Source organism: Rhinatrema bivittatum, chromosome 2 (assembly GCF_901001135.1).
Source record: "Rhinatrema bivittatum chromosome 2, aRhiBiv1.1, whole genome shotgun sequence".
Classification (NCBI taxonomy): Eukaryota; Metazoa; Chordata; class Amphibia; order Gymnophiona; family Rhinatrematidae; genus Rhinatrema; species Rhinatrema bivittatum.
This window is the reverse complement of record NC_042616.1, coordinates 71,176,814-71,320,992: the sequence shown is the minus strand read 5'-3', so window position 1 is coordinate 71,320,992 and position 144,179 is coordinate 71,176,814. Positions and strand designations below refer to the sequence as shown.

Here is a 144,179-nt window from a genome sequence, read left to right as displayed (position 1 = left end):
TCTTTTGTTTTTGTTCCAGGGGTGGGCCAATTCAGGTCCAGCCCCAGATCATTTTTTTTTTTATTTCATTGCCCCATTTTGTTTAAAAAAAATTATAACAAATCAGAGCCAGCCCCCACCCCCCCCCCCCCCCCCACCACCACCAGTGGACCACCCACCCACTCCCCCGACCCATCCCAGGACTCACCACAAACACCCAGTGGTCTAGTGGGGGTGCCTGGGACTGATTTCCCACTCCCAGGCTGGCGGCTGCCCTGTAACATGGTAGGGGCAAAGGATAGCGGGCGCCATGTTGAAAAATTGTGCAGCCTATCCATTACCTCTACCATGTGACGGTGCAACCCAATGGCACCAATAACCTCTTTCATAAGTTAAGGGCAAAGAGTGGCTGGTACCATTTTGAATGAGGGCAGCCACCAGCCTGGGAAATCACTCCTGGGCCCCTTGCTAGACCACCAGGTGTAAGTCCTGGGGGGAATGGGAGGGTGGGGGGGGGGGTTGCTGATGGGGGAGCTCTGATTTTGTATAAATGAGAAGAGTTGGGGCAGGTTCTGGGTTTTGTTTTCCCTAAATTTTATAAAACCCACCCAAAAAGTAATAGGAAAAGCAACACAAAATTTTGTGTTTTGTCCTATCATTTGGTGTTTTTCCCAAAGTGCAACGAAATAGGAAATATATCGTCTTTATTTCCTGTTTTATTGCAAATGACTTCCCAACCCTATTAATTCATATCAAGCGATCCTCCAGAATTATAGGGGCCTTATGAGGTTATACAGGTATCCTAGTACATCTTGTTGGAAATCTTGTTGGAATTTAAAACATATTTTGAACAGTTATATAGTGATCCCACAAAAGCTACTGAGAGAGAGATGGAAGAATTTCTGCAATCAGTTCAGCTTCATAAAATTCCAGTAGAAATACAGAATGATCTAATTTTACAGGAATTGAGATTTATCAGACTATTAAACTAACATTACACAAAAGTCCAGGATCAGATGGATTTCTGTTTGACTTTTATAAACATTTTTTGCCAGGAAATTGAGTTTTATTTAATTTTGGAATTGAGTTTATGGGTACTTCTCCTTTTCAGCCTGATGGACTACTGGATGCCTTGATCACCGGGTAAATATCCTCTACAATGCTTATCTTATTGACCCTTATCTTTAATAAACTCAGATATGAAGATTTTTGCAAAAGTGTTACAACTCAGACTGGAGTTGGTCTTGCCATATTTAGTTGACTTGGATCAAACCAGATTTGTTAAGGGGAGAAGCTCAGTGGATAATAGGAGGCGACTATTTAATATAATGCATTTAGCAAAAGAAAAGATTCCCTGGAATCATTGAATCTTTAGATGCAGATAAAGCATTTGATAGAGTTTCTTGGAGATATTTATTTTTAACCCTTCAATATTATGGATTTCCTTTACAGTTCTAACAATGAATAAAATCACTATATCAACACCCCAGTGTTCAGATAATAGTTAATGGGGCTTCTTCTAATCCCTTTTCAAACTAAAGGGTATGCAGCAGGGTTGTCCTCTTTCACATACTTTGCTTAACTTAGCATTGGAACCTCTGGTTCAAAAGATTAGAGATTATCCTGACATAATTGGCTTTCAAATTGACTCAATTATTCATAAAATTTCATTATACGTTGATGATATTTTACTTTACCTTACTTAAACTGCTATTTCACTTCCTGCTCTGGTTTCCCTTATTAAAAAGTATGGGATATTAATGGGATATAAAATTAATTATACCAAGTTCATAATATTCCCAATAGGTCCGGAATATGGACTGCATCTGGATGTGGGTGACTTTAATCTAGTACGATCAGAGATTAAGTATGTGGGACTTAATGTCTCTTTTAATGTAAGAGCTTTATATTAGTTAAATTATTCCACGGCGATAAAGAAAATTACAAACTAACTTGCTCAGATGGACAGATTTCCCATTTTCATTTCTGAGGGGCCATATCTAGTGAAAATGATGAGAGGATATCTAGTGAAGATTGTTTTTGGTTGTTTTTTTTCCCAAATAATTTTTTATTGGGAAGAGACAGCAACAGACAATGTAACCAGAATAGTAGCAGGTGTAAACAGTATACATAACAACCAATACAATCGAAAAGTATCTAATACACAGTACCAACAACATAAAAGCAGCCATTTTGGATATTCCAGACAGATTACTATTATTTGGGAGTGAGACTTTTGGGAATTAGAGAGTGGCTTAACTTTTCTTGTCCTCCTGGTTGGTATTCATTGGGGAGTTCTCTGTTGGGAGAAATAGAATTACCTTCATCTTCTCTGATATGTGCAAAACTAATAAAAAAAATAACCCCATTTAATTATACGCATTGCATATTTGGAAAAGAGTAAATACATTATTGAGGGTTAATGAGGATGAAATATCACTACTTTCCTTTTTGAAAGGGACTCCCCTCTTTGTCCCAGGTTTCCCTGTCAGTTGCTATGGGAAGATGTTATGAAAAAGGGTTGCAGTATTTGGATTATATGTGGACAAAAGAGGGCTGTACTCCTTTTTCCCAATTGCAGGCTGACTTTGAAATCCCGAATCTACCAGATATATTTTCAGATTTATAGAAAAGTGTCACGGTCACTTACCACTGAATCCGGGTTACGTCATCATATCGTGTTAGAAAGGTTATTAATTAAATCAAAATCCCAATCTAAATTGTTCTCTAGATTATATGTACATTTATTTGAAGAGATCTGTGACCCAGAGACTCTGATCTTGTTGATTCAAAAGTGGAATAATGATTTATCCCTAGACTTTGATGACGATGACTGGAGGGATATTTGGAGGAAAACCTTTAAATTGTAACACTGTAATAAGCTTAGGGAGCAAATGTTCAAACTTTTGCATCGTACCTATAGATATCCATCATTATATTCTAACTTTAGGGCCTCCAGTCCATTATGTTAGAGGGGTTGTGGATCTCAAACTCAAATATTCATATATGGTGGAACTGTACCATTGTGAAACATTTTAAGGAGCAAATACAGGCAATAATAGGTCAACAAATTCTTTTTTTGAGCCACATTGTGTATCATGGGTAGTTGGGGAGATGAAAACCTTTCTCTCCACAAAACAAAGTTTCTTGTTCATGTTCTACATGCAGCACATATTACTATTGCCTATTTTTGGAAATCAAGATCTTCTATCAATCATTGGAAATCAGTTTTGGCAGACATTGTGGTAATGGAAAGACTTTCTTTTTTGCTTAACAATGATGTGGACAAATATGACAAAATTTGGCAAATGTACCGGCAATGGAAACTTTTCACCATTACAACTGCTTATATATACCTCTTTCGGCGGCTGCCATTTCCTGAAGGTCGCTTACCCGGCCAACTTTTGCCTCAAACTTTGCCTGCCTGCCTGAGCTGACGTCGGAGGGAGGAGCTGAGCCAGACGCCCTCATAACCGGCGTCCCTACGGCGCTGTATCGCGGCTGCCATTTCCTGAAGGTCGCTTACCCGGCCAACTTTTGCCTCAAACTTTGCCTGCCTGCTTAAGCTGACGTCGGAGGGAGGAGCTGAGCCAGACGCCCTCATAACCGGCGTCCCTACGGCGCTGTATCGCGGCTGCCATTTCCTGAAGGTTGCTTACCCGGCCAACTTTTGCCTCAAACTTTGCCTGCCTGCCTGAGCTGACGTCGGAGGGAGGAGCTGAGCCAGACGCCCTCATAACCGGCGTCCCTACGGCGCTGTATCGCGGCTGCCATTTCCTGAAGGTCGCTTACCCGGCCAACTTTTGCCTCAAACTTTGCCTGCCTGCTTGAGCTGACGTCGGAGGGAGGAGCTGAGCCAGACGCCCTCATAACCGGCGTCCCTACGGCGCTGTATCGCCGGTGGCGCGTCGCCAAAACCGCGCGCCTAAGGGGCGCGCGGCTTTGCCCGGCTTCGCCCGGCAGAGACCGGTAGAGGCCGGAAAGCTAACTGTTTGCTAATTCCTCGGAAAGATTTCCACTGTCAACGGCCGCCAGGAACTAGGAAGATTTGATCTACTGTGCTACCGCAAGGAGTCATAACTAAAGGTACTTTTAAAATATTTTTCTTCTGTTTGTGTGGCTGCAATCCTCTTGGTAAATGCCACATACCAAGAGGAAAGCTAAAATTAGAGACATTTCTTCAACACCTAATTTGGATACAAACCAGCCATCTATACAGGACTGTTTTGCAAGAGCCCCCATAATATCACCGGGTGGAGAAGTCGCAGGAGAAAAAAGCCAGGAGCAGGGCCAAAGTCTCCAGACCTTTGAAATATCTTAAGCCCCGGTGCCCCAGTAACACCAGAGCATCCTACTGGGTCTGTAAGGGGAAAACTTATGTTTGAGGATCCTATCTTGGGGAAAATACAAATGCCAGAAGGAGAACGTAAGGACTTGGAAAACTCTGTATTTCTGAACTCTGAAATTCAGAATTCAGTAGAACACTCTGACATGTTGTCTTTAACCCAAGTTCATCCCAGTAAAGAGCATGTGGAGAAAGGGAAATATGGGAAACAGGAAAGGCCTTTGATTGATGAATTTCCGATTACATCAAAGAAGTTTACTCTGGAAGAAATAGGGGTTATGATACTGTCAATGCACAAATCAATAAATACTTTAGCTAAAACAGTACAGGATTCGCTGAATGATAATAAGACCTTACAAGTAAAAGTAGAGAATGTGGAAACAACTGTTAATAATGTAGTAAAAAGAGTGGATGATATTGAAAAGGTTCAGTTGAATTTAATTAAATCCGAGAGGTTATATGCAGGTAAAATAGAACAGATGGAGAATCAGTTAAGGAAAGCCAATTTGAGAATATTGAACTTCCCAGTAACTCATCTGATTTCCCCTATGGAATTATTTAAGAGTTACTTAATCAATGTGTTAAAGTATGTAGAAAATGCCATTCCAGTTATATCTAGAATATATTACCCGCTCAAAAAGTTGAAACAAAGGGATTACAACAAGAGCAAGATACATCTAAAGAGAATGCTATAAATCTTTCTGACCTGCTGGAGAAATCGTCAGAATTAGATATTAAAACAAGAGCAGTACTGATTGTCCAGTTTGCCTTTATATCAGAGAGAGATACAGTCCTGAGATTTTATTTTAAAAACCAAAAGTTAAAGTTTCATGGTCAATGTGTCAGCATATTTCCTGATATAGCTAGGGACACACAGTTGAGGAGGAGGGAATTCTTAACTTTGAGGGAAAAGGTGATACAATTGGGAGCCAAGTTTACATTGAGATTCCCATGTCGATGTATTATATCTTTACAAAATTCAAGATTTATATTTAACCATCCTGATCAACTCCGGTCTTATCTGGATTCCCATCCCTAAGGTTTCCATATGAGGGAAATGTAAAAGGGGGGTAAAGGTAGCATATTTGATATTATTGAGATATAAGTTACTGCTCTAAATTGCTATTTACCTAGTTCTTTATTTCCTTATTGTAATCTAAATAGAATTTTACACGGATTGCAAACGTGTTAAGATGTTAAAATGTTTTTGCTTTTGGATGTATTAGAGTTGCAAAGGTGTAATGTCTTTATGAAAATTTGAAATTTCAATAAAAATAAAATTATATATATACCTCTTTCACAACTGATGTAATTGTCGATAATTGTTTTAATTGACTAATAACCTTGTTATCAGGAAATACACTTGATATTTCTGCTTGTATTTCATGGATCCTCTGTTCTATAATATTATATCAATAATTGTGTTTCCACTGTGTTTAGTAAATAGAGAGGTACAAAAAATGATCCCATTGAATAGGAGGGATTTTAATTGGAGGTTGTAATAGCCCTTTGATAAACCTTAATACTATGGGATGATGTGATATTGTGTGACCCTTCAAATGATGATGGTAAACTTCTATTACAGTCAGATGAATTCTGAATTTGACATTAGATCAGAATTGGAAAGATGGAGGAGATACTAAAGCAATACTGATGTAGGGCATGTAAAAGTATTTTCATTAATAGAAGAGCACCAGTATGAGAATATCTTCTATTTGAAATTATAAGAACACCCGGTGGTGGGTCTTTAGGCTGCTAAAATGACATCCTTAAACTCTGTGAAAAAAGACATGGCCATTACTACTTTGCTCTCAATATCCACATTGTGGGTGCTAGAGATTGAAGTTTGGGATGAAGTAGAGAGCCTTCAAACTGAGAAGATTTGGAAATGTTGGAAGGTGGATGGCTAATGAAACACAGTCAGCATGGGTTTACCCAAGGGAAATCTTTCCTCACAAATCTGCTTCATTTTTTTGAAGGGGTTAATAAACATGTGGATAAAGGTGAACCGGTAGATGTAGTGTATTTGGATTTTCAGAAGGCGTTTGACAAAGTCCCTTATGAGAGGCTTCTAAGAAAACTAAAAAGACATGAGACAGGAGGAAATGTCCTTTCAAGGATTACAAACTGGTTAAAAGACAGAAAACAGAGAGTAGGATTAAATGGTCAATTTTCTCAGTGAAAAAGGGTAAACAGTGGAGTGCATCAGGGATCTGTACTTGGACTGGTGCTTTTCAATATATTTATAAATGATCTGGAAAGGAATACAACGAGTGAGGTAATCAAATTTGCAGATGATACAAAATTATTCAGAGTAGTTAAATCACAAGCGTATTGTGACAAATTGCAGGAGGACCTTGCAAGACTGGAAGATTGGGCATCTAAATGGCAGATGAAATTTAATGTGGACACGTGCAAGGAGATGCATATAGGGTAAAATAACCCATGCTATAGTTACATGATGTTAGGTTCCATATTAGAAGCTACCATCCAGGAAAAAGATCTAGGTGTAATAATGAATAATACATTAAAATCATCAGTTCAGTGTGCTGCAGCAGTCAAAAAAACAAACAGAATGTTAGGAATTATTAGGAAGGGAATGGTGAATAAAACGGAAAATGTCATAATGCCTCTGTGTACAATTTTGGTTGCCATATCTCAAAAAAGATATAATTGCACTGTAGAAGGTATAGAGAAGGGCGACCAAAATGATAAAGGGGATAGAATGGCTCTCTTATGAGGAAAGGCTAAAGAGGTTAGGACTGATCAGCTTGGAGAAGAGACAGCTAAGGGGATATGATAGAGGTCTATAAAATCATGAGAGGGCTAGAACGTGGTTTTGACTCTGGAACATCTTACATTGCTGTCTTCCTAGATTTATCCGCGGCATTTGATACCATTTATCATCAAATCTTACAAACCTGTCTCTCACATTTAGGCATTTCTTAAACAGTATATAACTGGTTTCAATCCTATCTGTCAAACCCGTTCCAACAAATCTTCATCAATCACAATTATTCCATCCTTTTTACCTTGGAAACTGGAATACCGCAAGGATCTGCTTTCTCTGCCGCCTTATTAAATATATATCTCACCCCAATTTGCCAATTATTATCTACTCTCGGTCTAACTTACAGAATATATGCAGATGACATATAATTCTTTTTTTCCCACTAAACATGCCTGGCTAGACACACTCAAATTTCTTAAACTATGCCTCTCAACTATCAAACAATGGCTAACTTACAATAAACTAAGTTTAAATCTTTCAAAAACAGAAATACTCGTATTAGGAAATCCTCACTTTGACAACATTCCAACTGCTATCCAACACGATAACTGTTCTATCAACATAGTAAAACAAGTACGCAATTTAGGAATCATTTTAGATCCAAACCTAGAATTAAACTCCGACATCAAAATACTATTAAAAAACTGTATTTTCAAAATCAGATTACTAAGACATATTAAACCCCTGCTCGACCCAGTTCATTTTTGTACAGTTGTTCAATTCTTTCTGGAATTGACTATTGTAACTCCTTGCTCTTAGGTCTACCCGAAACCTCCACTCATCCTTTACAACTCTTACAAAATTCAACAGCCTGGCTCCTCCACAATACCAACACTTATGACCACGTCACTCCTGTTCTCCATAAACAACACTGGCTCCCAGTGTACATTATAAAACGTTAGTGATTCTCCACACCCTTATTTACAGTAACAACACATCCTGGCTTTATGCTTCATTACACATTTACACCCCGTGTAAGAATCTCCGCTCCAAAAATAAACTTTTACCTCAAGTCCCTTTTCCAAAAACTACAAGATTATTCTCCACCAGGGAGCATGCATTTTCGGTAGCAGACCCCATACTTTGGAATTCAATCCCACTTGACATTCAACTAATTTCAGACAAAAACAAAAACATATACACGCTCATGTTATAAAATCGGCGCACATAAAGAGGTTGACAGTTTTGCAAAATTTGCACGGCAACACATCGCAGCCTTCCCCAGTTCCCTTCCTGTTCACTCCAATTAAGGAGTGGACTGGGAGGGAACTTCTCTACCCCCTACTCTCACCTCCCTTTCTCTTCCCTTCCCCTCCCCAACCCCTAATTCCTACCTTTTTCCCTTTTTTCTTCAAACTTACTTCAGGACCCAACCTGAAGTTCGTTGCGTATGCCAGCAGCCGGCCAAGGCACAAGACTTCGGGACAGTGATCAATGCCACTGTCCAGGCCTGCCCCCCGACCTGCCCCTCCCCACCCAGGACATGCTCCCTGGCCCACCCCTTCCAAGAGGTCCGGAAGTTCTGCACATAACAGGAGTTATGCGCATGGCCGAGCTCCCTTTGAAGATGCACACAGCGCGCAAGGCCCAGCCACATGCATAACCCCTGTTTTTAACGCATGCAGGGGATTTTAAATTTGACCATTAGGGAATAGCTACTGCTACTACTGCCATTAATAGCATGGGATCTACTTAGTTTTTGGGTACTTGCCAGGTTCTTATGGCCTGGATTGGCCACTGTTGGAAACAGGATGCTGGGCTTGATAGTCCCTTGGTCTGACCCAGTTTGGCAACTTCTTATGTTCTTAATCTTTGAAGCTGTGGGAACCAAATTTGTCATAGCCAAAAAGGGGCTATGAGAATCATCTTCCCTTTGTCTTTTCATAATTTTCGAAGTGTCTTTGAAATGATGGAATTGGAGAAAAGCATATATTAAGATCCAGTTCCACTGTATTGAGAATGCATCTAATGGCATGGCATCTAGTGCTGGTCTCTTAGAGCAATAAAAAGGCAGTTTGTGATTACTCACTTTGGCAACCCTCAAAGTTCAAAACGGTACTGAGCTATACCGTAATGAAGAGATCATGCATGAGGTTAAATGAAGTGACTCAACAAGTCCACTAAGACATTGTTTTTCCCTGGAAGATAAATGACCGAAAGATGATTTGTTTCTTACACTGCCCGATTTCATATCCTGACAAGCTCCTCACACAAAATCCTAGAGTCTGTTCCTCCTTGCTTGTTTATATAAAACATAGCCAGTTGACTGTGTGAATCTAAACTGTGGAATGTTTTATCCAGTTTTTGAATACCTAGAAAGCCTTGAAGATCACTCTGAGTTCCAGAAGACTGATGTGGGATTTATTTCCTGAGATGTCCAGGTCTTTTGAGAACAAATTTCATTCAGATGAGCGCCTCAGCTAAGAGGCGAGTCATCTGTGGTTATTTTGTGTTGAAGGTCTGATGGTTGCATCCACCATTGTATGGAACAAACTCAGCAGTTAGACAGCTGTATCTTTTTTGACAATGGACGAAGATGCTGCTTACAACAATGCCTTAAACGCTATCGTGCTTGTCTCATGTTTAAGTATGTTGGGAGGTTAGAGGGCTCCATGGCTGGAGGCTGACTGCTGGCTCTAGGAGCATGACTGAGGGTGGTGGAGGCTGACTGGCTGTGGGAGGAGGCTGGCCGCTTGCTATGCACAGGGGAAAAAGAGGGAGTCAGGGGATACCAGTGCTAGGTAAAGATACTAGTACTGGGCTGCCAGAAGCAAAGTACCACAAGCAGGAGGGGTGATGATGGAGCCACGAAACCTCTGTTCTTGTAGGTGGTGGGGGTGTTATGTAACAAAACACCCTTCATTCTCCACAAGAACAATGACAGGAGCCCAGCGGCTCCAACATAACACCTCAAGACTAGCAATGGAAGATTGGCTCAAGGATGGGTGAAATTTATTTTTGTTTCTAGTTTTCCCAGTTTTGTATCACATTCAGAGTTTGACTTCTTGGGATGTTCTTTTCAGAGTTTTATTTTATTTAACAAGAGCATAAAAACATCTCAGTTATGTTATGATTCATACAGAAGTATCACATTTTACAAAGAAAAACACTGCTCATCAGCTATTTGACTCAGGCAAAATTAAATCTTTCACATGAAAAAAACAATGACATCAACCATCCAATATGTCATCCATTCTTGTTTGTATAGTCCACAAATTTATCCCATATTTTCTCATATATATATATATTTTTATTAATGCTATTTCAAATAATTGGTTCTTTCATTGTGCAACACTTGGAGTATCTTTCCAGAATACAGCAATTGTATTTCTAGTCACATGTATACATCAACTGAAATATCTGCCTCTATTTCTTTCCATAACCCCAACCAGCATAATGCTGGTGTGATTAAGATATCCCCCTTAATATATTATTTTAATTTCTCTCTCAATCTCCCCCAGAATTGTTGAAAAATGGGATGGGACCACCAGACATGCAAATAAGTTCCAGCAAGTCCACAACTTCACCAACACAATGGTGAAGCTGTATTTTTAGAGAATTTTGTATAGTACACCGTATGATGGAGGAGTTTTACCATTAATTCTACCCACCTGGAACATATAGAAATTAAATGTGCCACCTGCCAGATTAAATCCCAAACCTCTTCTTCCAAAGACTTCTGTAAATCTTCAATCCATTGATTGACAAGAGTCTACCCAGATCCTGCCTGGAACTTGAGCTATATCAGTACTATATTTATATAATTGTAATATGGCTTTACCTTTCACTTCCAAACTCACTGATAAAACTTTCCAAGGCATTTGGATTTCCCTTATATTTGATTCTGTTTAAAGTGTTTCTCAACTTTAAACAAAGATGATGTGTATTAAATCTATGTGATACTTGTCTGTTAATTTAGCAAACATGCCCCCTCTCCGCATTTGCCAGACATATCTCAAGCCCTTATGCTGCCACTCCCACAGATCTGGAAAAAAAAAGAGCTATAGGAAATCCTTGAGAATTTTTATGTAAGGGGTGATACAGGAGAAAGCACATTGTTTTCAACAGATACTTACATACTTTTTTTCCAGATTTGAATAGTGTGTGCAATAATAGGATTGTATCTAGGATTCTCTCTAGCAAAAGGTAAATTATAAGGCAATGTCAATAACAGTGATAAATCTGTCCGCTCAGTTTGTACCCTCTCTAATTGAACCCACGCACATAAAGGCCCTGGTCTATACTATTCCCTAATATAAGCAATTCTAGCAGCCCAATAATAACTACAAACATACGGCTGCCTGTTGTAGAATTAGGAATTAGGAAAAAAAGGATACAGAGGCCCAGGTTGCCCCTGCGTAAAATGGATTACAATGAATCATTGCCAAGGACCACACACATATATACTGTTTGCATAGATACAATAACATGCTTTTGCTAATCATTTTACTTAGTAAGAATCCATTGCAATTTGAATAAAGATAGTATATTAGATACATTATAGTTAATGTTAGCCATATAAAACTGCATTTGTGATGTTAGGATAATATGAAGGCATTTTCCCCTGACAGAAAAGACAAGTCTGTCTTTATCTCTGTTACCATCTCAGAAATCTTAGAATAAACACATTGGCATTAGAAGCAGACAGTCATGTGATAGCTAAGAAGCACCAAGCTTACATTACTGCATCTGCTTCTGTAAGATAAAAAAAATAAGTCTCAGGAAGATATGTCTATTACTTTAAGATTAAGGAAGTAGACCATCTAGATTAGGGAAGTAGATCATCCCTGGATGTGCACCCAGAACTAGAATGTTGCCCAGAACAGCTAAGGCTGCAAAAAGAATGCATGCCCAGATAGGCAGTAAGAGACTTTCTATAGCTTATAATACTTTGTTAAAATACAGAAAGTATTTTGAAAGACAGAAATAATTCTGAGATAATACTTTAAGAACATAAGAACATAAGAAATTGCCATGCTGGGTCAGACCAAGGGTCCATCAAGCCCAGCATCCTGTTTCCAACAGAGGCCAAAACCAGGCCACAAGAACCTGGCAATTACCCAAATGCTTTCTTTCAAGCATTTAACAAGAGAGAAACATTTTCTTTACATTAAGAAGATACTAGAATATTTACCCTTACATTTAGAAGTAGACAATAAGAACATGCCATGCTGGGTCAGACCAAGGGTCCATCAAGCCCAGCATCCTGTTTCCAACAGAGGCCAAACCAGGCTACAAGTACCTGGCAAATGCCCAAATTCTAAGTAAATCCCATGCTACTGATGCTAGTAATAACAGTGGCTATTTACAAAGTCAACTTAATTAATAGTAGGTAATGGACTTCTCCTCCAAGAACTTATCCAATCCTTTTTTAAACCCAGCTACACTAACTGCACTAACCACATCCCCTGGCAGCAAATTCCAGAGTTTAATTGTAAGTTAAGTGAAAAAGAACTTTCTCAGATTAGTTTTAAATGTGCCACATGCTAACTTCATGGAGCACCCCTAGTCCTTCTATTATCCGAAAGTGTAAATAACCGATTCACATTAACTTGTTCTAGACCTCTCATGATTTTAAACACCTCTATCATATCCCCCCTCAGCCATCTCTTCTCCAAACCAAAAAGTCCTAACCTCTTTAGTCTTTCCTCATAGGGGAGCTGTTCCAGTCCCCTTATCATTTTGGTCGCCCTTCTCTGTACCTTCTCCATCGCAATTATATCTTTTTTGAGATGCGGCGACCAGAATTGTACACAGTATTCAAGGTGCCATCTCAGCATGGAGCGATATAGAGGCATTATGACATTTTCCGTTTTATTCACCATTCCCCTTCTAATAATTCCCAACATTGTTTGCTTTTTTGACTGCCGCAGCACACTGAACTGATGATTTCAATGTGTTATCCACTATGACACCTAGATCTCATTCTTGGGTGGTAGCTCCCTTTTTCCATGGATGAGAACTGGTTCCAAAGACACACAAAAGAATTTATAACTGGGGCTATCTTTACTAGTTCTCTCTCCCCTTCACTTGTCCCCAAAGATCTAGGTCCTTTCTATGGGGGTTATTAAGGCAGACATTCTTGGCCCAGATGGTGGTATGAGTTTTCCTTCTGTTTGTGTGCTGTAATGCCTCTCTCTTTCTGTTGTGATGCTATACTGCAGGGACATACAGGCTGGACACAGAGTGTTCAAATTAAATTTACTAATTTTTTTGAAAGTTAACTCAGTGTCCAATAATCAGTCCAAAAGGTTGAGATTCCAGCTGTCTTTCTTACAGGTTCTTCTATTCCTCTGGGTATGTCCCCTGTCTCTCAGGTTCTTGGAAGGTGGCTTATCACTCCTCTACTGAGGCATAAGTTGTCTCAGTGTGCCTGGGAAATCCTACTGATGGGGGATCCATTAAATCCTAGAAAAATCCTATCTGAGTCCAAATGTTTAGTCTCTTTAACCCAGCCTATGTCCTGATCCCCTCGGGCAGAGATCATGTTGAGGTTCCCCAGATCTTGCTCCTTCTTCCTGAACTTTTGATGATTGTGAACTCTCTGATGTTAACAGAAAACCAGCTATCACAGCTCACCTTCCCTGTGAGAAGGGATGGATCAAAAACCTTCTCACATCCAAAAAAAGGAGAAAACACTTACATCCAAAACACTCATTCTGGGGTGATGCTGTTACTGCTGCTCCTTCTCGGACCTAGAAGGGTGGCTCACAGATCTTCAGCTCCCTGACCTCTAGATCCATGGTCTGTCCTTCACCAAAGGGCATAAAGGCTTCTCATCAGTCAAATACCCTAAAACAGCCCAAAAATGTCAACAAAGTCTCTCTTCCAATGGGAGGCAGATTCTCATAGGCAGAGCACGCACTGCGGGGACCCTCCTCTATAACTGAAACACCAAATAAGGGCGTTAGGCCCTAATAACAGAGCAATCAAAAATAGCTTCTCTCCCCCCCCAAAATTAATTCAAACTGACCACACTACTCCTACTTCTAGCCCCCCCCCCCCCAAGTGGAATAAAGAGATTCCATTCACAGCCAGCCTCAAGGGGAGGTGCTGCTTAGAAATGGTCTCTTTCACTAAGCTGAAAAATCTATGGCAGGGATCTAGGGCCATCTAGTAGCTGACCAGGGGGCACCAAACACACTTTGAAGAAAACATTTTGTATAAGAGCATCTGGATGCCTAGTTTGATTTGTTGGCAGCTGTACATTGATAATGTATTTATTTGGAAAGGCTTGGAGGGTTCTTTGCTGGAGTTCGTTCAATGGTTAAACATATAGGGGTAGATTTTAAGAAAGTGCGCCTTCGCGTACTTTTGTTGGCGCACCAGGCGCAAACAAAAGTACGCTTGATTTTAGTAGATACGCGCGTAGCCGCGCGTATCAGCTAAAGTCCAGGATCGGCGCGCGCAAGGCTGCCGATGTCGTGTAGCCGGCGCGCGCCGAGCCGCGCAGCCTGCCGCCGTTCCCTCCAAGGCCGCTCCGAAATCGGAGCGGCCTCGGAGGTAACTCGCTTTCGCCCTCCCCTCACCTTCCCCTCCCTTCCTCTATCTAACCCACCCCCCCGGCCCTATCTAGACCCCCACCCTACCTTTGTCGGGGGATTTACGCCTCCCGGAGGGAGAAGTAAATCCCCGCGTGCCAGCAGGCCGCTAGCGCGCCGAGACGCGACCTGGGGGCAGTTCCGGAGGGCGCGGCCATGCCCCCGGGCCGAAACCACGCCCCCGGGCCTGCCCCCAAAACGCCGCGTCCCACCCCCAAAACACCGCGCCGATCCGACACGCCCCCGACACGCCCCCCTCGAAAAACCCTGGGACTCGCGTAAGTCCCGGGGCTCTGCGCGCGCCGGTAGGCCTATGGAACATAGGCCTACCGGCGCGCAAGGCCCTGCTCGCGTAAATCCGGGTGGATTTACGCGAGCAGGGCTTTTAAAATCCGCCCCATAGGACATGTGCTTACAATTTACATTATCCTATCATTGTGATTGGATTCAATTTTTGAACATTAAAATCATGAGGAATGGGAATTCCATTCAGACAAGTTTATACCAGAAGCTTAATGAACCTAACACCTTGCTATCTTACCAGAGTTTCCATCCTGTTGCATTTAAAAGGAGTTTACCAATTGGACAATTTTTACATTTGTGATGCCTTTGTTCTGATATATAAGATTTTAAAATTCAAGCAGGGGACATGGCGCAATGGTTTCTTCAGAGAGGTTATCCAGGGTTATGAGTCAAACAGGCATTTTGGTGCACTTTTTTTGCTAATCGAGAATTACTTTTACAGCCACCCAGAAGGATGCTTTTGTTTGTCAAACTTGTGTCTTACATCTCACAGTGACTTTTACATCTATTTGTGGTATTATTAGGAAACATTGGCACATTTTGTCTGATTATTGTATTTTTCAAGGAACATCCTATGTTTGTATTTTCTCATGGTCATAATATCACAGATTATGTGATCAAATCAGCATGGCCAGATGTTCTTGATAGTCATCAAGAGGAATCCATTCTTGATCTGGGAGATACTGGATGTATACCTACCATCAGGAAGACATCTAAACATCATGACTCTTGTAGTTCCACATACATGGTATATTTGATAGCCTGTCCATGTCATAAATTTTATATTGACAAAACAAAGCGCATGATTCACACTAGCTTGATAGAATATAAGAGTTGTGTAAAAACTTTGTAAGCTGGAGGCTCCTTTGGTGGAACATTTTTTTTAATTATCTATTTATTTAAAATTATTTGTGGTCCATACTCTCCAAAGTTCAAGGCAGGTAACAACATTACACACTTAAGCAAATGCATAGTACAGACAATCAAGACAAATAATAAAATAACATTAAAATAACATTAAACAGGAATCTGCTTAATACATTTCATGTCTGTTAGGCAAGACGTTAACAAACATGCGAAAAGATGAAGACCTGAGACGATGGCAAAGCTAGCTATGAACGGTGTTGGTTCCTTGTAGACAAGGAAAAGGCAACTGTAAATAAATGTGCTTCTAGCGCCTTCTCAAATTATTTGATGTCAGTTCGTTTGCATAAGTGCTGATGGGTGGACAGTGAGAGAAAAAGCTCTTTTGCGTGTGCTGCTCGAATCAAAGGAATTTCAAGTAGGGATTGAAAGAATGAGCAAAGTGTCCTTGCAGGGACGTAGAATTTGAGTATACTGGTAGCCCAAGGGGATGTAAATTGTGCACAAGTCATGCTAATTTATACTGAATACGATATTTATAAGAAGCCAATGTGGAACCTGAAGTGGCAGACCTATAAGCATTCTTGCCACAGAATTTTGGATTATGGAAGACCCTATGTAAAGAGAGTTGCAGTAATCGAGTGATGTAAGTATTAGGGATTGGAAAAACTGTCCTGAAATGCTCTGAATTCAACAGGGGCTTGAGATGCCAGAGGAGTCACAACTTCTAGAATGGAGAGTATATAATTATCTTAACACGAGTATGCATGTACAGAGCTGAATCAAACTGAACAGCAAGGTTATGGACAGAGCTACCAATGGGAATAGAGTGAGTCAAATTGAAGTGAAACTGCTACATGATGGAATTCGGCGTATGATTTCTGTTTTACCAAGGTGTAAGCCATGCTCTGATGGAAGAGATACAGAGGGATACGAATTGAGTAGTTAATGACCACGATTTTGTAATAGGAAAAAAGAACTGGATATCATCAGCTTAGATTCTGTAAGTGAGATCCAAGGTGGAAAGAAGATGACAGAGAGGTGCAAAATAGATATTGAACAGGGCAGTCAATAGAGTCAAACCATGTGGAGCACCAGTAGTGACAGAGAACCAAGATGAAGTGACGTTGGCTAATCTGATTTGTTGCATTCTATCGGAAAAATAGGATCTAAAGCAGGAGAGGACAGACCCTGAAAGACCTATTTCTGAGAGAAACGAAAGGAGTATGTCATGATTGTGGGTATCAAAGACTGTACTGATATCCAGAAAGATTAAGAGATAGGAAGTACCAGAATTGAAACCCCTGTGCAGGGCCGGCAGAAGCACTAGGCAGCTGCCTAGGCTGCCAGAGTCTCAGAGGCAGCATTTTCATCATCCTGATGACTGAAAAGAGACAGCCTTGGCAGCTGGCAGGATATTTGCATGCCAGTCGTCATCACCTGACTGCCTTTCAAATCAGTGGTGACAGTGTAGTTACAGGTGGGCCAGAGATGGAGAAAGCTGCCTTAAGGCTGTGCCACTCAAGAGGAGTCTGTGCAGAGGAGGCACATTTGTGGGAATGTATCAGAGCATCTGGGCAGACATGGCACAACAGAACCTGGTCTAATGGTAGCAAGCAACAGGGTCGGGTGACCGAGTCAGGCACAGCACGATGAGGTACTCTGGCTGCTTTGCAGGATGGGAGGGAGGGAGGGATGAGCATGAGGGGATCAGAGATGTAGGGGAAGGGAGGGGGGAAGGAATGTGAGGTGATCGGAGACATGCTTGGAGGAGGGGGAATGAGTATGAGGGGATCAGAGATGTGCTTGGATGGGGAATGAGTGTGAGGGGTCTGGCGATATGCTTGGAGGGGGAGGGGGTATTGAATGTGTTGAGGCTGGGGGTGGGGCACAGGGCTGAAGTTTCACCTAGGGTGCCTAATACCCTTGCACTGATCCTGCCCTGTGAATAACATCAGTAGTAGAGGGGAGAAGAATTTGTATGCCATGATGTTTCCTGAAACCAAACTGATATTGATCTAGTATTAAATGGTCATTGAGGAAATCTGTAAGCTCTTTTAGAACAATAGATTCAATGATCTTTGATAAGAATGACAATGAAGAGATAGGATGGAAATTGAGGAAATCTGCAGGATCAGTGGTGGGGTTTTTTTAGGGATTGGGCAAATGGATGCAATCTTAAGCGCTGAGGGGAGGGTTCCAGAAGCCAGATAAGTTAACGACTGAGGAGACTTGTATTGTGCCCGTCGGTCACAGGCAGCTGCGACCTCTCATGCTCACCTCTTTTTTCCCTGCACCGTCAATCATTGGGAGAGTGGCGGCCTCCGCCAACCAACGCCGACTTCCCCGGCATCCCCAGGACAGCGTGGGCGCTGCCGACCGCAATCTTACTTATGGCATCACCTAGGCGCGCGCGCAGGGTCTCCTTATCAATACATCATGGCGGAAACCTCGGGAGCGTCCCCTCCCAATGACGACAACATTGCTAGTGTACTTAGATGGACTCGTCAATTGCTAAGACGAGTTAGCAAGGACTTCTCTCGCTTGTTAAATCCACTCTACTTGGATCTTCTGTTCCAGATTCTCCTTGGGCAATTGGACGCTCTGAGTACCCGCTCCTCAGGGGCTCTTCCACGTCTTGGCTATCTGCTCCTCGGAGGGCCCTCCTGCCTGGGACATCCTGACCCACTCCCTGGGTATATCTACTGGGACTTCCTTGTATGAGTACATTCTCCAACTTCTATCATCTCTACTGAAGATTCACAGCATACCCTGTTCCTCGGGTCACTACCATTCACTCTATGCTATCTGTGCCTCAGGATACTTCATCTCCTATACTTGGTCTAAGGCCTTGTTCCTATAACACCGATCTCTGCCTCTTTGACTTCTTCAAGTACAGTTTCCTCGGCATACCCCGCACTGCGGGCCACTACCGGATCTGCACTCAGAGGTATTACAACAGCCTACAGGAATTCCCTGGTGTACCCCGCGCTGCGGGCCATTACCAGAACCTTCGTATATACATCATCATCCTGACCACTGTATTTACTTACATTTCCCGCTCCTTGGGTCATGTTCTATATTTCTCCTTAAAAAAGTCTCTCTCACAGCTGTGGCCTACGTCGCTGAGACCACGCCTACTGACGGTGAGGCCCACAGGGCTCCTCCCTGTGGGTAGAGACATCTCTCACCTCAGCCCGGGGTTCACCAGTTCATCAAAACCATAACAATTTATGGTTAGGTTTCTTTTATATTATTTTAAGTATAAATCTGATATATAGTTACTTGTGTGATTGGTTTAAAAATTTTATTGTATTTTATGATTTTTTAATTATGAAACATTGTAAACCGGTGTGAAGGTATATACCAACATCGGTATAGAAAAATTAAGTAAATAAATAAATAAATAAACTTGTGAAATATATTCATGTGAAATTACTTTTAGTAGGCCAGTAAAGCATGGGTTTAGAGCATAATTTGTAGAATTCATTCAATAACAAGATTGTCTGCAAAATTTCAGGTTGTGAAATATACTCAAATTTATACCAGAGAGACGGTTGAGAACTAGAGAGATGTGTAACTGGCACTGTATAAGGAGGGAAATATTTACAAAGATTTGAGATTTTTTCCTGAAAATGTTTGGCAAAGGCTTCATACAAGGGTATATCAATTTTAGTTGATGGATAGGTTAATGGGAGCTGAAGGCTGTGATGTGATGTGTGTATGTTTTGTTTAGTAATTGCACTTTGCCTTATTTAAAGAGGCTTTATAGGAATCCAATGCCATTTGGTAGCGATGCAGATTTTCTGGAGACTTGTTCTTTTGCCATCTGCTCTCCGCCTAACCCACTATTTCTTTCAAGCTCAGCTAGAGTCTGAGTGAACCATGGAGTGTTTTTAGGGTGTCTGATGTTTGGGGGGGGTTTTTTATGTGTGGGAGCTATTTGATTTAGTGCTGATCTTATGCCAGTATTCTAGGCATCTATCATATTGTCAATGGCGTCTGTAGGGAAAGTTTACATGGATGGGGGCCAGTTCATCTATTAGTCTTTGGGTTTCAAAGTGTGGGTGTGTGAGAACACTTTGTTCAACAGTTTGGGGAAGAAGAGGATTTACTGCAAATTGTACAGAGGTGAAAATTAAGAAATGGTCTGACCAAGGGACAGGCAATATATTCAAACATAGAGTGAAAAATATATTTAAACATATGTGAAAAAAAAATAACATTGGCAGCTTGCACCTTCGCGTCCTCTCCCCCCCCCCCCCCCCCCCCTTTCCTTTCAACCGTACTCCAATATATTAAGCACACCTATACCAAGTTTTGGTGAAAAACAGGCCGAGTATTTGTGCATCAATCAAGATCACCATACCGGGCTTCGTACCGGTGTCCGCCATTTAAGCCAGTCCGCCCCACGATCTTACCGGCCCTCCTGCCGTGTCCAAGCCACGGGGCCATTCCCCCGGGCAGCCCACGCCCACCTCTGCACACTTTTCCTTTTCTTAGGACCCCAGTTTGTCCACCGTGTCCTCCCAGCCCCTCCTGGCCCACCAACTCGGGTACCCCCGCCACCCCACTCGCTGCGACATATTATACATTTGCCAATTGTCCTTGCTAACATTGATTCCTGACTATTCATCCCTATTGTCCCTAGCTACTGTGCCCTCTCTTCCCTTACTTTCTTTATTGTTGAGTGGGTGGGTGGAAAACGCGAGCACCGGCCAGTGAAAAGAGGCCTGGCCCGGCGCTCACCCCGCATTTAAGGCCCGAATTCTTGCGAGACCCCAGGCCGGGATCGCAGCGTCGATGAGCGCCGGTGCGATGACATCACCGCGCCAATCCAGGAGACCACTCCTCTCTTGCCCGGGCCGGCCCGGCCCGCCTCTAGGCCAGCCCATCCCGTCCAAGGTAAGGTGAGGCAGGGGGAAAGGAGGGAGGCGTCCTCTCCGGCAAGCGCCCTGTTAATGGGGCCCTCCCCGCAGGCGCTTGTCGGTCCTTTATAACATTGGCAGCTTGCACCCTCGTGTCCTCTCCCCCCTTTCCTTTCAATCGTACTCCAATATATTAAGCACACATATACCAGGTTTTGGTGAAAAACAGGCCGTAGCTTTTATTAATTATTAACATAAAATCAAACTTTTGGTACCCGAGTATTTGTGCGTCAATCAAGATCACCATACCGGGCTTCGTACTGGCGTCCGCCATTTAAGCCAGTCCGCCACACGATCTTACCGGCCCCCCGACGTGTCCAAGCCACGGGGCCATTCACCTGGGCAGCCCACGCCCACCTCTGCGCACTTTTCCTTTTCTTAGGACCCCGTTTTGTCCACCGTGTCTTCCTGGCCCACCAACTCGGGTACCCCCACCACCGGCCCAGGATAGTGTTACACTTGTCCCGGAGCCCCCCAATACCTTTACTGCGGCCTAAGCTTGGTAAACACGCACTCCAGCACCTCCTGTATCGCATTGTTAAATAGATCATATCCCACATCTGATAAGTGTATTATGTCCGGCCGGTATAGGCCAGAGCATGGCTCATCCGCCCAGTCGTGCTGTATCGTTGATATGGCCGTTTTCTGAGCTCAGACCTCGATTTGCCTATTCACCTTCTTCCACCCCCTGCACTATAGCTTGTCACCCTGCCATTTCAGCCTGGGTATGATTTCCGACCATATTATGATTGTTCCCTGTGCCATCTCCCTTATTTATTTATTTATTTAAAATCTTTTAATATACCGATACTCAAGATATATAACTTATCGTACTGGTTTACAGTAAAAATGAGGGAAAACCAGCAATATATGAGAAAGTTACAAAGAACAGGGTGATGAATTCAGAACAACACAGAAAGGAATTAACGTTAACATAGCGCAACTGTATCATAAAACAACAAGCAATTTAAGAAAATAACTTGGCGAGAGACCAGGGTATGCACTCCGAACAGACAGACAACAAACAGTCCTTCAAGGGTTGATTGAGTCTGTACCGGGTGATGAAAGAGCGGGGCGGGGATCGAGGCTAGGAGGAGGGTCGGGGTCGGGAGGGGAACTGACCAGAAGGTGGGGGGGGGGGGGGGAGACAGGGGGCTGAGAATCTGGCAGGGTGGCTAGCATTATTACAGATTGGAGCAGGAGAACAATCAGAGTTATGAGAGTTATTAATGGAACAAAGTAGTTCTGACTGTAAATTGTAAATGTGGATTTTTTGTATAAACCTTTATTTGTGGTATGGCCAATCAAGGGAAGGCTTGTTTAAAAAGCCCAGTTTTTAGTTTCTTTCGGAAGGTGAAATGGCATTGTTCTGGGCGGAGCTCTGGTGGTAAAGAGTTCCATTGAGAGGGTCCGGCGGTGGACAATGCGCGTTTCCGAATGGAGGGATGAAGTGAGGATTTAGTAGGGAGCGCATGAAGAGATCCTTTATATGCTGTTCTGATCGGTCTCGTAGAAGAGTGAAGGTTGAGCGGAATTTGGAGTTGGAGAGTAGATTGAAGGTAGATGGTTTTGTGGATGATGGTCAGGGTCTTAAATAGGATTCTAAAGTTGATGGGAAGCCAGTGTAAATTTTTGAGGATAGGTGTGATAAGGTCTCTTCGCCTAGACTTAGTTAGGATCCTGGCTGCGGCATTCTGGAGCATCTGTAACGGTTTTGTTGTAGAAGCAGGAAGGCCGAGGAGTAAAGCGTTACAGTAATGTAGAGATTACTTACCTGATAATCTCGTTTTCCTTAGAGTATGCAGATGGACTCAAAACAAGTGGGTATAGTGTGCTCGTGCTAGCAGTTGGAGATGGATCTGACGTCAGCACGGGTACATATACCCCCGCAGGAAGTGCAGCAATTCAGTAATCTTCCTTGCAAAAGCTTTATGGATATATGTGTAACTGACCGATCGATTAAATGAACAGGATTAACCTGACCGATTGATAGTAGCTGGAGACCGCCAGTGTTCTCAACCGGAAGGCGTCGACACCCGGCAGGGTGGAAGCCCTATATAAGGAAACATGGCTTACCGTGAGTCGGTGAATCCCCATCTCTTCCGGCAGCCGGGCGGGATGCTGAGTCCATCTGCATACACTAAGGAAAACGAGATTATCAGGTAAGTAATCTCTACATTTCCTAGCGTGTAGCAGATGGACTCAAAACAAGTGGGATGTACAAAAGCTACTCCCGGACTGGGTGGGAGGCTGCCCGAGGTCCATTTAGGATTGCCCTCGCAAACACTGTGTCCTCCCTGGCCTGGATGTCCAGACGGTAGAATCTGGAGAAGGTATGGAAGGAGGACCACGTCGCCGCTTTACATATCTCTGCAGGCGACAGCATCCTAGTTTCCGCCCAGGAGGCCGCTTGCGCTCTGGTAGAGTGAGCCTTGACCCATAGAGGTGGTGGTTTTCCTGCCTCTACGTAGGCCGCCTTGATAACTTCTTTGATCCAGCGAGCGATGGTTGTCCGTTAGGCCGCTTCCCCTTGCTTCTTCCCGTGGTGAAGGACGAACAGGTGGGCCGTCTTTCGTACTGTTTCTGACCTTTCCAGGTATCTGGACAGCAGCCTGCCGATGTCGAGATGGCGTAGTATTCGACCTTCTTCCGACTTCTTCAAACCTTCCGTGGTAGGCAAGGATATGGTTTGGTTGAGGTGGAAGTGTGAGACTACTTTGGGTAAGAAGGAAGGAACCGTGCGAAGATGGATAGCCTCTGGAGTGATTCTGAGAAACGGGTCACGACAGGACAGCGCTTGTAGCTCTGAGATGTGGTGTGCTGAGCATACAGCCAGCAGGAACACCATCTTCAAGGTTAACAAACGGAGGGACAGGCCTCGAAGGGGTCTGAAGGCGGGTCCCGCTAGAAATTCCAAAACTAGGTCGAGGTTCCACAGGGGCACTGGCCACTTCAGTGGCGGGCGAATGTGTTTGACTCCTTTCAGGAAACGTGAAACGTCTGGGTGTGTGGCAATGCTGTTGCCGTCACTCCGGGGACCGAAGCAGGATAGCGCTGCCACCTGAACCTTGATTGAATTGAGGGACAGACCCTTCTGAAGTCCATCTTGCAGGAAATCCAAAACGAAAGGGATTTTAGTGGCATGTGGATTGGTGCTGTGAGTGTCGCACCAGGCTTCAAATACTCTCCAGATCCTTATATATGTGATGTGGAGAACTTGCGTGCTCGGAGGAGTGTATCTATTACCGGCCCTGAGTATCCCCTTTTCTTCAGTCTAGCCCTCTCAATGGCCAGACCGTAAGAGAGAATTGAGCTGGATCCTCGTGGAGGATGGGACCTTGCCGCAGCAGGTCCCTGTGTGGAAGCAGGGGTAGTGGATTCCCTGCCAGTAGTCTTCTCATGTCTGCGTACCAGGGTCTTCTTGGCCAGTCCGGGGCCACTAGAAGAACTAGGCCTCTGTGCCGCTGAATCTTGTGTATAATGGCGCCCAGCAGGGGCCATGGAGGAAAGGCATATAGCAGGATCCCCTGAGGCCATGGCTGTACCAGGGCATCAATCCCCTGGGATAGAGGATCCCGCCTGCGGCTGAAATATCTGGGTACTTGAGCGTTGGACCTGTCCGCTAGTAGGTCCATGCCCGGCATCCCCCACTGATCCACAATTATCTGGAAAGCTGTGGGCGACAGCTGCCATTCCCCCGGGTTTAGGCTTTCTCTGCTGAGGAAGTCTGCCGTGGTGTTGTCCTTCCCGGCAATGTGGACGGCGGAGATGTCCTGGAGATTTGCTTCCGCCCAAGTCATCAGGGGGGCTATTTCTAGGGATACCTGTCGGCTTCTGGTTCCGCCCTGTCGGTTGATGTATGCCACTGTGGTGGCGTTGTCCGACATCACTCTGACTGCTCGAAGTCTGTGGGCAAATCGCAGGCATGCTAGCCTGACTGCCCGTGCCTCTAGTCGGTTGATGTTCCACCCCGACTCTTCTCTGTTCCACCGCCCTTGGGCGGTGAGTTCTTCGCAATGTGCTCCCCATCCGTTCAGGCTTGCATCTGTAGTGAGCAGGGTCTAGGTTGGGGAGGACATTCGTGACCCCCGGCTCATGTGGCCGGGCTGTAACCACCACCGTAGCTGATTCCGCACTCTGGCTGGTAGAGGTAGGTGTACGGTGTAGTTCTGTGATCGTGGGCTCCACCGAGATAGGAGGGCGCGTTGTAATGGTCTCATATGAGCCCGCGCCCATGGGATCACCTCCAGAGTGGATGCCATAAGGCCGAGGACCTGTAGGTAATCCCAAGCTGTGGGCCGGGTGGCGCTCAGCAGGGCCAGCAGACGATTCCGGAGCTTTGATCTCCTCCTGGAGGTCAGACTGACCTTGTCTTCCTGGGTGTCGAAACGGACCCCTAGGTATTCCAGCGACTGAGAAGGCTGTAGGGAACTCTTGTTCAAGTTTACTACCCATCCTAGGCTTTCCAGAAGAGATATAACTCTGTTGGTTGCCTGGTGGCTCTCCTCCGGTGACTTTGCCCTGATCAGCCAATCGTCCAGGTAGGGATGGACGAGAATTCCTTCCTTTCTGAGTGACGCCGCCACTACTACTATGACCTTGGTAAAGGTCCGCGGCGCGGTGGCTAACCTGAAGGGTAAAGCTCGGAACTGGAAGTGCTGATTCAGGACTTTGAAGCATAAATAGCGCTGGTGATCCCGATGGATTGGGATATGCAAGTAGGCTTCCGAAAGATCTAGGGATGTGAGAAACTCCCCTGGCTGTACTGCCTTCTTGACAGACCGCAGAGTTTCCATGCGAAAGCTGGGGACCCGTAAGTGTCGGTTGACCAACTTGGGGTCCAGGACGGGCCTGAAAGTGCCCTCCTTCTTGGGTACTATGAAATAAATGGAATAATGCCCAGAATGTTTCTCCCATGCAGGCACTGGGATAATGGCTTTTAGGGACAGGAGCCTCCGCAAGGTAAATTCTAGTGCCGTCCTCTTGAGGGGTGAACAAGGAGATTCCACAAACTTGTCCGGTGGGAGCCGAAGAAAGTCCAGGTAATACCCTTCTCGGATGATGGCTAGGACCCACTGGTCCGAGGTAATCTCGACCCACCTGCGGTAGAAGAGGGTTAGCCTGCCCCCTATGGCTGCTACCCCCGGATGGGTCGGCTGATTGTCATTGTGGGGTGCGGCCGGGACCAGAACCCGAGCCGGTTCTCCTCTTGTTGTGCTTAGTCCGAAAGGGCTGGTTCCTGGCCTGAGAACGAGGTGCTTGGTAGCGAGCCCTGTAAGGGTTGAAGCGCTGAGAGTTTCTACCTCTGGATGGCCTAGGAAAAGGGCGCTGGCTCCTCCTTGACCTGTCTTCTGCTAGACGGGGTAATGGAGAGGCGCCCCATTTATTAGCCAATTTCTCGAGGTCGCTGCCGAACAGGAGGGATCCCTTAAAGGGCATTCTTGTGAGACGTGTCTTGGAGGAGGAGTCGGCCGACCAATTACGTAGCCAGAGCTGTCTCCTGGCTGCCACTGAGGATGACACTCCCTTGGCTGCCGTACGGACTAGGTCGGAGGCTGCATCAGTGAGGAACGAGAGAGCTGATTCCATCTCTTCTCCCGGGGTGTTGTTCCTAGCCTGTGATAAACAGGAACGCGTCACCACGATGCAGCAGGTCGCAATTCGTAGGGACATGGCTGCCACCTCAAAGGCTTGTTTCAGAATGGCGTCCATGCGCCGGACATGTGCATCCTTGAGGGCCGCCCCCCCTCCACCGCAGAGTTTCCATGCAAAAGCTGGGGACCCGTAGGTGTCGGTTGTGGTGCGCTTCACAATTGCGCTAACTATGGCATCTACCTTGGGGCACGCCAGCAGCTCCTTGGTTGCTGGATCTAAGGGGTACATGCCAGACAAGGCCCGACCCCCTTTGAATGAGGCCTCCAGCGCATTCCATTCCAAATCATGTCTTCAAGGTGTGCATTACTCCTTTGTGGATCTGGAGAAGGATCTGATTTCAATTCAATAGAAACTTGACGAAAAGAACCTGAAGAATCGGAGTAATCTGAATTCTCAAAATCAGACATAACTACTGGCAAATCCTTAGTTATTGATCTCTGCATCGATGATAAAGCAGCATTATATTTTTCCGGTCAAATCTTCTGATATGGAGTAAAAGGCGGTTGAAATTAAATTGCTCCTGCGTGTCTTTCTAAAATAGGTTGAGAGAGTCTTGTTTAGAGGTAAGGTTCATCATTTTTAACAAAATCTGACCAAAGCCTTTGGACAAAGGAATGACATTCCTTTAGAGGCAGCAGTGAAATTTCTGAATGAGCTTTAACAGACAAAAGTTGTAGATTCAGGCACCAAAATGGGTAAAAAGGCTCTATGCGATGAGGAAGTGCTATTTCCATACCAAAACAATATGTTTCAGTGCCAATGGAAATAGAGGTATCAAATTCTGCTCTGAAGTGTTCACTTCTGGAATATAAATTATCAAAGCTCTCTGCACCATTGGTTTAGTGTGATGTTTGGATAGCGTTCATGTAGTCTGTGGCATGGGTCCCTTTCCATCATGGCACAATGTTTATTATTGGATGGCACTGAAGCCTTTTCTTCACCATGATTTTTTTTTACTGGATGGTGCCAAGGACTTTTTTTTCAACGCACGACCAAAATGATAAAGGGAATGGAATAGCTTCCCTATGAGGAAAGACTAAAGAGGTTAGGATTTTTCAGCTTGGAGAGGAGACGGCTGAGGGGGGATATGATAGAGGTGTTTAAAATCATGAGAGGTCTAGAACGGGTAGATGTGAATCGGTTATTTACTCTTTTGGATATTCAAAAGACTAGGGGGCACTCCATGAAGTTAGCATGGGGCACATTTAAAACTAATTGGAGAAAGTTCTTTTTCACTCAACGCACAATTAAACTCTGGAATTTGTTGCCAGAGGATGTGGTTAGTGCAGTTAGTATAGCTGTGTTTAAAAAAGGATTGGATAAGTTCTTGGAGGAGTTGACTTAGAAAATAGCCACTGCTATTACTAGCATCAATAGCATGGAATAGACTGTTTTTGGGTACTTGCCAGGTTCTTATGGCCTGGATTGGCCACTGTTGGAAACAGGATGCTGGGCTTGATGGACCCTTGGTCTGACCCAGTATGGCATGTTCTTATGAAGATAGCACTGTGGTTGACTGAACCGTGGTTTCAGCATGATTCTTCCTAGAAGATGAAGCCAAAGGAGAATGCTTTCTCTTTCAGTTAGTGCCCTGGGAGGGGGAACGACCCATCACTCCCTTGAGACTCTGATTGCTTTGGTACTGATCTCGTTGATGTGAGACCTTCCTTATTTGAAGGGGTTGAAAACTTCCACTAAAGCTTCCTGCTGTTGTAGGTCCTGGCACGATGAGACATCCTACCACTTCCTGTCCCCTTCCATGTAGTTCCCTCCTACCCACCCCACTCCTGACGGAAGAATTGGTCTCTTCCTCTTCTCTCTAAGGTACTTCCTCATTTCCCATAATCTCCACCTTCTCCATTCAGTTCCTTTCTATGTTCTCCTCCTTGCCCTCCCCCCGCACCCAAAAGCTTCCCTTCTCACTTCATGTCAGTGTCCATAGTACCATTCTCCCCTGCACTCCTTCTCCAGGCTCTTCTCCATCCCCCTCCCATCCAAACACATACCCTCTCTCTAGGTTCCTTCTCTAATTCCTTCCTCTTGAGATTCCTCTCTATTATTCATTTCCCAGCTTCCTCTCTATTTCTCCCTCCTCTCCTTCATATTCCTCTGTTTCTTGGAGCACAGTGTCCATGGGCAGAGTATGGCAGGACAGCAGGATGAGGACATGGCAATTGTGTGCTTTCTATCCCCTTAGCTGCTTTTCTCCCATAGTGCATACTTCCTTAATAATCAGGAATTGCCTTCATATAGGCCATAGATGCTTTTGAGTATGTTTCAGATGGGATTGCCTGATACATCTAACTGTGCATACAGTGTCTCCTTACAAATTCCAGACCATATTTAAGTTACAGAATTTTGTGGGTACATCTAGAACACTTGTTCCCCATGGTGCCAGTAGTGAGCAAGCAATTCCTTTGGGGGTGAAGGGAGGTGTTGACAGTCCAGGCAACTGTCCCCTGGAAAAATAATAATAATTTACTCCCAAAATATCCATTTTCTTGATATGTAAAAGCACATTTTGAGTTTTTCCACAAAATATTTATGACCCAGTACAAAAGTCTCAGGGCTGGCAGCTATTTCCTGCATAGAGGAGAATTATTTATGCACTGAAAAAAGCAATATCAGCTAACAATATCTGTTTACAATATATAAATTCTGTTTGGGAGATTCAGCCATATCCTTTGAACTGGGTCCCAGAATATTTTACACCGATTTGGTTAAGTAATACTATCAGATAATAACATTGTTTCCAAGCTTTGCTATCTATGGCTTGATTCTCTCTTTTTCTCATCTTCGTCTCTTGCCTATATTCCTTCTTTGTTTTCTGTCCCACTCTGGTATCCTCCTTCCATGTTTCTTCTCTCTCTCTTCCTTCTTTGTATCTTTCCTTTTCTCTTTCCATCCCTTCTCTGGTTTTCCTTCTTTCTCCTTAATATGTTATTATTCCTGCCTGTTCTCCTTTCCCTGTTCCTCCTTTCTCTTCTCTTTCTCCTGCCCTCTCCTCCATTTCTCATTCCCTTCCTCCTATATTATTGCTCTGGTCTCTTCTCCACAAATTGTGAGTCCTCCCTTTTGATCTCCATATTCTGACATCCCCACTCTTGTCCAGTCCCATTTCCTAGGTTCCTTTCCATCGCCCCCAAACCTCTCCCTCTATCCCTGGTTCTCCTTTCTCTCTCTCCCTTCAATCAATACCTGGTCTGCTCCCCCTCTATCCTGAATACCCTCTCCCTCTACCTCCACCCAATATCGTGCAATTTCTCCTGCCCCCATCATCCCAGGTCCTCTCTCCTTCTCCATCACCCTTCCCACTATCCTAGGTCTTCACTCCCTTTCCCTCAATCTCCAGTTCTCTTCCTCTCCCTATTCTTTCATTCTGGATCCTCTCTTCCTTGTCATCTTTTCATACTAAATCCTTTCTCAATCTCCTTCCCCGTGTCCTCTCATTCTGTCATCCTCCCCATCCCAAGTTCAGGTCATTTATATACAGTGATTTCAGAAGACAGTCAAGTGAAAATTATTTAAAATTTATTTGCCCATAGACTTTCCTTTTCACTAGACAGAAAAAGAAGAACAATTAAAAAAATCGACATGAACAATCAAAGGGCAGCAAGGTAAGAGATGCAAGTGGTGTTTAGTAAAAGGAAACATACACCATATGACTGTTAAAACTATTTGCATTGTAAGGACTGTGGTTGTGCCTAAACAGCAGCTGTCCCAAGACAAATTTAAGTTGGGGTAACTATATACATGACTCAGAGCTCCTCAAGATGCAGAAAAGACATGCCCAAATGTGTGCAATTCTGTACTAGAAGGAAAGTCTATGGTCAAACTTTGCATTAGTATGTGGACAGTGGTCCCATATGGTGTCAATATCCTTTTCTGTGCTTGATGAATAGACATATTTTTTTTAGTCAAATATCCTCTTTTCAGAAAAGTTCATCTATTTCCAGTTACTGATTAAAATGCATATACCGCTTCCCTGGTGCATCAGAACACCCAAAGCAGTATTCAGGTATATGCCAAAGCATACCAATAAGCACAGCATATACAAAACAACTGTGCCCACAGTTAAAATAGATTCTTATTGCCACACTAGGCTTCACTTCAGCCCTCAAACCCCACCCCAAAGAAATTTCACCTGACATTCTTCCAAAATCACTACAACTTTACACAATCAACTTTACACAATCAACAATATTTTTGGTGAATTCAGTTCATAAGAATTTAAATAGCTGTGAACAAAAAAAATAAAAAGGCACCTAAGAATATGATTCAAACATGAAGCAATAGTCAGGATATTTTGAGAAATATATTTTTATTATTATTACATGAATAATAAATATCAGGAACACAGCTGGCACTGCCAATTTAATGGGACAAAGTAATCATCTTTCTCACATGAAACAAATGGAAACCAAGGATGAAGAATGGCAAGCCAGAATCTCCCATAGGAATGAAGTCTATTCCATCTGAACGATCAGTATTTGATAATAGCAAACTTTCTTCTTATTCTGCATTTCGAACTATTACAAGTGGCTCATATTTAATATGCTTATTGCTGTTTCTGTGATCTGTAAAAACAGATTCTATTATCGCTGGGCATAGTCTATACAAAAATCTGGTCTTACAAAGGACTGCTTTTACCTTAATAACAATCTGCCGCTACAAGAGGAGTGAACAGGTCATATCCACTAACCATGGAAGTCTCTGAGGTACCATTTCCCATTACTACGGGAACCCAAATTTTATTAAGCAAAGAGACTAATTGGATTCATAGGAAAGTGAATGGAAACTGTCTTTCTTGAGACAGCAACTCAGAATGCCCTCTAATATTGTCGGTCATTGCAGGGATAGTTGAAGACAAAAACTGTAGACAAACCTCTCAGTGCATTCCTTGGTTCCTATATTCCTATCATGGTGACTTCGCATCTTGCAACATATCACAAACTGGTAAACAATGGGAATCCAGGTTTTTAACAAAATTAAGGAGCATATTTAGAAGACATTTTTTTAAGCCGTTTTTGTGGGTAAGCACCAATTTACCCATGTAAACTGGCTGTCGAGAACTGACTGCATGCTAATATGGTTAAGTGTGCAGTGTTTCACAAAGCATTGCTTTTAGCCACATTTAGAGGAGGCATTCCTGGGGGTAGAGGGGCATGTTTTGCATGGGGTTATAAAATAACACGCACAGATTGAATTTTCAACTTTACACACGTTATTTTTCATTCGTGCAAAAAAAAGCATATGCAACAGTCCTGTGGGTACTTTGTTTCAAATTGAAAGTACGCATACTTTCCTTTGAAAACCAGTGCAAGGCCCGTAAGTAAGAAGTACCTGTGTACCAGCTTGAAAACTGCCCCCTAGCTCTCCTGGAATGTGATCTCTTGCAAGCATCTTGAGAAAGTTCAGCAACTTACCTGCATGTACTGCAACGTACCTCAGAAATCAGATCAAATAGGGAACACCGGAAGGCAGGGCAAGTAGTGGCTGCTTTAAAAATTATTCTAATCATGTACAAAATATTGGATTGTCCTGATCTGTATATTCGAAATATTGCTAGTTAAAAAAGTTTTCAAATATAAAAATGGTTATAACCTAAAGTAGCGCTTCCAGCAAATAAGTTTTTATTTTGCCTTCTGGCTCGCTGATAAGGCTTGGTACTGAAAATAATTTACCGGTGAAGCACCAGTTAAAACTGAAGCAGATTCTTTTCAGACGCTCTTTCAGTTCGAGAGTTGACAAGCTCCACCATGCAACCATTCTGAAGCCTGCGCTCTGGAACGCCAGAAGGAATAATGAAGGTCTGTAAGAAAATGATGTTCAGGTCTGCACGGATTTCTCATTTCCATTTGGACCGGAAGGCCTCCCAGGTCAAGTAGGCAATGGCAGTCAAAGGCACATTTAACTACGTCAGTTCTTTTCTTGCTTGTGCTGTCGCAGAGCTTGCAGGAAAATCATTTTCACCTGCTCCATCATCTGGTGGTAGAGCTTGAGATCCTCCTCCTTTGTTTTTAATGTGCTCTTTAGAGCAGCCTTCAGGGACTCGGTCTCATCTAGCTGGATAGAAAGCCTTTACAAGAAAGAAAGAAAGAAAGAAAACATGAATGCTAATCAGCTGGAATTAAAAGAATGAAATGAAATTTGAACAATAAGAAAAAACATATCTTGAAAGTTTCTCTAGCTCTTCCTTAGTATAGATTATAGTAGAGCAGGAAACAAAGAGAGGGTCTTTCCAATATGAAAATAAGCTTAGAAAATGTTGCCTAATGGAAATTAAGCTTAATAGCTGTCAGGAATGGCACACAGAGATGTCACATTTACATTACATCAAAATGGTACTTTTTTTTTTGTTTTCTCCATTTCAAATGAGTTAGGGGTAGATTTTCAGAGCCCTGCTCGCCTAAATCCGCCCAAAACCGGGCGGATTTAGGCGAGCAGGGCCCTGCGCGCCGGGAAGCCTATTTTACATAGGCCTCCCGGCGCGCGCAGAGCCCCGGGACTCGCGTAAGTCCCGGGGTTCTCGGAGGGGGGCATGTCGGGGGGCGGGCCCGGTCGTCGCGGCGTTCCGGGGGTGTGTCGGCAGCGTTTTGGGGGCGGGTACGGGGGCATGGCTACGGCCCGGGGGCGTGGCCGCGCCCTCCGTACCCGCCCCCAGGTCGCGGCCCGGCGCGCAGCAGGCCCGCTGGCGCGCGGGGATTTACGTCTCCCTCCGGGAGGCGTAAATCCCCCGACAAAGGTAAGGGGGGGGTGTAGACAGGGCCGGGCGGGGAAGGTGAGGGGAGGGCAAAGGAAAGTTCCCTCCAAGGCCGCTCCGATTTCGGAGCGGCCTTGGAGGGAACGGGGGGAGGCAGCGCGGCTCGGCGCGCGCAGGCTATACAAAATCGATAGCCTTGCGCGCGCCGATCCAGGATTTTAGTGGATACTCGCGGCTCCGCGCGTATCTACTAAAATCCAGCGTACTTTTGCTTGAGTCTGATGCGCAAGCAAAAGTAGGCTGATCGCGCTTCTTTTAAAATCTACCCCTTAGTGAGCAACAAAACATTATCTCGTGATAGGACACTGTTGGTTTAATTCATCAAAGACCTCCCACAAGTACAAAATAGGAGAAAACCTTAGCATTTAAAAGACATAAAATATCTAAATTTATTAACTCCACACTAAAAGATTGCTTCTTCAAACTTCACACCCTAAAAAAGTTAAAACCCCTTCTACACCTCAACGATTTCCGTACAATACTCCAAGCCACCATCTTTTCAAAAATTGATTACTGTAACGCCCTCCTCATAGGCCTGCCCAAAAACACAATCCACCCCCTCCAAATGCTACAAAATGCTGCTGCCCGCATCCTCACTAGTACCCGCAAAAATGAACATATCTCCCCTGTCCTCAAGGAACTGCACTGGCTTCCAATCTCATCCCGGATCCTATGCAAGACCCATACCATCAGACATAAATCCCTACACAACCATAATATGCAATGGTTCAACGACTCCTTACTATTTCGCACCTCCACAAGACCCACCAGAAATCAATACCTGGCAACACTACACACCCCGTCACCCAAACTCACTAACCTGTCTACCACCAGAGATCGTGCACTTTCTATTGCAGGACCTGCACTATGGAATACCATGCCTGCCGAGCTACACCAAGAACTCTGCCCCCAAAAAAATGTAAACAGAAACTAAAGACCTGGCTATTCAAGCAGGCATATACCTGACTTTCTCTCTCTAGCCCGCCTTCTCGTAATACATCCTAATCTATACACCCCTTCCCTTCCATCTATCCCCGCTCCTCGTAACTTCCTATCCTTTTCACTATGTTAAGTTTTTTGAAGAAATGCCTCCCTATCAAACTTCCACCTCTCCTGACCCACTACAGCACACCTCTCCTCCAAACCTAACTCCTACCTCAGAAATGCCTTCCCCTCCATTGCTATACCTGTTTTACTGTAAATATTTGGATACTGTTTATACTGTAAATATCTAGTCATTCCTTATCCCAATTACTGTTTTAAATGTAGTTCTAACTTGTTTTAAATATCAGTTCCCTGTAAAGCCTTTTATGTTACATTCATGTTCTGTGTAAACCGATGTGATGTTCCCAGCGAATGTCGGTCTATAAAAAATGTTAAATAAATACATCTCCGGAGATAATTTTCAAAAGGATTTACAAATGTAAAAGTAGCATGTACCATAAGTAATTTTCATAAGCCCATTTACATACGTAAAACCTTTTGAAAATTCAGTGACATTTCAAAAGAAGTTACAATGCGTAAATTTATCAATTTCCAAAAACCCAATTTTACACGCATAAATACTTTTGAAAATGACCCCGTGACTGCCAGGAGATGTGGGAATAAGTCGTGTTTGTGCGCGCTGACTATATTTTAAAATGTGCCCGGATACTTGCGTAAATGCCGCAGTGCATGCATATTAAAAGTGGGCATGGTGTGGGCAGGGCATGGGCGTTTTGAGGCCTGAACCTGAGATGAGCTCGTAAATACTTATGCAACCCAGCACGTGCTGAGGTCCCCTACCACATAACTTTACTTCTGCTATGGATAAGAACATAAGAAATTGCCACGCTGGGTCAGACCAAGGGTCCATCAAGCCCAGCATCCTGTTTCCAGCAGTGGATGTCATGTAAGTTAAAAATAAAAGAAAACTACGCAGATCTGCGGGGTTTTAAGGGTTGTGGCTAACTGGGAGGAGTGAGGACTATATAACAAGGGGGGAGGGATGGGTTGGAAGACCTATATCTTAACTGGGCGAACTGGGGATGAACTGATAAAAATGGGAATGGTGTTGGCATGCGCATCTTTTAAAATCCCCTGATTTACGCGGTAGAAGTGGGATTTGCAATCACATGTGCATGCCCATTTCAAATTTGGCACACATGTGCATGCAGTCAGGGTATTTTATAACATGCGCATGTATGGTTATAAAATGGCTGTGTTCCTGGGCATCGGCTGATGTATGCACACAAATGTGCGCTGGTTTGAAAGTTACCATCTATGGTTTTATGTGATTTCTGTCCTGTTTTTAACGTATATGTTAATTGTGTTATGATTTTTAGCCTTTTGTGTTTTATTCATATATATACCATATGATATGGATGTTTTGCTTGTAATCCATACTGAAAAGATTTTTTTTTCTGGAATTTGCGGCATATAAAAATGCCTAAAAGAGTATTTATTACTCTGTTTTACCTGTTTGCTGTGAAAAATTTTGCATGTTCAGGGATGGCATCAGTTGTTGTTCTAGCATTGGACTGTTTTTTGGGGTTTTTTTTAACTATTTGTAAGTACCTGAGTACCCTGGATTTTTGTTTGGTTTTTTTTTTTTTTTTTTTGCTACAAAGCTGAACAATTATTAAAAAAATGACAACTCTGCCCCACTCAAACTAGTTTAGCTATAAAGGAAATATTATTCGGTTGCACAACTTGTCTTTCTCCTTGGTGCTTTAGATGAAGTTTAATTTTATCTTCTTCAGATTTTACAATGATGAAACTTAGCTTTCACATTTGCATTATGAAGTCGCTGATTACCTTATGGATGAAATAATAAATGAATCACAGCAAACCAAAATAGATGCATACTAATCTAAGATAAGACAAAGCACAATACATGAGACCTAGTGTTAGCTGACAGCTGTTCAATGGCCTGAGTAAAATGATTTAGTGGACTCAGGCCAATTCCTGGTGGACATTGCAGAGTGCATTAATAATTAGCAGACAGGGCTATCCAAAGGGTGGTGCCATCATCACCAGCGGAGGAAAAGATTTCTGAAAACTTGGGTACCAGCCACAATTTTTTTTTTTTTTTTTTTTAGAAAGTCAGAGTAAAAAATAAATTCCCCAATACCTTTTTGTTATTATTTTATCTTTTTCTCTTTTTGGCTTTGCCTACATTTTTTTTCTTATTTTGCTCATTTTTTCCTTTCTTCTCTCTCCACCCACCTGACCCTACCTCCCTTACTTTCTTCTACCTCATCACCTCTTTCACAGCGGCAGCATCATCTCTCTCTGGTTTGGGCCAGCTGCAGCAGCCTCTCTTCCCAACCAATGCCGGCTGCTGCAGCAGCAGTAACAGATTCAGTGTTTCCTCGCAGCCGGGACCAGTGATGGCAGCAACAGCCTCTATTCTAGGCCCGAGCGGGCAGTGGCAGTTCCTCCTGGGCTCAGGATGGCGGTTATGCCCCACATTTATGCAACCTGGCACCTAGAATCTTTCCAGCCCTGACCATCACTAGTCACTGTGAACCTTTACCAGTGGATTATTATAGGGATGTCTGTCTCACTCTGCTTGTGACACTAACAAACATTCACACTTTAAAAGGCCCTGGGAGAGTTGGTAAAATGAGTATTTTAAAACCTTTTACAAAAAAGAAATCCTATCATCCCAGGCATTACAGCTCTCCCAGCATTTTGGCTGCTTTTTAAACCTTTTGTAATAAATATGTGGAAGTTTTAGGTACACTGCAAGGACAAACATTTTGCGGCAGCATTTTGCACACTGAAGCAACACAGACTCAGCAGGAGCTTAACTGAAGCTGGCTCAGTAGTCAATTATCTTGCTACAATTTACTGCGGCACCACAGTTGTCCACAAATACCATACCAACCATTTTCAGGTTCCCTTTTTAGCCACTCTGACAGCCTGCCTTTAAATATAAAAGAGAACAGAGGGCTCAGTAGCTTGATTTCCTAACGCACTAGAAGGGATGCAAAAAAAAGGGGCAGAGACTTCATCTACCTCGTCTTAAACTCTTCTATTTGTGACTCCAAGGGCACCTCAGACAGATCTTTCTTCTCACTCACACTCGAGCCATACCTGGAACTGGTGAGATGTTGACCTGTTGATAGAATCACAATGTAATGCCAATGCTGAGTATTCCTTAAAACAAAACGGTATACAAAAATTTCTAAAATAAAAAAAATAGCTGAAGTCCTTAGCAATCATTTAAGAACATACAAAAGAAGCTTACTTGGTAAGATGAAACCCAAAGAATTAATGTTCCTCTCCAGTCTAATGCTATTGCCATGGCCTTTGCATAGTGTGAATGAAAGCATTAGTGCAAAGGCATACATTTAAATCTGACTTCACAAGTAGAACTCCACCTTAAAGTGAACTCTCAAAAAAACAACAAGAATTGGCTTATAGCAAGGAGGAGAAAAAGACCTCAGAGGTCACATATGCATACAAGCAGATATTTATAACATACTGACTGATTCAATCATTGGTCAAAACTTCTACCCCCTGTAAATTTATTCTGAAAATTTCCCTTTAATTAATAAATGTTGAATTTTTGAAAACCTTTTTTTTTTTTTTTAATTTTTTGTAAAATCGCATTGAGAGCAGGTGCTCCACTATGATATGGCTAATAGCATAACTAGGATTTCCATCCGTGAAGCAGTATGGCTTACTGGGATTTTCACTGATTGCTGTTTGACATATCGCTAGCTTACTCCTACACATGGATAAGACTGGATGCAAAAATAAGATAAGTGCTCAAGCTGCATTCATATATATTAAGTGCATACATCGCATTCAAATATATGATTTTCAATTTCACTTCAACCTAACATAGTAATGATGGCAGAAAAGGACCAAATGGTCCATCCAGTCTGTCCAGCAAACATCTTATGGTAGTACCTGCTGCACCGTGCAGGTTACCCAATGTTTCTCTTAAGGGTAGCAACTGCCGCTCTGTGCAGTTATTCAATGAGCCTTTTTGAAAATTCAGACAGTGCTGATGTGTTTTGCTTATGGACTTGGCCTTAGAAGCAGTCCTGTATTTTTTCCCTTGTCTATGAATCATACCCCGGACCGTAAAAGCCAGGACCTGTGTTGGTGTTGTCTGAATCCAATTCCTTTTCCATCCCCCTCCCCCCTACTGCTGTCAAAGCAGAGCGTGATGTAGTTGCGTCAAAAGCATTAAGGCTTATTGGTTAAGGGTAGTAATCCCTTGCCTTCTGATAAGGGTAGTAATTGCTACCCCGGGCAGGTTACTGCCATGCTTATCAGTTCCCCAGACTATAAAAGTCAGGGCCCTCGTTTGTTGTTGTCTGAATCCAACTCCTCTTTTCCCCTTGCTGTTGAAGCAGAGAGCAATATTGCAGTTGCATCAAAAATATCAAGGCTTATTGCTTAAGGGTAGTAACTGCTGCACTAACAAGTTACCCCCATGCAATTTTTTTTCCATTTCCATTCTCTAGCCTTTTTTGATCCACAGTGTTCATCCCATGCCACTTTGAATTCTTCAACTGTTTTCCTCCTCACCACTTCCTCCAGAAGGGCTTTTCAGGCATCCACCACACTCTGCATGAAGAAATATTTTCTAGTGTTGGTTCTGAGTCATCCCCCTTGGAGTTTCATCTCATAAACCGCCCCCCCCCCCCCCCCCACACACACACACACAGTTCTACTGATTGCTTTCTAATGAAAAACCCCAGCACCTCCTCTCTTCCAGGGTATAAATATTTAGACCCTTCAGCCTCTCGTTATAAGTCTTCCGATACTGACCCCACTCTATTTTGGTCACCCTTTTCTCCAATGCCTCCATCCTGTCTCTATCCTTTTTGATATACGGGTTCCAGAACTGAATACAGTATTCAGTGAGGTCTCACCAAGGACCTGTACAAGAGCATTATTGCCTCCTTTTGCTTGCTGGTTATTCCTCTTTATGCAGTCCAGCATTCTTATGGCTTTAGCTATCACATTGCTTTACTGCCTTCAGATTGGCAGACACTGTTAACCCAAGATCTCTCTCTTAGTCCATGCACATCAGTCTTTCACACACACACACACACCCCATATATAGCTCTTTGGATTACTGCATTCCAGATGCATAACTCTGCACTTCTTGGCATTTAATCTCAGCTGCCAAATCTTCAACCACTCTTCAAGCTTTCTTAAATCATTTTTCATTCTCTCTACACCTTCAGGCGTATCCACTCTGTTGCAGATTTTAGAAACATCTGGAAATGACAAACTTTACCTTCTATCCCTTCCATAATGTCACTCACAAAAATATTGAACAGAGTCGGTTCCAATACCAATCCTTGTGGCACTCCACTTAACACCGTTTTCTCCTCAGAGCAGGTTACATTTACCATTACCCACTTTCTGCTGTCAACCAGTTTGTAATCCACTCCACCACCTTGGCATCAACTCCCAAGCTTCTCATTTTATTCATAAGCCTCCTATGAGGGACCCTATCAAAAGCTTTGCTGAAATCCAAGTAAATCAAATTGAGTGTTCTTCCTTGATCCAATTCTTTAATCACCCAATCAAAAAAATCAACCAGATTTGTCTGACAGGACTTTCTCCTGGTGAATCCATGCTGCCTTGGATCCAGCAATTTACCGGATAATAGATAGTTGACTATTCTTTCTTTCAGCAGATCCTCCATTAATTTTCCCACCACTGAGGTAAGGCTAACTGGCCTGTAGTTTTCAGCTTCCTCTTGGCTACCACTTTTGTGAAGTGAGACCATAACCACTCTTCTCCAATCTCAGGGCACCACTCCCATTTCCAGGGATCTACTGAACAGATCTTTCAGCAGAGTTGCCAGGACAATTCTGAGTTCCAATAGTATCCTGGGATGTACTTCATCTAGCCCTATGGCCTTGTCTTCTTTAAGTTTTCCTAGCTCTTCCCATACATTCTCTTCTGTAAAATGAGTTGTTTCTACCCCATTCCCATCTACTGTCTTCACATCCAGCCCCCTCCATTTTCTTGTTAACCTAGTGACTGTCCTTCTCCAGGGTCTTCTTTAGAGAACACAGAACTGAAGTATTTGTTTAATATTTCTGCCATTTCTTCGTCTGTCTCCACACCTTGCTCCTTGTCACCTTTCAATTTCACTATACCATTTCAGGCCTTCCTTCTTTCTCTGATATATCTGAAAAATGTTTTGTCACCTCTCTTTACCAATCCTTTCTTCTGCTTGACCTTTTGCTTTCCTAACTTCTTTCTTCATCTCCCTCAGTTTCATCAGGTATTCTTCCCTGTGTTACTATTTTTCGGATCCTTTATACTTCCTGAACGCTGTTCTTTTTGCCTTTATTTTTTTCAGCCATCTCCTTTGTGAACCAAATTGGTTTCTTTTTCCTTGTACTTTTGTTTACTTTTCTAACACACAGATTTGTTGCCTTTGTAATAGCTCCTTTTAATTTGGCCCACTGTTGTTCCACCTCATCTACGTGCCTCATCTACGTGCCTCATTTTCTAAAGTATTGCAGGTCTGCGATACTTTAGAAAATTGCGCTAATGGGGGCGGGGGGGGTCGACCCGGGGGGGGGGGTGGTCCTGTGCTGCCGGTTTCGCACCCAATAGCGCCACCATAGAAGGTGTAGCTATTGGGCGCGAAATAGAATGCAAAAAGGCCCTTACCTTATTGCTGGCGGCGCCGTCTTCGCGGAGTCAGCCCCGGTGACGCCCCGACTCCTCCTCTTCCGGGGCCAACTCCGCCCCGATTTAGGTAGCGCAGGCATGCGCTACCTTCGCAGGCTATCGTAGGCTTGCGTTAACAGCACAAGCCTGCGATAGCCTTGGTAAATAAGGCCCCTAGTTTGATCATGACAGCTTAAAGATTGTCTTCCATTTTTATAGAAACTGTTTTTCAAATAAATTAAAAAAAAAATTTCAAAAATCAACATGTACTAATTAAAGGGAAATTTCAGAAAAAAATTATAGGAGGTGAAGTTTTTTGACCAATTATTAAATCAGTCAATATGCCATAAATGTCTGCTTATATGCATATGTAACCTCTGAGGTCTTTTTTTCTCCTTGCTATAAACTAATTCTTGGGGGTTTTTTTGTTTTTTTTTAAAGAGTTCATTTTAAGGTGAAGTTCTCCTTGTGTTGTTTGATTATCAATTTGTCCACTTGTCTTTTTTGTTTTTTTGAGTATAAATTTTAATTTTGACCTGTCCTGTGCCTAAAACATGCTTTATATTTGTATTAAAAGAACATTTACTTATTTATTTACAGATTCTTATATACCGCCACATCGGGGTTCCGTACTGGGCAGCTTACAGTGTTAATATAAAAAGCAAGCAATACACAATAAAAGCAACAGTTAAACAAAACAAGGCAATAAAATATAGCAAAAGGCAGCATGAAATGAGCAAAAACAGGAGGGTTCAGCAAAACATACAAAACCAGCAGTAAGAATTAAAAACAATAAGTAGGCAAATGTTTAAGAGAAAGCCAGTTGATTTCCCCTTGTCCCAGTCCCTTTTCTTGGTGCTAATATTTATTTATTTTATTTAGACAATGGTTAACAGAAGTAACATTCATAACTATAAATCAATTATTGACAGTTTACAGAGGTAGCTTTCATAAACTGAACAACATATATCAAATGAAATGTTCCAATACATTTTAAAACCGCTTACTAAAGATAGAAGATATAAGGCAAGTAGTACATGAAAATAATATAACTATCACACAATAATCAGTACATTGTATTGAGATTCTTACATTCTCTTGTTACATTTTATTCCTCATGCTTCAGATTAATATCTTTCGTCACTAAATACTCATGATTAAATCATAACATTGGGCAGGATAATACTGGTCCCAAAGATTCCATCTTAAATCCTCCATTAGCCTGTCAGAGCTACATTTTTCCCAGATAATGGGAACTTTTATAGGAACAAAATTTGAATTATTAAAACAATCAATATGGATACAAGAGATCCGTACATCTAATAAAAGTCTCAGCACTACCTAACTGCTCTGTTGGTTTTCTATTAAGGGATTTTGGTTTTGGCATGTTAACATGGTACCTCCTTTCTGTATGTAAATTAGCATCAAAGGGTTTTGAGCTATAAAGATCATAGCTCAAGGACTTAGGTTCTTTGGTTTGTCTCATGATATACAGTGGCGATCAAAGGTTTATACCTTGTTGAATATTTTTTAAAATTGTGTTGTGCCAGACTTGCATGCATTTTAATGAGGATTTCTTTTCCACTCATCAACACACCACACGCCATATATTTTAGACTAAAAATGTTTTACTAGGGGACAAAGCATATATGCGTCCAAAGCATAAAACTGAAATCCAACAACTGGATGTGTCTCCGCCCCTCTGAATCAATACTAGGACGAAGCACTTTTGGCAGCAATCATGGCTGGCAGTCTAATGGGATAGGTCTCCACCAACTTTATACACTTAGATTTGTCAATATTAGATCAATCTTCTTTATAATGCTGTCAAAAGCATAAGATGGACAGCATTCTTCAAGTCATGCTACAGATTTTCCATTGGATTAAAATTATAGCTCTAACTGGGCCACTTCAAGACATTTACCTTTTTGTTCCTTAACCACTCCAGTGCATCAGGTCATAGTTATGCTGAAAGATGAACTTCCAGCCCAGTTTCAGCTTTCTTACAGACAGCGGCAAGTTTTCCTCAAGGACTCCTCTGTATTTTTCTGCAGTCATTTGTTCCTTCTATCCTAACAAGTGCCCAAATCCCCATCGACGAAAAGCATCCCTGCAGCATGATGCTGCCACAACCATGCTTCATAGTAGGAGTGGTGCTCTCTGGCATAGATCCAACACAGCGCATCACGTAAACATAACACTTTGAGCTCTGGCCAAACAGCTCTATTTTAATTTCATCATGTAGAAAATTCTGCCATGTGACTACAGTATCCTCTGAGTGTTCCTCTGTACACTTCAAAAGGGATTCAGGGTGGGCTTTCTTGAGTAATGGACTCCTTCTTGCCACCCTACCATACAGGTAAGATTTGAGGAGTGCTTGGGATATTGATGTCATATACACACATTGAAAGAGCTACAGGCTTCCATGATTAAGACTGGTCAAAGTTGCCATTGGCCTCTCGGCTATTTCTCTGATCAGTCTCCTCCTTGCTCAGTTAACCAGTTTGGAGAGGCAGTCTGATCTAGGCAAGGTCTTGGTGGTGCCATACACTTTCCACTTCTTAATAATCATCTTGACCATGCTCAGAGGGACATTCAAGGACTTTGCAGTTCTTTTAGATCCATCCCCATGCCTGTGCCTTTTCACAGCTTTGTACAGAAGTTCTTTTGACAGCTCAATGGTTGAGTCTCTGATTTGCAATGCAGTACCAAGCAGAGAGAATCAACAGGAACTGCTGAATTTATCCTGTCATCATGTGACTCAGTATAGGTGGGACCAATTCACTTGCAAGTACACTTTAAATGCCTGCGCGCATGAATTATGGGGGTTACGCGTGTGGCTGGGCCATGAGTGCACCGCGCATTTTCGGAAGGGCCCGGCCACACGCGTAATCCCCGTTACGTGCCGAAGTGCTTGGCCTTTGAAAAGTGGCTAGCCAGAGGGTGTGGTCTGGGTGGGGAGGGGCAGCACAGGGATGGGCCAGGACAGTGCCATTCGATGCTGTCCCAGGGAAGCACACACCAGGAGCCGGCCGGCACGCAGAGATTACCTCTGCTCCCAAGGAGCAGTAAGTAATTGAACAAAAAACACCGTAAGTAGCTAGGAAGGGGTTAGGGGTCGGGGAGGAGAGAGGAAAGGGTAGGAAGGTTAGGTATGGGTATAGGGAAGTTTCCTCCCAGTCTGCTCCTTAATTGGAGTAGACTGGGAGAGAACTGGGGAAGCCGTACTGCCATCGCCACATCTGGCTTTTTAAAATTCCCCCCTTCCTGTGCGCAGAGGAGGCCATCCACCCGTACATGCGCACATGGATGTTAAAAATCCACCTTGTATAGGCACGCGGATATCGTATTTTATAACACGCGCACGTTATAAAATAGCTCTGTCCATGTGCGTGCGCCGGGAACTGCACACACATGAACGCGTGTGTGCGGGTCTTACAATCGACCCCTTTGTGTCTGCTTTTGAAGATGATTGGTTACACCAGAGTTGTAAGTACTTATCGTTGCTAAAGAAGATCAAAAGGGGTGAACATTCATCTAACCTAGCTATTCCATGTTTTTATTTCTACTTTATTTTCTAAGGAATTCTAGAATATATTTTTCTCTTAGCAATTGTGGAGTAGGATGTATGGATACATGGAACAAACACTTTGCAATGAATTTTCAAAGGAGTTACATGCGTAAAAGTAGCATATATCAGTAATTTTCAAAAACTCATTTACAGATGTAAAAACTTTTGAAAATTCAGCCTTATGGAGTAAATTTTCAAAGGAGATCTGTGCATAAAAGTGGCATTTTTCAAAAGTCCAGTTTTACACATGTAAATCTTTTTGAAAATTACCTCCCCTTTCTTTTTCATGTGGCTCATATCTTTTCATTGGTAACTGAAGGCAAGTTACCTTCAGGTACTGTAAGTATTTCCCTGTCCCCAGGCTATAAAACCACAGGGGGCTGTAGACTTTCTATACCCACTGTAATTCAAAGTGAAAGGACATATAGTAGTTCACCAAAAGCACAAGCATAACAATTCATCCAGGTCCATGTCACAGAGGAATTTCCAGGCATGACAAAATATTCAATCAGTAACTTCTTGTATTCTCATTTTCTGTCAAATGTTTAAAACTTTTTTTGTATAACATTTATTATAGCTTTTGTTTATTATAGTTCACTTTTTTTTTTTTTTTTTTAACTTTTTTCACTTAAAAATCCCCCATATATTTCTTAAAGCATCAGAGAAATTTATTTAACATTCCACTTGGTCTCAAAGTGTTCAATTGTATGAGCAGGATGAAGGTCTGCTCTGTGTCCCCGTGGCACGCTCCCAAATACAAGCAAGTAGATTTCCTACATAACAGAAGTCTGGCTATAACAACAAGCGATCGACCGGAGTCCCTGCCACAGCTTGCTGCAGAGCTCCAAGAAACCAGGTTTGTACCGTGAGGAGCCAGACAGGCAGCACCTCCATCCACAGCTTGTGAGTCTTTTTTCCAAACAAAAGAGCACAAGGGGCGCAATATCCAAATAGCTCACATAGCTGCAAAGCATGCAGGCAATTTTACCGCACATACTCGCAGATAATTTCCAAAGAGAAAACTACCCAGGAATTTGCAAACTAGCTAGTGAAAAGTACACCCACCCATTTTCCACCTGCTCTTTGTGCAGGCAGCTGAGGGAGGAAGAGGGATGAATAGGTGTATTTTTTAATATCCCATGTAGCTGTACTGATTTCCTCTCTCCTCCCCACCCCGAAAAAGGAAAATTGGTTCTTACCTGCTAATTTTCGTTCCTGGAATACCATAGATCAGTCCAAACGAGTAGATTTTACATCCCTACCAGCAGATTGAGACAGAGAAGAAAAGGTTTACTGAGGCTATAATACTTAGGCAGTTTGCCAGCTTCAGTCCCTCAGTATGAAGTGTACCCAAGCCAAGATAAGTAAAATTCTAAACTATTTATCACACCCTAGAACCAGGCCCCCATCATCTAAAATGGAGTTTGAAAACACAACCAACGTTCTCAATGAATCCCACACCTGTACGGAATAAATCAAACCTAGAATCATAGCAGAAAATTAAGCAGCCTTTCCAGAAAGAATGGGACTCTGGACTGATCTGTGGTATTCCAGGAACAAAATTGTGCAGGTGAGAACCAATTTTCCTTTCCCTGACGTACCCGGATCAGTCCAGACTCCTGAATTTATTCATCCATGCCAGCAGATGGAGACAGAAAAGTAAAACTGACACTGCTTCATATACCCTGTCACCTGCAGTTCCTCAGTATTTCTCTGTCTCCAGCAAATGGTGGCTGATGCATAAACCTGCAGTTTGTTCAGTGTACCTAGTATTTTTTTCTGTTGCTTTGAGCCTTCCTCCCAGGGGTCAGGGTTCCTTGTGAGGGATCCCTACCCTGTTTGTTTGCAGTGGACGGGCTAGGGATTGGTGAACCTTTTGTACACCCGGTCCAGGGGTAGCCGTGGGGTGCACATCTGGTGGTCTAGATCCCTCCCCTTCACGAGGTCACTTAGGTGACTGTGCTTTAGGCTCACGTTGCTCACTCAGAACTAAACAACTTCAGACCCATATCCATCCTCCCATTCCTTGCTAAAATTCTGGAAAAAGTTGTAAACAATCAACTAAATGAACACCTAGAAAAACATAATATACTGCAACCCTCCCAATTTGGCTTCCATAAATTCTTCAGCACAGAAACACTAATAATCTCCCTCACTGATACCATCCTCAAAGGTCTTGATCAAGGACAATCCTTCATCCTAGCCATGCTAGATATCTCAGCTGCCTTCGACACCATTAGCCACAACATCCTCATTGACCGACTAACTGAAATTGGACTATCTGACATCGCACTACAATGGTTCATCCCATACCTAGAGAACAGACACTACAAAGTCAAAATTGGCAAGAATGAATCCAAACCCATCAAACTAACCCAAGGCGTCTTCCCTATCATCCACATTCTTCAATGTATATATATGCTCCCCTTATGCAAACTCCTAACCGATCTAAGGCTCACCTTCCTCATATACGCTGACGACGTCCAAATCCTCATCCCCATCCCTGAATCCATTACCAAATCCCTCCATCTCTGGGACAGCCACCTCACCACCATTAAGCAACTCCTCAATCACATGAACCTAGCACTAAATACCAACAAAACTGAACTCCTAATAAGCCACAAATCTAATGACTTATTCCTTCCCTTAGCTTCCCCTCACCAAACAAAATCCCCACTTACAAAAGAAGTCAGAAACCTGGGCGTCACACTAGACTGAGGGGTAGATTTACAAACACGGCGCATTCGTGTACTTTTGTTGGCGCTCCAGGCGCAAACAAAAGTACGCGGGATTTTAGTAGATACGCGCGTAGCCGCGCGTATCCGCTAAAATCCGGGATCGGCGCGCGCAAGGCTATCGATTCCGTATAGCCGGCCCGCGCCGTGCAGCCTACCTCCATTCCCTCCCCTCACCTTCCCCTACCTAACCCACCCGCCCGGCCCTGTCTAAACCCCCCCCTTACCTTTGTCGGGGGATTTACGCCTCCCAGAGGGAGACGTAAATCCCCGCGCGCCAGCGGGCCACTAGCGCGCCGGGACGCAACCTGGGGGCAGGTCCGGAGGGCGCGGCCACGCCCCCGGGCCCGCCCCCGAAACGCTACGTCCCGCCCCGAAAACGCCGCGCGGATCAGGCCCGCCCCCTCGACACGCCCCCGACACGCCCCCCTCGGACATCCCCGGGACTTACGTGAGTCCCGGGGTCTGCGCGCGCTGGTAGGCCTATTGAACATAGGCGCACCGGCGAGCAGGGCTCTTAAAATCCGCCCCAATGAGTTTAACATAAAAAAAATTCATAAACTCAACAATAAAAGATTGTTTTTACAAACTCCACGTGCTAAAAAATCTAAGACCCCTCCTTCATCAAAACAATTTCAGAACAGCCCTATCCTATCCAAAATAGACTATTGCAACTCCTTACTTTTAGGTCTCCCAGCAACCTCCCTAAAACCCCTGCAAATGCTACAAAACGCCACCGCCAGAATCCTCACAAACACCAGAAATGACGAACACATCACCCCTATACTAAAAAACCTTCACTGGCTCCCCATTCACCTCAGAATATGCTTCAAGGGTCTCACTCTTGTCCACAAAACACTATACAACCAAAATTTAAACTGGTTCAACTCCTCCTTCCACTTCCAACTCCCCCGAAGATTCATTGGTAAAGTGCCAATAACGGCACTTTACCAATAACCTCTCCCAGACCCGGGAACATGCACTCTCCCTTGCTGGTCCTACCATCTGGAACACAATGCCCCCTGACTTAAGGCTTGAAACTAATACCCAAAATTAAAAACATGGCTCTTTAAGCAAGCCTACCAATAATCTTCACATACTCTCGACGCTGACAACTCAAGCTCCTCCCCTGACAATTCACGTTCCTAAAACTCCTCCTCCCCTTCTACAACTTGCTGACCTTTACAGCTACAATTATTATAGTTACTTGTTCCTTTCTGTTTTTGCTCTCTTAGGTTCCTACCTCCTTTCTCCTCTTAAACTCCTTAGCTGTTCAAATTGTTAAGACATAGTTACTCAAATCGTTAATATGTAATTTCCCTCCATATTTCTTCGGTTTTACTGTAAACCGATGTGCTGTGCAAATGAATGTCGGTATATAAAAGCATTAAATAAATAAATAAATAAATTGTTCTATACGGCTCCAATCCCGGAGGAATTTCCCCATCCTCCAGGGAGTAAGGATCGGCTTCATCATCTGTGCCATCTGGGTCCCTATTGGCATGACCCGCAGCAGGTCTAGACGTACTCTGACGCTTATCCGCAGCACTAAGTATGCAGGAATCCGCCGCCTGCAATCCTGAACTGTTAGGTTTGCCCAGGGCCGCTAACTACGCCTGAAGAAAGGACTGTAGCCCTTGAAAAAATTCCACCCAAGTAAAAGCTGGAGTATCCTTACCTGTGCCCAGTGAGCTACCTTCCCTCACTGATGAATCAGTTAGGGAAGACCCAAAACCAGGCAAAACCTCTGGCAGTCCCCACTCCTGTCCCATTCCCGCATCATGCTGGGAAGGACGGGGCTTAGCAAAATCAGTCGGAGACCTCTCCCTCAGCCTCCAAGCAGCAATGACGCAAGTTAGAGTGGATGCAAGCAGCACAAAGTGTAAGGCGCTTAAGCTTCTTTGCTGCCAGTGCCGTGGATAAACACCTGCTATCAGTACGTCTCCCAGCTGCGTGGCTGCCTGGACAGGGCACCCAAAAACAAACTCTGTCCAATAAGTGTACACTACGGATGCCCAAAATGTAGGCGCCCAATACATGGTTCAGTTAGGTACCTACTTGAGCGCCCACCTGAGCATACACCCAGGCTTGCAAGCGCAAACCGTCAGACACCGATTTGTGGCAGCCTTGTGCGCAAAAAAGTACATGAACACTGCGATGGCTTACCATGCGGCATCTCAGCAAAGCCTGAGAGCGGGGCCTAGCCAAAAAGGTTGCTCAACCCGCTAAGATGTCATGACTCTCCAAGCACCCCAGAGATGGGAATGGATGTCAGATTGGCGCACCGAACTCGGAGACCAGAAGGGGAATGGAAACCCTAAAATTAACTTCCCTTGTCCTTCAACACCGCACTAGGCTTCCTACACCCACTAGACTCTCAGCTGTTTGTCTCTCTACAGCTAAGTTCACACCGGAAAACCAGCTATTGGACCGAGGCACTCTTCTGAGGAAGGGATCTGCAGATAGCACCTCAGGAAAACTCGACTGAAGGAGAGACCCATAAGGTATCACCACAGGAAAGTGGGGCGAATTAATTTCTTTCTTTTCTCGTTCTACAAATTTTTTTCTTTTTTTTTTAAGCAATCCCCAGTAGGAAGATGCATGTCCACCATCTGCTGGAGATGAAGAATACTGGAGGGCTGATGTCAGGGTAGGGCTATATATACAGTGATGCCAGTTTTCCTCGGTCTCCATCTGCTGGTAGAGGTGCATAACCCACTGGTGTGGATTAACCTGACTGAGTGTTAAGAAACACATAGTGCCAAATGCTGCACAGACAAGTACTGGGCTGTGGGAAGCTTGCAGTAACTCAACTGGTTTGAATGGAAGCCACCACAGCCAAGCATAACCTACCTAAGGATGTCTCACAGTAGGCTGCTACGTACAATATAAAACTATACACGAACCCACTAAGGAATATTGAAATACCAAATGAATTAAAGTAAGTAAGGAATCCAATTCCTTATTCAAAGTTTTAGGGCAAAGAAATTTTGAGCAAAAGGACCATTATATCACGAACCAGATTCCAATATCCTTTGTGCATAGTTCATCTACAGATTCATCTTGATTAAACAGACTTTTTTTTATTTATTTATTTATTTTAAATAGTCAAAATCATTTTGTGAACAAAATAAAGTGTTGCTACTTAGCTCAAGCCCAACATAGATCTATGTTTTGAGGGAAAGCTCTGCATTAGGGGATCTGCTGGATCAACAGCCTGAGAGTGTACATTTGATGCCTTGTCGCAGTTGAAAGAAACGTTGAATGTTTAATCAAGATGATATGCAAGTGAGCAGATGATTACAACCCTTAAGGAACTGTACATGTGTACATGGGAATTTCAGTCATATAATATGATGGTCCCATTGCTTACAGTAGGCTGCACCATTTCAGTGACTAGAAATGTACCAGAGTGTACCATGCAAAAATATCAGGTCATGAAACGAAAGCTATAGAACTGACATCATAATATCTAATTGCAGAATGTTCCATATTAAGTTCCCAATATCCACGTCCTACCATTGTAGGATACACTGTACTTTGCAGCTGCTCATCAGGGTGAGGTAGCAGAAGCACCTTTAGAATATTCTGAGGAACATCTTTCCTTACCTGGCCTGCTCCGTGCACTGCTTTTTTGTATAGTCAGATTCTTCCCTGAATCTATCTTATTCTTTTCCAGCTGCTGCTCCAGAATGACAGACTTACGTCGCTCTTCTTGAAGTTTCTTCTCTGCCTCTAGCAGCTTCTCGCTTCCTTCTCCTATCCTGACATTCAAACACAGAGCTGCATTAGGACACTGATAAGAAGCAAGCCAGAAAACATCCAGTAGCCTTAGCTATTTTCTGAAGTTAAAAAAAAAAACCCCCAAAATGGGTAATTGTTCTGAGATAATATTCAAAGGGAAGTTATTGTGTGTGTGTATACTTTCACTTTGAAAATTAGTATAAAGTCTGTGAGTAAAAAGTAGGAGCATACTTTGGTTGGCAGTTATCACCTTACCCTCTAAGTACATATAAAAAAAAGTTTTCTTTCATTGTCCTTTGGTTCACAGTGGAAACCATAACTTAAAGATAAACTTGCAGCAAGCAAAATTAAACAATGAGGTGGCTCTCAGGTATGTACAGGAGATACAGATAAGATACACTTTGCACCAGCACACCTAAAGCAAAGGCATTCCCAGCACACACGTCCCCGAGAAGAAACCAAGACCAAATCCTGAACAGGGATACCTTTCCTGATGGGTTTCCAAAGTTAGAAGAGAAAAGCAGCACAATATCAGATGCACTATTAATCTTTGAATTCTTAATTGTCAGTTCTGTACTTTAATTCAATTGTGTAAGAAAAAAAAACAACTATTCAATCCTGCAGTTTGCTGTCTAAAAATTATTTAGCCAAGTATTCATGGCAATTTATTACTTTCTATTTTTACAATTGCCTGCACTGCCTCTTTTATCTCTCATCAGGAAGTCATCATCCACCACCTCCAGTATTTTCCCGTAGCTTTCTTTCCATCCCCCTACTCAAGTGCCGCACTGATCTCCTGTAGATGAGAAGATAAAGCCTTTGAACAAGCAACAGCCATAAACTGAGAATGCAGCGGGCCATCCTTGTGCTGGGCATCATAAATTACTACTCTAGAGCTTTAGGCAAAAGTCTACAGGAGCAAAACATAGGTTAGAATCCCTGTATCACTGTGTCTCTTTTTAGTATCAAAGCAAAGGTTTCCAAAATCCCCACTTTTAACTTTTGCTGTATTTTCAAACAGCTTTCCTTCTATGTCTCTTGCACTGTAGGGAAAATAACCAAAAATTCATTCTAATTACATTTTACATTGAGAGTGTACACTCAAACTTTGATTAAATGGCTGTAAGTGAATATGTAACAAGTAATAAAATAGTGAAGGTAAATGTTAGCATCTGTGCAGTAAAGCATCTTAGTTACACATGGGGTAATTTTCAAAAGCATTTATGCATGTAAATGAGCTTTTTAAAAATTACCCAAGATTGTATACATAAAAGTACACACAGAAGTGATTACACCAGGGATTGTATATGTACTTTAAAGTGGCATTCCCAGGTTAAAGTTGGGGCAAGGAAATCATTTATGTGCTTACGTTCCAATTTATGCCCGCACAAAATTGACCTGGGTAAAAAGAGGCAGCAATTTATCTTTCAAAAGGGAGTCCACAAGGGGGAAATTTCAAGATGGCGGCATGAATGGATGCATATTCAGCTGCTCCTCCTAGCTTCCCTTGAACCTGTTTTCCTTCTTGAAATATGCCACATAAGAGGAAGGATCGAGGGAGGGTTTTCCCTTCTGAGCCCTCGTTTCCGACGGACCAGTGTTCCGTCTCAGAATATGCTTCCTCCATCACAGAAGTTCGGCTTTGCACCCCATTGGCAGGACCGAGAGAGGAGTCCTGTCTTCACCGGGGGAAGTTTCACTCAGCCTGCTGGATATTCAGCGCCACTACCTGCAAGTACTCAGAGGAACGCAGACTTCGCTGGGGCGCTTGGCAATGACCTCATAGCTGCTGCCCAAGAGGAGGGAGCTGCCATTGTTTCATCTGTTGGGGAAATTACTTTTGTGTCACCTCTACGGTGGGTTTCTGCTACAGATGCAGGATGCGCTGTGGGCGACTCTGGCCCAGAATAGACATCAGAGGGGAGTTTGCCGGTGGCGGTTGCCACTCCAAAAGGTGTCCATGCAGTTTCTCATGTTCCCCCTTTTGTCAAACCTGCAGTGGTCACATTGGACTTGCTTTGGGACCTAATCATTTGGCGATCACTCCCATTGTTTAGAAGTTGTATCCCAGAAACTGGGTATGGTTGCTCAAGATCATCAGAGAATCCTTCACAAACACTCAGAGACATTTCATTCTTCGGGGAAGGAAGTCAAGGATATACAAGCAGTTAATACTTCAATTATTTGAGAGTGCTTTTCTTTATCTAGGAGGTTGGAAGTTATAGAGAATCAATTCAGACATTTGAATTTGAGATTTACCAATTTCCACAAAGTCGTGGGTAAATTACTTCACTTAACATTTATGAAATATTTTACTGAAATCTTGAAAATCCCAGTTGAAAAAATTCCTAACCTCGACAGAGTGCTTTTTCTTCCTTATAAATCGAGTGCCAGTCAACTGCATCACCCTCAAGCTATTGTAGACTTATCTAATTTGTCAACACATTTAGAAAATTCTACTCTTGAAGTGTTTGAAAGGTCTACATTGCTTGTTTCTTTTTTTATATATTCAGGACTTACGTTTTGTGGGTGAAAAGGATAACAAAAGTCATCTGAATAAGACACAAAACAAGTCCAAGAAAAGCAGTAACCTGAATGAGAAAAGCTGGAAAGGTATTAGCACAAATGCTCGTAGTCTGGGCAATAAAACTCCAGACCTGCAAGTCCTAATGGTGGAGGCAGACTTGGACGTTGTTGCTGTCACGGAGACATGGTTCACGGAATCTCATGACTGGGATACGGCCATGCCAGGCAATAACTTGTAAGTAAGGAAAGAAAGGGGGGAGGATAGCTCTTTCTGTCAAAAACAATATCCAAGCAACTGAGCTGCAAGGAACATGGGGTAAAGAAGAAGCACTATGGGCCATCCTAAAAAAAGAATGATGGAGCATCCATTTTTACTGGAGTGGTTTACAGGCCTCTGAATCAAACGGAAGAACTAGCCAGAGATCTGGTTGAAGACATCCAAAAGGTGAGAAAGAAGGGAGAAATGAGATTGTTGGAGATTTTAATCTGCCAGACAGACTGGAGAATGCCTTTTGCAGAATCTAACAGAAGTAGAGAGATAGTGGATGCCCTGCAAGAGGCCCTGTTCAAACAAATGGTAATGGAACCCACGAGGGAGGAAGCTATACTCGATTTAGTGCTCACTAACGAGGATAACGTCTCTAATGTCCAGGAGGGCGCGCACCTCAGCAACAGTGATCATCAAATAGTACGGTTTGATATCGTAAATAGGATACTGAGAAGTCACACAAAGACCTGAGTTTTGCATTTCAAAAATACAGACTTTGCTGAAATGGGGAAGTACCTGGAGGGAGAACTAGAAGACTGGGAGAAATTGAGAAAGGTGGAACAACAGTGGGCCAAACTAAAAGGAGCAATTACCAAGGCAACTAATCTATATGTTAGAAAAGTAAACAAAAGCAAGAGAAATAAGAAACCTATTTGCTTCTCAAAGGAGGTGGCTGATAAAATAAAAGCAAAAAGAACAGTGTTCAAGAAATATAAAGGATCCCAAAGGGAGGAACACAAGGAAGAATATCTGGTGAAACTGAGGGAGACGAAGAAAGTAATTAAGAAAGCAAAATGTCAAGCGGAAGAAAGGATTGTCAAAGAGGTAAAGCGAGGTGACAAAACATTTTTCAGATACATCAGAGAAAGGAGAATGGTCCAAAGTAGTATAGTGAAATTGAAAGATGAAAAGAATCAAGGTGTGGAGAGAGATGGAGAAATGGCAGAAATATTAAACAAATACTTCAGTTCGGTGTTCAATAAAGAAGACCCTGGAGAAGGACAGTCACTAGTTAACAAGAAAATGGAGGTGGGTGGAGTAGACGAAACTCTGTTTACAGAAGAGAATGTATGGGAAGAGCTAGGAAAACTGACAGTGGACAAAGCCATGGGGCCTGATGAGTTTCATCCCAAGATACTGAGGGAGCTCCCAGATGTGCTGGCGGGTCCGCTGCACGACCTGTTCAACAGATCTCTGGAAAAGGGCATGGTGCCAAGTGATTGGAGAAGAGCAATGGTGGTCCCGCTTCACAACAGTGGGAGCAGAGAGGAGGCTGGAAACTACAGGCTGGTTAGCCTCACCCTCGGTGGTGGAAAAAGTAATGGAGGTGCTGCTGAAGGAAAGAATAGTCAACTATAGAGTCAGAAGAATTGCTGGACCAGAGGCAGCATGGATTCACCAGAGGAAGGTCCTGTCAGACAAATCTGATTGACTTTTTTGATTGGGTGACTAAGGAATTGGATCAAGGAACAGCATTCAATGTGATCTACTTGGATTTCAGCAAAGCTTTTGATACAGTCCCACATAGGAGGCTTGTGAATAAAATGAGAAGCTTGGGAGTCAGTGCCAAGGTGGTGGCCTGGATTACAAACTGGTTGATAGATAGAAGACAGCATGTGATGGTAAATGGAACCTACTCTGAAGAGAGAACGGTGTTAAGCGGTGTGCCGCAAGGATCAGTGTTGAGACCGGTCCTGTTCAATATCTTTGTGAGCGACATTGCGGAAGGGATAGAAGGTAAAGTTTGTCTTTTTGCAGATGATACGAAGATCTGCAACAGAGTGGACATGCTGGAAGGAATAGAGAGAATGAGACGTGATTTAAGGAAGCTTGAACAGTGGTCAAAGATATGGCAGCTGGGATTCAATGCCAAAATGTGCAGAGTCATGCATCTGGGGTGTGGTAATCCATAAGAGCTGAACGTCTTGGGGGGTGAAGGGCTGTTGTGCACAGAGCAAGAGAGAGTCCTTGGGGTGATAGTATCTAGTGATCTGAAGATGGCAAAGCAATGTGACAAGGAGATAGCTAAAGCCAGAAGAAATCTAGGCTACATAGAGAGAGGAATAAATAGTAAGAAAAAGGAAGTGATGGTCCCCTTGTACAGGTCCTTGGTGAGGGCTCACCTGGAGTATTGTGTTCAGCTCAGGAGACCATATTTCAAAAGGGACAGAGACAGGATGGAGGTGGTCCAGAGAAGGGTAATAAAAATGGTGGTGGTGGTGTGGGGGGGGGGGGTCTTCATTAAATAACTTATGAGGAGAGCATGAAAGACCTAAATATGTACACCCTGGAGCAGAGGAAGTGCAGGGGAGATATGATACAGACCTGAAAGGTTTTAATGATGCACTATCGACAAACCTTTTCTGGTGGAAAGAAATCAGTAGAACTAGGGATCACGTAATGAAACTCTAGGGAGGACAACTCAGAACCAACATCAGGAAATATTTTTTCAGGGAGAGGGTGGTGGATGCCTGGAATGCCCTTCCAGGGGAGGTGGTGAAGACAGAAATGGTGAAAGATTTCAAAGGGGCATGGGATAAACACTGTGGATCCCTAAAGGCTAAAGGATGGAAAAGAAAAAAAAAGAGTGCATGGGGGTAACTTGCAGATGTGGTGGTTACTACCCTTAACCAATAAGCCTTCATACTGTTGATGCAACTCCATTATTGCTCTCTGCTTTTATGGCAGAGGGAAAAGGGGAATTAGATTCAGACAGCAACCAACAAGGACATCAGATTTTATGGTCTGGGAAAACAAATAAGCATGGGTGGAAAACAAATAAGCATGGGGTTAACTTGCTGGTGTGGGGGTTAATGCTCTTAACTAGGGATGTGAATCGTTTTAGGACGATTAAAATTATCATCCGATAATTTTAATATCGTCTTAAACCGTTATGGAACACAATACAATAGAGATTCTAACGATTTATCGTTATAAATCGTTAGAATCGTGAGCCGGCACACTAAAACCCCCTAAAACCCACCCCCGACCCTTTAAATTAAATCCCCCACCCTCCCGAACCCCCCCCAATGACTTAAATAACCTGCGGGTCCAGCGGCGGTCCGGAACGGCAGCGGTCCGGAACGGGCTCCTGCTACTGAATCTTGTTGTCTTCAGCCGGCGCCATTTTCCAAAATGGCGCCGAAAAATGGCGGCGGCCATAGACGAACACGATTGGACGGCAGGAGGTCCTTCCGGACCCCCGCTGGACTTTTGGCAAGTCTTGTGGGGGTCAGGAGGCCCCCCCCAAGCTGGCCAAAAGTTCCTGGAGGTCCAGCGGGGGTCAGGGAGCGATTTCCCGCCGCGAATCGTTTTCGTACGGAAAATGGCGCCGGCAGGAGATCGACTGCAGGAGGTCGTTCAGCGAGGGTTCCGGCGCCTCGCTGAACGACCTCCTGCAGTCAATCTCCTGCCGGCGCCATTTTCCGTACGAAAACGATTCGCGGCGGGAAATCGCTCCCTGACCCCCGCTGGACCTCCAGGAACTTTTGGCCAGCTTGGGGGGGGCCTCCTGACCCCCACAAGACTTGCCAAAAGTCCAGCGGGGGTCCGGAAGGACCTCCTGCCGTCCAATCGTGTTCGTCTATGGCCGCCGCCATTTTTCGGCGCCATTTTGGAAAATGGCGCCGGCTGAAGACAACAAGATTCAGTAGCAGGAGCCCGTTCCGGACCGCTGCCGTTCCGGACCGCCGCTGGACCCGCAGGTTATTTAAGTCATTTGGGGGGGGGGTTCGGGAGGGTGGGGGATTTAATTTAAAGGGTCGGGGGTGGGTTTTAGGGGGTTTTAATGTGCCGGTTTTGCGATTTTACGTTTTTTTTATTTTTCACGATTTTTCACGATTTTTCACGATATTTTACCCCCCCAAACGGCAACAATACGATTCCCTCCCCCTCCCAGCCGAAATCGATCGTTAAGACGATCGAGGACACGATTCACATCCCTACTCTTAACCAACATGCCCGATACTTTGGATGCAACTCCAACATTGCTCTCTGCTTCAACGGCAAGAGGTAAAAGGGAGTTGGACTCAGACAGCAACCAAGAAGAGCCCTTACTTTGACATTTTCGGAAACTAAGTGAGGGGGGTGACTTGTTGGGTGCAGCAGATGCTACCATAAGCTTGCTGGGCAGACTGGATGGACCGTTTGGTCCTTTTCTGCCATCATTTTCTATATTTCTATGTAAGTCTTATTTTCAAAATTTAAATGCTAGTTTTTTAGGTGCACAAGTCAGAATTTATCCTGATTTAGCTAAGGTCACACAAGAACGATGCAAAGGTTTCATTCAACTGCGCAGAGAAGTTCTTGCTCTCAGTGCTTCGTTTCTTCTACGTTATCCTTGCAAATGTATATTGAAATTAAATACTAATATTTTTGTTCTTTTTGTTCCTGAACACTTAAGGAAGTTTCTAAGTGCTAGGGAGGTGAGCTCAGTATCTAACCCATAGCCTTCCATTGTTTATCCATGATATGTTAGTGGAGTGGTAGTTTACGTGCTGTTTATTGTATAATATAGGATTATTTCTTATGTTTCTTTTTTGCTCCTCTTAATTTTGATTTCTCCCCTTAAATTGTTGGTCTCTATAGAGAGAGGAAGATTTGTTTTTCTAGATTTTTGCATTATATTGAAATACTATCATATCTAATATGTACCTCTCTAGTGGTTACTGTGCAAATGTTTATTCTTTGTATGTATTTTGGAAAATCTCAATAAAAAAGGGAGTTTATAATAAAACAAGGAAAATGGTTAGAGAAAAACAAAGGAGTAAAGGATAAGAGTTTAATTTGTGTATGGACACTGTTTAAAAATAGCATCTTGGAAGCTCAGAACAGATGTATTCCATTCATTAAAAAGGTGGAAGGAAGGCCATACGATTGCCAGTATGGTGAGGTGAGAGAAGCTATTATGGCCAAAAGAACATCCTTCAAAAAATGGGAAAGGGATCCAAATGATCAGGAAATAGCATAATATTAGCAAAGTTAGATGCAAAGCAATGATAAGGAAGACAAAGAAAATTTGAAAAGAAGCTTGTCATGGAAGCAAAAACATAGTAAAATCTTTTTCAGGTACATTTGAAGCAAAAAGCCTGTGAAGGAGTCAGTTAGATCAATAGTTGATAGAAAGGTAAAAAAGGCATTAAGAGAAGAAAATTACACTAGGATGGTAATTTTTTAAACTGGTGCATGGGTGCACATTTGCGCATGTGCATCATCAGCCCATATCCAGGGACATGTTCATTTTATAACTTGTGCGCATCTTATAAAATAGCCTAGCCATGAAAACGTGCCTCTAATTTTAAGTGGGCGTGCACATGGATGCATAAATCCTGCTTCTATCGCATAAGTCAGGGGATTTTAAAAGGGGCGTGTGCCCACACCATTTCTAATTTAGCAGTTCGTCCACCAGATCACCCAGTTAACAGCTAGGTCCTCAAGTCCCCCTGGTTTGATAGCCTACATTCCTCCCTCCCTTTAAACCCCTCAGAAATGGCTCTATCCTTTGCTTTTATAACTTGCATCTCATCCATAGCAGAAATAAATTTACGCATCAGAGGATCTCAGTATACACTGGGGCGTGTAAGTATTTACATGCACATCTCTTGGTCAGGCCTCGAAACACCCACGCCCCGCCCCTTTTTGGAAACTTTTGAGATGTGCACGCAGTGGCATTTATGCATGTATCTACGCACTTTTTAAAATAGGGTCTGCGCATATAAGCTCAACTTATTCATGTATCCTGCAACTGATGTATGCACCAGGCTTTTAAAATTCACTTTTAAATGAACTCTTTGCTTCAGCTTTTACTCAGGCAGATGTAAGGGAGATACCCATGCCAGAAGTGATATTTAAAGATGACAATTCAGAGGAAATGAAACAAATCTTAGTGAAACTGAAAAATGTAATAAGGCAAATAGACAAATTAAACAGTGACAAATCACCTGGACCAGAGGGTATACATCCCAGAGTGCTGAAAGAACTGAAAAATGAAACTACAGACCTACTATTAGTAATTTGTAAACTATCATTAAAATTAGCTTCAGTACCTAAATATTGGCAGGTGGCCAACATAACTACAATTTTTGAAAAGGGTTCCAAGGGTGATCCAAGAAACTATAGACCAGTGAGCCTGATGTCAGCACTGAGCAAAATGGTCGAAACTATTTTAAAGAACAAAATTATTGAACATATTGAGAGCCATAGTTTAATTGGAAAAGACAACATGGATACAGCTATGGGAATTCGTGCCTTACCAATCTGCTATATTTTTTGGAAGGCATGAAGTTGATCCAGTGTACCTAGATTTTCAGAAAGTATCTAACAAAGTACCTCAATGAGAGACTCCTGAGAAAATTAAAAAGTCATGAGATAAGAGGCAATGTTCTATTGCGGTTTGGGTGCTGGTTAAAAGATAGAAAACAGAGAGTAGGGCTAAATGATCAATTTTCTCAAGGAAGAAAGGTGAATAGTAGAGTGCCCCAGGCATCTGTACAGGAGGTGATAAAAAACTGCAGATTATTATAAAATCATTCAAAGTTGTTAAATCACAAGAGGATTGTAAGAAATTGCAGAGAACCTTATGAGACTGGCCATCCAAATGGAAGAAATTTAATCTGGACAAGTGCAAAGAGATGCATGTATAGACGAGCAACCCAAATTATAGCCACATAATGCAAGGTTCCACATTAGGAATCACCATTCAGGAAAAGGACTGAGGCATCATTGTGAATAATATGAGGAAATCCTCTGCTCAGTATGCAGCAGCGACCAAGAAAGCAAATAGAATACTAAGAAATAACAGAGAAGAAAAGGAGAAGAAAATAGAGAATATCATAATGCCTCTGTATTGCTCCATGGTGTTACTGCACCTTGGAATAAGGTGTGCAATTCTGGTCACCGCATCTCAAAAAAATTTATAGCAGAATTAGAAAAGGGTAAAGAGAAGGATGACCAAAATGATAAAGGGGACAGAACATGTCCTTCTATGAGGAAATGTTAAAGAGGTTAGGGCTCTTCAGCTTGGAGAAGAGATGGCTGAGGGGAGATATACTAGAAGTCTATAAAATAATGAGTTGAGTAGAAAGCAAATCTGTTGTTTACTCTTTTAAAAAGTACGATGACTAGGGGCATGCATTGAAGTTACTAGGTAGTACATTTAAAACAAATAAGAGAAAATATTTTTTACTCAACACATAATTAAGTTCTGAAATTTATTGCCAGAGGATCTGGTAAAAGCTGTTAGTGTAGCTGGGTTTAAAAAAAAAAAGGTTGGGATGGATTCCTTGAGGAAATGTCCATAAACCACTATTAAGGTGGACTTGGGGAAATCCATTTTTTCTTATCCCTGGGATAAGCAGGGAACCTGCAAGATACTTGTAACTTAGATTGGCCACTGTTAAAAAATAAAACCTTTGATCTGACCCAGTATGGCAAATCTTATGTTCTTAATAAGGGCATTCCCAGGGAGCAGTTTCACTTTGTGCGGGAAATGCTGTATTCATTGTTGCCCGGACAAAATTATCTAAATAACTCATGCTGGCCAAATAGCTGTCCTAAACTTGTGTGGATAACCAAAACCAATAAATTACCACCAAGTGACACTCTGATCTCCCCTCCATCCCTTTTTCCACTCCAGATCTTCTGGACTTACATAGGGCCTTCCCCTTAGGACAGGAACTGGGACACAGCCCAGATGGAGGCAATGCAGGAACAGTAATCTTGACACCAAGAATTTTCTGCTCAATATTCCTACATGGCTCCCAATTTGCCCATGAAGCAGAGCATACCTGCTAAAGCAAACCTCTCCTTTTCCTCACGAGGAACTTAGAGGGTTTCAGGGTCTCTTGGTTCAAGCTCTGAGGAAAGCAGCTGGTGGAGAATGCTGGATGGCCATGACTATATCTACTTACTCCTGGGGCCTGAGAACAGATCTGCAGTGTGTGGTGCTGTCACTGAACCATCTGCAGTGTGTGGTGCTGTCACTGAACAGATCTGCAGTGTGTGGTGCTGTCACTGAACCATCTGGCCAGCCTGAAATATTTCAAATAGTGATAAATCCCTTACTGCTGGCTAAGAGTCTCCCTGCAAAACTATTTGACAAGAGCACAAGACCCTCTGTCTCCTTTATCTCTAGTTTTTTTTTTAAATTGTATGCAGTTACTGCTAGCAGCCCGAGATACTACCTCTTCTGCAGGACAGTGACGAGCTCCATGAGTCTGTCTCTCTCCACCTCAGCTGCCTGGCTGAGCGTGCGGTACTCTGTTAGCTGCACCTGCAGAGTCTTCATATCCAGTCCATCAGGAAACCTAAGAAATTTATTTTATTTATTTATTTTATTTTATATACCGGCAACCGTTTGCACATCGTGCCGGTTTACAAGTAACTTATAACAAGGAATATATAGGCGAGGCCTTTACAAAGAACAATATGTAACACAGTAACAAAGCAGATAACTAAATAACTTGGGGAAGGAGGGATAGATACAACAAGGGGGGGTGGGGGAGGGAGAGAACAGATACATAAGGATAAGATATATACATGGATTTGAGGAGCAGATGGTATGTACACTGGTTATATATGGAGTTATATAAGTGCAGATAAAAACAGACACATTATTTTAAAGTAAGGGTTGAATGAAGTGTTTGAAGTTCTTAGAGGGAAAGGGGGTTAAGTGTAGGGTGTGGATCCTGGAGGGGATTAAAGGATTTTAGGGGGGTATTGGTGAGAGATGAGAGTTGGGTGAGAGTGTTAGTAGGTGGTGAAAATAGCAAAGATTACTCCATTTGGTTTTTTTTTCCTGTGCGCTTGAAATGACTCCAGAAAGCGGAGACCATCAAATTGGCCCCCTTGCATTAAACTGTACTTCGGGTTTTGGTTCAACAATCTTCTGGGCTTATCTGGCTTTTGAATGCTTATTTTATGTATCTCATTTATTTTGCTACATAGTTGGCAATTTCTCTCTGTCCTACATATATGCAACACTTTTAATAACACAGTAAGAGAGAATATGATGGCAGATAGACTGCAAGTCTCATCTCATCTTCCCATTTTCCTTTCCTGTTGCAATGTCGCAGACTCCAGTTGATCTCCAGCTTTATTTACCTTCACTTCCTCACAACCAAGGATGCTCTAAACTTATCCCAGGCTTTCTTACTATTTTTGCCTCTACTGCCTCCAGTGGAAAGCTGTTCCAAGCATCCACCACCCTTTCCATGAATAATTATTTCCTAATGTCACTCTTGAGCCTATGCCCTGCATCTTTTTGGATCTCATATCATGATCCTTTCCTCCAAAACCTCCTCTTCACTGAGTAAACGTTTGCCTCTCATGCATTATGGGGGTCATTTTAAAACTGCCTGCATTGGTGCAATGTCTGTAGGTGCTTTATACCCACAGACTTTGCACTCAATTTTCAAGTGAAAGTACATGCATACTCTCCCTTTGAAAATTATCTCAGAAAAACTACCTGTATACATTTGCATATGCTAATTTGTGCAGGGAGTGTTTCTGAGAAAAACTGCATCATATTTTGGAACATTCTAAAGTGCAAACCCCACCCAGCTCTGCCCCTGGTATTGTCTCCCCCTACTGTGGATAGATGTATGCGCATAGAGGCCCTATGTGCGTACTTTTATGCGCATATAGGGAGGGCAATTTTGTAAAAGCCCATTTCTTCAGACAAAGCATTGTTTTACCTGCAGAAATAGCTTCGAAAATTACCCTTCCTATATACCTCAGTAGTATCTGCATATCTCAATCAGAACCCCCTTCTCTAGAATAGACATATTTAGATCCTTAAATTTCACTTAATTGGACTTACAGATGTAAGCAAAGGTTTAGGCACTCCTGATCGAATTCTATGTTTTAATGAATAGCTAAGTGAACAAAAGCTGACCCAAGAGTTACAAAGATTCAAAATTATGTTTCTAAATTGATATCCATTATCCAAATTACAACACTTGTTTCGATTTTAAGAAGCCTGAGCATCTCCCAATATGCACACATTGGTGTGCAGTTGACTAAAAGGTGTAACACTCTCAAGAATGGTGGACCCTTAGTGCTGTGATGTGGTTGGCACAGCCTAGCAAGCATACCCATTAGGCCCACACTGACAGCTGCTGGGTGAGCACGGTGGTGAGAATGAATGGAGCTTCGCCCAGACCAGCCACCTCCCCCACGTTGAGCCCCTGGGTTCTGTTGGCCAGCAGGTCTTAGGTGGGCCTCTAGGGTGATTCAATGAATAAGAGTCCAAAGCCAGGTGAAGGTCAGGGTGGGCAGCAGACAACGGATATGGAAAGACAAGCCAGAGGTCAGGGTAAGCAGCAGACAAAGCGAGGTCAGTCTAAAGCAGAGGTCAGGTCCAGGCAGCAATCGAGAATGGTCAAAGTCCAAGGCCGTGGGCAGAATCCAGGAAAGCAGTACAAGGGGAGACAATGACAGGACCAGGTTGAACAAGGAGAATAAGTTTTGGGCAAGGCAAGGTGGGAACTCAGGGACCAGGCAGGAACAGGAAGGATGGAACACCAGGACAAAATGGGAGTACAGGAACGCTGGAACAAGACAACACACACTTTTGAGCAAGGCACATCAGGAGACCTGCTGCCAAGGCGAGGAGTGCAAGATCCAATGGCCTTAAGTACACTGAGGCGATTATGTCATTAGGCTGCAGTTCCTCTCATTTCCCACCAAGAAACCTATATTATGTGCACAAAGAGGTGGTGTTCCCGTAGGCATTGAAGAACTTGCTTAACATATGGTTGGTGCTGCTCCAGGGTCTTAAAGAAGATGACAATGTCACCGAGATACATGAATACATGGGAATGGAGGAGATCCCAGAAAAGACTTGACATCTTTTGAATATCCTTTCCCTCTTAAGCACTTCCTCTCAAAAGCCAAGCAGAGAGACAAAAGTGAGCCGCTTGATCAGAAAATATGGGACACTGGTGAAGAAGCTTCAGCAGATGACCGAGTCGCAAAAATCCGTCCACCGCCAGATTGACTAGATTCATGAACCATGGCTGCCGTGGCCACTCTGGCACCACCAGAATCACCTCGCCCGGATGATTTTCTATCCACCATAATACTTTGCCCACCAGCAGCCATGGGGAAAACACATAAAGAAGAACTTCCTGAGGCCATGGAAGAACCAAGGCATCAACCCCTTTGGCTCTGTGATCCTGCCTGTGATTGAAGAAGTGAGTTTTTTTTGGCATTCCACTAAGACACCATCCAGTCCATGTGGGGAATCCCTATCTGCAACAGATGAGATACATTGCCTCTTCCGACTCCCACTCTCCGGGGTCCAGCCAATGCCGGCTGTGTTTTGTCTACCCCGGCAATATAGGATGCTGCTAGCAATGCCAGATGCTGCTCTGCCCAGTGAATTAGCTCCTGGGCTTCTTGAGCCACTGCCCATCTCTTTGTTCCACCCTATTGGTTGACATAGGCCACCATCGTCACATTGTCCAACAGGATCCATACCAGCCGACTGCGTAACAGAGGCAGAAAGGCAAACAACATAAACCGCACTGCATTCATCTCTAATCGATTGATAGACCACAATGCCTCCTCCTGTGACCAATGGCCTTGAGCCAAATGATTTTGGCACACTGCTCTCCATCCGGAGACACTGGCATCGGTGGTAACTACCACCCAGTTGGGAACCTCCAGGTCCACCCTGCGACTCAACTGGTCCTGACCAAGCCACCATGAAAGACTGGATCTGACATCCCCCGTGAGAGGCAAAGGAATATGAAACAGCTCTGAAAATAGATTCCACTGGGAAAGAGGAGTTCAATTTCCCAGCAGCTATCCCCTTAAGTCCAGAACTGTAATGATTTGGAGAAGCGAGTTCAGGTTTGGCTAATACGTCAACAGATTTGGGCCAGCAACTTCAATCAATTCGTTCAGACATGAATGCTGTTAAATAAATCAACTCAAGAGGCAATTATCAAAGAAAATTCAAATCTCACTTTAAACATGGAGAATTTTGAAAATATAGTAAGGAATAAAAATCTCAGGTTCATAAATTTTCCTAAACAACTGCCTTTAATATCTCCAAAAGAGATGTTTAGGAGATATTTAATTGAGATTTTACATGTCCCTGAGATCACTATTCCTCCTGCTTCCCAGATTTATTGCCTTCCACCATTTAAAAGGAGTTTGGATGAAGTTTATGGGGATGCACAAGTTCCTTTAATTCCTGCTGAAGGTTCGACTTTGGATGTATCCGCTATGCTTGAGATCTCTGATACCGAATTGGCCGTTCCAGCTACGCTTATCGTTTCATTTGTTTTTAAACCTGATAAAGACTGGCTATTAAGATCATTCTTTTGACATAGATCTGAAACCTTTTTGCAATTTAAAGTAAAGGTGTTTCCTGATGTCTCTAGACAGACTCAGAAAAACCAAAAGCAATTTTCTTTTTTATACACTCTAGGGTTCAACAAGTAGGAGTGTCTTTTTTCTTAAGTTTCCTTGTAAATGTTTGGCCAAATACCAGAATAATTTCTATATTTTTTTTTTATGACCCCCCTCAACTGACCCAATTTTTGAGTGATAAAATTGCAATTGTCGGACCCTCTGAAAGCTCCCAGACCCGAGTCTCAAGCAACCAGTTCTCTAGTATGTAGTTGGACTGCCTAAATATTGATCTTTATCTAACTTTAAACTGTACTTATTATACTTTGGGTTGTGTATTGGATCTCCCTATTTTGAGGACTGTTTGGAAACTGAAATGATTCCATGGTTATTATTTCATTTTCTTTGTAATTATTGTTTCTTTCAGTTACATATTTTCTTTCAAGATTTATTTCTTGTATATTTTAGGAAATGCATAAATAGAAAATGTATTTATTTATTTAAAAACGTGTTTATCACTTAACAGAATATATCTTCCTATGCAATTTACAACATATCAAGACATAAATAACAGTAAAAATACAAAAATAAAATTAAAAAATACATAAAAATACAGTCAGACCTATAAACAATTTTTTCGACTCCTCTACTGGGCAATTCCATTCATCAATCAAGTTTTTAAAGATTTCCTAAATTCTAACAAATCTACCTCTTCTCTCAAGCCAGGAGGCAAATTATTCCAAAGTTGAGGAATCATTCCAGAGAATGATCTAACCTTCAGAAGAGAATGTTGAAACATTTTAACCTTCTGGACTCTCAAAAAAGGAAAATGTCATAATGTCCTATCTTTTGGAACTCTCTACCCTGAGAGTTACATAACATCTCAGATTCTGTAGCTTTTAAGAAAGCCCTCAAAACATTTCTTTAAAAAAAAAAAAAAAAAATTCTTTCAGTATTAATTTTTCCTCACCCATCTTCTACTGTTCTTTCCTTCTCAGCCACAGCATCAGGGTTCAATTAACAGTGTGTCCATTGTAATGTGTTTTTTAATGTTTGTGAATTATAATTTTATGTTTGATGCATTTTAATTATGTGTGTTCATTTTATTCTCTGCTCCAAAGTATTGGAAGGTGCAAGTTATAAACCATTTTAAATAAACAAATACCACTGTATTGCTCCATGGCGAGCCTGCACTTTGAGTACTGTGTGCAATTCTGGTTGCCGCATCTCAAAGAAATATATAGTTGCACTGGAAAAAGTTCAGAGAAGAGTGACCAAAATGATAAAGTGGATGGAATGGCTCCCCTATGAGGAAAAGCTAAAGAGGTTAGGGCTGTTCAGCTTGGAATAAAGGTGGCTGAGGAGGGATATGATAGAGGTCTATAAAATCATGAGAGGACTAGAATGGGTAAATGTTACTCAGTGATTTACTCTTTCAGATAATACAAGGACTAAGGAACAATCCATGACGTTAGAAAGAAGCACATTTAAAACAAATTGGAGAATTCTCTTTCACTCAGTGTACAATTAAGTTCTGCAATTCACTGCCATAGGATGTACTTAAGGCAGTTAGAGTAGCTGGGTTTAAAAAAGATTTGGACAAGTTCCTGGAGAAATCCATAAACTGCTATTAATCAAGCTGACTTAGGAACTAGCCACTGCTTATTACTGGCATTAGTAGCATGGGATTTATTTAATGTTTGGGTACTTGCCAGATACTTGTAATCTGAATTGGCCACTGTTGGTAACAGGATGTTGGGCTTGATGGTCCTTCATCTGACCCAGTATGGCAACTTCTTATGTTTCTTAAATGCAACGCTATACCGTGAACAATTACTCCACAGTGTCAGCTAAACTTCTCATTTGCCACATAGCCTCCTACTCATTCTTTTACAGCCACTGCCCTACTTCTTCCCAGTAAGATACATTCCAGGCCACAATGTGCTGTTGCAGAAAGTAGGACAGTAACTTTTATTATACTTGCTGTTCCCAAAAGTATCAATACAGTATAAGACAATGAAGTCTGACAGTACTCTTAGCCCGCCTTTACAAACTAGAGGAATGTGCTAGGATGTGCTTGAATGCACAGAGAACAGACTGAAGAATCTCACTCCCTTAGATAAAGGAAGGGTAATATTCAAAGGGACTTTACCCACAGAAACAGCCCTTTAGAAAATTGCATGACCAAAAAAAGTGTAAAACTGTGTGCATACAGTGCATATGCACATAGGGGCCAGGCATTCCATGGGGAGGAGTCTGGGAGGGGTTGGGATTTATGCACATACGTTTTGATATTAAAATGGATGTGCATAAATTATTTTAGCAAAACTTTGCACACTAATGCAGGTGCAACTGTGAGCATGTAGTTTTGCTGGGATAATATTAAAGAAAATGTATACGGATAAGTTTGCTTTGAAAATTGAAGCAACTTGGCCGCATTATAGCCTGTTATAAAACTACCCCTTTAGGACTTTCTCTCTGGGGATAGAGGAGTTATACTAGAAAACAAATATTATGATTGTTTTATTATTATTATTATTATACCATCAGAATTGCAGACTTCAGCACCTGTCTATGCTGAAAAAGATTAATAATTCCCACCTTCTACAGAGAGGGTTCTACATATACTCTACCTTCTGGGTGAGATGACATTGCTTCCAAAAGAGGGTTGGGTAGCTGCAGATTCAACAAGGGTGTGCCCCAATTTAGATACAGCACTGTGCAGAAAAACAAGAATCTTGTCAATAATCGTCATCTTTCTTACACTAATAGGAAATAGGTCAAAGCGCTGGGATGCAAAGTTGAACTCCTCTCTATAAACTACTCTGTGAATTGCCATGGACAAGCCACTTTAATTTGCTATCCCTCAATTTACCCAATCATGATTCGTCGTCAACACAATAACCTTATTGTTTCATCTTTTACCCCTTTGCAAGTTTTCAGCCATTTAAATACCAAAATATACCGCCAAGCTATCCACCCCAGAGGTGGCTGCATGAATGTTTAACAATGCATAGGGAGGGCAATAATGAAAGCCATTTCCATGAGTAAAATACTGTTTTACCCAAGGAAATGGACTTGTTGGTTATTGCCCTCCATATACACAAGTAAAAGTGCCCACATGTGTCAGCAACGCAGCTACTTTTTACCTGCATCTTTTCAGAGGGGCTCCCACGGTGGGATGTGGTTGAAGGAGGCACTTACATGGGTAGTTTGGAATAATCAAAACTACCTGCATGAGTTTTCAAAGAAAAAAAAAAAAAAGTTATACCTACACAAAAAGCAGCTGCAAATTTGTGTTGGTCCTTGTCACGGGACAATCAACTCAAAGCTACCCAAGTAGTTATGTTTTATTCCTGCAAATCCCATTGGTTACAATCACTCATGGAGGTTTGCTGAAATGCGAGCAGTTTGATTAGCGTCTCCTATGGGTCGATTTTCATAATACTGCAGATTGTCGCAATGTCTAGTTCCGAAAGAGAAAGTCTGCACATACTTTTCCTTTGAAAATTGCCCAAGGAAAAAGAGATTTGCCCCTCTATTTTCTGCAGATACTTTTCCCTTGAAACACAATGCCTTAATTTTGAAAATGCAAAACTGCACCCTACTGCCTTCCCTGACCTAACCCTGCCTCTGATCTCTTCTATTTTTCTTGTGGGTGAAAGTACACACATTGCTGATCCCCCACGCATACTTTTTTCCACATATAGGGGCGAGGCATTATCAAAAAGCTCTTTTATATGGGTAAATTGGTTTTGAAAACTGCTCTCCCTATTTTAAAGTGTATTGGGCTTCTGACTGGATGAGACTTGGACATTAGTAGTACCATGCATGCAAACAAAATCTGTGCTAAGTAAGAGGGAGGATTGCACACCTCACAGAGTCATCACTTCACATGAAATGTAATGCTCTTCTGGACTTTTCCTTTCCAATATACAAACAATGCCCAATCCTTCTCAGCTTCTGAGAATAGCTGAGCAAAATGCTTTCTATGCCACTTAGTGCAAAGGAATGACAGTATATAAATCAACCCCAGCCACATCTTACTTGGAATACTGCTGCTGGCAGGAGCACCACATGCCTTTTAATGACTGGCAAAACAAAAAAACATCTGAAGTACAGATAGGACTCTTCTCTTACCGACCAGATCCAGTCCTGCCAGAATGATTCCCCGCTGACATAGACGGTCCTGTCTGTTTTGAAAATGGTTGTGTATCCAGAGTATTAAAGTCTGTTTCCGCAGCTGCTTCTTTCTTGTGGTGATGCTGCAGCAAATACAAAACTGCATTGGTTTTTTGGTACCTTTGGCTCATCTACAGTTAGATGCAGCATGGCCCTTTTATCATCACATTATGCTCATCCTAGCACAGAGGCAAACCTCCTTAAAACATGGCACTCCTCAGACATAATAATCATTGTACAGCAGAAAAGAAGTAGGGTGGTCAGCACAACATAAGCATTCCTATCACCAAAGTAAAATCCAAGAAAATGAGGTATGCTTTACTACTTGGTTAGGATGACAAACAATTCTGTATTGAGAAATAGAGATTATTACTAATTTTTTTGGCATGTCTGTAGTACCCTGACCAGGCCACCATGAAAAGATGATACATGTACCAAAAAAACAAAATAGAGTCAATTGGAGGATTGTGGCAAATAGCACCTAAATGGAGTAGAAACCATCGCACATTATTATTTTTTAAACAACTGGAAAGGTCAGATTGAAGAATGAGAAATTACTACTTACCTGATCATTTCCTTTTCTTTAGGATAGTCAGATGAATCTACAACCAGTGGGTTATGCATCTCTACTAGCAGATGAAAATGGAGCAAAGCTGACGTCACCATATATATATATATACACCCCTGCAGTTACATCAGCCTGCCAGTTTTCTCTTCAAAAGCCAACTGTGGACAGACTAGCAAAAACTTGATCGATAACAAATAACCATTTCAGTATTCAGACAACAGGAAACACTGAGCTCAGACAAAGAACGTCTTAACACTAGTCTAGGGACTGGACTAACCCTTACCAGTAACCCCTGGAACACGTAGCCACACAGGAGGATCATTATGCAATCATTCGGCAGCCAAAGGAGGGAAGCTGGATTCATCTGACTCTTCTAAAGAAAAGGAAATTATCAGGTAAGTAGTAATTTCTCATTTCTTAGCATCTAGTCAGGTGAATCCAGAATAGGTGGGATGTACCCAAGCTACTCCCAAATAGGGCGGGAGGCTGCCTGCAGTCCAGTCAAAACCACACGTGCAAAGGTTGCGTCCTCTCGGGCCTGCACATCCAAATGATAATACCTGGAAAAGGTGTGTAAGAAGGATCATGTCACAGCTCGGCAAATGTTGACGGGAGACAACAATCTAAACTCTGCCCATGACACTGCCTGAGCCCTAGTGGAATGAGCCCTAACTTGAATAGGCAACTGCTGTTTAGCATCCACATACGCGGCCGTGACCACCTCTTTAATCCAGTGAGCTACTGTAGGCTGTGAAGCCGGCTCGCCCTGTTTACTACCATCGTGGAGGACAAACAGGCGATCCGTCTTCCAGAAAGGTTTAGAAACCTCAAGATACCTCACGATATGTCTCTTGCCATCTAAGGGTCACAACAGGCTACTTTCCTCCGCATCTCTTTCCGTATCCAGAGATGGCAGGAACATGGACTGATTCAAGTGAAAATCTGAGGCCACTTTTGGCAAAAAGAAAGGAACATTAGGCAGCCGTATCACTCCTGGAGTCACTTGGAGGAACGGCTCCCAGAAAGACAAGCCCTGAAGTTCAGAAATTCGACACATGGAACAAATCGCCACAAGAAACACCGTTTTCAAGGTCAGTAACCAGAAGGAAAGGTTATGCATTGATTTAAACGTAGAGCCTGATAAATCAAGATTAAGACTCCACAAGGGCACCGGTTACCCCAAGGGAGGACGAAAATGCTTCATTCCTTTCAAGAAATGGACCACATCTGGATGGTCTGACAAAGGACCACCATTCACCTAACCCCGAAACAGGCAAGAGCCACTATTTGTACCTTTAAGGAATTAAGAGCTAACCCTTTATTCAATCCATCCTGCAAAAATTCCAAAATGAGTAGGATATTAACAGAATGAGGAAGAACACCTCGATCTTCACACCAAGCCTCAAACACTAGCCAAACCCACACATAGGCCACGGAAGTGGAGAACTTTTTCGCTCGAGGCAAGGTGGCAATCACTGCAGTAGCATATCTGCACTTCAGCAAGCTAGCCCTCTCAAGGACAATACCATAAGACAAAATCTATATGGATCTTCATGAAGAACAGATCCCTGCTGCAAGATTCCTATATGCCGGAAACTGGAGGGGGGAGTCTACCAGGAGCCTTTGCAGATCTGCATACTATGGTATCCTGGGCCAATCTGCTACCATCAAAAGCACCATCCTTCTGTGACCCTCGACCCTCTGAACCATTCTGCCCAACATGGACCATGGGGGTAAAGGCATACAGCAGCTTGTCCTCTGGCCATTCCTGCATGACAGCATCAATACCCAAGAACTTCAGATGTCTCCTACGACTGAAAAATCAAGGAACCTTCACATAGCAAGAAGTCGCCAGTAGGTCTAGAAATAGAAGGCTCCAGTGATCCACTATCAGCTGAAACCACCTGTCTGACAATACCCATTCTTCTGGGTCCAGACTTTCCCTGCTGAGAAAGTATGCTCTTACATTGTCTTTTCCTGCAATATGAAAAGCCGAGATCTCCTGAAGATGCACTTCTGCCCATTCCATAAGTTGGTCTTTCTCCTTCAACACTTGCTGCTCTTGGTTAGTCCGTGCCAATTGATGTAAGCCACTGTTGTATTGTCCAACATTATCTGGACTGCTTGACCCTGCAACCTGCCACTGAACTGCAAGCATGCCATCTGGACCGCTTGGGCTTCCAGCTGATTAATGTTCCAGAGAGACTCTTCTGCACTCCAGTGCCCTTGTGCAGTCAGTTCCTGACAGTATTTTCCCCAACCCTGCAGGCTCACATCTGTCATGAGTACTAACCAGTCCGGTGATTTTAGGGAAACTCCTTTTCTTAGATGATCCACTTGTAACCACCCCTGTAGTTGAGAGCAGACCCTCATCGGCAGGTGTAGCCAAATTGAATAGTCCTGAGACCGTGGGCTCCAACGTGCAGAAGGAAGCACTGAAGAGGATGAATATGCACCAACGCCCTCGGCACCACTTCCAGGGTTGCCACCATCAAACCAAGTACCTGTAGATAGGACCACACTGTCAGGCATATAGTGTTCATCAACAGATGCACCTGCACCATCAACTTCTGAATACGAGCTTCTGGCAGGAAAACCCTGCCCTGCTTCATGTCAAGCCAAACACCGAGATACTCTAATGACTGAGAAGGCTGAAGACTGCCGAGTTGAGATCCTGCAACAGGCAAATTACCTTGCAGGTCACCAGGAGGCTGTCTTCCAGAGACTTTCCTGAATCAGCCAGTCATCCAAATATGGGTGTACCGGGAGCCCAACCTTTCTCAACTCTGCTGCCACCACAACCATAACTTTGGAAAAGGTTCTAGGTGCTGTGGCCAGTCCAAAAGGCAGCAACCGAAACTGATAATGAATGTCCCAAAATCGTAAATCACAGAAAATGTTGGTGCTCTAGTCGAATGGGACAAGTCCAAGGAGGTCAGAAATTTCCCCAACTGCACAGCCATTATCACTGAGTGCAATATTTCCATGCAAAAATGAGTCACCCACAAATGAAGGTTGACCCCGTTGAGGTCCAGGATGGGGCAAAAGGAGCTCTCCTCCTTGGGCATAATGAAATAAATGGATCATCAACCCATATTTTCTGGAGACATAGGCACTAGAACCACAGCCCTCAGACTGAGGATCCTTGACAATGAACACTCCACTGCCTGCTTCTTCTGCGGGGAGTGGCAGGGAGACATCATGAACATGTCCCGGGGAACACTGCGAAACTCAGGCACATATCCCCTCTTGTATCACCTCCAGGACACACTGGTACGATAGGAATTTGACCCACCTCTGATAAAAGAGAAGTGCCCCCCTAGCAACTGTTCCCAGGGATGGGTTGGCAAACCTTCACTGGGAGTCTTGGTAGGTTCTACTTCCCGAGCCCGTGCCCCATCTGGGCTGTCTGGAATGAAAGGACTGAGACCTACCGAAAGGTCAAATCCTCTGAAAGGTCGCTCCTCTGTAGGGTCAAAAATGCTTGGATCCCTTGGCACAAACTCTCATGCCAAAGGAACGTGGTGTCTGCTTCTTATCCTCCAGGAACCAAGGAACCAGGTATTCACCCCACTTACTGGCCAATTTCTACAACTCGCTCCCAACCAAGAGCAAGCCTTTAAAGGGCAATTTCGTAAGGTTAGCCTTGGAGGTCGCATCAATTGACCAATTCTTAGCCATAACTACATAAGAACATAAGAAAATGCCATACTGGGTCAGACCAAGGGTCCATCAAGCCCAGCATCCTGTTTCCAACAGTGGCCAATCCAGGTCATAAGAACCTGGCAAGTACCCAAAAACTAAGTCTATTCCATGTTACTGTTGCTAATGGCAGTGGCTATTCTCTAAGTGAACTTAATAGCAGGTAATGGACTTCTCCTCCAAGAACTTATCCAATCCTTTTTTAAACACAGCTATACTAACTGCACTCACCACATCCCCTGGTAACAAATTCCAGAGTTTAATTGTGCGTTGAGTAAAAAAGAACTTTCTCCGATTAGTTTTAAATGTGCCCCATGCTAACTTCATGGAGTGCCCCCTAGTCTTTCTACTATCCGAAAGAGTAAATAACCGATTCACATCTACCCGTTCTAGACCTCTCATGATTTTAAACACCTCTATCATATCCCCCCTCAGTCGTCTCTTCTCCAAGCTGAAAAGTCCTAACCTCTTTAGTCTTTCCTCGTAGGGAAGCTGTTCCATTCCCCTTATCATTTTGGTAGCCCTTCTCTGTACCTTCTCCATCGCAATTATATCTTTTTTGACACCTGGTCACTATTACTGAAGCCACCCCTCGGGCTGAGGTACAGACCAAATTGAAGCCCACATCTGCCAAAAAAGTGGCTGCTGGCTCCATAATTGCCCTAGAATTCAATCCAGATTCATTGACCTCCTGAGAAAGAAGAAAACAAGAGTGAGCAGGGGGAATGAAGAAAAGATGATTTATATTTAGACAACTACCAACAAGGTCTGAATTACATAATCTGGGTAAAACAAATAAGCATGGGTGTAGCTTGCTTGTTATGGTGGTTACTACCCCGAATCAAGCCTGATACTTCACTTAGAATACACATCCAGTGCAGCTCACTGCTTCAACGGCAGGTGGAATGAAAAAAAGAGGATTTGTATTCAAACAACCAACAATGACTGAGTTGCACAGGCTGGGTAAACAAGCGTGGGAGTAGCTTGCTTATTACGGTGGTTACTACCCTAAATCAATTAGCTAGATACTTCACTTAGATGCAGCTCCAGCACTGCTATCTACGATGGCGAGGGTGGAAGGGAAATAGAACCAAAAAAGTTATTTAAAGGGACAAGAGTAACAGAAAAGTATGGAAAAAAAAAGTATGAAAGCTTGCTGGGCAGACTGAATGGACCATTTGGTCTTCTTCTGCCGTCATTTCTATGTTTCTATGAGCTACCAGAGAACAAGAAGCTATCTGCAAGGTCATCGCCACTGCTTCAAATGCTTGCTTAAGGATGGCCTCAATCCTTCTATCATGCACAGCCTTCAAGGCCGTTCCTCCCTCCACAGGGATAGTCATCCATTTGGAGATGGCACAGACAAGTGCATCTACTTTCACCACTGGATCCAGGGGGTACAGGCCTTCCAAAACCAGACCCCCTTTGAAATTAGCCTCTGAGGCACCCCACTCAAGATCAATCAATTCTTGAATGGCCTCTATAACGGGAAAAAACAAGAGGCTTTATGCAAAGAAACCAAAATGGGATTTTTCTTTGGTTCAGACATGGAATCTGCCCCAGGAACTCCCAGCATCTTTAATGTCTGGGAAATCAGAGCTGGTAACTCATCTCTGTGAAAGAATCACAACATAGTCCTATACGGTTCCAGTCCTGGAGAAATTTCCCCATCCTCCAGAGAGTCAGGATCAGCCTCATCATCTGAGTCATCCAGATTCCTATTGGGAGGACCTGCTGCTGATCTTCGGCACTTAACAGTAATACTGGGCGAGTGAGAGGTCACCACCTGCGTCTCTGACCTGGCAGGATTGGATGGGGCTGAGGACTGCACCTGAAGAAAAGATTGCAATCCTTGAAAAAATTCTACCCAAGAAAAGGCAGAAGGATCTATGCCAAAATCAGAAGGCACCTGTGTGACATCCACTGAGCTACCTTCCCCTACTGACGAACCGGGTAAGGGAGTTCCAAGGTCAGACGTTCCTCTTGACATGACCTTAACCGGGCCATCATCAGGCTGGGAAGAACCAGGCTTATTAAAATCAGAGGAAGATAATTCTCCCTGAGCCTCTAAGCATCGCTGGCACAAGTTAGAGGGCATGCCAGGCTGAGGTGCCCGAATATGACAGAGCACAGAGGGAAAGGAGCTTAGGTTTCTTAGCCACAGGCGCCATCAGTCTGTCAGTACTCTTAACAGGTAACTGAAGTTGTACGTTCAGCTGAATTCACGCTATAAAATATATGCGCCCAAAATTTAGGGGGCTAGGCATCCCAAACTTAAGCCCACAACAATGCGCCTAAATTATGCACACAGGCAAGCATTTGCTTAACACAGAAGTCGCTATCACCTGACGCCCAAGCAGATATCCAACTAAGTGACCAAAAACTAGGCGCACAACTTGGACGCATCGAAGATCCTGAAGAGGGCAAACTAACAAGCAGGAAAAGGCATGTGAAAATGCTGCGGCAGCTTACCGTGCAGCGCACAGCGAAAAGCCTAACAACGGGGCGTAGTCCACATGGGCTGCTCAACCCACCAGGCTGTCCATGTCCCTTAACCTCCCTTGATAGTAGGAACAAACGTTGGGACAGCATGCCAAGCACGGAGACCGAAGGAAGGGGGAGGCCTTACAAACAACCCTGTCTTTCTTTTTTTTTTTTTGTTTTTGTTTTTTAAGCCTTACCTGAGCTCAGCCCTTCCTGGCTGAGTACAGAGACGGTCTCCGGCTGAGGGGGGAGAGGGTATATACCATCACCGCCACTCTAGGCTTCCTGCACTTGCTGCCTTTCAGCTGTTTTAAACAGCTAAGTCCATGCCGGTTGAGAAAACCAGCTACTGGGCCAAGGCACTCATCTGAAGGACCACAGAAATCACCTCAGGAATTCTCAACTGGGAGAGGGACCATTTGCCATCACTGCAGGAGCGTGGGGAGGGTTAAATTTCCTTTTATTCCTCCTTCTAAAATTTTAAGCAATCCCCATATGGAGATGTATGTCCACCATCTGCTGGAAACAGAAAATACTGGCAGGCTGATGTCACTGCAGGAGTATATATATATGGTGATGTCAGTTTTACTCCATCTCCATCTGTTGGAAGAGGTGCATAATCCATTGGTTCTAGATTAATCTGCCTAGACACCAAGAAAACATGTCTTGAAATGGGGACTGGAACAGGGTCAAGGTAGGAGTATCCTGTATAGCAGGAAGGAGGTTATTCCATATTCATGGTACAAGGAGTGTGAAAGCCCAAAATCAAAAGGCAGGCTGTCTTGTGCAAAGCGTAGAGAGGAAAATGTGTGACAGGGAGGTGAGGCTGTCACTGAATAAGGTCAGAGAGATATGGAAGGTGCTGACCTGCTGAGGCATTTCAAGGTAAAGGAGCCAATGATGGAAGGCCCGAAGGAGAAGACATGAGAAAAAATCTGGTTAGTGAGAAAGCAGTCAGACAACTGAGTCCTGGAGAAGCACGAAGGAGCACAAAAAAAGAATCAAGCTAACAGAGAGCTGCAGTAGTTCAAATGGGAGAGATAAAAAGTACTGAGCAGAAGACTGAAACAAAGGTGAACAGGGAGTAAAAATACTGTAAAGACCACCTCATGTAGCTATGGAAACTGTAAGGTGAAATGTAATCTTTCCCATTAATTTCCTTTCATTGAATCCTGACAGGAGAGTCCAGAGATGCAGGTTTACCCTCATAAACCAGCAGGTGGAGGCAGAGAACTTCTTCCTCTTTTGTTGTTACTGGAGCCTATTTATTCTAGGAGAGCAGGATAGGCCTTCAGTGGCCTCTTGCCTTAGCTCTGCTTTCTTTACAGTCCCTTTTTTATGCTTCTCTCTCTCTCAAAGCAAAGATGGGAAAAGAAAGATATAAACAAAGTTAAAGATATATATTATCTTCTCTCTCTCTCTTTTTACATATTTTAAACTATCAACCCGATACTTATCCTTCCTTCCTTAATAACCCCCCCCCCCCTTCTTTCCTTTTTTTCCCCCTTTCGGAGAGCACGAAAAGACAATACCTGAATGAGGGGAAACAAACCAAAAAAAAAAAAACAAGAATACCCAAATTTCTCCTACTTCTTCTCCTCTGTTTCCCACCTTCCTTTTTATTTCCAGCGTGGATTCTGGACTGGTCTGTCAGGATTCAAGGAAAGAAATCAACTGGTAAGATTAAATTTTACCTTCCTCTTCATCCTTCAGACCAGTCCAGACAAGTGAGATGTTCCCAAATAGTGCCTGGGCAGTGCAAGATCTCTATGGCCCCTAGGACTCTCCTCCCAAAGCTCGAGTCTTCCCTTTTCTGAAAGTCAAGTCTATAATGCTTCACGAACGAGAGCAGCAAAGACATGTTATTGATCTACAGATATCCTGCAGGATCACTAACATACCCTGTCCATGAAGATGCCTGGGCTCTCGTTGATTATGTGCTTTGTCTAGATGGAACTGGCCTGCCCTCTTCTATATAAGCCGACCCAAACGCCTCTTTATACATCTGGCGAAGGATGCTTTAGAAGCTGTTTGGTTTTTTTCAGTGGCCCTCAAACAGTCTGTCTAACTTCCAAATGTCATTCATGACCTAGAGGTATCAAACCAAAACTTGCCTAACATCCAAAAGATGCAGATTCCTATTTCAGCCTGCATACGCCTCCAGAGAGAGCTGGCAATAAAATCTCCTGGCACAGATGAAACCCTGACACTACCTTAGGTAAAAATGCTGGCACTGGGTGGATCGTGGCCCTAATCTCATGAAATGCTAGGTAAGGATCCCTAAATGACAGTGCATAGAGCTCCAAAATCCTCCTAGCTGAGCAAATCACTATCAGGCACTTTGTTTTTAGTGTTAGATCCTTCAGGGATACTTCCTTTAGTGGTTCAAAGGCACCTTCACCAAGGCCTTCGAGACCCAGATTAGATCCCACCTGGCACTACCTGATCTCGGGGAGGACACACATGCTTCAGGGCCCCCAAAAAAGTATAATGTCTGGGTGTGAACCCACTGAGGTGCCTTCTACCCTTCCTCTATGACAGTGCCGCTACTACATTCAGAGAGTTCAATACCAGGCCCGTATCCAGACCCTCCTGTAAAAAATCTAGCATTGTTGCTACCTTAGATCTGAAAAGGTCTACGCCACTTTTTGTTCACCAAAATTCAAAGTCATTATTAGTGATAGGTGCAATATTATAACTTGTGGATGAATGTGGTATGAGTGATGAGTGTTGTCTAATTTTAAATGTTGTGCTCAGAATGGCAAGGGACAATGGTTAGGGGGTGGCTTCCTGACTCCCCCAAAGGCACAGCTGCAGCAGCCCCCAATACCAAATTGGCCACCATTCCCATGCTAACCAGGAAGATGTCCACAGTCTTCTCAGACACACCTGCCCCTTGTTTGGCCTGCCACTGTTCGTGCGCTGGAGTCTGCCCTGAATTACCTTCACCACCAGAGATGCAGCAGGAGCACAGGCTTGTCCACGACAGGCTTGTCCACGAAAGCCAGCCGTGCGAATCAGCACATGACCGGCAGCTACTGCCATGGGTGATTCCTCTGCTTCCTTCCGAACAGGCCCAACCACATGGTAAAAGCTGCATGTCCCTGCAGGCTCGCTAACCCTCTCATCAGGATCCACATTGCCGCTAAGCTGGCTCCCTGCTCAAGTGTTGCCGCTTTGCCTTTTTTTTTATTAATTTATTTGTAATAAGCTTTACAAGCATTACCAAAAGTTACTCCTTCCCTTTGAAGAGAGCGACCAAGGAACTGCAGCAGGATCCCACGAGCCTCCTGGGGGAGAGGGAACTGGAACCATCAGCTTCCAACTGCCTGCGGCTAAAGGACCGAGTCAATTCAAGGGTCACCAGCCCCCTGGCTCATCCACCTCAGACCAGGAGGGATAGCTGCACCAGGACCTGGCCACCTCCTAGGAGGAATCCTCTCCTTCCTTTCCCGCCCCCCCCAGACTGCAGGTTTTACACCTCCACCATTTGCTGGAGACAGAGAAATACTGAGGAACTGCAGATGGCATACTAGGTTGCAAGGCAGTGTGAGTGAAGCTTTCTCAGTCTCTATTTGCTAGCAGGGATGCAAAACCTAAGAGTCTGGACTGATCTCAGTATGAACAAGAATGCTGTTTTACCTGCCTAAGTCCCTTTGCCAACACCCCATGGTATCACAGAAAATGGTTCTGGTCCTTCTGGCAGTTGTAGACTTTGTGGAGAGATCCTCGATACAGATGGAAGTGTCACTCATCCTTCCAACTGAATGTTCATAATTATTAAACAAGAGCTTTCCTCACCTAAATACAGGCAGCCTGTATATTCAGCAAGGCATGAAAGTTCTCTAACTGAATGCTAATATACATGAGAAGACACTTTGTATGATGTTTCATTGTCATACTGCTGTTGGGTGCAGGCATCCTGTATCCGGGCAAACCTCATACACTACTTCCACTGCAAGGTACAACATGGCTGCGCCCAGCAGCTAGAGGTGGCTTTGCTGCAGTTTAACCTGAAAACCTGATAGAACTCATTCAGAGGTAAGGTTCAAAACCATGCGGATTGTAGCAAAGTGCACACATATATTCACTTTGAAAACTGCCTGGGGGATAATTTTTTCCCTGAAAAACACCATGCATAATTTTGAAAATGCAAAACTACACGTTGTCCCCCCGATCTAACCCCTAAATCCGCTTGAGTGTCTGACAGGTAAAAGTAGGGCATCTTGTTGATCCCTGCACATTCTTTTTCCTGTGTTAAGGGTGGAACATTTTCGGTTCACCTTGTACACAGTCAATAGGGGTGGGGATGGGGGGTAAAGAGGTAAGAAGCAGGAAACCTCAGCCATCACTGCTCAGCTGCAACACCTAATGGCCAAACTTAAGATCTCCATTAGCTGGGTTCTCCATGGCGCAATGATTTGTGGCCACTGGCCAAGGACAGTCACTGCAATAACTGGGCTGAGTTGGAAATAAAAATGGATGGGCCAGGAGAAGATTCCTGGGGTAGTTGTAAATAAAGGCTCCTGGCATCATGGCCTAAAAGAGATAAGTTCCATCTGAGCTGGAAACCCAAAGGAGGAGAAGGAAATGGCCAGGCCACAAACAAAATGCCAACCACCTCTATAGCTGGCTTAAAGTGTCCCCAACGGCTTGGAGTTCGTTGAAAATTAGGTTTATTTCAGCACACTATAGTTTGCTTTCCATTAGCACCTTGCCAGGCAGGCTTGTTCTACTGGATGGAAGCTAAAGGAGCCCAGTTTTAGGGCGGGAGAGTTCTCAGCTATGGAAGTAGCTGACTGCATTGACTTTTGTTAAGTAATGGGTCAGTTCACCCTGGTGAGAAAAAAAAAAGATCAAGAAGGAAAAAAGTCCTCCTCTGTCCCCTTAATAAATTGTTGCAGGCTTTCATACATTTGTCAGATTTACCTTGAGTGTCAGCTGTTGAATTTCCTCCTCCAGCTGCTTCACCTTGGCCTCTCGCTCAGCCACTATCTGCTTGAGCTGCCCTATGAGAGAGCTCTGCTTCTGAGTCTCGCTGTTCAGCTGCTGCCCCAGGCTCTGCTGGGATTCCTTGTGCTTCAGCTCCTGCTGGCTGAGATGACCTAAAACCTCTTGCAGCTGTTTCTGCTGGATCTGGGGAAACAAAGCATTCGCACGGTCAACTCTTTCCATTCCTTGCTCATCAAATATTTCATTATAAGTGAGATGAGTATCGCTGAGGGGGAAATCTGTTCCCCAAACATCTTTGAAAGCAATGCGCGAGATCGATGTGCACTTTCTTGTGGGAAGGATGCTGCACATCTCCTTAATATCAGAATTGCTATTTTTAATTTAGAAAGATTCAGTATCTTCAGCTTCTACCTTCATCAGGCATGTAGAATGGACAATCTGGGCACATTCAAAATGGCTTCATGTAAAATCCCCTCCCCTCCTGTTGGCTAAAAGAGTCACAGGCTTCCATAGAACACCACAGGAAAGGGAAGCGTTCTTCTGGGTGCATTCTGGTCAGGGGAGGAAACCAGTGTGCATACTGGGCATTTTCATTGATGTCAATAACTATCAGTTTATGCACAGAGGCAAGTATTTTACAAGATTGTCCGATAAATCTGTGTGTCTTACTTATGAAAATGCTTGGAAATACACACACTCTACCTCCACCACTTGCTCCAGGCCCTCCAACCAAAAACTGCGGACAAAAGAGAAGTCAGATTGTATGTTTGCGACTCGATTGGCGGGTGTAAAAATATGCATGCATGTTTGATGACATATATGCAAACTCCGTTTATAATATATGTAAATGCATGCACACTTCCAAACCCTGGCCTGGAGTGCTCTATTTGTACACGCGTACTTTTCCACATAGCAGCAGCAGCAGTGCATGTCTGAAAATGTTCTTACCTTGCACAGAGGCTACTTATGTGCATATATGATGATAAGCACATTAATGTTAAAATCAAACTGCCTAATTTGTTCCTAACAATCAGGTTTAACTTACACACCTAGTTTATTATTTTAAATTGTTACCATACTATGATGGCACACGAGTAATTTGTAATCTATACCACCAATATTTCTCTTTATCGTGCCCTTCTGTAAACCGTTGTGATGGTATTTAACTTAACGACGGTATAGAACATTTTTTAAATAAATAAATACATTTTACACACACATGAATACAGCGGGCAATCAAATGATGGCATCATCTTAAAAAAATATTCCAATGCTCCCAAGGTGTATTTAACATTCCACCGTTAGGTGGGCCACATGGCAACAGGGCTTAAGGATGTCCTCCTCTTCCAAAATCAAGTAAAGGCTTTTGAGCCCAAGCCACCACCTACTTGCAACTCCCAAAATGAAGGTCTTTTCTTTCTTGGAAGACCCTCAACCCAAAGGATCCTCCCTCCCCAATTCATACTTGTTCACTAGAATAAAGGCTCCCACCCGCAGAAGACTTCCTGAGAGTGAAAGACCCTTATCCCTTGCAAGATAGCAGAATATCAGTCACTCTCCAGTCAAATTCAAACTGGCGGTCTTCAGTGTTGCACTTTGAAACACATGTACACACTGATGACCGCCATTTTGGATCTGATAAATGCGGCAGAAAAGAGGCAAGTTACATTCCTCTTCCTGCCACCCCGCTGGGTAAATTTACCTAGTTATCTTCATCTGGATATTCAGTGGCACTTATGTGGCTAAATGGGCCTCTGAACATCCAGCTAAATTTTGAGTGGATAGATTTAGAGCAGTTATTTGTGAGGATGGAGATGTCAACACAGATTTATCCAGGTAACACTAAATATCATATTACTCAGATACATTTAAAAAGAGCCCAGGTATGTCCTGTCCTGAACACTTTCTGACCTGGTTAAATTTTTTATGCAGGTAGTGATTTTACTGGCACAAGTTTAGCCGGGTAAAAAGGGGGGAGAATTTGATTGGGTATAGTTTACCTTATTAAAACCTGGTTTTAGCTGGGTAAATCTGTTGAATTTCAACCCTTTGGGTCGATTTGTGTGGGGGAATGCTACAACATTGTTGCAGTTGTATAACATGTAGTGAAAAAGCCACACAAGCCCTTTCATTGCAAATGCTCTGCATCTTATTAGTTTTGTACACCGTGTGTTACAGCCCAACGCGCTATGCACATTATCTTGCCAGTTTTACTGTCCCCTTAGTAAATAAGCCCCTTAGGATTTCAAAAGTGGGGACAAGGTGCATCATCATCATCCCCTTATTTCTTCCCCCTCTCACTCCCATCCTCCCCTTCTGCTTCATCTCCCACCCCCAGTTCTTCTCTACCCCCCCCCCCCATCTTATCCTGCTTAAATTCATCTCCATCTGCTGTCCCCTATCCCCACCGTGTCATTTAAATTTCTTTCCTTTCTCATGCTCTCACGGGTTTCTCTCCATCTTCATTTTATTTTATGTTTTGTTAGATTTTATTATTGTACACTGCTTCAGGCATTCCTATTTTTGGTCTGGGCAGGCAGTCTAGAAATGATTTCAAAGAAATAAATCTGCTCTTCTGACAGAGTCCTCTTCATCTCCCTCAGCTTTGGATTCCTGTCTTTCCCCATCTCCCCAGGTTCTTTCCCATCACCCTCTCCTCTCAATCACGCTTCTCTGATTTTTTCAAGCTTAGTAGTGGCAGGTTCGAAGGGTAAGACACGGAAAAGGTGCGCTCCCTGTCCCCGCTGCTGCTCTTCCCCCATGCTGCGCACTTCCTTTGCAATCAGAAAGCCTCAGAGATGGAAAGTGCGCTCTTACTGCAGGGCTTTCCAAACCTATCCACAGCCAGCAGGGTTTTCAGGACACCTGCAATGGCTATGCATACATTGTTCTCCAATAGCTTTTATCAAGATGGTGGCCTGTATTTTGGGGATGTGTCAATGGCTGCCCTAAATTCACTGGAAGAGTTAATTAAAGAAACAGACTATGATAGCATGTAAGGACCATCTAGTCTGCCCAATGTCCTTCCTGTGCAATGCCATAGACTCAAGCTGATCTCTGGCTTTCCCCTCATTTCTTCACAACTAGTGATTCTCTGTGCTTATCCCAGGTTCTCTTGAATTCTGTTTTTGCCTTTACCACCTCCACTGGGAATCCATTCCATTCATCCACTGGCCTTTCTATGAACAAATGTTTTCTGATGTTGCAAAGAGTCAACCCCTTTGAAGCCCCATACTATGAACCTCCTGTCAGGGTACCAGCCAAAGGAAATAGGACACAGGTATTCCTTTGTGCAATGCAGGATTTATTCAGAACATAAAAGATAGGAAGATTGGTTCTTACCTGCTAATTTTCGTTCCTGTAGTACCACGGATCAGTCCAGACCGTGGGTTGAGCCTCCTGTCCAGCAGATGGAGACAGAGCAAAACTGAAAGGATATCCCATATCAGGAAAGAGCCTACCCTGCATCCCTTCAGTATAAAACACTTTCAAAGCAGATATAACTCCCCAAAGATCAAGCAAGTAACAAGAAAACTGATAAATTGAACAATTGAAAGAATTATGTATAAACAAAGCACTCTTGCATAAAGATTTATTTTCATTTTCATCTATTAGATGCTTTCGGTGCCTTAATTAATAATAGAAAATTCAGGTATCTGTAAACCTGTAAAGGAAGAAAACTTCGAGCGCACAGAGCAGATCTAGCATGGGAGGGTGTCTGGACTGATCCGTGGTACTACAGGAACGAAAATTAGCAAGTAAGAACCAATTTTCCTTTCCCTGTACGTACCCAGATCAGTCCAGACCGTGGGATGTACCAAAACTTCCCTAAACAGGGTGGGACCGAGACAGTCCTGCTCGAAGAACCTGCTGCCCGAAGGAGCCAAAAACTGGAGCCTGTACATCCAGGTGGTAATGACGAGCAAAAGTGTGCAGAGATTTCCAAGTAGCTGCCCTACATATTTCCTGCGGAGAGACCGATTGCCTCTCCGCCCAAGAAGTGGCCTGAGAATGTAAGGAGTGGGCCTTTAAGCCTTCTGGAACTGGTCGGCCCTTACAGATGTAAGCCAACGCAATAGCCTCCTTTAGCCAACGTGCAATAGTGGCCTTTGAAGCCTTATTACCCTTATTTGGGCCACTCCACAGGACAAACAGGAGGTCCGAGACCCGGAACTCATTTATAACCTGGAGGTAACGTAACAAACCCGTTTCACATCCAGGCACCGCAGATCACCCCCAGAAGTGCTTGCAATGTCTTTAGAAGAAAAGGCTGGGAGTTCTACTGACTGATTGACATGAAAGGAAGACATGACCTTTGGCAAGAAAGAGGGTACTGTCTTGAGGGATACCCCTGAATCAGAAAAACGTAGAAAAGGTTCCCTGCACGACAAAGCTTGGAGCTCCGAGACCCTTCTGGCGGAACAAATGGACACCAGGAAGACGGTTTTGAGAGTCAAATCCTTAAGTGTAGCCCTCCGTAGAGGTTTGAAGGGAGCTTCGCAGAGAACCCGAAGAACCAAGTTAAGACTCCACGAGGGACAAGTAGTCCGTACCGGTGGATTCAAATGTTTGGCCCCCTTGAGGAAGCGGACAACATCCGGATGAGCTGCCACTGAGTAACCGTCAATGTTGCCTAAGAGGGAGCCAAGGGCAGAGACCTGCACACACAAGGAACTGAAAGACAAACCCTTGGAGAGACCGTTCTGGAGGAAGGAAAGGACTTGGGAAACCGGAGCCTTACAAGCAGCCACTCCCAAAGCGGCACATGCATTTTCGAAAACCTTCCATACCTGGACATAAGCAAGAGAGGTAGCTGGTTTCTGGGCCCTCAACAGAGTGGATATAACTTCTTCCTTATATCCCTTCTTTCTCAATCTCCGCTGTTAAAAAGCCAGGCCGCTAGACAAAAGCGATCCGCCTGATCAAAAAATACGGGACCCTGCCAAAGAAGGTGGGGGAGATGACAGAGGCGGAGAGGGCCGTCTGTCACGAGGTTCACCAGATCCGCGAACCACGGTCTGCGAGGCCACTCTGGAGTCACTAGAATGATGGGACCCTAATGGAGCTCGATTCTTCTGAGCACTTTGCCCACCAGTGGCCAAGGAGGGAACACGTATAGGAGAACGTCTTGAGGCCAGGGAAGGATCAGCGCATCCACTCCTTCCATGCAATGTTCCCTTCTGTGGCTGAAGAACTTGGGCACTTTTGCATTGTTCATCTTGGCCATCAGATCAAAGTGTGGGGGACCCCACCTGCGGATGATCAGATCCATCGCCTTGTCTGACAACTCCCACTCAGCTAAAGAAAAAAAAATTGTTGTGAAGAGAAAAACAGCTGAGCAGAGCTGAGCTAAGCTGGTCAGTGGAGGCAGAGACTGCACCCTGCACGTTGCCGGAGCTGTCCACAGTTCTTAAATCAGTAACTAAATAGGGCTGAGTTTAAAAAAAAAAAACTTCTCTTCCCCTTTTTTTTTTTTTTTTAAAGAGCACAGCAAGTGCAGAGGAAAGCTCTTTCCCAAGCCCTAGAAATGACACTTTTTAAATGTGGACAGCTAGCCAAGGGGGAGTGACTGGACCACCAGTATCAGCCCAAAAATTCACCAGGAATGGGGATCCTAGGCTGAAGATTTCAAGGGGCAAGCCCCCCTAGGCCCCCAGCAGAGCAAGGAGACAGAACCGTCTCCCAAACACATAAAAAGAAATCTTTCAAAGTGTTTTTGTTGTTGTTGTTGTTGTTTTTTAATAATATAGCCAAGAACTAATACTGCTTGATCCTGACAAAGAAAAGTATAAGATCCCAGCAGGGAAAAGAAGGTAAGAATAAGAAGAAGGGGAACCGCAGGTTCAGCTGCCTGCATCTGCTGGAGACAGACGAATACTGAAGGGCTACAGGGTAGGCTCTGTCCTGATATGGGATACCCTTTTCAGTTTTGGTCTGTCTCCATCTGCTGGACAGGAGGCTCAACCCATGGTCTGGACTGATCCGGGTACGTACTGGGAAAAAAGGTTTTCATCTTCATTAACAAAATATATATCACAGCAGCTTCACAGGACTCATAAATGTAGATTTTAAAAGCCCTAGGCGTGCGCCAAAGCCGGGAGATATGCGCAGAAGTCATGCCCACACGTAAGCAGACGTGTATCTTCTGGTATGCGCACAAATCAGGAAGTCAAGAAAGGGGCGGGGCATGGGCGTTCCGGGTCTGTAACCTGAAGCATGCGCATAGATATTTACACACACAAGCACGTGCTGGGATCCCCTACTCCTAACTTTACTTCTGCTGTGGATGTTGTGCAAGTTTTAAAATAAACAAAATCAGGACTAGACAGCGGGGTTTGAAGAGTCATGGCTAATAGAGTAAAAGGGAGGCTATCCAGCTGGGGGGGCGGGGGGGGGGGGGAGTTAGGCAGTTGGAAGCCTTCACCCGGGTGAACTGGGCATGGACTGTGGAACTTGGCAATTGCATTGGAGCACATATCTAATAAATCCTCACACTTAAGCGGTAGAGCCAGTATTTGCGCACACAAGTTTGCGTCCATACAAAATTGCATGCACATTTATGCATGTGCACATGATTTTTGATATCATGCGTGCATATGTTATTAAATGGCCGTGTCCATTCATGCAAGCTGCCATACGCGCATACATGTTCACCTGCGTGGCTGTTTAAAAGCTACCGGCCTTGTTGCACAGCTCAGAGCTCACAAGTTGCCAGGAACACTGGGAAAGCCCCGGTGATTCCTTATGGACCCCTAAGGACCAATCCGCGTTCTCAGGGGCAGGGCTGCAGGTCTGGGTTGAAAGCAATCCTTCTCAGCTTATTTGGTTGCACGTGAAGAGACACACCCTGTGACTCAGGACCAGAGCCCCAGCCTCCCAACAGGCCAGACCCTGGTTCAAGACCAGGCCTGGGCTCCTTTTTGCCCTTATACCTCCTGTTCCAGAACCTTCCTTCCTCTGAAAAAGGTTTGCTTCTTGTATATTTATGCCTTTTGAGGTATTTGAATGTCAGATATCTGTAAACAGTGGCAGCAGTGTGCAGTCAAGTTTACTAAAACACAAAAATTTGGGGAGGATAGGGCAGGGTTGCTCTTCAAAGACTGATAAATAGAAAGACAAACCTAGAGCCAGTGGCAGCTGGGAAATGAGAAGTAATGCCATCGTCACTTCCATCCCCCAACAGTCACCCAGTCCACTCCAACTTTCCCCTGCCATTATCCTTTCCAACTTTGGATCTATTACTGCAACTTCTCCATGACCTTTTTGCCTTTCCGATTTGACGTATCTCTTTGCTTATTTCTTCTCCATCTTAGTCTCCTCATTCATTCTTCATGTTCCAAACCATTTCATCATTCATTTCTTCCACTTCCCTTGTATATCCCTCTCTTTCCTCCATCTTTGTGTGCCTAACTCTCTAATTCCCCCACCCAATTTCTTCCATCTCTAGCCCAGCTTGTCCCTTCTCTTTTCTTCCTGGACCAGTCTTTTACCAATCTTTCATCCTCCCCAAGCCCAGCCTGTCTTGCCATTTTTCTCCTCCTTCTACAGCCCAGCCTCTCCCACTCTTCCTGCTCCTCAGCTTGACTAATCTCTACCTTCCCCCCTCCCCCGAGGCCTGCTTCTTTCTCTTCACCCTCTGCATCCTAGTTTCTTACCATCCATCTTGCATGTCCTCTCTGCGCTCCCTGTTTCCAGCCTCCCCCTCCCTTCCTCTCTGCTCTTTCCTCTCCTTACTTCCATGCAGTTCCAAACCATGAATCCAGGCGTACATGACCTGCTCTCAAACACTGTGATCTTTTGTCAAGTCCTGTCCCTGCACTGGGAGAAATTCTTGAAGTCACTGGTCTACTCTAATATTATTTAATCCATGAAATTAATAATAGCGAATCAAAAGAATGTCAACAAAAAGTATAAGAAACTGAAAAACCCATCAATACAATCAACAGGCAACTGAGCAGGAAGGAGGTCTGAGGAACAGTCAAATGCAAAAATACAATTAAAATGTTTTTAAATGGATAAAATCTAATTAAGAAAGGAGGTAAGAAAATTAGTTAAGGAAACTAAAAATGAGAAAAAGAGGAAAAAAGAGAAGCCTCCTGAGCTGAGAAAGTACTAAAGAAGAGAGGAGTTACATAGAAACATAGAAATAACGGCAGGAAAAGACCAAACGGCCAATTCAGTCTGACCAGTAAGCTCCCACACTTATTTTCCCATACTTTTCTTACTTCTCATCAGAAAGCATAAGGGACTAAGGCAATTGGTTCTAATGGCTGTAATGCCACCTACTGATAACTACTTTGAGAAAGTTCTAGAGCTTGGGAGAATCTCCCTTGACTGCACATGACAATCACACAACCCACTGTGTGACTATTAGGGATAATCATCTGTGAAAAATCTTTCCTCTGTAATAATCTACATAGGGAACATCATAAAACAAAGTGTTCTGTACAAAAGATTTGTGCTTATGCCTGAAGCACACTGTATAAGGCATGAAGCTAAAATTAACCAGTTTTGTTGATTAAGATCGAGCTGTGACAAGAAACCCCAATACATGCCTCTTACTTTATAAATTGATCACCTCATAAAAAGAGACTATGATTTATAAGATGATTTCCTCTTTTAATCACCAGCTTATCTCCCCTCAAGTGATCAGGCAGTGAATTGGAGACATCAAACAATCTCCTAGAGGACCTCACCTAGAGGACTTCTTCAGGAACCCTCCAAACAAGCTGCAAGAGTTGACCAACAGGATTTCCCAGACAGCTAAAGTGCAACCCTTATGCTATTTTCAGTCTCTTGAACATAGAATGCTAGTTAGGCAGTGATCTCAGAGCCTGCTATCCTGACTGCACCCAATCATTCAACCACGGGGCCCACCCCACTGACTGTGAATTATTAAAGCTGACTGTACCAGCAAAGCGCTGATAAGCTCATCATCATGCTTTCCTTTCTCCAGCACAGTTGTGATTTGGCTCTTCAGCGTTTTCACTTCGGTGGAGAGCACTCTGTTCCTGGCTTTGGAAGCGTCCAGTTTGTTTTTCAGGTCCTCAAAATCTTTCTGTAGAAGTTGATGTTCACTGCTGAGTTTCTGCAAGAACGTAAAAAGAGTGGTCAGGATCAGGGGAGAAGATCAATCCTATCCTGTCATGAACACAAAAACCTTCGCAGAAGGAAAGTGAAGGGCTCTGAGGTGGTACTGCTGAATGGGAAGGATTTTTGTTGCAAAAATTACCTGTCTGTTTATCAATGAAAGTGCAACAAAACCTACAAATAAATTCCACCTTCATTTCTGCTCCTGAAGGACAGGTATGAAGTACTTTGCACACGACATTAGCTTATTATAAAACTTTATGAATTTCAATTTCATACTGCAAAGTTCTAAGGTTGCTGTGTGCAATGGGATTGACTGGGGAGGCTGGCAATGACACTAACCATTACCACCAGCCAGTGTAGTTCTACAACAGGTAGAGCTCTCTGCATTATAGACCAAGAAACATCACATGCATTCTTTCTGTGATATGCCTTATCCTCAGCTGCTTCTGAAGGTGGCATCTGCTCTTAGAATGAGTCACTTGCTCAAATCGAAGACATAGGCACAATTTGTTTTGGGTATATTTGAGAATCCAGTTTATATTCTTTCTGAATGCAAAGCACACATACCCTGCACCTGACAGCAATACCGATTTCAATTTCACCGGGATAGTCCTCAGCAATCCTACTAGACAGCTGTACCAGTGTGCAATGAATTACAGCTCTCCTCTTACTCAGAGCCACAATTAATAGAAATAATGCTTTTCAAATCACTTAGCAGCCATCCTCTACAGTCTGGATGCCAGAGAAAAGATGTTCTTTATTAGATACTGTTTACTGTAAAGCAGAGTTACTTACCTGCAACAGGTGTTCTCCGAGGACAGCAGCATGTTAGTCCTCATAATGGGTATCATCATCAAATGGATGACTTAGAAATGAGATCCCCTGATCCATATTTGAAAATACCTGCCACCAATGAGTCCTGGAGAGGTGGGGTGACTCTGTTGCAATTCTGGAGGCTGTGAGTGGCCTGCCGCCGCTGCGACCTCAGGTTCCACTGGCTCACATATGTGTAAACATGCCAAGGTCTTGGCATCTCTACTGGCCTCTGTGGAGCTTCCTCCACAGACGAACCGACAATGACCACTGTATCAATAGGGGGAGGCCTCGGTGCCCCGGGAACAGACGCCAACTGGGTCGGTAATGCACCAATGAGCACAATGAACTTCTCCAGAAGCGGTATGAGGACAGGAGGAACCAGGTCCAGTGCTGTCAGTGCCACAGGACCAAAAACCTGCAGTGTCCAGTCTACTGCTAGCTGGGCTCAATGCTCCAGCTCCTCCTCAAACATTACCAATACCAACACTGACTGGGAGGAAGGAGGGGTAGCCAGATCTTCTTCGGACCCTCGAGGTGGATCGGTGACTGGCATCAGGACCGTGGAGACCATCACGGACCCCTGGCACTGATGGAAGATTGGCACTCCTCGGCACAGGGTCGCTTCGGGGGCATCACAGAAAAAGCCGGTGCATTGACGGGGAACAGTGCCAATGCTTCTTCGTCTTCCCTTTGATGCTCGGCCTAGTCTTTCCCTAGTGCAGAGGCAGATGATGAGGAACTCGATGTCCTCGGCCTGGAGGAAATAGACATTGGTTGGTCTCCAGCACCCCTGTCCACTGGCGACATCAATGGAACAGACGGTCCCCGCCAATGTCGATGGCTCGATGTCCATCAGTTCAGCTCCTTGGTCCTTCGATGCCAATGCCGCCAATGACAATGGTTCGGACTATTTTGACCCAAAGAGCTCTCCATTTTGTTGATTCAAAGTCAACGTCCCTTCGGGGTCATCTAGATGCATAAGCGGCAAGCCCGGATTTCATGCGATGTCCCCAGGCAGAGGACACATGTCTCATGTGGCTTCGTAATGGACATGGTCCTCTGGCACCGTGGGTATCGTCGAAAACCTGACATGGCCATGACTGATGAAACAAAAGGGCACTAAAAGAAGACAATGGTGGTGGGGCATCAATAACCAGTGGGCACTGATGCACTGCTGTCTCGGGGGAGTCGACTGCGAAAGGAAACTTACCCGAATCACCGAAAACCCTGACTAGGGGAGGGCACCGAGAGGGACCGGTGATGTAACCACAAGAAAAAACCTGAGAAAAACACGATAAAAAACTAAGTTCTCCACAAGGCCAAAAAACAGCCAAGTGAACTCACTCACACCGCAATGCTTACAGCTCCGTGGAAAAAGAGAGACTGGAGAGGGACTCTGCATGGACGTGTGGTATAGGGCATGCTGGGCATTCTCAAAGTGCCTAGTCAAAGTTCTAGATACTTTGACATAAGTTTTTCCACATCTAGGCTCCATCTGATGCTATCACTCATGTGCGAGGACTACCATCCTGCTTGTCCTTGGAGAAATAGTAAGCTGTGGTACTTTTTAAAAGATCAACAATAAAACATGTTGTAGTCCATGAGCTTAGGAAGACCACAAATGTCCATTCTTCAGATGTGGCACAAAAAAATTAAAGAGATCTCTACAAAAAAACTGCTGACAAGAATGGTGCTCTAGATATCATAAAAACAGAAGACAACACCAAAGGAACCAGACAGACAACTGCTTAATACTGCATACAGCAAACAGATGATTGCAGAGGACAGAATGGACCTAGGACTTGTTACCCAGGCTGCCACTAGGCACATCTACAAATAAAACAAAGCAATTCTACAGTGCCCATCCCAAGGAACATTTTTTTGGCCCAGCAGGCTTCTTCTGCTGATTTGTGCTTTCAGCTCTATTGGATCCAGTCTCCACTGAGCTATAGCAACACAAACCTTCATTTACAACCACCTTAGGGTTATCTCCCATTTTATAAACCCCCTCCCATTTGGCCCAGTCACTGCAGCAACTGTCATTGACCAGGGGCCACAGATCATGATCCTCCCACCACAAGCTGGTATCCCTGCACCATAGGCCTTACCATTAGTTATCACCATTTTGTGATTTCTGAGACTCACACCTCCCCCGCAACATCCCCAGTACTGTCCAATCTGAGAAATGGAACCCAGGCTCCAGAACCAAACCTTCATCTTCAACAATACCACTGAGCCAGCCCTAACCCAGGAACTCTTACCTGCTGCCTAAAATCCACAAATCAGGTAACTGGTGCCAATCCATCGTCTCTGAGGTTACCACACCTACAGAAAATATTTTTGGACTCACCGAAGACATTTTAAAACTCCTTGTAACAACATTGTCAGCTCCTTTCAAAACACAATGGACTTTCTCCATGTTTGTGGTCTGGAAAGCTCATGTATGCTATCTTTCTTGTTAGTCCTTTAAAGGGCAATTTTCAAAGGAATTTCCATGGGTCAAAGTCTTTTCCTCGTGTCAACCAGCCGGTCTAAATACTGCCCATCCTGTATGTGGGTATAACAATTACTCACGGTGTTCCACTAGGCGCGTACTTTTACCTGCATTGTAGTGTAAGCATTCCCAGGGTGGGGTTAAGTCAGGAGAGAGAACTACAGGCATAATGTTGGCTGGAAAACGTACCTGCACAAAAAGCATGTGCAAATCTCTGTGGATACTTATCCCCTGTGGCAAAAAAGCATGCACAGATTTTTCCTTTGAAAACTGTTGCAAAGACCATCAAGTTAAAAAGTATCCACAGATTCTACAGCAACACGGACAGCTTATTAACACTCCAGATCAGAACTCTGTGCATACAGCCCAGTCCTTTTCATACCAGCTGACCTCCAAAGCTTCTTTTCTTTCTTTCTCCAAGCTACGAATCCGGAACATGTTTTTCTCTTGAGCTGGGTGCCTCCGTGCTGCTGTGAGACCAAACGCCTCCTCTTCAAGACTGAGCTGCACAGAGGGATTTTTAGCCTGGGCTAACTGATTCTCCAACTCACGAATCTGTGAAAAAAAAAAAAAAGTGAAATGGGTCTGTAATAAAAGAATGTGAGACACAGCACTGGACAGCATTTTTACTTATTTGCAATTTGTAAGACTCAACATGATTCAAGAAGCACCCTTCTTCTCAACATAGCCCATTCCAATCAAAGCTGGGATTGATCCTGCAGGACACAGAAGCGTTGTGCGCCCATGCACTATGGGATAACATTTGGGGGCACAGCAAAGCTTTACACTTCTCCCCAGGACTGACCTGCAGGCCTTACACTAAGTACTGCCTGTGCACCTAGGAATGCTCCAAAACTGTAGTGCAAGTAATTTGTTAGTGACACTCTGCTTGGTAAAAATAATTTTCTCAGGAGAGAAACACAAAACCCAGTTTATTTTATCCCTCCATAGTGCATGCTACATGGCCTGCAATCTCCTTCTTTCTGGATAACCCTCTCCTAAATCATCTCTCCTTTTACCATTAGAGCCTTTCTGCTCACACATCAGCATACAGAGCTGGCAGCACAAAGGGTTCACCGACATCTCCATTAAAGTAGATATGATTGTTACTTTATCTTTCTAGTGCTGAATAAGAGAGTGTTCATTGAATAAAATTGGATCACACCTTCAGAAAGCGAAGTTGCTTACCTGTAACAGGTGTTCTCCCAGGACAGCAATGTTAGTCCTCACAAGTGGGTGACATCATCAGATGGAGCCCAGCATGCCATTATCCATGCGTCTACGCAGGGTATCTCTTCAGTCTCGTAAGTAGATTACGAAAAAATAAAATAAACTACAGGAACCCAACTCCGTGGGGTGACAGGTGGGTTTCCTGAGGACTAACATCCATCTGTCCCAGGAAAACATCAGTTCCAGGTAAGCAACTTCGCTTTCTCCTAGGACAAGCAGGATGGTAGGCCTCGCATGTGGGTGAAATCCTAGCTAGAGGCTGGCCCCAAAAAATAATGGGACCAACAGACACCAAACAGGTGCCAACGGGCACAACAACAGAGATCCTGTTGGTAACAGGGGGGACAGTCTGAATTCAAACGGCCTTAGGTTGGAAGAGATGGGTTCACAGCTGAGGTTCCTGACCGAATCTGCTATACTGGCGGCTGTCCCTGTCCAGACAATAATGAGCTGCGAAGGTGTGGCGAGAACTCCATGTCACAGCTTTGCAGATGTCCCCCATTGAAAATGCACACAGGTGAGCCTCAGAACTCGCCATGGTTCTGACAGAATGAGCTGTGACATGCCCCCCTCCCCCCCCAGTTGCAGTCCTGCCTGGACACAGCAGAAGGAAATGTAGTCCGCTAGCCAGGTGGAGATAGTCTGCTTAGCTACAACCACACCCAGCTTATTAGAGTAAAAGGGACACAAAGCTGGGTGGACTGTCTGTGGCCTGCTGTCCAGTCTAGGTAGAAGGCCAAGGCCCTCTTACAATCGCGTGTATGCAGCGCCCTCTCCCCTTGGCTGGAATGAGGCCTAGGGAATAAAGTAGGCAGGACGATGGATTGGATAAGTTGGAAATCTGTCACCACCTTCGGCAGGAACTTAGGGTGTGTGCATAAAACCATCCAGTCATGGAGAATCTTGTGTAGGGCGGATAGGTCACAAAGGCATGTTTGTTCACTGACCCTGTATGCTGACGTGATCGCTACCAAAATTATGACCTTCCTGATCAAATACTTGAGGGGAGAGGAGCGCAGTGGTTCAAACGGTGGCTTTATCAGCTGGGCCAACACCACGTTAAGGTCCCAAGAAACTGCACGGGGCCTCAGGGGAAGCCGCAGCTGAAGCAACCCATGCATGAATTGCCGTACCACGGGCTGCACAGAGATGGGCAAACCGTCCACCTCCTGGTGGTAAGCGCCTATGGCACTCAGATGTACCCACAGTTGGTTTTAAGCCCAGCCTCCAAGAGATGTAGTAGGTAATTCAGGAGTTGCCGGACTGGACAGGAGAAGGGGGTCAAGACCCTTCTGCTCTTACCAGATGTTAAACCTTCTCCACCACAGCATAAGACTTCCTGCTTTCTCAAAGCCACCAAGACCTGGGACATCTCCTCTGAGAGGTCAAGAGACTGCAAGATCAAACGCTCAACATCCAGGCCATAAGTGACAAGGCCTGGAGGTTGGGGTGGCACAGTCTGCCCTGATTCTGCGTGAGGAGGTCTGGGGCAGTTCCTAGATGGACCAGGTCCTGCTGAGAGTGAGATCCTGCAGGAGCGGGATCAAACCTGTCTCAGTAAGTGGGGGGCTATGAGGATCATAGCCCCTCTGTCCTGGCGAAGCTTCAAGAGGGTCTCCGATACCAATGGAAGTGGAGGATACACCTACAAGAGGCCTGCCACCAGTGAAGGGCAAAGGTGTCCATGGCTGGCTGGCCATCCAACCTGGTCAGGGAGTAGTACCGGGGAAGTTTCCTGTTGCAGGGGGAGGTAAATAGATCCACGTCCGGGGTCCCCCAGAGAAGAAAGATCTGATCCGCCACCTCCTGCTTCAGGGACCACTTGTGGGGTCTGAAAGTTCGGGTCAGCCTGTCCGCCAGGGGGTTCTCCGCATCAGCCAAGTACATGGCCCGGAGCATTCCCTGAGCTAGCGCCCAGGCCCAGATCTGCACCACATCCTGACAGAGGAAGGATGGATCTGGTGCCCCGCCTGCTTACTGATATACCACATAGATACTTGATTGTCAATCAGGATGAGGACCACCCTGTTGGCTAGCTGATCCTGGAAGGCTGATAGAGCATACTGGATCGCCCGCAGCTCCAAGACGTTGATCTGACACAAAGCTTCTTGAGTGGTCCAGAGGCCCTGGGGGTGTGGAGGCCATCCACATGGGCCCCCCCAACCACTGGTGGGATACATCCATGGTAAGTACAATCTGGATGGGAGGAGCCTGAAAGGGAATGCACTGCTCCAGATTAGAAGATGTTCTCCACCAATACAGGGAGGTCCTGAGAGAGGGAGAGACTTGGATACAAACTTGAAGGCCTTGGCTGGCCTGGCGCCACTGGGATCGCAGGGACCCCTGAGGTATTGGTCTCCCTAAGGATATTAAGGGCTCTCAGGCTTATCAAGACCACCCCGGGAGGAAGGCCAGGAGCACTAGGCACATCCCGGGGCTGAGGCACCAAGGGACCTGTGGGCAATGGGGGGCCCGAGGGTCCAGGCACCAGCCCAGGCAGTGTGGGCCCCCCGATGGTGCAGGGGGCACCAATGGGCCTTTGTCCCTGGAGGAGTCCCTGACGGGGATTGGCTCGAACGCCCTATGCTTCGGTACCTGATGGGTCAAATGAGGGATCACGGGGTGCCGGGACTAGCTGGGTCTGAGGGAAAATGAGGAGAGCATCAAGCCAATCTATTAATGGTTCCAATCCAGGCACCACCAATGCCAGCCTTGGTGCAGGCACCAGCATCAGTGTTGGCCCCAGCATCGGTGAGGGTACCAGCATCAGTGAAGGCACCGTAACAGAGGGAGGCACTGGCACCAGTGGCAGGAGCACAGGCTCCCTGACACAAAAAGAACATTCCACCGCCAGGCATACCCAACGTTCAAGCTCTGCCTCAAAAGCCCCCGATGAAAGGGCAGGCTGAGAGGGGAGGAGTGAGGCCAGCTTCTCCTCGGGATGCCAAGGAGGATCTGCGCCCAACACTGGAATCGGTGTGGACAGCCTCGGGCCACCAGACATGAAGGGGCAAGGCCTCATCTCGCCATGGCCACTTCAGTGGCAAGGCGGCAAGCGCAGAGGCCAACCCGAGCCCCGCAATGCGTGAGGATGGAGAATGATGGCGGTGCTTCTGAGGTCTTCCATGTTTTCCTGACGCCGAGGATGAGGATGATGGGACTTAGAAGAAACCAACACAGGCTGATCTCCGGTGCCCTCCTCACCTGAAGGGATGAAGATGAGTGATTCCCCCTGGTCCTTGGGTGTTGATGGCATCAATGTCAGAGTGGAAGGATCAGACTTCCCCGATCCAAAAATCTTCTCCATCTTGTCCAGCCGGGCACGGCGGCCCTTTGGGGTCATCTGAACACACAATTTGCAGCCCCGGTCTTCATGCAATGCCCCCGACACAGGATGCACATTTCATGTGGATCCATTAAGGACACAGTCCTTGGGCACTGGGGGCACCGATGGAAGCCCGAGGCCGCCATGAGGCACGCAGAAGACCGCAAGGATACGACAACTGGTGGACACCCAGGAAGAGGAAAAAAGAAAAAAAACTCACCAACTGATGACAAGTCAACAGGGAACCGGGGAGAGATGGAGGGAGGAAGAAAAGTGAAAAAAAGAACATACTTGGAGTGTTTCCTGCAAAAAAGAGCACAAGCTCCAGAACCGCGAGACGGTAGCTCCGCAGAAAAGAAGAGACTGAAGACAGACCCCTCATGGATGCATGGATAGTGGCATGCTGGGCAAGCTCAGTATGTCAGTCAAAGTTTCTAGAAAGTTTTCCGTGCTGGGCTCCATCTGATGTTGTCACCCACATGTGAGAACTACTATGCTGCTTGTCCTAGAGAACACCTTCATTGCCACCACTTTTTAGCCAGCTAAATTGTGTTTGGGTAAGAATTTGCTAGACAAAATTTAGCTAGTTAGTGGGGCAAAATATTCAAATCTCAGGTTTTGTCTGGCTAACTACAAAAGTTTCTATTCTAATAAGCACAAACGTGCTAATGTGTGGTGCCTTGGACTAGCTGTGCCAGAGGTTGGAAACAAGAGAGATGCAAAAACTTCACATATGCATTTGAGATTGATAATCAAATGGTCTGTCCAGGGAACATTTAGATTTACCCAGACAAAGCCCAAAGATTTGACAATATTCCCAGCTCTCCAGTGGAATTTTGTCCAGGGAAATCATTATCTGCACAAAATTTACCCAGGTACAAAAAAGGCAAATTGGTGGGGCATTCCCCAGGCAGGCTTTCACTTTGTCCAGGCAGCACTGATATTCAGCACTACCTAGACAAAAGTTAGCCAAGTTAGACTGGTCGAAAAAAAAAAAACCCTATTCTAAAGTTACCTGGATAATTCAGCAGAACACTTGCAGTTTGGCCTATGCAAAGAATGCTAGAGAACTTCTGCTAACTGGAGACAAAGGAAAGATTCAGAAGATAGAAAAAGTGATCTTTATGTTGCCACCTGGTTCAGTATAAAAAACATTCCAAAAAAAGGAAGTTCAATTCAATCCCAATTATTCACAAGGATCAAAATAGAACAGAGATGAATGTTCACTCGTATATTGTAATACTAAACATTTCACGGCTGAAAAGGTTTTCTACAACAGTGTCTTTAATTCAGCCACTAAATGCCAAAACCAATCTTTTGAGTCATCCTAGTCAGGTAAAGATGCCTCCATCAGACCTCTGAAACCACCTTCTCATAAAATGGTATCACACTTAAAAAGTGTGTGCATTACTTATGCAAGTTTACCCCTGGATCCCTTACCGTGATCTCCACCAGTGAGGTCATGTGACTAAGCTAAAAGGAGTAAAGTGTCATACATACACCCTCGCACCTCAATAGATGATGCCTGAAGTTAGCATGGGGCACATTTAAAACTAATCGGAGAAAGTTCTTTTTTACTCAGCGCACAATTAAACTCTGGAATTTGTTGCCAGAGGATGTGGTTAGTGCAGTTAGTATAGCTGTGTTTAAAAAAGGATTGGATAAGTTCTTGGAGGAGAAGTCCATTACCTGCTATTAAGTTCACTTAGAGAATAGCCACTGCCATTAGCAATGGTAACATGGAATAGACTTAGTTTTTGGGTACTTGCCAGGTTCTTATGGCCTGGATTGGCCACTGTTGGAAACAGGATGCTGGGCTTGATGGACCCTTGGTCTGACCCAGTATGGCATTTTCTTATGTTCTTAGAGAACAACAAGAAGCTATCTGCAAGGTCACTGCCATTACCTCAAAGGCTTGCTTAAGGATAGCCTCAATTCTTTTATCTTGAGCATCCTTCAAAGCCGCTCCCCTTGCAATAGGAATAATAGTTCACATGATAAAGACACAGACAAGCGCATCCACCTACAGAAAACGCAATTGCCCTCTTACAACCGGATCCAGAGGGTACAATCCAGCCATGACTCATCCCCTTTTAAAATTTGATTCCGGGGCACCCCTTTCAAGATCAATTAATTCTTGAATAGTCTCCATAATAGGAAAGAAACAAGAGGCTTTACGAAATGAAACCAGACTGGGATTTTTCTATGGCTCAGACATGGATTCAGCCCCAGGTACTTACAGCATCTTCAATATCTGGGAAATGAGATCTGGTAACTCATCTCTATGAAAGAATTGCAACATAGTTTTATAAGGTTCCAATCCCGGAGGAATCTCCCTATCATCCAGGGAATAAGGATCGGCCTCATCAGCCATGCCACTGGATCCCTATTGAGAAAACTGGCTTCAGGTGTACTCCAACACTTACCTGCAGCACCAGGCTCGCAGGACTTCACTGTCTGTGACTGGATAAGGTTGGCCGGGGCCGAGGACTGCACCTGAAGAAAAGCCTACAGTCCTTGAAAAACTTCCAGCCAAGAAAAAGCTGAAGGGGGCAGGTGTTCTGAGCTCACTGAACTACCTTCCCCTGCTGATGAACCAGTTAGGGGAGCCCCAAAATCAGGCAACCCTTCTGGCAAGTTTTTCTCCATTCCCGCACCAGGCTGGGAAGAACCGGCCTTAGTAAAATCAGAGCGGTGTAATTCCTCCTGAGCCTCTAGACAGCGCTGACACAAGTTAGAAGGAACGCCAGGCTGAGATGCCCTAATATGAAACACCACAAACAGGGAAAGGCACTTAGGTTTCCTTCACTATAGGTGCCATCTGATAAGGCTCACAATACTGTGCCAAAACAAGCACCCAACTTGAATTCCAACAGGACGCTTAGGGAATGCGCATAAAAACAAGCATGTTCGTGCATATGAGAGTAAAAAAGATGCATGCGTGCATGCACAATTTGGGCACCCTGGTAAGCACTCCTTTGCTCCTAACTGCCGAACTAGGCGCCCTGCTAGGCGCTCAACTAGGTGCACAACCACAATGCACAACAGGTAGCACAGTCAGGCGTACAAGTCACAATCCGACAGAGCTGAAGAGGGCAGTATACGGCGTACAAAAAGCGCGCAAAGGTGACTCTGCACCCTACCATGCGGCGAACCAGCAGAGCCTCGGAGTGAGGCCTAGCCGCAAGGACTGCTCAACCCACCAGGCTGCCAACCCCCCCCCCCCCCCCCAATCACCACCGAATGCACGAACGGCCATCAGATCACTCGCTGAGCATGGAGACCAGAAAGGGAGGAGGGAAGGAATCCCTAATCAACTCCTCTTCTCTTGTCAATCAATTTTAAAAAAACTTTACCTGAGCTCAGCCCATCCTGGCTGAATAAAAGCACAGTCTCTGACTGCAGGGAGAGAGGGTAAATACCTTCACTGCCGCACTCGGCTTCCTGCACCTGCTTGCCTTTGAGCTGGGGTTTTGTTTTTTTGTTAACATCTAAGTCCACGCCTGCTCAAAAGCCAGCTACTGGACCAAGGCACTCATCTGAAGGACTATGGAATTACCTCAGGAATTCTCAACTGAGGGAAGGAGATTAAGGTATCACCACTAGAGAGCGAAGCAAATTAATCTCCTTCTTCTTTTCTCCTAAACTTTAAAGCAATCCTCAGTAGAAAGATGCACATCCACCATCTGCTGGAGACGGAGAATACTGGCAGGCTGATATCACTGCAGGGGTATATATACTGTGATGTCAGCTTTGCTCTGTCTCCATCTGCTGGTAGAGGTGCATAACACACTGGTTCTGGATTCATCTGTCTAGGCCAGAGCTTTCCAAACTGTGTGTCGGGACACGTTAGTGTGTCGCCTGCAGTGTGCAGGTGTGTCGCGCAAGCCCGGTCAACTCTGATGCGAGTTTGGGCTTTTTTTTTTCTAGAGATTCACTTTTTTTCAGTTTATGGGTTGCTTATTATTGGGTGATTTTTGCTGTCAATCGCGTTTTTTTGGGGGGCTTGGTGGGTTGAACGAGCCCAGCCATCCTTGCATTGGCTGCTGCTGCCGATGAGACCTGGCCATGAGGAGTACTGACTGCAAGCAGCAGTATCTGGTGATCATGGAAGGGAGTGAAGCACTTAACTGGCAACAATCAAAAAGACGAGGTACATGAGTGTGGGGGCCAGACATGTGCTGGGGGGAGAGAGATGAGTGAGTGGGGGGCAAACGTGCTGGGGGGACAGACATGTGCTTGAGGGGGAGAGATATGAGTGTGTGGGGGCCAGCCATGTGCTGGGGGGAGGAGAGAGATGAGTGTGTGGGGGACAGACAATTTGTTTTATTATTGTTTCTCATAAATTATAACAATAACATGAATCTTGGAATATATATTTTAATATAAATTTAAGGTTTTCATGAGATAGGTTGTGTCGTGAAACATTTTATTTATGTATATATTTAAGGAAACATACATAAATGTTTCCTTAAATATGAACGAAATATGTTCGTTCGTTTTAACCTTTAACCTCTGGTTTACTAGTAGACTGAATTACCGTGTCGTGAAATTATGTTTGTCTAAAAAGTGTGTCACCAACATGAAAAGTTTGGAAAGCTCTGGTCTAGGCGCTAAGAAAATTACCATTAGCAGCAGATAAGTTTACCAATATTTAAGTTTCAAGAGTGTATGTCAGCAATTCAGTCTTGGTTATTCTAGCACAAATTATTGCTGAATGCTAAAAAGACTTATTCTTCAAGTTAGTCATAGTCCTATGACTGGACCTTTGGAAATTAGGTTTGAAGATACTATTATTCCCATAACATCTGAGACATGGGAGTAGATCTGGATGTCAAGATGACACTGAAGCCTTATATTAAATCATTAGTGATATAATGAAGATCTTGGTTCAGGACTTTGGTTCATTCAGCTAGTCCCAGAGTCCTTAGCTGTCTGCTTCAAACTGAATCTGCTGGGATACAGTGAACCTTTGACTGACCTCAGACTCAAGAATTTGGAAGATATCTGGGAGACTTGTAGGCTCTGTAAAGCCTATAATTAAAAGCCATAAGGTTATCAATAGCAGATAGCTGAGCCATAATACAAGCTTGGTTCTCACAGATTCCTATCTCGACTGACAGAAGCCAGGTGAACTGAAGATTCCCTGAGGTCACAGCTTTAATTAAAGGCCTGAAACCAGCAACAGAACACAGATCTATCTATTTACAAAACACAGAAGATCAGAAGAAAACAGAATACATCAAAGTAATGCTAAGACAAAGGAACTTTTAAGGTGGGAGGAGGTTTCTCAGGCTAGGGAAGGTCAGTTTATTACACTGTCATATTGAGTAAAGGATCCTCTCACAAGCATTTTCAATGTATGGTTTGAAAACTATAAAATAACAGCTTTCACAAGAGACTGGAAGACACAGTAATGCTCTGCCTATCTTGAAGGTTTGGCATCTGTGCTTCCAAGGATATGAAATATTAAATTTATATTTGTTCTAATTAAATTCTGTGTCATATCCTTGTGTGAAAAACGTGCGGACAAGCGTCTTATTGAAGTCTAATATTTAGACATTAGCTAGGGCATCATTCTTAAAATTGCAAACTAACCACCACTTGAAACCTTTATTAGCTCCCACAGATTTTCACTTGGTGGTCCAAGCTTTAGTGCTTTCTTACTAGACTACTGCAATGCCCTGTTCAGAGGATTACCCAAAAATTGTCTTTGTGTTTTGCAGTTTATACTGAATGGGGTAGCAAGGGTCATCACCGGAGTTAAATATTTGGATCACATCTCTCCAGTGCTACGTGCTTTGCATTGGCTGCCCGTCAAAAAAAAGGCTTTAATTTAAGCTGCTAACAGTTTTTAAGTCATTGCTTGAAGCAAATTTGTCATTGGTGGACTTGGTTGTTTCTTATATCCCAGCTAGGACATTGCATACTAAAATTCAAAATTATCTCAGAATACCTTCTGCGTCACGAGCGTTCTCTGAAATTAGCCCACTTATCTGGAATCAACTGCCCCCAAATGTAAGAGCATATGAAGATTTTAAAGTATTCAGGAAGCAACTTAAGGCTAGTTTTTTCAAGCAGATATATCCTGGCTGATTTAATTTTGTGTTGTTTGATTTATGATTGTCATGTTTTTCCAGATAATTTATAAATATATTGAAAAGCATCAGTCCAAGTACAGAACTCTGAGGCACTCCATTGTTTACCTTTTTCCATTAAGAAAATTGACCATTTAACCTTACCCTCCATTTCCTGTCTTTTAACCAGTGTGCACTCCATGATAGGACATTGTCTCCTATCCCATAACTTTTTAATTTTCTTAGAAGCCTCTCACGAGGGACTTTGTCAAACATCTTCTGAAAATCCAAATACACTACATCTACCGGTTCACCTTTACCCACATGTTTATTTACCCCTACAAAAAAATGTAGATTTGCGAGGCAAGACTTCCCTTGGGTAAATCCATGATGGCTGTGTTCCTTTAAACAATGTCTTTCTGTATGTTCTGTGATTTTGTTCTTTAGAATAGTTTCCACTATTTTCCCCTGCACTGAAGTCAGGCCCACCAGCCTATAGTTTACCAGACCACCTCTGGAGCCCCTTTTAAATATTGGGGTTACTTTGGCCACCCTCCAGTTTCAGGTACAATGGACAATTTTAATGATAGATTACAGATTTTTACTAATAGATCTGAAATTTCATTTTTGAGTTCTTTCAGAACCCTGGGGTGTATGCCATCCGGTTCAGGTGATTTGCTACTCTTCAGTTTGTCAATCTGCCTAGTACATCATCCAGATTCACCATGTTTTGGTTGAATTCATCCAAATCATCTCCCTTGATAACCAGATAAATTTATTCCAGTAATTTTAAGACAGGTATTTTTACATCAGATTTATCCAACTAAATTAGCTGTTCGTGTTGAATATCAGCCCTCATTGGTTAAAATGTAACTACACCCTCAGTACGTCACTGTCACGGCTTGCACAGTGTCATTTATCCATCTAAATTTTGTCTTGCTAATGAGTTACCTGAACAAAATTTAATCAGAAATATTCAAGTCTTAGGTTTTGTCCAGGTAACTGAAGAAGTTATCCAGATAAACTCTTTGAATATCATCCTCACTGCTTTTTTCCCCCATCAACACAAAATGGGAGAAAGATCTCAATAAATCAAGCTCATAGAATGTATGAAGAATCAATCTGTATAGATCACTGCTATAGATCACTGTATAGATCACTGTGGGGGAGTGACCATGACCCTTGCTCTGCCCTGGCTCCAGTAATGTTCCCAGTCCAGGGCAAGGATGCTGCTGCTGACTTTGGCTTCAAAAGCATAAAGTAAGCTCAGAATCAAGGCAAGTGCTAGCTTTTTTGCTGCCCTGTGTGAACAATTATTGTGCTGCTCCCCCCATTTTAGTCCGTCTCTTTCTCGGGCCACCAAAAAAGCCCAGCTCCTTCCAGTGACCTAAAAACTTTAAAAACTGTCATCCACCACCCTCCATGTCTTCACCCCCTCCCCTGGAACCCATTGCTGATGCAAGAGTATTAAGTGCCCTAGGCAAACCTTATTCCCGTGGCACCACCCCCACCCCCACCCCCATCCATGCACACAGTTAAGAATTATGCATTTATAACAGATTTTATAAGAAAAGGAATAGTCAAAGCACAGTCTTCTGAGATAAACATATCACAACATGTAGCTTATATTTATATGTACTACTATGGTATTAGGGTTATTGTAATGCATGTTAGGTGTGGGCACCCACAGAAAGCCATGAGTAAATTACAATTAAAATATATAACAAACCTACCCACACCAAACAGCACTAACTTCCAGCACTTAAAAAGTAACAAGTTTACGATTGAAAAAGCAACACTGCATATATTGCATCAGGCCCTAAAAGACCAATACACCTTCTATTAGAAAAACAGAACAAACCAAGCTGCTATAAATTCCTTCTCTTTAGTAGAAGACCTGCATGTGTGACAGAGGAGAAAACACAGGCAGACCCTCACCAAATATAGAAAAATAGAAACCATAAAATATAATAGAAACATGCAAGCAAAAACTGAACTGGAAATCGCTACGTCAGACTTTGTATGCAGTGCAACAATGGAAAAACAGAACTATCATCAATCCTCAGCCATTAAACAATAAAATCAAGAAATATAATAAATATATTTCATAATAGTAAAAACATATTAAGAAAAAGAATATTTCAAAACAGCTGATGAATGGAAGATCCAATAATTAAAATATACAATTTGTTTTAAATTTCCCAAACATCTTTAAAATATTTCAAAACAGCAAATAACACAGCAAATAGTCACTCTGAGATTGTCATGGATTAGTGGGAGAGGGATACACAAACTTTCTCTTCCCTCTCTCATAGATATACTCTCCCTCTCCCACACACATACACAGAAGTGAAGAAGAGGAGGACTCTGAGCTGCCAAAAGAGAGGGAGCCGCTGTGTGTCTGAAACTTGTGTGTATGTGTGTGTCTGAACATCATAGCATGTGTGTATGAGAGGAAGTGTGTTTGTGTGTGCCTGAGCGTAAGTGTGTGTGTGCGTGTATCTGAGAGAGGGAATATATGTATGTGTCTGTGTATGAGAGAGAGAGAGAGGGAAATGGTTTGAGTATGTGCATGTAAGGGAGTATGTGTATGTGTATGTTTTTTTGAGGATGTGTGTGGCAGAGGGTAAGTGTGCAAGTAAGAAGGAACATGTGCATGTGAACGTGTAAGTGCGAGCGTGTGTGTGTGTGTGTGTGTGTGAGAGAGGCTGAGAACTGCCTCCTGGTCTTTTCTTCTGGCTGCGCTGCTGACTGGAAATCGCTGGGTGCCCGGGGGCTCTCTCTTCTCAGCCGCACAGCAGACTGACAACGCCGGGCAGCTCTGCTGCAACTCTCTTCTCAGCCACCCAGAAGTTTTTCAACTGCTGGGTGGCCCCCAGGGCTCTCTCTTCTTGGCTGTGCGGCAGGTTGACAATCGCCAGGCGACTTCATGGCTTTGTCATCTCGGCTGCGTGGCAGGTTGAGAACTGCCAGGCAGCCACAGAACCACTGGGTAGCTTTGCGGCATTAGCGTCTTCAGGCCACCTGGTGGGTTTGTGCCAGATGGGCGGTGGTCTCTTTCTCATCTCCGGCGTTTAACATTTCAGGCCAGTGTCAGTGGCATTCTTTCATTTTGGCTGCCAGCCCCGCAGCTTTCTTTTCATTTTGGGCCCTGGTGCCTCCCAGGCTGCCGCCCACTTCAGGCCGCCGCCCTGTGCAAGAGCACGGCTTGCACAGTGGGTTGCAGCAGCCCTGCTCCGAATGTTAGGAAGAATATGGAGTTTGAAACGGACATCACTTCTATCTTGTAGAAAAAACATGACAGGCATGCACAATATAATAAATAATAACTAGCTTGAACACAATGATACAGCAAACAAATCATTGCATTTTGGGATACAAGTTCAGCTGTGAATGCTGGAAAGCTTACCCAAACTGCTCAGAGGTATGGAGCTATGCTCCTCAGTAACTTACCCTGCTTTGTAATGCAAGAATTTGCTGAGCCCGCCCACGCCATGTGCCAGAAGAGCTCAGCAGTTGCTGAATGCTCACATCTTCACCAAATTCACTGGCCAAAACCTGGAAGAGGCCCAAGAACAGCAGCTCTGAGACTAGATTCAGAATGTGGTTGATACACATTTATAGTTCATGTCACCCTTTACAGCTGACCGAGGGCTCGTTTGGCATGTTGATATCACCAGCACTAAGACAGAGCTTTTCCTGAATGCCTACTGCTTACATTAAAGATTCTGCTTATGTGGTATTGATGTCAGCAGGTCAACCAGGAGCCGCAGTGAACAACTATATAAGGAACAAAAAGAAAATGAAAACTGATACTAAATAAATAAAATGTTTCTCCTGAGATAATTGCTTCTAAACCATCAAGAAAGCAAAAAGACAATTTTCTAACATGATAATAGTCACGTTTGTAATCTTATTATATGTCTACAATGAATGCAGCCCCCACTCCCATGCCAGTCTTTTTTTTTTTTTTTTTTTTTGGAGTGGGGTGGTTCTTGGGGATCATGAAAGTATTGAGAGGCATATGGTTCTTGCCTGCTAATTTGCATTCCTTGAGTCCCCCAGAGCAGTCCAGATGCATGGGGTTTTTTTCACCTACCAGCAGATGGAAACAGAAGAAAAGCTTTTTCTGTACCAGTAGTATATTAGACAGTGTGTCACCTGCAGTCACTCAGTATGATCTGTACCCAAGCTAATGATAATGACAACCATTCCAACCCCCAAATGAGCAGGGGAAACCCCAACAGAAGAACATCGTCACAAAAGGAAAGCTGAATAGTAAACAAGGCAAGCTCTGACTTATTTACACACAAAAAAAGAGTGGCCTTCCAAAATCCAGGGCAGGATACTGGATTGATCCGTGCGACTCCAGGAACTAAAGTTAGCATGTAAGAACCAATTTTCCTTTCTTTATTGCCCCCCAAATCGACTGATAAATAGGACGTACCCAAGTTCCCCTAACCTGGGCAAAACCCTGAAAGAACTGCTCGCAACAGAATCTTGTCAATCTGGAGCCTGAACATTACGCTGATAATTCTTGGAAAAAGAGTTTAACAAAGATCATGTCGCATCCCGGCAGATTTCCTGCAGCGATACTAGCTGACATTCAGCCCAGGACACAGCCTGAGCCCTAGTGGAATGAGTCCAAAGTCCCTCAGAAAATGTGATTCCTTTGCCTTTGTAAGCAGAAGCAAAAGCTTCCTTTATCCATCAGGAAAACGATCACTTTCAATGCCTTCTCCCTCTTGTTTCAACCTGCAAAGAGCACAGATGATCCATTCTACAAAAAACATTGATACCTCCAAACAGCTCAAGAGGACCTTACACGCATCCAGTAAATGACAATCCCTGGCATGTGAAGGTGACAATCCCAAATTACCAAATTAAAGCAATTCTATAGCTTAACTCAAAAGATAAAAAGAAACAGAGTCCACGCTTGGCAAAAAGAGGATACTGAGCAAAGGGATAACCCAATCTCTGAGAACCGAAGGAAAGGATCCCTACAAACTACGCCTGTGGCTCTGAGACACACCGTGCTGGACAGATCACTACCAAAAAGACCCACTTCACGGTGATGTCCTTTAATGGCACTCTCCGCAATTGATTAAAGGGCACTTTACTCAAAGCTCAGAAGACCACATTAAAGTTCCATTGAGGCACCACCTGCCTAACTCGTGGACACAAATGCTTCACCCCTTTGAGAAACTACACAATGTCTGGGTGATACACGAGGGAAGAGCTATGAACTCACCCCCTGAAAACAGGCCAATGCCGCCACTTGCACCCGAAAAAACTCAGGGCCAGCCCTTTTTGAAGATCTTTATTCAAAAAGGCAAAATTCAGAGGAATAGAGGCTTCAAGCGGGCAACGTCTGCCTCTACATCCCTGGTGTCAATCACCTTCTACACCAGCACTAGAGCTAAAGAAATGGAGTGTTTCCTCATCTGAAGCAAAGTTGCAATAAACTCACCCTAATATCCCTTTAATCGCAAGCAGTTCCACTGAAAAGTTAGGCAAGAAGACAAACGATCTACCTGATGCTAGAAAATTGGGCCCTGATGCAGCAACCTGGGAAGACATTGACCATTGCCTGGTTTATCAGGTCTGCAAACCGAGACCACTGAGGGCACTCTGGAACCACCAAGATCACCATTTCATGATGAAACTATACGCCTGAGGACTCTGCTTATCGGTGGCCAAGGGGGAAACATATACAGCAAGACCTCTTGTGGCCAGGGCTGGGAAGAGCCTCTAACCCTACTGCTCCGAGTCTTGGCATTTGCTCTCAATGCCACTATTTTTATTTATTGAAAAATGTTTATATACTGCCTTTACAATGACTTTGTCGAAATGGTTTACAATTATAAAATATAAATATGAAATCAACAAAATAAAAAGGAAGAGAAAATTACAAAAAATTTTGTTAATATAAAACAAATAAAATAAAATTATTATACCTTACATAACAGGAAAAAGAGAGCATGTGCCTTAAAGTACTAAAGAAAACCTCCAGAAAGCCAAATGTAATTTAATGTTAAAGTTTTTCAAGTTTCTGAGATATTGTAAGCTAATTGAAAGAGATATGTTTTGAGTGCTTTTTTAAATTGCTTTCTATTGGGTATTTGGCGGAGTGTGTCGGGTGTAGAGTTCCAGAGGAGCGGGCCTGTCACTGAAAAAGCATGCTTTCTTGTGTAATGTAGTCTGACAGATTTTGGTGAAGGGATTTCTAGCAGATTTCTTGATAGTGACCTTAGATGCCTAGCAGATTGATAGATACGAAGGGTAGAACATAGCCAAGTAGTAGAAGGATTATATATTAACGCATGGATCATAGTTAGAATTTTATAGTGTATTCTTGATCTGATGGGAAGCCAATGAAGAGATTGAAGTACTGGTGATATGTGATTTTGAATAGATGTGCCTATTAAAATACGTGCAGCTGAGTTGTGAATTAATTGAAGTGGATGCAAATTGGAATCTGATAGATGTAGAAGAAGAGAATTACAATAATCCAATCCAGAGAAGATTAAGGCTTGAAGAACCGTTCGGAAATCTTGAGGAAAGAGCAACGGACGAAATCTTTTTAGTACATGAATTTTAAAGAATGATTTTTTTGTAATAGCTGATATATGTTGTGACATGGATAAATCTGAATTGATAATAACGCCTAGATTGGTGGCATATAGTTATAGGCACAGAGACTCCATTTAGGAGCAAATGAGATGGGGGACCAATATTAGAATCAGAAATAGAGGCGAGATAAACCAGTTCCATTTTCGAGGTATTCAATTTTAACAGATTGTGCATTATGTATTAATGGTGTTAAAATATAGAGTAATTGTTGCTAACATAGAGGACCAGGAATTATTAAATGGTACAAAGAATTAGATGTCGTCCGCATACATTTTAAACTAGACATTTAGTGATGATAAGATGTTACACAGCGGGAGTAAGTAAATATTAAACAGCAGTGGGGATAAAGAGGAACCTTGGGGGACACCCGATGAAATGATGTAATGTTCGGACGAATTAGTCCCTACGTTAATCTGTTGTTTTCAATTAGATAGGAAAGAAGAGAACCAGTTGAGTACCTTGTCAGTTATACCTATTGCTTGTAATCCAGATACTAGAATCTTATGATCTAAAGTGTCGAATGCTGCTAAAATATCCAAGAAGACAATAATATAATCAGTATAATTGTCAAATCCTCGAATTAAGGAATCAAATAAGGCAAGTAAAAAAGTCTCCGTGGAATGTCCCTTGCGGAAGCCGTGTTGACTAGCATGTAATATATCGCAGTCTGTTAAGAAATCTGTTAGTTGATGAAGTACAATTGACTCAATGAGTTTAGCTAAAGAAGTTAAGGAAGCTACTGGCCTAAAGTTACTCACATCATTATGATCTTTAGTTTTATTCTTTATTATAGGACAGATGGACATATATTTTAAACTATCTGGAAAGATCCCAGAGTCTAGTGACTGACTGACAAGGGCACAGAGAAAAGAGCCAGCATGAGCTCCTAGTACTTTGAAAAATGGACCTGAGCAAGGATTTTGCGGTGAATTGGAAATGTTTTGGTTTTGTATTACTGAAAGTATAGTATTTTTTGTAACTTGGCTAAATTCCGACCAACTGGGATAGGGCAAATGATGAAATTCATTTGAAATGTTGTCAACTTTTTCTAAGTCTACCTGAGGCACTCCCCACCTCACATGGATGCGGGACATTGCCTCGCTTGAAAACTTCCACTCTCCAGCCTCAAGAGACACCAACAGAATCAGGAGGTGCCTTTCCTCTGTCGACGACCACTATCCCTGAGCTGTTTTGACCCTAACAAACTGTCATCTGTCCTACTAACACCCAATATGGGATCTCCAGGCCCACATCCTCTTAAAAATGTCCCATGAGAGCCACCAGGACAGACTCAATCTGACCTCTCCAGGAAAGGGCAAACTGAGCCCGAAATCCTCCCAACTGAGGGTTCCAGCATGACAGTAGCACCCTCTGAAGCAGGTGAATATGCACAAACACCCAGGGTACCAGACCTAGTGTAGACACCTTGGAGCCAAGAACCTGCAAGTAGTCCTAAGATCTGGGACTCCTGAGGTGTAGGAACTGCCAAATCTGGTCCTGTAACTTGACCATCCTCTGCAAAGTGAGAAATACTTTTCTCACCTTGGCCTCGAACCGCACATCTAGTATTCCAAGAATTGTGAAGGAAACCAGGCGATTCTTTGCTATATTTACCACACCCCCCAGGGATTGTAACACCTGTAATCCCCACTATACTGATCGTTGTCAAACCTTCCAAGATTTTGTCCAAACAAGACAGTTGTCCAGGATGTACCAGAATGTCCTCCCTGCACAGGGCTGACACCATGACCACCATCACCTTGGTAAACATGCAAGATACCATAGGGAGACTAAAGGGAAGAGCTTGAACTGAAAATGGTTCCCCCAGCACCATCAATCTGAGGAAACTTTGGTGTGCTTCCTAAATGGAAACATGCAAATAAGCCTCTATAAAATCTAGGAATACCAAGAACTTTGATGTTCTCTCCAGATTGGGATGTGAAGATAGACTTCTGTAAGATCTAAAGACCACACAAATTCTACTTTCTGGACCACAGCCGACAAGTTTGCATCCAAAAATGAGGTACCCCGTAAGGATGCATTTACCTTTCTGCAGTCCAGAACAGGTCGATACATGCCTTTTTTTGTTTTGGTACCACAAGGTATGTGGCATATCTGCCTGGAGTCTTCCAGGACTAGATTCACCATCCTTAACAGAAGAAGCCAGTCTAACGTGGACTAAACTGTGGCCCTTTGGTACCTTTGAGGCACTCAAAGAGACCATAAAAGCTTCACGCTCCATATGAAAAAATGCTAAGCCATAGCCCTCCGAAATGACAGATAATACCCACTGATCCATTATCTTGGACCATTTTTTATGAAGCCTCTCCCTGCTGAGCAATGCCTCCCCTAGCAGTGGAGAACATCTGAGGCATGGAGCAGGTCAATCTGTCAGTTATCTGAATCATAGGAAACACAAAATGGCCACCATTCCTGCTCTGCTGGCCTCCCTGGCAGAGCATGCTCAGAGCCCAGCTACAGCTTAGCCACATCCGCTCTCCTCGATTCTGTGATCCGGGAGGGGGCCCTCCTCCCACGGTCTCCTCCAGGGTAAAGGTTGGGCAGAGCACCACACAGCAAACTTAAATAATAAACCTGCTCCACACACAGTTCCCTCTCCGTGATCAGGAATCCTTGTGCTAAGCAGCCTGCACTGCAGCCAGTATGGCCGCTCCTCCACCTTGCTGAGGCCTCTCATGGAATGGCTTGCCTTATTAACTTTTTTTTAAAACCTCTTAAAGGGCCAAACACCCCATGGTAAATAAAATTATTATAACTTCAAAAAATGGATTGTACAGCAAATTGTAAGTGCAAGATCACATACAGGACTGTATTTATGTCAGGACCTTGTGACGTCAGTTTCTTACATGCAAGGTCATTTCTTAAAAGTCCAGTTCCCTGCTTTTAGGTCTCTTGCAGGCCGATATAGCAATCTGCAGAAGTCACAGTGAGAATGGCCAGATACCGCGGTGACTTCTGCATCTAGAAGTTAGCAAGAATGCTCTTGCTTGTTTGCAAAGAAACTTAACTACGCCCTATTTTTCATGCAATATTTAGCTTATGCTAAACCACTAATGAACTGATCTGCATGATTTCTAAACTCATTAACAACTTGCTTAAGTTTTACAAACAGGTTAGAAAAAGAAAAATAGTGTGCACAAAAAAATATCATCAAATAAAGCGTGCATTTTTTGCAAACGCAATACATGCACTATTTGCTGATTCTGCACATATCGCACTAGCGAACCCATTCATACCTTACTACATCAACCCCTTTGTTGATTCTAAATTTTTAGTTTACTATTTACATATTTTGCTAATTACCGCTCGAAGTGGTTTACATCAAAATAAAAAAATAATAAACAGCCATGCAATTACACATCAATCCCCTCATCCTCTCCTCTTTCTACCTGGTTTTTATGAGTGCATCCCATCAGTTAAAGATCATGAGAATTAATTGAAAGGATTGTGCATTTAGCATCCTACACTAAATGAGGCAGAAAGGAAAATGAAGCTTCAGATTAGTTCAAAGAAGCCAGGAGGCCAATATTTAAAAAAAAAAAAAAAAAGAGAATCTAAATTAGGTTCCTAATTTTAGGCAAAACTAGGATCCTGAAAATTCACCTATAATTAAGGACCTAAAAGGTAGTCTCTAAAATTTTGGCCTCTAAGGGGGCCGATGCACTATAAAGTGCAGAAAGCGGGCACCGAAAAGTCAGCGCCTGCTTTCCTAATGTGCGCATGGCGGCCGCAAGGGGGCCGCCGTGCAATACCCAAATTAGGAGGTCGCGTAGCAAGGAGGCGCTAGGGTCGCTTACACGACCTTACCACCTTCCTTGCTACCGCGACCCCGCCGCGGCTGCCGGTTATTGCATCAGCCCCTAAGATAGGTGCCTAGTGCTGAAAATCAGTGCTAAGCGCCTAGCTTCCGTGCCCCACCTTGCCTGACCCCACCCTTGTATCCATTCACTTTTTAGGCTCCTAAATATAGGAACCTAGCGAAACAGGGAGCCTAAATGAGAGCATTCTGAACTCATACATTTTCAAAAGGGCCAGTTTAGGAGCCTAATTCCCACAGTTAAGTAGCTAAACCCTCTGTAAATTGACTCCCATGCATTTATGATGGATGCAGTCCTCTTTGATGTGCAGTGTTGTTAATAAACAAACCCAGCAAGCCCAAATGTGCAAAGAGGAGGAGAAAATTGATTTTCCACCTACATACATGTGACACTTCCCTATCTCTTTTATAGCAGACTTTGTTAACCGACTATAAATATAAATTAGTTTTCCCTTCCAAAACATCGATTTTTTTAAAAAAAATTTATTTTTCCTCTTTGATTCTTGTGACGCTGACTCACAGAAATTCTTCTGAAGAAATATGATGACTAAAGCAGGAGCAAATTTTTTTATCTTCTTGCCCTTAGCTTCAGCTGACATCCCGGTCAGAGAATGCTCAGAGCACGTCATCTCCCCAACTGAAGATGCCAACGATGTCACTAGAACCAAACTACATATAGGAAAAGGGATAATGTGGCTCATGCTCACTTTAATGAAACTAGCATGAGCAAGAGTTTGTAGAAAAAAAGCCACTCAAATGGCGTCCCCGTGACTCTTCTGAGATACGCAAGTTCTTTCCACTAAGTTTTTTCAAAATATAGGCTCCATCTATTCTTAATTCACTCAAGTCAGGAAGCGCTTTCCACTGGAAATTTTTCTAAGCCACAAATTTGGGTGAATCGGATCGCAAGAAGACAACTGCCGTCACTGGAATAAGAGGTCTCAGGTCAGACTGTAACAAGGTCACCTTGAGACGTACATGTAAGGTATCCAAGTCAGAGAGGAAGAGCTGGGATTTGAATGCACTCCCTATGCAGCTGGCCTGAAAGGCCTTTGGTGGTGAGAGCTGGTGATTTACGTCTTTCTGGGAAATACTGGACCTTTCTTACCTCTGCTACAGCGGTTTGAATCAGGGAAGAAATTATGGGGTAGATTTTTAAAAACGGCGCGTTCGCGTACTTTTGTTCGCACTCCAGTCGCAAACAAAAGTACGCTGGATTTTAGTAGATACGCGCGTAGCCGCGCGTATCTGCTAAAATCCAGGATCGGCGCGCGCAAGGCTGCCGATTTTGGGCAGCCGGCGCGTGCCGAGCCGCGCAGCCTGCCTCCATTCCCTCCGAGGCCGCTCCGAAATCGGAGCGGCCTCGGAGGGAACTCTCTTTCGCCCTCCCCTCACCTTCCCCTCCCTTCCTCTACCTAACCCACCCCCCCGGCCCTATCTAAACCCCCCCTACCTTTGTCCGCGGATTTACGCCTCCCGGAGGGAGAAGTAAATCCGCGCGCGCCAGCAGGCCGCTGGCGCGCCGAGACGCAACCCGGGGGCGGTTCCGGAGGGCGCAGCCACGCCCCCGGACCGCCCCGGGCCGAAACCATGCCCCCGGGCCCCCCCCCGAAACGCCTCGTCCCACCCCCAAAACGCCGCGTCGATCGGCCCCGCCCCTGACAAAAAACCCCGGGACTTACGCGAGTCCCGGGGCTCTGCGCGCGCCGGCAGGCCTATGGAAAATAGGCGCGCCGGCGCGCAAGGCCCTGCTCGCGTAAATCCGGGCGGATTTATGCGAGCAGGGCTTTTAAAATCCGCCCCTATGGGAGCACTGAGATTCCTTTATGATTCTTGGCCAGCATTCGGAATTTTACTGGACAGCAAAAAAAAAAAATGCACCAGCATTCCTTCTGAAACAGAGGAATAACAACTCATACTGAACAGGGATACTATTCACAGAGATGTTTGGGACTTTTTTTTTTTTTTTTTTTAATTTAGAAGAAAGGAACAGCTCCATACCTTCAGACATAAATGAAAACTATCCTTGAATGGACTGGTAACGCAGCGTTATTTCACTCAGTACCTTTTGTGCTATCTTCAGGTCCTGCTTGGTGGCCTGGATCTGATTGCGATATTCAGACATCTTTAAGCTGGCCGCTGACAATTTATCTTGCAAAGCTTTCAACTCTGGGTTTTCAGGCTTTAAAGAAAAATATCAGCAAATATTCAATTTAAAAAAAAAAAAAATAAAACTGCAGACGATGCATAGTTTCCTGTCCATGAGGACAGAGTAGCGAGCCACCCTGTTACAAATTTATGTCACCAGCTTTTTTCTGACAGAACGAAACAGATGCATTCCCTAGTACAATGATGCAAACCCCAGTCCTCGAGTGCCACAAGCAGGCAGATTTTCAGCATATCCTCAATGAATATGCATGAGATAGATTTGCATACAATGGAGGCAGTGCATGCAAATCTCTCTCATACATATTCATCGTAGATATCCTGAAAACCTGGCTAGGGTTTGGGTGGCTGGAGATTTCATTATGAAATCCCCACACTTGCTTTACACCAGTTTACCTCATGTACTTTGAACCTGTTAAGTATGCGGAGTAAAGACTCCCACAGCCCTGGCCCGCCACAGGTTTTTAAAGGGGAAACTCCACAGGGAGCTTTCCTTTGACTGTCTGCTTGCAGGTCTGTGAGTATACAGTACTCGTGGGCCTGCAAGCATCGCGGGGAGGCTAAAAATTGGTCTCTCTGGGAGTAATTTTGTAACACACGTAACAGCTTTGGAAACTGTAGAATACAAAAAGAAATAAGAAAGCCAGCAAACATGCACACAACCTTCCCTAAATTTCAGTGAATTTACGTTTGTATGCTTGCTTTGAAACTTGCCCCACCAAAACTACCCACACACAATTATACCTGCTAAAATGTACCTAAAAACGTCTCCAGAAAATTTGGGTTTCTAGTTTTGAAAGTGAACGCATGTGCAGAAGTGCAAACCCCTCGCCAACCCAGCCCTGGGGACGCCTCCACTCAATCCAAGTTACCGTACGGGCCTACGGGAACCACACATAAAAGTTTACCTGCATATCAGGAAGGGAAGTTTATAATGAGCCATTTCCATAGGCAAAGCCCTGTTTTACCCACTAAAATGCCTTTAAAAATTACCCTCTGTATGTGCAGTTACAGACTGCCATTCTGATTCTGCAGCCATTGCCATTCACCCTAAGTCACAGTTTCCTGTGACTTAGGGTGAATGGCAACGGCTGCAGAATCATAGGAAACCATTCACTCACCCTCCTTGTTCTCCCACCTGCTGCGCGCTTCATGTGCAGCTCCGTGCTCGCTAGGTGAGCCGGGCGGCATGGGCTCTAACTCCCAGGTCTTGTCACAAACTGGGAGACCTGGGAAGTATTGCCAGCACAGAGCTGCTGGTACAAGAAGAAAGAGCCAAACAGTGCTGACATGACTGCTGGGGCTTTGGACTGACAAGAGACATGAAGATGGGAGGGAGATAAAAGATAGGAAAGAGATAAAGCAGGAGAAAGAATGAATGGAAGAGGACGAAAGGGAGGAGAGAATACAGGAAGAGGCAGGAAGATAAAACTATCATACTTGGGAAGGGAAAAACAGATCATAGAGAAAGAGAAAGAAAAATGAATGGCAATTTAAAAGCAACAAAATTGAAAAAGACAGACAGGAGAAATTGAAAAAGGAAAGACATTTTAAAAATAAATTAAGAATACCCGACAACATTTTTTTAAACCAAAATAATTTAATTTAAAAATTTGCCAGAATTGGCTGTGTGCACATGTAAATTTGCCATAGAGGAACTCCAGAACTGTGTGGCAGAATTTTCAATCTCTTGCTGCCACAGGAAACTTTGAGCCACAATCTAAAGAATATGCTAGAACACTTTTAATAGTGACATTTATACACAGAAGATAGGGAGACTTCAGCAGGCACAACTGATCATAAAGGGGGCAACTTTCAAAGCTTCCCATACTGTTTCAAAGTCCTTTCCCCTGGGTTTTGCACCAATTTTCAAAAGGGAAAGTCCAAGCATATTTTCCCTTTGAAAATTGTCCCAGGGAAAAAAAAGTGCCTGCAGAGATTGGCACCCATTTCTCCTGCAGGTGCTTTTGACCTTGAAAAAATTGCACACAGATTTGAAAATACAATCTGTGTGCGTTGTTTCCCTCCGCAAACCTAAATGCCCCAGGAACTATAGGAAAATTAGTTTCTTACCTGATAATTTTCGTTCCTGTAGTACCAAGGATCAGTCCAGGACACCTGGGTTGTGACTCCGCACCAGTAGATGGAGACAGACTAAAACTTGTGGGCGGAGCCATATATGCCCCTGTGCCAGTCACAGCCCCTCAGTCATACGGAATGTCAAAGTAGAACATAACCAGAGAACCAAACTAGCTATTTAACCATAAAACGGGGAAGAACACCCCTACTGGAAATAGACTCCCCAAACGAGAGAGCGAACAAGCGGAACAGATTAATTTAAAACCATGAGCGGACTCTCCATTACTTCAGCGCAGCACTGCGGGCGGGATCCTGGACTGATCCTTGGTACTACAGGAACGAAAATTATCAGGTAAGAAACTAATTTTCCTTTCCCTGTACGTACCAGGATCAGTCCAGGACACCTGGGATGTACCAGAGCAAACTTACTGAGGGTGGGAAGCAGAGAGTCCCGCTCGGAGAATCCTCTCTCCAAAACCCCCGGGATCGGTAGCCCTGCCATCCAACCTGTAATGCCTGATAAAGGTATGCCACGATTTCCAGGTAGCCGCCCTGCAAATCTCTTGAGGCGACACCTGCGAAGCTTCCGCCCAAGACGTTGCTTGAGAACGAGTCGAGTGAGCCCTCAGGCCCACGGGAAGTGGCTTTCCACGCATCAAGTAGGCCGCGCCAATGGCCTCTTTGATCCAACGGCCGATCGTAGCGCGAGACGCTGCGGCCCCATTCTTTGGACCAGAGAACAGGACAAACGGATGATCCGTGATCCGAAACGGATTAGTGACCTCCAGATACCGAAGGAGGGCTCTCCGCACGTCTAGCTTCCGTAAGTCCCTTGCTTCCGGAACCGAGGACGCCCCACCCGCGAAACGGGCAGCTCCACCGATTGATTCACATGAAAAGACGACACAACTTTCGGAAGAAGGAAGGAACCGTCCGCAGAGAAACACCGGTATCAGAAATATGCAAGAAAGGTTCCCTACAGGACAGGGCCTGTAGCTCGGAGACACGCCGCGCCGAAGCAATTGCCACCAAGAACGCCGTTTTTAAAGTGAGATCCTTAAGCGTTACGCGTTTCAAGGGCTCAAACGGTGCCGCACAGAGAGCGGAGAGAACCCAATTGAGGTTCCAAGCCGGACAAGGGAGCCGTAATGGAGGGCGAAGAAGCTTAGCCCCCCCGAAGGAAACGAGAAACATCCGGATGAAACGCCAGGTACGCACCCCGGACCTTACCTCGCAAACAACCAAGCGCCGCTACCTGAACCCGTAGGGAACTGCACGCTAGACCCTTGGCCAGCCCTGCCTGGAGGAACGCCAGAGTGTCGGAAACTGAAGCCGAAGTGGGGTCCACCCCACGCTGCACGCACCATTCCTCAAAGACCACCCAGACACGGACAGAAGCCAGAAAAGTCGACTGTTTCCTGGAACGCAGCACCGTAGCCACCACCGCATCATGCCGCGAGACAGAAGTGATCCGCATCCTCCAAACAGACGGGGCCCTGGCGGAGTAGGCCCGCCATTCCTTGGAGCCGAAGGGGCGCCGTTACATCCAGCTGGACCAGGTCTGCGAACCACGGCCGGCACGGCCACTCCGGTGCCACCAAGATCACGTTGGCCGGGTGCAACTCTATGCGCCGAAGAATCTTGCCGATCATCGGCCACGGGGGAAACACGTAGAGCAACACGTCCGTCAGGGAAGCACCAACGCATCGACGCCTTCTGCCCCCCGTCCTCGACGTCGGCTGTAAAGTCGCGGAGCCTTCGCATTGTGCCACGTGGCCATCAGGTCCATGTGGGGCACCCCCCCACGTGTCGCAAATGAGCCGCCTGAACGTTGTCGACTCCCGCAATGTGAGATGCTGCTATGTTGCTGAGATGCAGCTCCGACCAGGCCATCAAGCGTTGAGCTTCCTCCGCCACCTGGGGGCTCCTTGTCCCGCCCTGGCGGTTAATGTAAGCCACGGTGGTCGCATTGTCCGACAACACCCGGACTGCCTTTCCTCGCAGCAAGGGCAGGAAGCGTTGTAAAGCCAGACGGACCACTCTGGTCTCTAGGCGATTGATAGACCATTGGGCTTGCGACACTGACCATTTGCCCTGGACCGAACTCCCTAGGCAGACCACCCCCCAGCCGGAGAGGCTGGCGTCCATGGTGACCACTGTCCAGCCGGGTACCAGAAGGGAGACTCCCGAAGACAGATGACTGGAATCCAGCCACCACAGCAGGCTGGACCTCGCGTGTCCCGCTAGAGGAAGCGGTAGGCAGAAGTCCTCCGAGACCGGCTTCCAGCGGGCCAGCAACGAAGCCTGTAATGGTCGCAGGTGAGCAAACGCCCAGGGGACCAGCGCCAGCGTGGGAGCCATAGATCCAAGGACCGTACCAGCGGTCGACAGTAAACGCCGTACCTGAGACTGCAGTTTGCATACCCGGTCGTGTGACAGGAACACCTTGCCTTGCTTCGTGTCGAACATCGCTCCTAGATATTCCAAGGTCTGCGTGGGTGCCAGATGACTTTTGCTGAAGTTGACCACCCATCCTAGGGACTGCAGGAGATGGAGAACCCTGTCCACTGCCAACCGACACTGATTCTCAGACTTCGCCCGAATCAGCCAATCGTCCAGATAAGGATGGACCAGGAGACCTTCCCGGCGCAACTGCGCTGCCACCACCACCATCACCTTCGTGAATGTATGGGGAGCCTTTGCGAGCCGAAACGGGAGCGCCCGAAACTGGTAATGCCGTCCCAGAATGCAGAACCTGAGGAAGCTTTGGAACGCCGGCTGAATGCCTATGTGAAGATACGCCTCCGTGAGATCCAGGGAGGCCAGGAACTCGCCGGGCCTTACCGCGGCGATGACCGACCGAATCGTCTCCATTTTGAAGTGCGGAACGCGCAGGCATCGGTTTACCCCCTTGAGATCCAGGATTGGTCTGTACGAGCCGTCTTTCTTTGGGACGATGAAGTAAATGGAGTAACGGCCCCTGCCGTGCTGGCTGACCAGGACGGGGGAAATGGCTCCCAAGCTTCTAAGCGTCGGATGGTGCCTAGCACCTCTTCTCGGGGGCCTTGCAGGGTGAGACAAGAAACTTGTCCGCCGGAGTGCGAACAAAATCTAACGCGTAGCCGTGTCTTACCACGCTGAGGACCCACTGGTCCGACGTCACATCGGCCCATCTCCCGAAAAGGACATCAACCGCGCCCCGACGTTGGGAACGGAGTGCAGGGGCTGCGGCGGGAGATGGGCCGACCACTCTTCATTGTGACGACATGGGCCCCGTAATCGCAAGGGGACCTCCTTGCCTCCCGAAACGCTTTCCCCGAAAGGACCGTTGCTGCCACTGCGAAGTACGGGAGGAAGCAGACCTATATGCATGCCCGGACGACCTTTGAGGGCGCGACTTCCTGGGACCCCGAAAGCGGGACCTAGCCGAAAAGAAGACCGCGCCCTGGATCTATCCTCGGGCAGCCTAAAAAACCCTGTTTTCCCCCAGGGAAACCATCAAGTCATCCAACTCTTTGCCAAACAGCAACTTGCCTTTGAACGGTAGCGCCCCGAGGGGAGCCTTGGAGGAGCCGTCTGCTGCCCAGTTGCGTAGCCACAGGAGTCTGCGCGCCGAAACCGCAGCCACCATGGATCTCGCCGAGGTACGTAGCAGATCGTGGAGCGCATCTGCGCCATATGCTATTGCTGCTTCCAACCTATCCGCCTGCGCTGCCTCGCCAGCAGTAAGATCCGCATTGGCCTGGAGAACTTGGGCCCAGCGCAAGCTAGCTCTCATAGTGAAATTCGTACATATGGCCGCTCGAATACCCAGCGCGGAAACCTCGAAAATCTTCGTAAGCTGCACTTCCAGCTTCCTGTCCTGAAGATCTCTGAGGGCTGTCGCACCCGTGACAGGAATAGTGGATCTCTTTGTTACTGCAGACACCGCCGAATCCACCTTGGGGAGCTTAAGAAGGTCCAGCGCATCCTCCGGGAGCGGGTAAAGCTTGTCCATGGCTTTGCTGACCTTCGGCCCCAATTCCGGGGTGTCCCATTCCCGGAATAGGATGTCCGTAGAAGAAAAATGAAACGGAAAAAGCCACTACAGGGCCCGTGAGGCCTAACCGGACCGGATCCATGTGCGCCTCCTGCTGAACCGCTACCGGAGGTGCTTCAATTCCCAGTTCCTGGGGGATGGCCGGAATTAGGGGAGGCAGTTCCTCCCTGCGGAAAAGCCGGACCACCTTGGGATCGTCTCCCTCCGCTGCTTGTGATGCCTTTCCTTCTCCGGATGGAGCGGATCCGTCCCCTGCCACCTCATCGGCCCCTTTAGGGGCTCTTCAGGGGAATCAGTGTCCACCCCCGTGGAGGAATCCGGGTCCGCCTCCTGTGGGACGCCACGCGGAGGCCGTTTCCCCCTGGAAGCACTCGGGGGCACATCCGTAATCCCCGAGGGTCTGTTGGACTTCTTCGGCGGTGGAGCCCTGCGGGACTCCCTCCGGCCGCGCTTGCTCTTACTTTTCTTACACTTCAGGACTTTGCGCAGCAAAAACGCAAAGTCCTCAGAAAACGAGCTGGAAACAGAATCAGCCTCAGCTGGGCTCCCCGGGGACCCCGGGTCCCCCGAGGGACTCCCCCCCGCCGGGCCCCGCTGAGGAGACAGCGCGGGAGGCAAGGCCGCAGGCCCTGCCGCTTCCCACGCCATTTCGCGGCCCGTGGCTAAAATGGCCGCCACTCCCGCGCTGAGCGGGAAACAATCCTGGGGCCTTTCCATCGCGCCCCCCCCCGCTCGGCGGCGGTCGCGCGGGCCGTACTCGAGCCCCCCGAGACGCCCCGGACGAACCTTCATCGCCCGGGATACCGGAAGCGCATAGGCCGTCGCGCGAGAGACGCGCGCGTGCGCCGAGCCGCAGGCCCAGCAAGCGGAGCCGCGATGCAGGCCGGCGAAAAAGGCGCGAAGACGGCCGTCAAAGGAAATCAAAAATAATAAAAGTCGCGCGAAACGGCCTCCCCCCTGTCAGCGGCGCCCCCCCTAGAGCGGCGACGCAAGGAACAGAGAGCAGGCACAAAACAAAAGACAAACTTTTTTTTTTTTTTTTTTTAAACAACAAAACGCCTGTCGCTGTCCGCGGTCCTGGAGCCCTAGTCCAGCAGGGGTGAGTGAACCGGGCTCCCCGGTGTCACCCCTGACGCTGCTACTTAGAAAAAGCCGGGTCCTCGACCCTAGCAGCGGCCTCAACCGGGGGGGGATAGTCCCCTCAGGACCTCTCAACCCCCCCGGGAGGTAGGGCAGACGGACGTCAGCGACAATTTGGCAAAAATTCCAATTAAAAGACACTAAAGCCTAAACTGGCCTAAACCAAAAGAAAACCAACCCTGACGGAGTACCAGAATCAGGGCAGGGAGGAGCTGTGACCGGACCTGCACCATCTACTGGAGACAGAGTAAGACTGAGGGGCTGTGACTGGCACAGGGGCATATATGGCTCCGCCCACAAGTTTTAGTCTGTCTCCATCTACTGGTGCGGAGTCACAACCCAGGTGTCCTGGACTGATCCTGGTACGTACAGGGAACTAGTTTTTATCTGGCTAAAAGCACACAGATTGTCAATGCTGGGCAATTTTCAGATAGTCTATTTGCCCAGGCGAAAAGTTTTTGAAAATTGCCCTCAAAAGTCATAGGTAGGTCCAGTGGAAAACTGCACTTCCCCATCTCCATCCCCCCCATCCCCCAAAAAAAGAGGAGACGCTACAGTTTTTAGGCCTTTGAATTTCCAGAGTATTCACACATTTTCATGATTTTTAAAAAGGTCTTTGCTGCAGCTTTCTTTGATCAAGGTTCTCTGTGTCTATGGAGCTGGGCAGACACTTGGGGAGAGTTAAATGAGCAGGCACAGCAGAAATACGAAAGGTAGGAGAGCCGGGGGGAGAAGGTGCTAAATGTTTCAGGGAAGTTGGAACCCTAGATGGCACTTTTCAAAAGTGATTTCAACAGGTAAATGAATGTTACCTGTGGAAAAAAATCCCATTCAAAATTGCCTGCTCTCAGCCCTCCTTCCCCTCCCCCCCAGTGAGGGGGAAAAGGGGGCAACATTGGGGAAAAGGCCAAGGCCATCCCTAGAAAGCACATATGGGAGTTTTGTTGTTTTTTTTTTAACTCCCAATGTTTATTTCCCCCTGTGGGTACTTATGTACCTGCAGGACCCACCTAGGAAAGGATCCTCCAAGGAAATCTCAGAGGGGGGAGGGGAGCCCTCTGCACTGCGGCACTCACTTCTACGGCCTGAAGCACAGGGTTGGCCCAACTGTGTCCTCCTTGCGCTTTCTTTACATATTTAAAGGGATATTTTCAGCTCCCACTCTCTCCTGTCTCACAGGGCTTGCAGGCCGTACAGCTGCGTGCGGCAGCGCAGGAGGTCCGTGTTCAGATCGCCCGTCCATCAGGCCTGGACATGCAATGCAGATGGTGCGCCGAGCCTCCCGGAAGGGAGTGCAAATGGAAACCGGGGCCGTGGCGGCAGCCCTGGCCAACCAACAAGCGACACAGAGGGTGGCACCTCAAAGGAGGTGTCAGTCTGACGGGGCCGGCAGAGCTAGGGAACACGGCAAACAGGACACAGTCCAGCCCAGATAGGAAGGGAGCTTGCTGCTGCTGCCGAGATGATCCTCGCTGGCGTAAGGGTGGTGCTGAGGATTAGAGTCGAGAAAGACTTCCCTCTGGCCATCGATGTCACCTGGGCCTGCTGTTTGGGAAGGGGTGAAGAAAGAGCGGGGGGGGAAAAAAAACCGGATAATTTCATACCTGAGTTCCTTCTGTCATTCGGGGACTGGGTTTCATTCCTGAGATTTTACCGCCAAGAGGCTGAAAATGTATTGCCTGAAGCTTAATGACAACAGTACAATTATACATCAATGAGAAAACAATTCAGAAAGCATTGCAATGCTAACCGCATATTTTCAGTAATTAAAAATACGAAAGCAATCATAGGTAAAACAGAAAGAACTAGGCAGTTCTTCATTTCTGATCAGAAAATATGTTTTATTAGCATTTCAGAATAATTGGAAAGTCCCCAAAAATGAGAGAAAATAAAAAATATACAATAATTTTCACAATTGACCCACATGCATCCTTACTCATAACCATACCGGTCCCAAATACAAAAAAAAAAAAATAATAATGAAAAGTACAAAAGAGTAGGAAAACCAACAACGCTTCTCAAAAAAATCCCCAAAACATGTCAACGGTCTGACGTGATACCAACGTGGTATATTCTGGCTGAATCGGCGTCTTTGTGACTTGTAAGTTTGTGACATGCATTGCTGGATAGTGGAGAGGTGTTTTTAGCGGTATGGACTTATAACCGGCAGTATATGGAACGTTCAAGCTGGGTTAGTTACAACTTCGAAGAAGTTCAGGTATGTTTTAAGTTTCCCCTGGAGGAGCCCTACGTTTGAAGGTGAAACGAAGAATACTTTGTTGGGAACGTTAGAGAAGACAGATTGTACAGTATGAGAAGGAGGAAGGAAGAAGTAGAGAAATAGACGTGTCATTAATGAATCAGTACCATCCACTCTCATCATTTATTGAAGATTTTGAAGAAGTGGATGAGAACATTGTAATTGGGATTTTTTGAGAACTGTTGCTGGTTTTCCTCCTCATTTGTATTCTTCTGTACTCTTTTGTACTTTTCTTTTTTTTTTTTTTATTTGGGACCGGTATGGAATGAGCGAGTATGTGTGCATGTGGGTCAATTGTGTGGTTTTTATAACCTAGGGATATTGGGGTTGGCACTTCCAGTGTAGTAATAATAGGATTACATTTATATATATATATATAAATTATGTGACTACATATGTTTACATTTTATGATGGATTAAAATTGATTTGTAAAAAAAAGTTTGTAAATTATTGTTGTATATTTTTTATTTTCTCTCATTTGGGGGTAAATTTATTCAAAGGCATATGAGGGAAAGTTCAATACCATCCTTCATTTTTTGTGTACCTAATTAGAAAGTCCCACATTTGAGAGAAACAATTTGAATAAATTTGCTCACTAAGTCAGAAGACGCCATCAAATACTTTTCAAACATTTTTTTACAATGCATCTTCGTAAAACTCTAACAGCGTCCGATTTTAAAAGAGCCACGCATGAAAAGACAGGGGGCTTCCATGCGTGGCCGGGCCTTGCGCGCACCGCACGCATTTTTGGAAGGGCCCGGCCACGCCCGTAAACCCCCGTTACGCGTCAAAGTGCCGGGGCTTCTCCAAAGGGGCGAGCCATGAGGCATGGTTTGGGCCGGGACAGCACCATGCGACACTGTCCCGGGAAGCGCGCACCGGCAGCTGCCAGCACGCGGAGATTACTTCTGCTCCCCAGGAGCAGTAAGCAATCAGACAAAAAAAGTAAGTAGCAAGGAAGGGGTCAGGGAGGAGAAGGGAAAGGGTAGGAAGGTGAGGTAGGCGGTGTAGGGAACTGAGGAAGCCCTACTCCCATCGTTGCGTAAAAATCCACCCCCCCCCCCCCCCCCGGTGCCTGCACATGTGCGCGCATGTTATAAAATCGGCACGTCCATGTGCGCTCCTTTTAAAATCGACCCCAAAGTGTGTGTTGATATCTTTAGTCCTAGATTTGAAAAAATGATATTTACCAAGGAGAACCACCACAGATCTTTAGAGAATATTACTGAAAATGGAATCCATTACCTGTTACAACAGGAGCTGGTGATGCTGGAAACAGCATCTGTGTTCAAAAAAATCACTCTCTGTTTTTTGTTTTTTTGTTTCTCTTTTCTCCCTCTACCGTAGTTGAAACCAGATCTTGAGACTCTGGCACCATGAGCCTTCCATCAAAACAACTGAGGATTTTAATAAACCTTCCCACCCATTGCTCCTAGTCTGCTCTTTGCAGCAACAGTCCTGAAGCCAGGAGCCAGGCACCAGGGCAACCTCCAGAACCCTGCATCATCACGGGCTCTAAATCCAGCCACCAGCTGTCGCCCTTAGCAATGACCAGGACTTCCCCTCCTCCCTCTCAGAGGACGTGAATGCTGCCTTTGCAGCGGCCACAGCTCGGTCTGTGAATTCTCCACATGGCAGAGAGCAGCAGTGCAACTGCCCCACGAGGCTGGCTTCGTTACTGCAGTGGCATCAGATCATAACCCTGAATAAGCCTTAAACTCGCTGGGCTCAAACTTGCACCGTAGGCTCTCCGAGAACTATCTCATCCCAATGCAGTGCATGGTGGAGGGGGCTATAGAAATAATCATTATTACTGATGTTAAGGATGAGAAAAAAAAAAAAAAAACAAGAGACTCCAAAGCTGCTGTGTTTTAGGTGCAGGCAAAGTCTTTACTAATACAGACACCTTGGAGCAGGTTCAAGATCCTTTGTAGTGAAAAAGAGAAGGAGGAAAAAATGGGAAATTTTGGATTTTTAGGCTGACTTTCTAAGTGATGCTCAAGGTGGCTTATGGCATTTTTAGAACTCAAGTAGAATAATTCTCATCTTCAAAGAGCTGACAATCCTCGGAGGTACCTGAGACAAAGAGAGGCATAGTGACTTGCCCAAAGTCACAGACATGTCAGTGGGAGAAACAGTATTTGAACCCTGGTTTCGCTGGTTTAAAGCCTGATTTCTATCCACTAGGCCATACCTCTCTTTCCAGCTCCTTGACTCTGTTATTCAGCTGTTTGACTTTGGTTTTTTCACTTTCTGATTCTGCAGTCAGTTCACGGTTCCTTTTGGACAGTTCAACTATTTTAGTGGCTGCAATATCCCCTGCCATGCCAGTCAGCCCTAACAATAAGGAGAAAAGAATAGAATTATCTAGTCATCTGACCTGACCCAATGTTCTTTTCATACTCTTAAAAAAAAAAAAGTCATGTTTTACGTGCAGCTGTAAGAACTGTAAACATTTTAGACACGTAAACGGCCCGGCCACGCCTGTTAAGTGCCGATACGCGCACAAGTGCCGAGCCCTGAAATAGGAGCGGGCCGCAGGCTGGCCAGGACAGCAGCCAATAGCCATTGTCCCAGGGAAGCGCGCGCCGTCACCCGGCCAGCGGACGTAACTTACTTCTGCTCATCAGAGCAGGTAAATTACAAAACCAAAAAACGGTTAGTTAGGCTAGATTTAGGGGTTGGGGTGTAGAGGGGAATGGGAAGGAAGGTTAGGCAGGGGGAAGACAGGGAAGTTCTTAATTGGAGCTAACTGGGAGGGAACTGCTGGGGGCTAACTCCTAAGCCAGAAAATAGTAAAGTGGACCGTGCGCTGGCACAGAATTCTGTGGTGCACTGCTCTGTGGGAACACCAGCCCCCATCTTAGCAAGGAGCAGCTCCAAGACTCCCCTCCTATCTTCAGGAATCAAGGAGACAAAGACAGTCTTCACCAACTCAGTGAGCTGGCTCAGAGACCCATATGTGCCCCTCTTGTTTGAGGTAGAAGTGCAGAAGAACACAGCTCCAGAGAAAGAGAGATTTCTGTGCCAGTTGAATGGCCTCTGCTCCGGGGTCCTGGCTTTCCATACCAAAGAGTTCTGAATCCTTGCCTTTTTCACCAGTGCCATGGGGTGCTCCCAACGACAAAGCAGGGACCTGTGCCAATGTGTCGGGTTTTCACGTCAACAGCGCCTAGGACTGAGTGCTGCACACCAAAGCCACCGAAGGTGCTCTGGACAGCCTATGGTCTGGGAAAAACAGCTGGGTCAGCGCCATGGGAGTCTTCGGAGCCATAAGAGAAGAAACTTTAGGGGCAGGTCTCTGATCCCTTGGCACTGAGGTCAGACCTGTTGCTGCAGGGCCCTGGCCATGCACTGTCTGTACCTTTTTTGGCTCCAAGGGGGCATGGCCAGGTAATGGGGCCCTGCTTGGGTGCCTTGCATAACCCCTAGGCTCAAGGTGAATCCAGCACCATGGGGTGCGGGGCCTTAACAGAAGAGCACTGCCTGGTGTAGTGGGAGCATGAGGACATCCCATATCAGAAGATGAATGGTTCCGATGTTCACACTCATGCCAGCACTTGTCTGAGGTCCTGCATTTTCCAGGCTCGTGACTGCTGCACCCTAGCAGACATGCAGGAACAGCTACTGTGATCGGGCCTAAAGCATTTATTTGTAGCGAACCTGATGGGAATCCCTGAATGATATCCGCAACCCACAAATACAGGTCTTGAAACTGCTGATGGATGGCCTCTTCTTAGGCTTTTCTCCAGACCTCAGAGCTGAACTTTAGAGCTCACTTTATTTATTATAAAGCATTGAAAAAGTGGTGCTGAGGGGCTGCCGAGGTAGTAAGGCCAAACTAAAGTAAACTGCAATGATTGAGATATCGCAGAAATGCAAAAATTCAAAGGGGATCACATGTCCATGCAAAAGCTTGGACAAAAATAGACTGAGGGGCTCACGAGAAGGCTCACGTGCGGGAACTACCGCACACACTCATTAATATTGAGAATCCATTCAGCACCACTGGATGGCATCACCCACATGTCATGGTTAATTCATCCTGCTTGTCAATGGAGCAGAATCTGATAGAAGATTTACTTTAGGGGACCTGAATTTGATTTCTCAAATCCAAGATGTTATATGATGTGTTATAAGGAGAGACAACTATTACTATTGTAGCTGCAGTGTGATTCAGCTGGATATATAACAAGGCAAACCACCCCACTTGGGAAACTCTCATTCTGGCACATTTAACTGACAAGCTACTTCCAGTGGGGGAAACTCTTTTCTTCAAATCCGTCTATTCTTTCTCCCCACAGCTGGTGGTCAGTGGCACAACAGATGCTTTACTTTCACAAACTGTCAACTGGCTCTAGTCCTTTCCTTGATTTTAGTCTAATCTGTAGAGTAGGAGAGACAGATTAAAACAAACTACCAGCTCCAGGAAGCAAAGGAAAATCAAGTGATTGGCTCAAAGTTCAGAAAGGGAGTCTTGAGTTCATGTCGCAGGACTTTTCCTGACTCACAGTCCAATGTAGTAACCATTAGGCGAGACAGTCCCTCATGTTGGCTAATAATTCATCATTTTAACTGTATCCTTTAAAATTCTACTGGTCCAATGCATTCTTCAATGGGGCAGATCCCTCTATTCCCTATAAAATGGCCCTCAGAGTTTTTAAGCATTGTAAACGTTAGGTCGGAAGTGTGGAACAATATTCCCCTAACTCTTTATGGCGAAATTGAAGTTATATGTAAACCGGTATGATTTGTATCTCTACAAGAATATCGGTATAGAAAAAATAAAAATAAATAAATAAAATAAACTCGGTTGCAGAACCGGGTGGGGAGCCTGCGAGAACTGAAAGCATGCTTGATTGCCTAGATCCAGGAGTCAGACCACCTCCCACGTCCCACCCTCGCCTTGTCTGGTCCTTCATGCCCACAGGGGAAGCCTTTTCATGTGCCAGGTTAGTGTGACAGACTGGAGGGAACTGAAGGTCGGTTCTACTGAAACAGATCTCCTTGTATTTATTTTATTCTTATGGTTATTATTAGTGTCTTTGAGCTGTTAGGGTTTCTTTTACATTTTTTTGTAGCAATACCCTCACCGCCATGTTTGTTTTTTTGCTTAACAAGACAGCCAAGCTCTCTTCCTTCACATGTCCTGGGCACTGCCAGTCCCGGAATGTGGAACATCTGAGCTTCTGCAGTGCTACAGAACATGAGCAGAATAGAAACAGTGCAGAGCAATGCCCATTACAAAGCACAGAGGTTCCTCCCATTAAAGATCTGAACGGCAAATGACTGTGCGAGAGTTTCCTAGCTGAAGTGATTTTGGTTTTCTTTATGAACTACAGAAGAACAAAATAAAGGAGCTGCTGTTTTTTCTCTGATTAGAAAGCAAGTAAATCACTTTAATGCTCTCTAATCTTTTAAAAACCCATGCGTTACAGCATTCCTCGTGGTGAAGGCGTTTTTCTTACCTTCATCAGTTACAGAAGAGAATTTGGTCTACGATATGAAACTGCCCTGCCTACCTGCCAAGGCCAATTTGTCATCCTCTATTTTCTTTTTGAGGCGTTTGATTTCAAAATCTTTCTCCTGTACGAGTTTGTACAGTCTGCCGTTTTCATCCTTAACTTCTCTGAGTTGGTCCTGAAGTTGATCATTTTCAAGTTCAAGAAACCTACAAGGCAAAAACAGATTGTCTTCATCCAATATTCAGCGTCCCAGGACACAGGAAGGTAAGCAGCAGCTTTGACAAGGAATTCTAGTGCTGTGCTAGACAGGAGCTTTTTATTCTTTTTCTTGCCTTCAGAAAATAAATTAAAGCAATAGAATATTATAACAGACACAAAAATGGATTGAATTAGCACAAGTTTGAAACTTGCGAGCAATAGCTCCAATCGTCAACATTTCAACCCTGGCTATTGTTTTAAAAATATGTATGTGAATGGACATGTGCTGCTAATTCAGCCCACCCTCTCTGGATAATCACATCCACCTACAAACTGTTTACTTAAATTTCCCAAGGCACTTCCTGAAGGGTTTCAGCCTGTATGCCGCCCAGGCCTTTCTGATCCAGGCATGAGGTAAGAACATCCGCCATACTGGGTCAGATCGAGGGTCCATCAAGCCCAACATCCCATTTCCAACAGTGCCCATTCTGGGTCACAAGCACTTGGAAAGATCTCAAACGGTAAAACAAGATCCCATGCTGCAATCGAGCAGTGATAAGTTGTGACTATTTCTTAAATCTACTTGGTTAATAACAGTTTATTGACTTTTCCAGAGTTATCTATAAACGTTCCATGTCAGCACCATCAGATGATGCCACCCACTCATGTGGCCGATTCATCGCACTTCATCAACTCAGAAGAGGCATATTGAGTAGTCAGACATTTTTACCTTTTACCGATGTCTTGTGGCAGCTCTGTGTCCCCTTGAAGTAGATTTAGCTCGTTCTGAATCCCAAAGGCATCTGTTTTCACTGAGGGCCCATCGGGCTGAGTCTGCGGTTTCTTTGTTTCTGCCAGTTTCTGTAACCTTCTCTGCTGCTGTTCCTGCAGAGCCTTAAACTGGAGCCTTAGAGTCTCATTCACATCATCATTCATCTCCATTACGAACTACAAAACAAATAAGGCAGAAACAGTTATTTTATTTAAATAACTCCATACTGAAATTAGCATATAGCTTCAGGCAGAGTCAAGCACAGTCTAGTTATCTTGTACTGCACATGCTCAGCACACACCACATTAGAATATTCCGATGTACCCAACAATCCGAGGTCAGACGTAATTTAACACAGCCAGGCAAGTGCCATACTGTCCATAATGAAGTCCACGTTTTGTAAAATAATATTAGTTCTATGTTTGTAAATAACATTTTTGTACACTGTGGGGGTTTTTTTTGGTTTTTTTTAAATTTCTTTGTTTCTAGCACAACAAAGTGTTAGAAAATTTTGGAGTGATGAGGCAGCAATCTCCAGGCATCCATTAAACCGATTTCTATAGTTAGAGTGGCTAATTTCTCACAATGAGTCTTAGGACCTTAAGGAGGTGGAGAAACCTCGATGTCAATGGATTTTACCACCAGAATTCCCCCCTACTCATGAGTCTTAAACATCCCATGAGCATCTAAGTTTCCATTTGTCTTCTCTGATAAACCCTCAGGGGTGTGATTTCTCTGGTCTCTCTGGATAGAGAGAATACCTGGGATTCTTGTCCCTAGCACTTTGCTAATTCTTATTTATTTAACTAGCTGTTAAGCCCGTTAAAACGGGCGAGATTCCATCGGTCAGACCGGCACGGTTAGAACCGCTCTGTTCTCCACAACTTCCCTTTTCCTTTCATCCTCTCTCACCTCATCTACAACCCCTTCCCTCTCCCAGCCCTCCTCCACTCTTTTTTCTCTTCTCCATAACTTCTTACCCTTCCTACTTGTTCAGTCATATCCTCTTCCTTTTTCCCTTCCCCTCTCACCTTCCCTTTCCTTCCCCTTCTCCCCTCTCTCTCAACCCTCCTCCACGCCCTCTTTTTCTCTACTCCACTTTACCCTTCCCACTTACATCCTCTTCCTTCCATCCCTTCTCATCTTCCCTTTCCTTCCCCTCCCACCTCCTCAACCCCTTCCCTCTCCCTCAGACCTCCTCCACTCCCTTTTTCTGTATTCCACAACTTTACCCTCCCCACTTATATCCTCTTCCTTCCCCCTCCCACCTCCTCCACAACCCCGTCCCTCTCCCTCAGCCCTCCTCCACTCTTTCTTCTTCTCTCTGGCCCGCCTGACACTTAGATATCGCCGCCGCTGCTCCATGGGATGTCTCCGGGAGTCTCTCTCTTGCGCGCGCCTCTCCACCGGGCTCGTTGCTGGCCCGCCCGATGCTCGGTGATGAGGCGCGCGCGAGAGAGAGACTCCCGGCGACCTCCCATGTCTATGTCTGTGTCGCCGCCGCCGCCGCTGCTCCTCCCCGCGCGAGAGAGAGAGACCCCCTGGAGACCTCCTGTGCTGCCGCCGCTGCTCCTCCCTGCGCGAGAGAGAGAGAGACCCCCTGGAGACCTCCTGTGCTGCCACCGCCGCCGCTGCTCCTCCCCGCGCGAGAGAGAGAGAGACACCCCCCCCCCGGAGACCTCCTGTGCTGCCGCCGCTGCTCCTCCTCGCCGTTTCCAAGTCCGCTAGGCTCCCCTCTGACTGATGTGCTCTCGCGCATGCGCAGTAAAGCTGCTCTCTATTGCACATTTGCGGCATGTCGGTCCAAGCCCATTTATATGGTAGATAGTAATTTTTACCCTGCCCAATTACCAGACATCTGTTCTGGTATTTTTTTTTATCCTGTACCTAGCACTTACCTCAGTCAGAAGCTGAGGCTCTGTGTAGGAAACTGAACGGTCATACTTGGAGCTTAACTATGTGATGAAGAAGACTGTCCTTGAAAGCTTATGCCTCAATAAATTGGTTAGTCTATAAAAGGTGCCATCCATCTTGTGTCGTTTTTGCTATACCAGACTATCCTAACTATGGGCCTGAAATCAGTGACAGGTCAGGAGGCCCCCCCCAAGCTGGCCAAAAGTCCCTGGGGGTCCAGCGGGGGTCCAGGAGCGATCTCCTACGCTCCTGACGTCGAGGGACAAAAAACAAAATGGCGCCGGCACTACCTTTGACCTGTCATATGACAGGGCAAAGGTAGCGCCAGCGCCATTTCTACAACGCACCGCAGGCCCGAGAGTAAAAGATCACACCGGGACCCCCGCTCTGGACCCCAGGTAATTTAAGGCATTTTGGGGGGGTTCGGGAGGGTGGGGGATTTATTTTAAAGGGTCGGAGTGGGTTTTAAGGTTGTTTTAGTGTGCCGGTTTTTCCGCCCTCCCCCTTCCCCTCCCCCCGATTTACGATTTTTGACGATAAATCGGGGGAATTCCTATTGTATCGCGCTTCTAACGATTTTTGACGATTTAAATATATTGGACGATATATTAAATCATCAAAAAACGATTCACATCCCTATTATGTTCTGGAGAGAACTGCGAGGAAGATTGCTGATGCTCTCCTGCATGTGCTGGAACTCCAGAGAAAGTAGGAGTACCACAGACCTCCCTGCTGATGTCACCATCAGCGCGACCAGGGCCTTTAAAGATCTGCTGCCCTATAGTCCGCCACCATCTGCACAGCCTAAGATGCAAACCAAAGGGGTGCGCCCCTTTCGGAGCTAGAGATTTTTCTATGTGAACTCGTGTCCTGATGTAAGTTTTGTTTTGTTTTTTTATCCTCGCTTCTTTTGGCAAACTTTTTTCAATTTGGCTTAAGGGTAAAAAGATGAAGGTTCAGAATATGCCTTCTCCTGCTTCTCCTGCTTTTGCTACTGTTCCAGGGTCCCTTGACCGTTGGATTCTTCCATCACTCAGCCAAATTAACAGGGTTGTTCTAGGAGGGACGCAACTTGAGCCCTGAAAATCGGATTCCACCTTCACAACCTAATATAATTGACTCTTCTAGTGACTTCCAGGTGCCCACTTCAAAATGTATTAGAAGTGGGAGCTACTGGTTTTTCAATCATCAGAGGTTACTCAAGACAGGTCCTTTGGTTTATTATCTGAGGGGAATCTTTTGACCTCCTCCAGGTTTGTTAGCAGGGTTAATCTTATAAGGGAGGAGAGAACTATGCCATCTTTTTCTTCTTCTTGTTTAAATCCTGTCTCCCTTCCTAATTTACAGAAGTCAGCTATTACTTTTAAGAAGAATATTTCTCGAGGACTTAGCTTCATCTTTGCAATGTGTGGAAGGGATACTAGAGGGCTGTGTGGTACAATTTATGTAAATTCTCGATTGATGCTATGGCTCAGATCTAGCCTCATGCATCTTTACGAGTTTCTCATTCATCCAATCTGTGAAATGAAACCGCTATCTGATGGGAGGAGCAATCAGATAGGAGTGAGCAAGCTGATGTGTTCTCCGTGAGGAGTTAGCAATCTGTAATATTTAGGAGAGTTGTGGCTGGATCCTTGGACCAGTGGCAGATGACCATGCCCCCGGGGAAGACCCCGAGAGGGACGTCAGGCTCAGAGTATGGAGACAGACACACACTAGTTCTTTTATTAGACAGTATACTGAACCACCAGAGGTGGCAGAAGTGAGCTGGAATGCCCGGCTGGGCTGTAGTCCCTTAGAAGCTGGAACAGCGAATCCCAGGAGGCTGAGCTGTAGAGAAACTGAAATATAGTGAGTAGGCAGGGTAAGTAGTTCATGTACCGAACCTGATGGTAAGACTCACACAATGTCTCATAGAAGCCCAGGAGCTGGAATGTATAGGCCCTCGAGGAGAGAGTACCTGGTTCCAGGGAAAGCTCTGAGAGAACGATGGTAACTCACAGATGTAGTAGGCAGTGCTGACTTCCAGGCAGAAGTGAATTCGAAGAAGTCCGGGAACAAGGGCCCTCAAGGAGCGAGTACCGGTTCCAGACTGCAATCTACAAAGTAAGAGAGAGAGCGAGGCCCCCGAGGAGCGGGTACCCCTGGTTAGTCCAAGGAGGCAGAGTAGCTTAGATAGGAGGAATCCAAATCTGTTGTCATTCCTTATCCTTGCTAACTCGCTGTGTTAGCAAATTCTAAGACCTTAAACATCCGTCGCGGGTGACATCATCTTCGGGGGACGCCCCCGAGGTTCACGCCTTCTCTGGTATTTTAGTCGGGGCCGCACCGAGCGCGCGCTCCTAGGCCTCCAGGAAACATGGTGGTGAGCAGCGTGGAGCCGGTCTGGGGACGCCGGAAGACCACGGCAGGAAGACGCCGCAGCAGCCAATTTTCCCGTGGACGAAGAGGGAGGTGCCAAGGAGGTGAGGAAGGCGGAGAGAGGGTGTCGGGAACCGACGGACACAACAATCTGGAGTCCCTTTCAAATCAGGTAACTGAATTGTCTTCTTTGCAAAGTGCTTTAATTAAAGATAATATGTACCTTCGAACTAGATCTGAGATGTCTAAGAATTCCTCAAGATATAAAAAATGGAGAAATTACTTACCTGATAATTTTGTTTTCCTTAGTGTAGACAGATGGACTCAGGACCAGTGGTTATGTGCTCCTCTGCTAGCAGATGGGAGATGGAGTCAGATTTCAAAGCTGACGTCACCCTAGATATACCCCTGCCGTGACCTCAGCTCCTCAGTATTCTCTTTGAAAAACCATTGTGAACATTTATATTAGTTAATTAAAACAGACGATTAAAAACTGATTAAAACTCAGTTAAAACTGGGGACCGCCAGTGCACTCAACCAACATAATGCTGACACCCTTCATAATGTGGGTGCCCTGAACTATGGGTAAGGTAATGGCTTACCCGTATTTGTATAGCTTCGAGGTTCGCCTTCCAGGCTCTTCTTTGGTGCTTCTCCTGGGCAACCATGGGCGGGATGCTGAGTCCATCTGTCTACACTAAGGAAAACGAAATTATCGGGTAAGTAATTTCTCCATTTCCTAACATGTAGCCAGATGGACTCAGGACCAGTGGGATGACAAAAGCTGCCCGTGGCCCACTTAGCACTGCCCTTGCAAAGGCTGCATCTTCTCGAGCCTGGACATCCAGTTGGTAGAAAACGCTGGTGGTCTTGATGGATTGGAATGTGAAGGTAGGCTTCGGAGAGGTCCAGGGAGGTTAGGAACTCTCCCAGTTGCACTGCCATTATTATGGAATGCATAGTTTCCATGTGGAAGTGTAGTATCCGTAGATGATGGTTGACGCTCTTGAGGTCCAGGATGGGTCGGAATGACCCCTCTTTCTTGGGCACGATAAAATAGATGGAATAATGTCACAAAAATCCGATAAGAATATATTTAGAAGACCTCCTTCAATACTCTGGCTGCAGAATTCTGGAGTAACCATAGGGCCCTGAGATGTGTTGCCAGAATTCCTAGGAGCAGAGAACTGTAATAGTTCAGTCCATTAAATAAAAAAGTGTTTGCAAAGTGAGATGAAAGTCATTTGATCTAGCAGGGGTATAAGGTATGTTTGGGTTTTGTTTTTTATAGCATTCTCAGTTTACAGTAGCCAACTTTAATCTGGTTTTTAAAATGTATTGTCAAGCAGTGAACTTAAGCCTGTGAATACAGTGCTCAGTTTTGTGCTCTCATTTTTTTTATAGTATTTATAATACATATGCATATAAAATCAACAGTGCAGTGCTCAAATCCTTCATAGTCTATCATCAGTCACCAGAACACAGTCTGTGTTTCATTTATGACTGCAAGGTGAATACAGGATATCTTTCAAACTTCAAAGTGGTGAGGATTGTGCATAGGCAACTTACTACAAATTAAACAAAAACCCCAAGGGAGTTACATATAAATAAAGAACCCAAGATCTTCACAGATGGTGATTCCTTCTTTCAGAAATGGTTAGCAATTCTCAATAAATGCGCATTACACTTGATGGTTCTTATTATTGAAACTACTAGAAAAGTTAACGAAGTTTTATAATCCACCTCGGAGTCCAAAAAAGTGAGCTTACAGGCATCCACAACTATTGAGACTTAATGATAAAATGTTACAAGAGCACATGCAAGCCATTGATCAATTCAAGACTTCTATCCACCATGAAAAAATTTGCAAGTTCCGAAGGGATGAAAATGATTATAAATCTGGAAGGATGTATCCTTGGCAAGCTGAAAGCATTTCTCCTTCTAGAGTTCGTTGGTTGATTCCTCTGGTTCAGAAGAAAATCTACTTGATGATTGTCTAGCACTTTATCCAAATCGTTCCAATATAAACAAGTTAGGTGATCAAATTTGCAAATGTTACAAAATTATTCAGAATAGTTAAATCACAAGTTGATTGCGATAAATTGCAGGAGGATCTTGCAAGACTGGAAGATTAAGTATCCAAATAGCAGATGAAATTAAATGTGCAAGGTGATGCATATAGGGAAAAATAATCCTTGCTGTAGTTACATGATGTTAGGTTACATATTAGGAGTTACCACCCAGGAAAATGTTATAGGCATCATATTGTATAATACATTGAAATCATCCGCTCAGTATGCCATGGCGTTCAAAAAAGCAAACAGAATGTTAGGGATTATTAGGAAGATAATGGTGAATAAAACAGAGAATGTCATAATGCCTCTGTATTGCTCCATGGTGAGACCGCATCTTGTATACTGTGTGCAATTTTAGTCACCGTATCTCAAAAAAGATAAGGTTGCACTGGAGAAGGTACAGAGAAGGGCTATCAAAATGATAAAGGGCATGGAATGACTTCTCTACAAAGGAAGGCTAAAGAGATTATGGCTGTTCAGCTTGGGGGGAGCGGGGGGGTAAGATAGAGGTCTATAAAATAATGAAAGAACTTGAACAGGTACATGTGAATCAGTTATTTACCCTTTCAGATAGCACAAAAACTAGGGGGCATGCCTTGAAGTTATCAAGCAGCACATTTAAAACAAAAATCAGAGAAAATTATTTTTCACTCAACACACAATTAGGCTCTGGAATTCACTGTCAGATGATGTGGTTAAGGCGGTCAGTGTAGCTGGGTTTAGAAAAGATTTGTATAAGTTCTGGGGGAGAAGTTGAATTAGAGAATAGCCACTGTTTATTACCAGCTTCAGTAACATGCAGCAATGTTTGGGTACTTGTATCCTGGATTGGCCACTGTTGGAAACAGCTTGATGGACCCTCGGTCTCACCCAGTAAGGCAACTTATGTTCTTAGTGTGACATTTTTGGACAGGTTTAAAAGAAACGTTTAAGTGTTGGTTTAAAAGGTTATGTGAGTCAGGATAATTTTTCTATTTTACTTATTGAATATTCAACGGAGACTCTCTAACTTAGTAACAAACAAACAAACAAAAACATACACACACTCTCTCTCTCTCTCTCTCCCCCGCCGGCCGAATCTGCTGCTACAGCACACCCTCCACAGTCCCTGACAGACTGCACCCCAAGAGCTCCATGAGCATTACCTCTAAAGATAATGAATATAAAACACTTCCCGAACCGGTTCCATTTCTACCCCACTACATGCGAGGGGTGGCGAGGAGGGGGATACAGTTAAACTACATCTCCCGTCATGCAACGGACCAAAGCCATCGCGGGATCAGTCGCCTGGTAACCAGACCCATACAAAAACCAGCAATAAGCCCCGGCAAGGTTTACAATTGTAAAGTTGTCGGAAAATTGTGTATATCTCGAGGAAGAAGGAAAGCGGAGTGAGGTTTCACTTACTTGTAAGAAGAGAGCACGGTAAACTGAAGTGAGCCAGGTCACAACAAGACACTGTCCCGATGCTCCAAACTCCGAAGCAGAAGAGCTGGCTTGTGTCACACCTTTAGAAGTCCGAAGGGGAACAGGACGCCGGACGGCGCTGCACGAAAATGGATCCCCCGCAGGGGAGGTTCGCCGGTTCCGGGGCTAGCAGTAGGAAGATGCAGCGATGGCGGAGAAAGATAGGGTGACAGACAATTTGCTAGGGGTGCTGCAGTGGATGGAACAGGGCAGACTACGGAAGGTGGTAGTATTGTGTGTGAGGGAAAGGAGGCTTGAGTGTGGATAACAGTGGTAGCAAGGATTAACCCCGTCAGGAATTATTTATTTTACTTATATATATTTCTCTGCTATTAAAAATAATTAAATAACTCCTTATTGAGGCCCAAAGTTAGGCAACTGCTTCCTGCAGCACATTTTTATGGATGCTGGAGGCAGGGCGGGTGCTAGCTTTTTTTTTTTTGCTGCCCTGTGCGAACAAGTAGTGTGCTGCCCCCTGTGAGTCAATCTGTCTCCATCCAGAAATCTAAACTTTCAAATCTGACATTCCTTCCTACCCCCTCTCCTCTGGAACTCATGGCCAATGCATGAGTATTAGATGCCCTAGCACCCCCCCCCCCCCCCCCAAATTCCGGCCCTCCACAAACGCACAATTACAAATTATGCATCTATAATAGCAGATTTTGCATTAAAATAACATTCAGCATACAGTCTTCTGAGGTGAAAATATCCTTACAACAACCTGTACATTGTATTTACATGCACTGCTGAGGTACCAACCAGAAAACCCTGCAAAAATACAGATATGTTATTAGGCCTATTGTAATGGATGTTGAATGTGGGCTTGACCCTCAGAAAGTCATGAGTAAACAATTGCAATATATCAAACCTCCCCTGCCAAAACTGCACTAATTGCCAGCGCTCAAACAATAACAATCTTGCCTAGGAAAAAGTAATACTGTAAATATAATACCAGCTCCTAAAATATCAATACACCTCATATTATGGAAACGAAACAAGCAAGGCTGCTATATAACCCTACACAGAAGCTACACACTAGTAGAATACTTCACCTCTGTCTCACATGCAAAACACTTAAAAACCCTCTCCAAATACAGAATAAAGAAGCCATAAAATAGAAATAGAAATGTGCAGACAAAAACTGAACTGGACATTGCAAAAAGTCAGAAACCACAATTCCTCAAAATATAAAATAATAAAATCAAGAAATATAAAATATCAATCATAATAGTAAAACCATATTAATAACAAAAAGAAATATTTCAGGACACCTGAAGAATAAACATCAAATATTTCAAAACAGCAGACACATCAAACACCCAATAATTAAACTAATAAGAATTACATTCCTACTCCCATTCCTGGGGATTAGTGGTGGAGGGAGGGCATACAAACTTTCTCCTTTCTCTCTCTCATATATGCATATACACTTTCTTTCTCTCATACATACTCATGCTCACGCACTCATGCTTCCTCTCTCAGATGCATATTCTCCCTCTCTTCCACACACGTGCATGCACAAACACATACATGCTATCTCACACACACGGGCTTCACCTTTTCTTTTCTTCCATTTGCTCACCTGGGATCTCTGGGCCTGTCTCTTCAGTTTGGCCTCTATTGGGTCGGGACTGCAAGGTGGCATCCACTTAACTTGAGTTGCTGGTGGGATGCGGTCCGCTGGCAGCCCAAAGCCTCTTCTCTACTTAGGCCATCAGTGGATGGATGGGATCCACCAGGCGGACCATGGCCTCACTACCTCGGCTCTTTCCTTTACTTCTCATCTCCTTACCTCGCCGGAGCGCACTGTTAACCCGCGTTTGGACGCGCGTTTTCAACGCGCTAGCTTTACCCCTTATTCAGTAAGGGGTAATAGCGCATCGAAAATGCTCAGCCAACCCCCCCAAAACTAATAGCACCCGCAATATGCAAATGCATGTTGATGGTCCTATTAGTTATTCCCGCGCGATTCAGTAAGTAAAATGTGCAGCCAAGCCGCACAGTTTACTTTCAGAAATTAGCGCCTACCCAAAGGTAGGCGTTAATTTCTGCCGGCACCGGGAAAGTGTACAGAAAAGCAGTAAAAACTGATTTTCTGTGCACTCTCCATGGCGAAATTAAGTCGGAGGTCCCAAAAGTAAAAAATAATTACAAATTTTAAAAAAAAAAATTTTAAATCAGCCCGCGGCTCGTGGGTTGAAAACTGGATGCTCAGTTTTGCCGGCGACCGTTTTCCGAACCCGTGGCTGTCAGCGGGCTCAAGAACCGACGCCGGAAAAATTGAGCATCGGCTGCCAAACCCGCTGACAGCCACCGCTCCTGTCAAAAAGGAGGCGCTAGGGACGCGCTAGTGTCCCTAGCGCCTCCTTTTACCGCAGGCCCCAATTAGCATATTTTTCTTTACTGGATCGCGCACCCAGGACACTGGCCTGTGCACGCACAGGGAGAGTGGGCGCTCACCCACTCTCCCGCGTTTCTTTCTGTATCGGCCTGACAGTTTGTTAGTTTCGGGCTTCTCCCTCACCCCGCACGAGCCGGCAGCAGGAGCAGAATTTGAGTAACATCATCTCCTACTGTTGCAGAGCCAGTCTCATGGTAGGAACTATGAAATCTCGCTGCTCCTCTCACGAGACTGACCCCGCTGCAGCAGCAGATGACATCACTCAAATGCTGCCGCTGCTCCTGCTGCCGGCTCACGCAGAGGATGTGCTATTTTTTTTCCCCTGCAAGAGGCAGGACACTGCACAGCTGCAGGAGGCCCACCTCTTTTCTAGTGGAACCTGCTGCAGGGCCTAACTTCTAAAGACAAGCACTCCTCCCCACCCACGCCTAG

The 144,179-nt window shown here is 44.6% G+C and overlaps 1 protein-coding gene across 6 annotated transcripts; it reads right to left on the bottom strand.

Annotated features, from left to right (window-relative positions):
- Positions 1–30,745: 30,745 nt before the first annotated feature.
- Positions 30,746–141,395, bottom strand: CCDC13 (coiled-coil domain containing 13). Of its 6 annotated transcripts, XR_003854449.1 has the most exons (17): positions 141,287–141,370; positions 133,488–133,705; positions 132,617–132,765; positions 129,289–129,431; positions 126,438–126,518; positions 117,475–117,591; positions 108,392–108,496; positions 94,697–94,861; positions 90,815–90,991; positions 81,880–82,086; positions 70,155–70,279; positions 68,648–68,731; positions 61,838–61,960; positions 50,729–50,883; positions 45,584–45,642; positions 37,172–37,271; positions 32,463–32,485 (listed from the first exon to the last, which is right to left on the bottom strand). XR_003854449.1 is itself a non-coding variant. In XM_029588327.1 (16 exons), exons 2-16 carry the CDS (start codon positions 133,697–133,699, stop codon positions 32,326–32,328), a joined length of 2,103 nt encoding a protein of 700 aa, XP_029444187.1. In that variant the 5' UTR covers positions 133,700–133,705; positions 141,287–141,395; the 3' UTR covers positions 30,746–32,325. The 6 variants fall into 6 exon arrangements, 3 of the variants coding, with proteins under 3 accessions (XP_029444187.1, XP_029444185.1, XP_029444186.1); XM_029588327.1 differs by lacking the exon at positions 45,584–45,642 and having other exon boundaries at positions 30,746–32,485; positions 141,287–141,395; XM_029588325.1 differs by lacking the exon at positions 45,584–45,642 and having other exon boundaries at positions 30,746–32,485; positions 126,438–126,497.
- Positions 141,396–144,179: the final 2,784 nt, after the last annotated feature.

Coding starts and splice junctions, on each gene's coding strand:
- CCDC13 (XM_029588327.1), bottom strand. CDS start 133,699: ATGGAGATGAATGATGATGTGAATGAGACTCTAAGGCTCCAGTTTAAG. Junction 132,766..133,487: donor CCACAAGACATCGGTAAAAG/GTAAAAATGTCT, acceptor TTTGCCTTGTAG/GTTTCTTGAACTTGAAAATG. Junction 32,486..37,171: donor ATAGAAGAGTTTAAGACGAG/GTAGATGAAGTC, acceptor TTTCTTGTAAAG/GCTTTCTATCCAGCTAGATG.